We start from the raw sequence: 144,179 nt of genomic DNA, 5'->3' as shown, positions 1-144,179 counted from the left end.
TGAGATAATATTTTAGTAGAACTCATTTGTTCACGGTTGAGTGTTTAAACTACTATGAAATTCTCTAAGTTGACAACATAAAAAATCAACAGGCTTCGAATATGGCCTAAATAACTAGTCACCAAAGCAAATTTAGGCACCAACGTCGATAGTGCTACTCACATTTCAATTTCATGGGTTTTACATACTCGTGAGGTATAGATACCTATCATGGGATATTTACATTATATTTTTTATAGCAGGTGCAGATATCTATGAATTGATACGTATGTTAATATACTCAAAGCTGGTGTAGATACCTGTGATGTGATGCGGTATCGGCATGAGCACATGACTCAAGGAGACCTGTGTAGCATCCACATTTCACTTTTAATTAACCAGTTTAATTGTTGAACAAGATTCCAAGTTCATGTTCAGGTTCAGTTTGGTTCATGCTCAATTTCAACTCAATTCATGTTTGGTTCATGTTCAATTCATGTTATTTTATGTTCAAGGCAAGTCATGTTATGTCATGTTCAGTTTTAGGTTCACGTCAATTCAGTTTATTTTATGTCAATTCAAGTCATGTTGTCATGCTATTTGTCAAGTCATGTCAAGTTATTCATGTTCACGTTTTGCATTCATGGTTTTACTGTCATGCATGCATATTTATACTATCGGTTTAAGTTATTTGTTAACTTGCTGAGATTTGTAATCAAATCTCACTTGGTAGTCATAACTACAATTTCTTCCATAATGATAGATTATGTGTCAGGATCAGGAGATACGGCAAATGATCGACTAGAGGCAGTCGAATGGATAGTGATGACATGACGCAGAGCTTATCACTTCAATGTTCCATTTTATCGATAATATTATGGCATTCTTGATCGAGTTACACAAGCTACTGGATGGATTAGTATAGTAGTTACCTTAGTTTTTGCATATACTTAGAGAGCTTTGTCTCCATTACTCTTATGGCTGCAAATCTTTTGGACTTACGTTGCAACTTAAACATCTATGATCTTCAGTTAATGAAATATTTTTTATGTTTGGGATATATCGTATTTGGTGTATAGTATTGCTTAAAAGAATAAAAAAAATCTGCTGCAAATATTGCATTATGTTTAGATGCATACTAGGTGCATTATATTTTTTTATTATCATGAACGGGGCAGGTAACTTTGTGTTGCATGATCTGACACTTTAGAGTCTATTCGATCCCAAGCGGAATTTGAGGATATCACAAAAGGATTAACAAAGTCAAAGGTTATATGTACATTAAGGGGATGGGACAGAAGCCCATAAATTAGGTCATCTATAATGGCAACCCAACCTTCCGAACTGGATATCCCAAGAAGAAGATTCATTGGGAAGAACAATTTACTTGAGTGATTGGAGAGCATTATTAAAATATTACTATTGGTTCAGCAAAATGCAATGGGAAAGGAAATGTTAAATGCTTTGAATGAGCTCAAGACTAAGAGGAAGTATTGAATTGCATGTATTCTTGGATGACTCATTTATGTGAGTGTGACTGTGGGGCCCTAGCCTATGGTAATTGGTCTACTCCTTAGAGCGCTCATGAATCCAAGATATGATACATGACCTTTATACACCACCTTGATAAGAACCTAATATATGCCATACTATATGTGTGTTGGTGAAAGCTTATATTTCAAGACTTGGTTCACTATGATCTTTTAAATGGAAACACGCTAACACTAGCTAGACATTTAAAGCCACAAGCTACTTCTATTGATGCATAGTACTTAGTGCGAAATTTCTTCTATTTTGTGCTTTAAAATATTTTAATTAGGTGGGATATTGTTAGTTTTTAGAGTTATGATGATTAAAATGTTCTACCATTAAGTCAAGAAATAATGTAAACCATCGTCATGGTTCAATGTGTTGGTTTGGTAGTTAGGACTTTAAATAAAAAAATTTCATGGTAACTTGAACCAATGTATACCTCTTGGGAGTAGGAACCTTAACCAGTAGACCACCGAATGAGGGGTTGTGCCCTTAGGTGAATTAGAACCATTTTAAATGTATTCCCTACGAATTGAAAAGTTGTGACTTTTCAAAAATGTCATTTATTTGTCTTTAAATAAAGAACCCAACCCACGAATTTAAATACCCAACAGGAACTGGCATTGTTGAATCTTGGGAGTAAATTGTAAGAAGCCTAGTGCATGTTAAGATTTGGAAGCGGTGGAATCTACTCTTAAGGAAAATATCCATCACAACATGCCTCAACATTGGGCTCTCTCTTTCTAAATTGTTTCTATTATTTCATTTATTCTCTAGTTTATAAAGTCGTATGCACATGTATCTCTTAATATCCATATTATTTTAACCAACAATATATACTCCACTTTAAGAGTATTTGTACCATTTTGCAAATTAGTTTTAACAATTAATATTATATATTGTATAATTATAGTCCAACACTCAAACACCAGCAACACTCAAATACCCGTAGACTCATTTGACATAGTAGCCTTGATTTGATATACTAAAAGTCTAACTCTATGAACACACCGTGTAACACTCACACACTGTAGAATATTATTGTTCACACGTTGAAACACGCCATCTCCACTCTCACCTAGTGATAGAAAGTAATATAAATTGAGTTTATTTCCCCCTTGACTGACTGAATAATAAAATAACTCTCTCTTATCACTGTCTTCCACTTTTTTTCTTCTTCTCTTATCACTGCAGGCTTTTACTTTTTTCTGTTTTTCAGGACATGGAGACTAGAGTAGGAAAATTGTAGAATCATTGGCTTACTGATTATTGTTGTCTGGTCCTACACCTTGTTGAGAAGCTTAGACTTCCAATTGTCATAATAAGATATAATGTTAAATGTACTCATATGGCGAAAAAAATGAGGTGATAAAAATGCAGAGCATTATGTAACTACGTTGAAAGAACTAGGCTAGCTTGTTTGCTTAGGAATTGTATGAGTTCATGAGAACCATATCAAATTTGTAGTATTTAATTGAACTGGAACAAAAGACTCAAAAGTAAAAAGAATCTATTAACATGAAATGATTATTTTGTGAAGAAATATTTTGTTATTCACATGTTCTTTTTTTGTTCACTTACTTATTAATAGTAGTACAAACTACACAAAAACAAACTAACAACTTTTATATCATTAGGTATTTTTCAGGTTTATTTTTTATCTATAAATTTTTCTTAAATTATAGAAAAATATGAGCGAGCAACAATATATATTCGTTTAAAAAAAAAGCGTGGATAATTTGGAGATTAATATATGTTTAGAGATCTTAGTAACAGCAGAACGTGATGCTTCTATGTAACAACCCCTCCATAGAGATGGAAAGAGCTACTACATTTTGCCGTACTTTCTTTTTATATGTAAATAATATATTAACAATTTATAAAAGGGACTCTCTCTGTTTTTCTTTCCTTTCTCGTAACTTCAAAACTCAAAATAATATGTTTGTCAAAATAGATTGTTCCACTAGTTATATACTAAAAACCATAACTAATTTCATAGTATGCACATCTACCATGTTTACAAAATGCATGCTTTCGCAAAATACATAATCCAAACAATTTTACAAAACCAACCAAAACTAAATCTTCATGAACAAGACCTAACCCAAGGCTACTAAGCATCCGTCTCTCCTTCCTGAATAGTGTCTTACTTTGTAGTTTCATCTTTGTTATTTCTTGGACGTTTAAAACATTATAGAAGAGAGTTTAATACTTAGTAAGTAGTTACACCATACAGTTAAAATATCATACATCAGCTATTCATTTCTTTTGAAAAGTCATACAAGTTTAAAATATTACAATTAAGCATTCTGAATCAAATTTTACTTTCCTTTGGCCACTACACACTATTACGCTGTGTGTGTTAGGGTAGCAATCTTTTACACCCAATTCTACCTCTGGCCACAGGTTGGGAATCCCTCAATGAGGATAGTGCCACTGGGTGCACTACCAATGGAACCGATCTGGCGTTGCAATCTGCCCCTCTTTGGTCCCATCATTATTCCGTTATTGGTCATTACGTATTTTTATACATAAAATCTTCATTTCTTATTTCTTTTAAAACATTTTTGTTATATTTCTTAGTCCAATGCAGTATGCATTTTCTTTCATAAAAGTGTGCATTTCATGCTATACTTTATATTAAGAAAATCACTAATTTTAAGGAAATATGCATGATAAATTTCATGATCTCAAGCTTGAATGTGAATGCTTTGCCTCATGCTTATACACATATTGATAACTAATAGGATACTTTAACATGGGCTACCAAGAAAGACTTATACATTATATACATTTACTTTTGCATTACAAAGAAGCACTTGAAGAAAAATAGAACATTTAGTAGAAGAGAATATTGTGTAAGAAGCATAGTCATACCTACTTACCTCCAAACTCAACCTTTGTTTGCTTTTGCACTTCAATAAATCCTATTCAATGAAATGGAATGAACATATCAATATCTACTTCATACTAAACTTCCCTAAACATACTCTTAGCTAATTTTTTACTTTAATCCAAGACGGAAGTAAAGCATTTTCCTTAACTTCCTCTTCACTTAGGGAAAGTCAACTATAAGACACAATCTCCGTCCTTTCAACTTACTTCCATATCAAACAAGCTCAACAAGAAACCAAGTCAATCCAATTTTATTATTTCCTTCTCACCATCCATTTCTTTAATATATAACAATTTCATGTTATACTTCCATACTTAGCACTAAGTCAAGCCATTTCAAACTCCTCATTTCATGCATTATAAATAAATTCATAGACATGTTTAATAACATGCTTGTTGTCCAATAAGGGCTATTGATTTTTCTACATGAAAGATAGGTGAAAATCATGTATTGAGACTATATAGATGATAGGAATTTGTAAGGAATTGAAGGGAACAAGAAAGCATCAAAATGTAGAAATTTCACCAAAATAGATATTTGACGGCTTTTGGTAACCTTGTTGGAACCAAGAAACTGAAGAACTAAGACTTACTTGATGGATGGTTTTGCCCTTGTCTTTTAGTAGTTCATACATAAATAAATAACTTTAGTTGAGTGAAAGATGAAATTGAAGATAGAGATGAAAATGGGTTGATTTGAACTAAAACTGAATGCATAATAGAAAATTTATGCATAGACTTGTACAACCATCAACTTAGGGCTGGTTTGGTTAACAAAAAGTTAAACTATCTCATCTCATCTCATATAATCATTATAATTTTTTTAAATTTTTATATAAAATATAATAAACAATTCAATTTTTTCAAATTTTAAAATAAAAATAATATTATAATAATATTTTATTTAACTTTTAACAAAAATATTTCATCTTATCTCATCTATGTTATGTAACCAAAAGAGACATTAGTTGTATTCATGCTTTAAAGTATCAACTTTGCTAGGGACAACCGGTGTGCAAAATCGAGGGGCAACCGACAACTTTTTGCAATGCCACATCAGCCTCTTTCAGAGAAAAATACAATAAGAGAAAACACACACAAAAAAAAAAAAAAAAAAAAAATCTTCAATCCTATGGACGGCAAAACACTAATGGATGGCATAACCCATCTCTCTGTCATTCCCAGAACTACTCAGGCCCACATGACGTAAATTCACCAAACTCACAAAGCAAAACGCCAATCGACTTACCAGATTTGTATTTTGGGTTCGCTTCAAGTTTTGAAGCTAGCCATGGAGACACGAAACCGACGAATAGTGCTAGAAGAACTGGTAGATCTGCATAATAAAGTTTTGTTTGATTTTAGTTTCAAGGGAGAATGTCAAAGAGGAGTAAAATAAAGGAGATAAAGGGAGGTTTCCAGTGCCTCCATTTGGCATGTTTTTGTGTGGCACTTATCATCTGATTTTCTATTTGATTCATGAAGGATCTAGAAGGGTGCTGTTAGGTGATTTTGTAGTTGAAACGGAGTAAAAAAGAGATGAAATTCTTGAAATTTCTATGCAGATGATGCACAGATGGAAAAAGGCCCAAAACGATAGGAACTAGAGAAGCCGCAAATGTCGTCTGCGTCAACCGTGGGGGAGTTCTTATTGTCAATGGCGTCGATGGAGAAGACTTTGGAGATTTCAGAAGATACATAGAAGAATACTCGTGGAGATGGGGTGGGATGGAGGCTCTGCACTTGTGTTTGACCAAAAATCGAAACAACGTCGTTTTTTATTAATGCCACATCAGACGCAATGCCGCGGGGTTACACATGCCGGTTGAATCCATCATTTTTCCTAAAGTATTTCTCTTTTTAAAAAGAGTTTGCCATGGAAGGTTAAATTGATTCCTGCCATTTCATAAAATCTACAAGGACATTAAGGTTCGGTTTGGCTGTTCATTTTTCATCTCAAACTCAAAATTCTCGTCTCATCATTACAATTTTCTCAAATCTTCATATAAAATATAATAAATAATTCAACTTTTTCTTAACTTTTTCAAATCCCAAAACAATAATAATATTAAATTATAATATTTTATTTTAAAACTCAAAATTTTCACCTTACTACCAAACCGAACCTAAAATTCTCCAACCACCCGGGCAGATTTCAGGGTGGGTGTACGACACCCCTTACCCTTTGATGTAAGAGGCTAAGAGCCATGGTGGACGAGACTCGTAAGTACAATTTTTTTATTTTTTTAAAATATTTTTAAAAAATTTCATAACTTCACTAAAAATTATTTTTTAATTATTAAATAATTAAATAAATAAAATCAAGACCATGATTCGGAACCCATTTATCGATGAAGTGGATCTTTAAAATAGGTGGCTCGGCCACGACTATCCACTTTCTAGAAGGTAAGGTTAGCCACAAAGCTAGTTCCTTAAGTGTGTCCACAATATTGATTTCAAGTGGATCCCACAATATTCATCCTTGTCCCCGAGAATTTTTGCAGCATTATGTCCAGTTTGAATACAAAAGGTTCTTTAAAATCATTTTCATATCCTTTCAACTTATTTTATATAATTATTATAATTATTATTAATTTTTATACAAAATATAATAAATAATTTAATTTTTTTAAATTAAAAATTAATAATAATATTTTATTTAACTTTTAATTTTTATCTAAACTCAATTCATTTGATCTCATTTTACTATTCAATCCTCCCCTAAATGTTTATTTGTTTTTATATTACCATTTTTAGATTCCAAAGTTTTTATACATTTTGTCTCCCCCTTTTGTGGTTTGAAATTTTCTTTTATTTTTTGTCTGAATTTTTAATCTGCTTATGACTTTTTCAAAAATTTTTATACTATTTATTTTTTCTTTGTCCATAATCGGTCAAATAACGCATGTAAATTATTATTATTATTATTTTTGAGAAATTATTATTATTTCTTATTGATTATTAGTGAAATTTTGAAGGAATAGTTAATTTAATGATTCTCACCTTTAATAGACTAAAAAACCAATAAAAACTGAAAGAATATGAGCTGGTTTGATTATGTAAAATTAAATTATCTCACCACATTTCATTTCATATAATTATTATAATTTTTTTAAATTCTTATATAAAATATAATAAATAATTTAATTTTTTTAAATTTAAAAATAAAAATTATATTATAATAATAATTTTTTATTTAATTTTTTAATAAAATATTTTATTTTATTTCACTTGAATTATCTAACCATATAAATAATTTAATTTAACTGGAAATGAATGAATTTTATATATTTAAAAGAATTTTATTTAATCCTTAGAAAAAACACAAATCACATAGACAAATTCTTTGCCAAGTTCGAGCCCGACCGACACGCTCAGTGAGATTCATGGGTGCCCTTTGTAATTCCAGGAAGTATAAGCCCTTTTGAGTTTACAAAGTTTTGAAAAGAACGTCGGAAGACTCTGAACCCGTGTCTCCCTCTGTTTCTCCTATCTTCTTCCAGGTATGAATCACTAGCGATTTATTTTTGAAAACTGCTTCAGGCAACCGTTGGAGGTAAACGTGGGGAACCGACTTGCCACGTAAGTCAATATATTTATTAAAAAGAAAAGGAAAAAAAAAAAAAGAAAGAAAAAGATGAAATGAAACGGAGGGAGGGAAAATTTCAGATTTGTCATTTTCTCAGACGAAATCAGAACTGGGGTCTGCGATGCATCTCGTGTGGCTGTCTCCGTCTGGGCATTGTTGGGTCTGGGACGCTGTATCTAGTGTGGCTGTCTCCGTGGGTGTCGTCCATCTCTGTGGGTGTCTCTGAATAAGTAGCTTCGTGTGGGTGTTTCTTTCATCTCTGTCGGTGTCTCGTCCAAATTTGTGTTGTGTGGGTTTCTCCGTGGCTAGCTTCAGGTAAAATGTCGACTCTTAATAATACATTCTGTGTTGTAGTGCTGCATGTTGCTACTTGGAGAGCGAGAGAAACAGAGAGAAATATCCTTCCGTTTTCTCTCTTATTCTTTTTCCATTTCAGTAAATCCAATCCATTTCAGGGACCGGTCGTAGCCTCGGAGGATTGCCAAACATCCGTGAAGAAGAGGAAATTGGAGTAAAGGTAATGATCTTAAAAATATTTGAGTTTAATGATGGGGTTGGTTTCCGTAAATGATTTGGTGGAGTGTAGTGCAGATTGAGAAGTTTTCCCTACCGTCAAGGTTCATAACTACCGCATGTGTTATTATTAAATTGTTTTTGGAGGGAGCATGTCTTATTTTATATTTGTGCTTGAACGTATTTGCAATTATTCCGCTTCCTCCCCGGTCTCCCCTTATTGGAATGGATTTATTTTAGCTCTCCGGCACACGCAGTTGTTGAGAAGAAAAAGGATATTGCACCTTCTAAAGACGCTGTGTAATTTCCTCTCCACTTCGGGTCGTGATCTTTTTCTTTTTCCTTATTGATAACTCTTCTTGTGACCTTTCTTTAAAGTTAAGATTCGGTATCATAATGGTGGCATGGTTTGAAGATATCTGATGTATTTTATTGTATGGAGAGATGGTTGCATGGCCCAGATTGTTAGGTTACCATATAGTGTTAGGTTACATCTCTGTCTAAACTATAGCATAAGAAGAGAGTAACTTTGCATTAAGCTTTCATAATCTAATTAGTATTTGGCTGGATCTAATCATTTGGGTTGAGCATCTAGGCCAACTAGATGTTGTTTTCACGGTTGTAGTCAGTGACAAACTTATCACATGAAAGTCTCGATCAATTCAAAGTTTAGTGGCCTGCTTCTTCATTAGGGATGAGCTGCATGTAGGTTCGTTTAGCATTATACCAGCTCTCAGCCTTTAACAATACGTTTGTTTGCTATTTGGGCAGATAACTTTTGATGCTCTCTTGCAATTGGTTTACATATTCCATCTGGTTGTTCGATCATGAATTCAACTTTATACTTCCCTCCTTCCTTTTAAACATGGGTATGGACTGTTTTTGCTTTCAGATAGACATGTCTGTTTTATTGCCCTGATCTTGTCTTTTATTTCTTTTCGCTCAAATTTTAGGAACATCTCAAATAACGTTGGGGTATCGCAGCTGTCTTAAGAAGGGAAGTTTTTGAACAGTCACCAAAGGATATGGAAGCTTGCAAGCCGCTCAAATCTGATAATAATAGATTAAAGCACCGCCCTTTGACTCCTATTCGGGTTTTAAGGGGTCTTCTATGTCTAGTGGTGTTTCTTTCCACCGCCTTCATGTTTTTGGTGTATTTTGCACCTGTGAGTGCTGTCATGTTACGGCTTTTCAGCCTGCATTACAGTAGGAAAGCATCATCCTTCCTCTTTGGCCTGTGGCTGGCTCTGTGGCCTTTTCTGTTTGAAAAAATAAACGGGACCAAAGTGGTTTTTTCTGGAGATATGGTTCCAGAAGGGGAGCGTGTTTTGCTTATTGCCAATCACAGAACTGAGGTTGACTGGATGTACTTGTGGGATCTTGCATTGAGGAAAGGGTGTCTGGGCCACATGAAATATATTCTTAAAAGCAGCTTGATGAAACTGCCTGTCTTAGGTTGGGGATTTCACATCTTGGAGTTCATTGCTGTGGAGAGGAAGTGGGAAATTGATGAATCAGTTTTGTGCAATATGCTTTCCACATTTAAGAATCCTCAGGATCCATTATGGCTCGTTCTGTTTCCTGAAGGAACTAATTTTACGTATTACCTCATTATTACCTTTTATATTCTGTTAAATTCCATGTGCAATCATCTTATAAGAAACGAACATATGGTTTTAGGTTCAGTATATGGCTAGTGTGATCGTATGGATCTTAGGTTATCTTATTTTGTCAGGTAATTATAGATCTCTAATATAAATAATCCGTGGGTCCTTTAATCCATGCATCTCTGCTTTTGTGCTGCCCGCATTTCATTCTGTTCTAGAACACATTGAACTTGTTAAACTTTACTTGTCTGTAAGATTTATGTTTATGCCGTTTTAAGACATCTAAGCTTTTCTTTTTACAGTGAAGAGAAATGCAAGAAGAGTCGAAAATTTGCAGCTGAAGCTAAACTGCCTATGATGTTCAATGTCTTGCTCCCAAAAACAAAGGGCTTCTGCTTTTGCTTGGAAGCACTGCGGGGCTCCTTGAATGCAGGTTCTATTACAAAATTGTCCTCCTCTCTTCCATCCTGCAAAATTTCTGTGTTCAATGGAGGGTTTCCATTGGCACTTCTTTCTAGGTTAATGGTATATTTCTGTAACACAAAAGTTGTCTGTCCTTATGCTCTGCCAGTGGTAATGCCAATTCTTTGCCTGTAGATGGCACTTTTGCGGCCTTTTCTGTTTTATATAAAAATCGTGGTTCCTGATTCCTTATGCATTACCATTGGGATTGTAGTAGGTTAGTGATTTGTAACTTATCGGAGGAATGGAAGGAAAATGACTGCTATTGGTAGTAATCATGGACTGTTTTATTCTAAAATCATGGTTCCTGTTCCTTTCACATTACCATTGGAACTCTGTTGGTGATTTGTAACTCGTCAAATGAATAGTTAAAATGACCGTTTGCTCATAAAATCATTTGTACGACATCTTGATAATTGAAGCTGCGGTTGGTCTGCCACTTTAGTCAAATTATTTCTTCAAATAGCTGTTTGCTCATGAAATAATTCTGATGACATAAGCTGCACTTGTTCCTCATGTTTCTCTACTACCTTTTTTGAAACTTGATACAGCTTCATATATTAATTACCTGCAGTTTATGATGTGAGCATCGCATACAAGCACCAATGCCCTTCCTTTATGGACAATGTGTTTGGCGTGGATCCTTCAGAAGTTCACATTCATGTTCTGCGTATCCCAATTGATGAGATTCCAGCTTGTGATACGGGGGCTGCAGCATGGTTAACGAATAGGTTCCAGCTCAAGGACCAATTGCTCTCATATTTACAACAGAAAGACGATTGCTGCAGAATGAATGACTCATCCAAGGTTAGTAAATTAATCACTCTCTTAAACTTTTGTATTCCATAAACGATACACACACAAATACATAAACACATACATACATATAGACATACAAACACGTGCGCACACACACATACACATACATACATACATACATACATACAACATACAACATACATCCATACATCTGCGCATACATACATCCATACATATATGCATACACACACATACACAGATGAACACATACATACATACATACATACACGCACAAACATACACAGACTCTTGCATACACATACACACACAAACACAAACATACATACATAAATACATGTGCATATACACACATACACATATACATATGGATGCGTGATAGAGATTGAAGAAGAGGAAATTGGAGTAAAGGTAATGATCTTAAAATTATTTGAGTTATTGTTATATTTTTTTGGTTCACTTTTTATGGAAAAGATGACTTGCTTTTTTTTTTTTTTTTGAGTTTCAGACAAATAGTCGAGGCTTTTTTGGTTTCTTTGTCTTCTTCAATTGGTTCTTTTGCCGTCTCATGTTATCATCTCTTGTGCACTATTACTATTTCAGGTATATCCTCCGTCCCAGACAAATTTTCCTTAGTAGTTTAATATAGTTCATTTCAAATTTTTTTTTATCATAGTTAACTACTTTAATCGTTTAAATTTTTTATAATAATTCAGATGATTAAAACTTTATTGAGATTTATATTATCAATTAATCTGAAACATTAAATTTAATTGTTTCACTTACAAAAGAAGCACTTTTTTATATTGTATATTATATTAGAATTAGTAGATATTATCTTATTACCAAGTATTTAATATTAATAGATGTTATTTTTTCAAGGCGTCGAGGCAATTTAATCGCAAATGCTTTGGACAGCAGAACGAAAGACGGTATCTATATGTATTTTAATCAACTCAACTATGCATTGTAAGGTGAGTAGTTATGTACGATTTTTTTACTTTTTTCTGTTTTGCTACACATATTTTGGTACTCTCATCTAATTCAATTCTTAGGTTTCATACTAACGATATTTTAAAATGAATGAAACGAATGTCGTTTACAACAGAAAGACAATTACAGCGGAATGAATGACTCATCCAAGGTTAGTAAATTAATCACTCTCTTAAACTTTTGTATTCCATAAACGATACACACACAAATACATAAACACATACATACACATATAGACATACAAACATGCGACGAGCACACACACATACACATACATACATACATACAACATACATCCATACATCTGTGCATACATACATCCATACATATATGCATACACACATACACAGATGAACACATACATACATACATACACGCACAAACATACACAGACTCTTGCATACACATACACACACAAGCACAAACATACATACATAAATACATGTGCATATACACACATACACATATACATATGGATGCCTGATAGAGTTTGAAGAAGAGGAAATTGGAGTAAAGGTAATGATCTTAAAAATATTTGAGTTACTGTTATATTTTTTTGGTTCACTTTTAATCAAAAACATTACTTGATTTTTTTTTTTTCGAGTTTCAGACAAATAGTCGAGGCTTTTTTGGTTTCTCTGTCTTCGTCAATTGGTTCTTTTGCCATCTCATGTTATCATCTCTTGTGCACTGTTACTATTTCAGGTATATCCTCCGTCTCAGACCAATTTACCTTAGTAGTTTAATCTAGTTCATTTCAAAATTTTTTATCATAGTTAACTATTTTAATCGTTTAAATTTTTTATAATAATTCAAATGATTAAAACTTTATTGAGATTTATATTATCAATTAATCTGAAACATTAAATTTAATTGTTTCACTTACAAAAGAAGCACTTTTTTATATTGTATATTATATTAGAATTAGTAGATATTATCTTATTACCAAGTATTTAATATTAATAGATGTTATTTTTTCAAGGCGTCGAGGCATTTTAATCGAAATTGCTTTGGATAGCAGAACGAAAGAAGGTATCTATATGTATTTTAATCAACTCAACTATGCATTGTAAGTTGAGTAGTTATCTACGATTTTTTTACTTTTTTCTGTTTTGCTACACATATTTTGGTACTCTCATCTAATTCAATTCTTAGGTTTCATACTAACGATATTTTAACATGAATGAAACGAATGTCGTTTACAACAGAAAGACGATTGCAGCGGAATGAATGACTCATCCAAGGTTAGTAAATTAATCACTCTCTTAAACTTTTGTATTCCATAAACGATACACACACAAATACATAAACACATACATACACATATAGACATACAAACACGCGCGCACACACACATACACATACATACATACAACATACATCCATACATCTGTGCATACATACATCCATACATATATGCATACACACACATACACAGAAGAACACATACATACATACATACATACACGCACAAACATACACAGACTCTTGCATACACATACACACACAAACACAAACATACATACATAAATACATGTGCATATACACACATACACATATACATATGGATGCCTGAGAGAGTTTGAAGAAGAGGAAATTGGAGTAAAGGTAATGATCTTAAAAATATTTGAGTTACTGTTATATTTTTTTGGTTCACTTTTAATCAAAAACATTACTTGATTTTTTTTTTTTCGAGTTTCAGACAAATAGTCGAGGCTTTTTTGGTTTCTCTGTCTTCGTCAATTGGTTCTTTTGCCATCTCATGTTATCATCTCTTGTGCACTGTTACTATTTCAGGTATATCCTCCGTCTCAGACCAATTTACCTTAGTAGTTTAACCTAGTTCATTTCAAAATTTTTTATCATAGTTAACTATTTTAATCGTTTAAATTTTTTATAATAATTCAAATGATTAAAACTTTATTGAGATTTATATTATCAATTAATCTGAAACATTAAATTTAATTGTTTCACTTACAAAAGAAGCACTTTTTTATATTGTATATTATATTAGAATTAGTAGATATTATCTTATTACCAAGTATTTAATATTAATAGATGTTATTTTTTCAAGGCGTCGAGGCATTTTAATCGAAATTGCTTTGGATAGCAGAACGAAAGAAGGTATCTATATGTATTTTAATCAACTCAACTATGCATTGTAAGTTGAGTAGTTATCTACGATTTTTTTACTTTTTTCTGTTTTGCTACACATATTTTGGTACTCTCATCTAATTCAATTCTTAGGTTTCATACTAACGATATTTTAACATGAATGAAACGAATGTCGTTTACAACAGAAAGACGATTGCAGCGGAATGAATGACTCATCCAAGGTTAGTAAATTAATGACTCATCAGGTATATCCTCCGTCCCAGACAAATTTACATTAGTAGTTTAATCTAGTTCATTTCAAATCTTTTTACCATAGTTAACTATTTTAATCCTTTAAATTTTTTACAATAATTCAAATTATTGAAACTTTAATTAGATTTATATTATCAATTATTCTGAAACATTAAATTTAATTGTTTCACTTACAAAAGAAGCACTTTTTTATATTGTATATTATATTAGAATGAATAGATATTATCTTATTACCAAGTATTTTATATTAATAGATATTATTTTTTTAAGGCGTCGAGGCAATTTAATCGCAAAAGCTTTGGATAGCAGAACAAAAGGCGGTATCTATATATATTTTAATCAACTCAACTATGCATTGCAAGGTGAGTAGTTATCTACGATTTTTTTACTTTTTTCTGTTTTGCTACACATATTTTGGTACTCTCATCTAATTCAATTCTTAGGTGTCATACTAACGATATTTTAAAATAAATGAAATGAATGTCGTTTACAACAGAAAGACGATTGCAGCGGAATGAATGACTCATCCAAGGTTAGTAAATTAATCACTCTCTTAAACTTTTGTATTCCATAAACGATACACACACAAATACATAAACACATACATACACATATAGACATACAAACACGCGCGCACACACACATACACATACATACATACAACATACATCCATACATCTGTGCATACATACATCCATACATATATGCATACACACACATACACAGAAGAACACATACATACATACATACATACACGCACAAACATACACAGACTCTTGCATACACATACACACACAAACACAAACATACATACATAAATACATGTGCATATACACACATACACATATACATATGGATGCCTGATAGAGTTTGAAGAAGAGGAAATTGGAGTAAAGGTAATGATCTTAAAAATATTTGAGTTACTGTTATATTTTTTTGGTTCACTTTTAATCAAAAACATTACTTGATTTTTTTTTTTTCGAGTTTCAGACAAATAGTCGAGGCTTTTTTGGTTTCTCTGTCTTCGTCAATTGGTTCTTTTGCCATCTCATGTTATCATCTCTTGTGCACTGTTACTATTTCAGGTATATCCTCCGTCTCAGACCAATTTACCTTAGTAGTTTAACCTAGTTCATTTCAAAATTTTTTATCATAGTTAACTATTTTAATCGTTTAAATTTTTTATAATAATTCAAATGATTAAAACTTTATTGAGATTTATATTATCAATTAATCTGAAACATTAAATTTAATTGTTTCACTTACAAAAGAAGCACTTTTTTATATTGTATATTATATTAGAATTAGTAGATATTATCTTATTACCAAGTATTTAATATTAATAGATGTTATTTTTTCAAGGCGTCGAGGCATTTTAATCGAAATTGCTTTGGATAGCAGAACGAAAGAAGGTATCTATATGTATTTTAATCAACTCAACTATGCATTGTAAGTTGAGTAGTTATCTACGATTTTTTTACTTTTTTCTGTTTTGCTACACATATTTTGGTACTCTCATCTAATTCAATTCTTAGGTTTCATACTAACGATATTTTAACATGAATGAAACGAATGTCGTTTACAACAGAAAGACGATTGCAGCGGAATGAATGACTCATCCAAGGTTAGTAAATTCATGACTCATCAGGTATATCCTCCGTCCCAGACAAATTTACATTAGTAGTTTAATCTAGTTCATTTCAAATCTTTTTACCATAGTTAACTATTTTAATCCTTTAAATTTTTTACAATAATTCAAATTATTGAAACTTTAATTAGATTTATATTATCAATTATTCTGAAACATTAAATTTAATTGTTTCACTTACAAAAGAAGCACTTTTTTATATTGTATATTATATTAGAATGAATAGATATTATCTTATTACCAAGTATTTTATATTAATAGATATTATTTTTTTAAGGCGTCGAGGCAATTTAATCGCAAAAGCTTTGGATAGCAGAACAAAAGGCGGTATCTATATATATTTTAATCAACTCAACTATGCATTGCAAGGTGAGTAGTTATCTACGATTTTTTTACTTTTTTCTGTTTTGCTACACATATTTTGGTACTCTCATCTAATTCAATTCTTAGGTGTCATACTAACGATATTTTAAAATAAATGAAATGAATGTCGTTTACAACAGAAAGACGATTGCAGCGGAATGAATGACTCATCCAAGGTTAGTAAATTAATCACTCTCTTAAACTTTTGTATTCCATAAACGATACACACACAAATACATAAACACATACATACACATATAGACATACAAACACGCGCGCACACACACATACACATACATACATACAACATACATCCATACATCTGTGCATACATACATCCATACATATATGCATACACACACATACACAGAAGAACACATACATACATACATACATACACGCACAAACATACACAGACTCTTGCATACACATACACACACAAACACAAACATACATACATAAATACATGTGCATATACACACATACACATATACATATGGATGCCTGATAGAGTTTGAAGAAGAGGAAATTGCAGTAAAGGTAATGATCTTAAAAATATTTGAGTTATTGTTATATTTTTTTGGTTCACTTTTTATGGAAAAGATGACTTGATTTTTTTTTTTTTTTGAGTTTCAGACAAATAGTCGAGGCTTTTTTGGTTTCTTTGTCTTCTTCAATTGGTTCTTTTGCTGTCTCATGTTATCATCTCTTGTGCACTATTACTATTTCAGGTATATCCTCCGTCCCAGACAAATTTACCTTAGTAGTTTAATCTAGTTCATTTCAAATTTTTTTTTATCATAGTTAACTATTTTAATCGTTTAAAGTTTTTATAATAATTCAAATGATTAAAACTTTATTGAAATTTATATTATCAATTAATCTGAAACATTAAATTTAATTGTTTCACTTACAAAAGAAGCACTTTTTTATATTGTATATTATATTAGAATTAGTAGATATTATCTTATTACCAAGTATTTAATATTAATAGATATTATTTTTTCAAGGCGTCGAGGCAATTTAATCGCAAATGCTTTGGATAGCAGAACGAAAGACGGTATCTATATGTATTTTAATCAACTCAACTATGCATTGTAAGGTGAGTAGTTATGTACGATTTTTTTACTTTTTTCTGTTTTGCTACACATATTTTGGTACTCTCATCTAATTCAATTCTTAGGTTTCATACTAACGATATTTTAATATGAATGAAACGAATGTCGTTTACAACAGAAAGATGATTGCAGCGGAATGAATGACTCATCCAAGGTTAGTAAATTAATCACTCTCTTAAACTTTTGTATTCCATAAACGATACACACACAAATACATAAACACATACATACACATATAGACATACAAACACGCGCGCACACACACATACACATACATACATACAACATACATCCATACATCTGTGCATACATACATCTATACATATATGCATACACACACATACACAGATGAACACATACATACATACATACATACACGCACAAACATACACAGACTCTTGCATACACATACACACACAAACACAAACATACATACATAAATACATGTGCATATACACACATACACATATACATATGGATGCCTGATAGAGTTTGAAGAAGAGGAAATTGGAGTAAAGGTAATGATCTTAAAAATATTTGAGTTATTGTTATATTTTTTTGGTTCACTTTTAATCAAAAACATTACTTGATTGTTTTTTTTTCGAGTTTCAGACAAATAGTCTAGGCTTTTTTGGTTTCTCTGTCTTCGTCAATTGGTTCTTTTGCCATCTCATGTTATCATCTCTTGTGCACTGTTACTATTTCAGGTATATCCTCCGTCCCAGACAAATTTACATTAGTAGTTTAATCTAATTCATTTCAAATCTTTTTACCATAGTTAACTATTTTAATCCTTTAAATTTTTTACAATAATTCAAATGATTGAAACTTTAATGAGATTTATATTATCAATTAATCTGAAACATTAAATTTAATTGTTTCACTTACAAAAGAAGCACTTTTTTATATTGTATATTATATTAGAATGAATAGATATTATCTTATTACCAAGTATTTTATATTAATAGATGTTATTTTTTTAAGGCGTCGAGGCAATTTAATCGCAAAAGCTCTGGATAGCAGAACAAAAGGCGGTATCTATATATACTTTAATCAACTCAACTATGCATTGCAAGGTGAGTAGTTATCTACGATTTTTTTACTTTTTTCTATTTTGCTACACATATTTTGGTACTCTCATCTAATTCAATTCTTAGGTGTCATACTAACGATATTTTAAAATGAATGAAATGAATGTCGTTTACAACAGAAAGACGATTGCAGCGGAATGAATGACTCATCCAAGGTTAGTAAATTAATCACTCTCTTAAACTTTTGTATTCCATAAACGATACACACACAAATACATAAACACATACATACACATATAGACATACAAACACGCGCGCACACACACATACATACATACATACCTACAACATACATCCATACATCTGTGCATACATACATCCATACATATATGTATACACACTCATACACAGATGAACACATACATACATACATACACGCACAAACATACACAGACTCTTGCATACACATACACACACAAACACAAACATACATACATAAATACATGTGCATATACACACATACACATATACATATGGATGCGTGATAGAGTTTGAAAAAGAGGAAATTGGAGTAAAGGTAATGATTTTAAAAATGTTTGAGTTATTGTTATATTTTTTTGGTTCACTTTTTATGGAAAAGATGACTTGATTTTTTTTTTTTTTTTTTTTTGAGTTTCAGACAAATAGTCGAGGCTTTTTTGGTTTCTTTGTCTTCTTCAATTGGTTCTTTTGCTGTCTCATGTTATCATCTCTTGTGCACTATTACTATTTCAGGTATATCCTCCGTCCCAGACAAATTTACCTTAGTAGTTTAATCTAGTTGATTTCAAATTTTTTTATCATAGTTAACTATTTTAATCGTTTAAATTTTTTATAATAATTCAAATGATTAAAACTTTATTGAGATTTATATATCAATTAATCTGAAACATTAAATTTAATTGTTTCACTTACAAAAGAAGCACTTTTTGATATTGTATATTATATTAGAATTAGTAGATATTATCTTATTACCAAGTATTTAATATTAATAGATGTTATTTTTTCAAGGCGTCGAGGCAATTTAATCGCAAATGCTTTGGATAGCAGAACGAAAGACGGTATCTATATGTATTTTAATCAACTCAACTATGCATTGTAAGGTGAGTAGTTATGTACGATTTTTTTAATTTTTTCTGTTTTGCTACACATATTTTGGTACTCTCATCTAATTCAATTCTTAGGTTTCATACTAACGATATTTTAACATGAATGAAACGAATGTCGTTTACAACAGAAAGACGATTGCAGCGGAATGAATGACTCATCCAAGGTTAGTAAATTAATCACTCTCTTAAACTTTTGTATTCCATAAACGATACACACACAAATACATAAACACATACATACACATATAGACATACAAACACGCGCGCACACACATATACATATACATACATACAACATACATCCATACATCTGTGCATGCATACATCCATACATATATGCATACACACACATACACAGATGAACACATACATACATACATACTTACACGCACAAACATACACAGACTCTTGCATACACATACACACACAAACACAAACATACATACATAAATACATGTGCATATACACACATACACATATACATATGGATGCGTGATAGAGTTTGAAGAAGAGGAAATTGGAGTAAAGGTAATGATCTTAAAAATGTTTGAGTTATTGTTATATTTTTTTGGTTCACTTTTTATGGAAAAGATGACTTGATTTTTTTTTTTTTTTTTGAGTTTCAGACAAATAGTCGAGGCTTTTTTAGTTCTTTGTCTTCTTCAATTGGTGCTTTTGCTGTCTCATGTTATCATCTCTTGTGCACTATTACTATTTCAGGTATATCCTCCGTCCCAGACAAATTTTCCTTAGTAGTATAATATAGTTCATTTCAAATTTTTTTATCATAGTTAACTACTTTAATCGTTTAAATTTTTTATAATAATTCAGATGATTAAAACTTTATTGAGATTTATATTAACAATTAATCTGAAACATTAAATTTAATTGTTTCACTTACAAAAGAAGCACTTTTTTATATTGTATATTATATTAGAGTTAGTAGATATTATCTTATTACCAAGTATTTAATATTAATAGATGTTATTTTTTCAAGGCGTCGAGGCAATTTAATCGCAAATGCTTTGGATAGCAGAACGAAAGACGGTATCTATATGTATTTTAATCAACTGAACTATGCATTGTAAGATGAGTAGTTATGTACGATTTTTTTAATTTTTTCTGTTTTGCTACACATATTTTGGTACTCTCATCTAATTCAATTCTTAGGTTTCATACTAACGATATTTTAACATGAATGAAACGAATGTCGTTTACAACAGAAAGACAATTACAGCGGAATGAATGACTCATCCAAGGTTAGTAAATTAATCACTCTCTTAAACTTTTGTATTCCATAAACGATACACACACAAATACATAAACACATACATACACATATAGACATACATACATGCGAGCACACACACATACACATACATACATACAAACAACATACATCCATACATCTGTGCATACATACATCCATACATATATGCATACACACATACACAGATGAACACATACATACATACATACACGCACAAACATACACAGACTCTTGCATACACATACACACACAAGCACAAACATACATACATAAATACATGTGCATATACACACATACACATATACATATGGATGCCTGATAGAGTTTGAAGAAGAGGAAATTGGAGTAAAGGTAATGATCTTAAAAATATTTGAGTTACTGTTATATTTTTTTGGTTCACTTTTAATCAAAAACATTACTTGATTTTTTTTTTTCGAGTTTCAGACAAATAGTCGAGGCTTTTTTGGTTTTTCTGTCTTCGTCAATTGGTTCTTTTGCCATCTCATGTTATCATCTCTTGTGCACTGTTACTATTTCAGGTATATCCTCCGTCTCAGACCAATTTACCTTAGTAGTTTAATCTAGTTCATTTCAAATTTTTTTATCATAGTTAACTATTTTAATCGTTTAAATTTTTTATAATAATTCAAAAGATTAAAACTTTATTGAGATTTATATTATCAATTAATCTGAAACATTAAATTTAATTGTTTCACTTACAAAAGAAGCACTTTTTTATATTGTATATTATATTAGAATTAGTAGATATTATCTTATTACCAAGTATTTAATATTAATAGATGTTATTTTTTCAAGGCGTCGAGGCATTTTAATCGAAATTGCTTTGGATAGCAGAACGAAAGAAGGTATCTATATGTATTTTAATCAACTCAACTATGCATTGTAAGTTGAGTAGTTATCTACGATTTTTTTACTTTTTTCTGTTTTGCTACACATATTTTGGTACTCTCATCTAATTCAATTCTTAGGTTTCATACTAACGATATTTTAACATGAATGAAACGAATGTCGTTTAAACCAGAAAGACGATTGCAGCGGAATGAATGACTCATCCAAGGTTAGTAAATTAATCACTCTCTTAAACTTTTGTATTCCATAAACGATACACACACAAATACATAAACACATACATACACATATAGACATACAAACACGCGCGCACACACACATACACATACATACATACAACATACATCCATACATCTGTGCATACATACATCCATACATATATGCATACACACACATACACAGAAGAACACATACATACATACATACATACACGCACAAACATACACAGACTCTTGCATACACATACACACACAAACACAAACATACATACATAAATACATGTGCATATACACACATACACATATACATATGGATGCTTGATAGAGTTTGAAGAAGAGGAAATTGCAGTAAAGGTAATGATCTTAAAAATATTTGAGTTATTGTTATATTTTTTTGGTTCACTTTTAATTAAAAACATTACTTGATTGTTTTTTTTTCGAGTTTCAGACAAATAGTCGAGGCTTTTTCGGTTTCTCTGTCTTCGTCAATTGGTTCTTTTGCCATCTCATGTTATCATCTCTTGTGCACTGTTACTAGTTCAGGTATATCCTCCGTCCCAGACAAATTTACATTAGTAGTTTAATCTAGGTCATTTCAAATCTTTTTACCATAGTTAACTATTTTAATCCTTTAAATTTTTTACAATAATTCAAATTATTGAAACTTTAATTAGATTTATATTATCAATTGTTCTGAAACATTAAATTTAATTGTTTCACTTACAAAAGAAGCACTTTTTTATATTGTATATTATATTAGAATGAATAGATATTATCTCATTACCAAGTATTTTATATTAATAGATGTTATTTTTTTAAGGCGTCGAGGCAATTTAATCGCAAAAGCTTTGGATAGCAGAACAAAAGGCGGTATCTATATATATTTTAATCAACTCAACTATGCATTGCAAGGTGAGTAGTTATCTACGATTTTTTTACTTTTTTCTGTTTTGCTACACATATTTTGGTACTCTCATCTAATTCAATTCTTAGGTGTCATACTAACGATATTTTAAAATGAATGAAATGAATGTCGTTTACAACAGAAAGACGATTGCAGCGGAATGAATGACTCATCCAAGGTTAGTAAATTAATCACTCTCTTAAACTTTTGTATTCCATAAACGATACACACACAAATACATAAACACATACATACACATATAGACATACAAACACGCGCGCACACACACATACAAACATACATACATACAACATACATCCATACATCTGTGCATACATACATCCATACATATATGTATACACACTCATACACAGATGAACACATACATACATACATACACGCACAAACATACACAGACTCTTGCATACACATACACACACAAACACAAACATACATACATAAATACATGTGCATATACACAAATACACATATACATATGGATGCGTGATAGAGTTTGAAGAAGAGGAAATTGGAGTAAAGGTAATGATCTTAAAAATGTTTGAGTTATTGTTATATTTTTTTGGTTCACTTTTTATGGAAAAGATGACTTGATTTTTTTTTTTTTTTTTTGAGTTTCAGACAAATAGTCGAGGCTTTTTTGGTTTCTTTGTCTTCTTCAATTGGTTCTTTTGCTGTCTCATGTTATCATCTCTTGTGCACTTTTACTATTTCAGGTATATCCTCCGTCCCAGACAAATTTACCTTGGGAGTTTAATCTAGTTCATTTCAAATTTTTTTATCATAGTTAACTATTTTAATCGTTTAAATTTTCTATAATAATTCAAATGATTAAAACTTTATTGAGATTTATATTATCAATTAATCTGAAACATTAAATTTAATTGTTTCACTTTCAAAAGAAGCACTTTTTTATATTGTATATTATATTAGAATTAGTAGATATTATCTTATTACCAAGTATTTAATATTAATAGATGTTATTTTTTCAAGGCGTCGAGGCAATTTAATCGCAAATGCTTTGGATAGCAGAACGAAAGACGGTATCTATATGTATTTTAATCAACTCAACTATGCATTGTAAGGTGAGTAGTTATGTACGATTTTTTTACTTTTTTCTGTTTTGCTACACATATTTTGGTACTCTCATCTAATTCAATTCTTAGATTTCATACTAAAGATATTTTAACATGAATGAAACGAATGTCGTTTACAACAGAAAGACGATTGCAGCGGAATGAATGACTCATCCAAGGTTAGTAAATTAATCACTCTCTTAAACTTTTGTATTCCATAAACGATACACACACAAATACATACACACATACATACACATATAGACATACAAACACGCGCGCACACACACATACACATACATACATACAACATACATCCATACATCTGTGCATACATACATCCATACATATATGCATACACACACATACACAGAAGAACACATACATACATACATACATACACGCACAAACATACACAGACTCTTGCATACACATACACACACAAACACAAACATACATACATAAATACATGTGCATATACACACATACACATATACATATGGATGCTTGATAGAGTTTGAAGAAGAGGAAATTGCAGTAAAGGTAATGATCTTAAAAATATTTGAGTTATTGTTATATTTTTTTGGTTCACTTTTAATTAAAAACATTACTTGATTGTTTTTTTTTCGAGTTTCAGACAAATAGTCGAGGCTTTTTCGGTTTCTCTGTCTTCGTCAATTGGTTCTTTTGCCATCTCATGTTATCATCTCTTGTGCACTGTTACTATTTCAGGTATATCCTCCGTCCCAGACAAATTTACATTAGTAGTTTAATCTAGGTCATTTCAAATCTTTTTACCATAGTTAACTATTTTAATCCTTTAAATTTTTTACAATAATTCAAATTATTGAAACTTTAATTAGATTTATATTATCAATTGTTCTGAAACATTAAATTTAATTGTTTCACTTACAAAAGAAGCACTTTTTTATATTGTATATTATATTAGAATGAATAGATATTATCTCATTACCAAGTATTTTATATTAATAGATGTTATTTTTTTAAGGCGTCGAGGCAATTTAATCGCAAAAGCTTTGGATAGCAGAACAAAAGGCGGTATCTATATATATTTTAATCAACTCAACTATGCATTGCAAGGTGAGTAGTTATCTACGATTTTTTTACTTTTTTCTGTTTTGCTACACATATTTTGGTACTCTCATCTAATTCAATTCTTAGGTGTCATACTAACGATATTTTAAAATGAATGAAATGAATGTCGTTTACAACAGAAAGACGATTGCAGCGGAATGAATGACTCATCCAAGGTTAGTAAATTAATCACTCTCTTAAACTTTTGTATTCCATAAACGATACACACACAAATACATAAACACATACATACACATATAGACATACAAACACGCGCGCACACACACATACAAACATACATACATACAACATACATCCATACATCTGTGCATACATACATCCATACATATATGTATACACACTCATACACAGATGAACACATACATACATACATACACGCACAAACATACACAGACTCTTGCATACACATACACACACAAACACAAACATACATACATAAATACATGTGCATATACACAGATACACATATACATATGGATGCGTGATAGAGTTTGAAGAAGAGGAAATTGGAGTAAAGGTAATGATCTTAAAAATGTTTGAGTTATTGTTATATTTTTTTGGTTCACTTTTTATGGAAAAGATGACTTGATTTTTTTTTTTTTTTTTTGAGTTTCAGACAAATAGTCGAGGCTTTTTTGGTTTCTTTGTCTTCTTCAATTGGTTCTTTTGCTGTCTCATGTTATCATCTCTTGTGCACTTTTACTATTTCAGGTATATCCTCCGTCCCAGACAAATTTACCTTGGGAGTTTAATCTAGTTCATTTCAAATTTTTTTATCATAGTTAACTATTTTAATCGTTTAAATTTTTTATAATAATTCAAATGATTAAAACTTTATTGAGATTTATATTATCAATTAATCTGAAACATTAAATTTAATTGTTTCACTTACAAAAGAAGCACTTTTTTATATTGTATATTATATTAGAATTAGTAGATATTATCTTATTACCAAGTATTTAATATTAATAGATGTTATTTTTTCAAGGCGTCGAGGCAATTTAATCGCAAATGCTTTGGATATTAGAACGAAAGACGGTATCTATATGTATTTTAATCAACTCAACTATGCATTGTAAGGTGAGTAGTTACGTACGATTTTTTTACTTTTTTCTGTTTTGCTACACATATTTTGGTACTCTCATCTAATTCAATTCTTAGATTTCATACTAACGATATTTTAACATGAATGAAACGAATGTCGTTTACAACAGAAAGACGATTGCAGCGGAATGAATGACTCATCCAAGGTTAGTAAATTAATCACTCTCTTAAACTTTTGTATTCCATAAACGATACACACACAAATACATACACACATACATACACATATAGACATACAAACACGCGCGCACACACACATACACATACATACATACAACATACATCCATACATCTGTGCATACATACATCCATACATATATGCATACACACACATACACAGAAGAACACATACATACATACATACATACACGCACAAACATACACAGACTCTTGCATACACATACACACACAAACACAAACATACATACATAAATACATGTGCATATACACACATACACATATACATATGGATGCGTGATAGAGTTTGAAGAAGAGGAAATTGGAGTAAAGGTAATGATCTTAAAAATATTTGAGTTATTGTTATATTTTTTTGGTTCACTTTTAATCAAAAACATTACTTGATTGTTTTTTTTTCGAGTTTCAGACAAATAGTCGAGGCTTTTTTGGTTTCTCTGTCCTCGTCAATTGGTTCATTTGCCATCTCATGTTATCATCTCTTGTGCACTGTTACTATTTCAGGTATATCCTCCGTCCCAGATAAATTTACATTAGTAGTTTAATCTAGTTAATTTCAAATCTTTTTACCATAGTTAACTATTTTAATCCTTTAAATTTTTTACAATAATTCAAATGATTGAAACTTTAATGAGATTTATATTATCAATTAATCTGAAATATTAAATTTAATTGTTTCATTTACAAAAGAAGTACTTTTTTATATTGTATATTATATTAGAATGAATAGATATTATCTCATTACCAAGTATTTTATATTAATAGATGTTATTTTTTTAATGCGTCGAGGCAATTTAATCGCAAAAGCTTTGGATAGCAGAACAAAAGGCGGTATCTATATATATTTTAATCAACTCAACTATGCATTGCAAGGTGAGTAGTTATCTACGATTTTTTTACTTTTTTCTGTTTTGCTACACATATTTTGGTACTCTCATCTAATTCAATTCTTAGGTGTCATACTAACGATATTTTAAAATGAATGAAATGAATGTCGTTTACAACAGAAAGACGATTGCAGCGGAATGAATGACTCATCCAAGGTTAGTAAATTAATCACTCTCTTAAACTTTTGTATTCCATAAACGATACACACACAAATACATAAACACATACATACACATATAGACATACAAACACGCGCGCACACACACATACAAACATACATACATACAACATACATCCATACATCTGTGCATACATACATCCATACATATATGTATACACACTCATACACAGATGAACACATACATACATACATACACGCACAAACATACACAGACTCTTGCATTCACATACACACACAAACACAAACATACATACATAAATACATGTGCATATACACAAATACACATATACATATGGATGCGTGATAGAGTTTGAAGAAGAGGAAATTGGAGTAAAGGTAATGATCTTAAAAATGTTTGAGTTATTGTTATATTTTTTTGGTTCACTTTTTATGGAAAAGATGACTTGATTTTTTTTTTTTTTTTTGAGTTTCAGACAAATAGTCGAGGCTTTTTTGGTTTCTTTGTCTTCTTCAATTGGTTCTTTTGCTGTCTCATGTTATCATCTCTTGTGCACTTTTACTATTTCAGGTATATCCTCCGTCCCAGACAAATTTACCTTGGGAGTTTAATCTAGTTCATTTCAAATTTTTTTATCATAGTTAACTATTTTAATCGTTTAAATTTTCTATAATAATTCAAATGATTAAAACTTTATTGAGATTTATATTATCAATTAATCTGAAACATTAAATTTAATTGTTTCACTTTCAAAAGAAGCACTTTTTTATATTGTATATTATATTAGAATTAGTAGATATTATCTTATTACCAAGTATTTAATATTAATAGATGTTATTTTTTCAAGGCGTCGAGGCAATTTAATCGCAAATGCTTTGGATAGCAGAACGAAAGACGGTATCTATATGTATTTTAATCAACTCAACTATGCATTGTAAGGTGAGTAGTTATGTACGATTTTTTTACTTTTTTCTGTTTTGCTACACATATTTTGGTACTCTCATCTAATTCAATTCTTAGATTTCATACTAAAGATATTTTAACATGAATGAAACGAATGTCGTTTACAACAGAAAGATGATTGCAGCGGAATGAATGACTCATCCAAGGTTAGTAAATTAATCACTCTCTTAAACTTTTGTATTCCATAAACGATACACACACAAATACATACACACATACATACACATATAGACATACAAACACGCGCGCACACACACATACACATACATACATACAACATACATCCATACATCTGTGCATACATACATCCATACATATATGCATACACACACATACACAGAAGAACACATACATACATACATACATACACGCACAAACATACACAGACTCTTGCATACACATACACACACAAACACAAACATACATACATAAATACATGTGCATATACACACATACACATATACATATGGATGCGTGATAGAGTTTGAAGAAGAGGAAATTGGAGTAAAGGTAATAATCTTAAAAATATTTGAGTTATTGTTATATTTTTTTGGTTCACTTTTAATCAAAAACATTACTTGATTGTTTTTTTTTCGAGTTTCAGACAAATAGTCGAGGCTTTTTTGGTTTCTCTGTCCTCGTCAATTGGTTCTTTTGCCATCTCATGTTATCATCTCTTGTGCACTGTTACTATTTCAGGTATATCCTCCGTCCCAGATAAATTTACATTAGGAGTTTAATCTAGTTCATTTCAAATTTTTTTATCATAGTTAACTATTTTAATCGTTTAAATTTTTTATAATAATTCAAATGATTAAAACTTTATTGAGATTTATATTATCAATTAATCTGAAACATTAAATTTAATTGTTTCACTTACAAAAGAAGCACTTTTTTATATTGTATATTATATTAGAATTAGTAGATATTATCTTATTACCAAGTATTTAATATTAATAGATGTTATTTTTTCAAGGCGTCGAGGCAATTTAATCGCAAATGCTTTGGATAGCAGAACGAAAGACGGTATCTATATGTATTTTAATCAACTCAACTATGCATTGTAAGGTGAGTAGTTATGTACGATTTTTTTACTTTTTTCTGTTTTGCTACACATATTTTGGTACTCTCATCTAATTCAATTCTTAGATTTCATACTAACGATATTTTAACATGAATGAAACGAATGTCGTTTACAACAGAAAGACGATTGCAGCGGAATGAATGACTCATCCAAGGTTAGTAAATTAATCACTCTCTTAAACTTTTGTATTCCATAAACGATACACACACAAATACATACACACATACATACACATATAGACATACAAACACGCGCGCACACACACATACACATACATACATACAACATACATCCATACATCTGTGCATACATACATCCATACATATATGTATACACACTCATACACAGATGAACACATACATACATACATACACGCACAAACATACACAAACTCTTGCATACACATACACACACAAACACAAACATACATACATAAATACATGTGCTTATACACACATACACATATACATATGGATGCGTGATAGAGTTTGAAGAAGAGGAAATTGGAGTAAATGTAATGATCTTAAAAATGTTTGAGTTATTGTTATATTTTTTTGGTTCACTTTTTATGGAAAAGATGACTTGATTTTTTTTTTTTTTTTTTTGAGTTTCAGACAAATAGTCGAGGCTTTTTTGGTTTCTTTGTCTTCTTCAATTGGTTCTTTTGCTGTCTCATGTTATCATCTCTTGTGCGCTTTTACTATTTCAGGTATATCCTCCGTCCCAGACAAATTTACCTTAGGAGTTTAATCTAGTTCATTTCAAATTTTTTTATCATAGTTAACTATTTTAATCGTTTAAATTTTTTATAATAATTCAAATGATTAAAACTTTATTGAGATTTATATTATCAATTAATCTGAAACATTAAATTTAATTGTTTCACTTACAAAAGAAGCACTTTTTTATATTGTATATCATATTAGAATTAGTAGATATTATCTTATTACCAAGTATTTAATATTAATAGATGTTATTTTTTCAAGGCGTCGAGGCAATTTAATCGCAAATGCTTTGGATAGCAGAACGAAAGACGGTATCTATATGTATTTTAATCAACTCAACTATGCATTGTAAGGTGAGTAGTTATGTACGATTTTTTTACTTTTTTCTGTTTTGCTACACATATTTTGGTACTCTCATCTAATTCAATTCTTAGGTTTTATACTAACGATATTTTAACATAAATGAAACGAATGTCGTTTACAACAGAAAGACGATTGCAGCGGAATGAATGACTCATCCAAGGTTAGTAAATTAATCACTCTCTTAAACTTTTGTATTCCATAAACGATACACACAAATACATAAACACATACAAACACGCGCGCACACACACATACACATACATACATACAACATACATCCATACATCTGTGCATACATACATCCATACATATATGCATACACACACATACACAGAAGAACACATACATACATACATACATACACGCACAAACATACACAGACTCTTGCATACACATACACACACAAACACAAACATACATACATAAATAGATGTGCATATACACACATACACATATACATATGGATGCGTGATAGAGTTTGAAGAAGAAGAAATTGGAGTAAAGGTAATGATCTTAAAAATATTTGAGTTATTGTTATATTTTTTTTGGTTCACTTTTAATCAAAAACATTACTTGATTGTTTTTTTTTTCGAGTTTCAGACAAATAGTCGAGGCTTTTTCGGTTTCTCTGTCTTCGTCAATTGGTTCTTTTGCCATCTCATGTTATCATCTCTTGTGCACTGTTACTATTTCAGGTATATCCTCCGTCCCAGACAAATTTACATTAGTAGTTTAATCTAATTCATTTCAAATCTTTTTACCATAGTTAACTATTTTAATCCTTTAAATTTTTTACAATAATTCAAATGATTGAAACTTTAATGAGATTTATATTATCAATTAATCTGAAACATTAAATTTAATTGTTTCACTTACAAAAGAAGCACTTTTTTATATTGTATATTATATTAGAATGAATAGATATTATCTTATTACCAAGTATTTTATATTAATAGATGTTATTTTTTTAAGGCGTCGAGGCAATTTAATCGCAAAAGCTCTGGATAGCAGAACAAAAGGCGGTATCTATATATATTTTAATCAACTCAACTATGCATTGCAAGGTGAGTAGTTATCTACGATTTTTTTACTTTTTTCTATTTTGCTACACATATTTTGGTACTCTCATCTAATTCAATTCTTAGGTGTCATACTAACGATATTTTAAAATGAATGAAATGAATGTCGTTTACAACAGAAAGACGATTGCAGCGGAATGAATGACTCATCCAAGGTTAGTAAATTAATCACTCTCTTAAACTTTTGTATTCCATAAACGATACACACACAAATACATAAACACATACATACACATATAGACATACAAACACGCGCGCACACTCACATACACATACATACATACAACATACATCCATACATCTGTGCATACATACATCCATACATATATGCATACACACACATACACAGATGAACACATACATACATACATACATACACGCACAAACATACACAGACACTTGCATACACATACACACACAAACACAAACATACATACATAAATACATGTGCATATACACACATACACATATACATATGGATGCGTGATAGAGTTTGAAGAAGAGGAAATTGGAGTAAAGGTAATGATCTTAAAAATGTTGAGTTATTGTTATATTTTTTTGGTTCACTTTTTATGGAAAAGATGACTTGATTTTTTTTTTTTTTTTTGAGTTTCAGACAAATAGTCGAGGCTTTTTTGGTTTCTTTGTCTTCTTCAATTGGTTCTTTTGCTGTCTCATGTTATCATCTCTTGTGCACTATTACTATTTCAGGTATATCCTCCGTCCCAGACAAATTTACCTTAGTAGTTTAATCTAGTTCATTTCAAATTTTTTTATCATAGTTAACTATTTTAATCGTTTAAATTTTTTATAATAATTCAAATGATTAAAACTTTATTGAGATTTATATTATCAATTAATCTGAAACATTAAATTTAATTGTTTCACTTACAAAAGAAGCACTTTTTTATATTGTATATTATATTAGAATTAGTAGATATTATCTTATTACCAAGTATTTAATATTAATAGATATTATTTTTTCCAGGCGTCGAGGCAATTTATTCGCAAATGCTTTGGATAGCAGAACGAAAGACGGTATCTATATGTATTTTAATCAACTCAACTATGCATTGTAAGTTGAGTAGTTATCTACGATTTTTTTACGTTTTTCTGTTTTGCTACACATATTTTGGTACTCTCATCTAATTCAATTCTTAGGTTCCATACTAACGATATTTTAAAATGAATGAAACGAATGTCGTTTACAACAGAAAGAGGATTGCAGCGGAATGAATGACTCATCCACGGTTAGTAAATTAATCACTCTCTTAAACTTTTGTATTCCATAAACGATACACACACAAATACATAAACACATACATACACATATAGACATACAAACACGTGCGCACACACACATACACATACATACATACATACATACATACATACATACATACAACATACATCCATACATCTGTGCATACATACATCCATACATATATGCATACACACACATACACAGATGAACACATACATACATACATACATACACGCACAAACATACACAGACTCTTGCATACACATACACACACAAACACAAACATACATACATAAATACATGTGCAGATACACACATACACATATACATATGGATGCGTGATAGAGTTTGAAGAAGAGGAAATTGGAGTAAAGGTAATGATCTTAAAAATGTTTGAGTTATTGTTATATTTTTTTGGTTCACTTTTTATGGAAAAGATGACTTGATTTTTTTTTTTTTTTTTTTTTTTGAGTTTCAGACAAATAGTCGAGCCTTTTTTGGTTTCTTTGTCTTCTTTAATTGGTTCTTTTGCTGTCTCATGTTATCATCTCTTGTGCACTATTACTATTTCAGGTATATCCTCCGTCCCAGACAAATTTACCTTAGTAGTTTAATCTAGTTCATTTCAAATTTTTTTTATCATAGTTAACTAGTTTAATCGTTTAAATTTTTTATAATAATTCAAATGATTAAAACTTTATTGAGATTTATATTATCAATTAATCTGAAACATTAAATTTAATTGTTTCACTTACAAAAGAAGCACTTTTTTATATTGTATATTATATTAGAATTAGTAAGTTGAGTAGTTATCTACGATTTTTTTACTTTTTTCTGTTTTGCTACACATATTTTGGTACTCTCATCTAATTCAATTCTTAGGTTTCATACTAACGATATTTAAATATGAATGAAACGAATGTCGTTTACAACAGAAAGATGATTGCAGCGGAATGAATGACTCATCCAAGGTTAGTAAATTAATCACTCTCTTAAACTTTTGGATTCCATAAATGATACACACACAAATACATAAACACATACATACACATATAGACCTACAAACACGCTCGCACACACACATACACATACATACACACATACATACATACAACATACATCCATACATCTGTGCATACATACATCCATACATATATGCATACACACACATACACAGATGAACACATACATACATACATACATACACGCACAAACATACACAGACTCTTGCATACACATACACACACAAACACAAACATACATACATAAATACATGTGCATATACACACATACACATATACATATGGATGCCTGATAGAGTTTGAAGAAGAGGAAAATGGAGTAAAGGTAATGATCTTAAAAATATTTGAGTTATTGTTATATTTTTTTGGTTCATTTTTAATCAAAAACATTACTTGATTGTTTTTTTTTCGAGTTTCAGACAAATAGTCGAGGCTTTTTTGGTTTCTCTGTCTTGGTCAATTGGTTCTTTTGCCATCTCATGTTATCATCTCTTGTGCACTGTTACTATTTCAGGTATATCCTCCGTCCCAGACAAATTTACATTAGTAGTTTAATCTAGTTCATTTCAAATCTTTTTACCATAGTTAACTATTTTAATCCTTTAAATTTTTTACAATAATTCAAATGATTGAAACTTTAATGAGATTTATATTATCAATTAATCTGAAACATTAAATTTAATTGTTTCACTTACAAAAGAAGCACTTTTTTATATTGTATATTATATTAGAATGAATAGATATTATCTCATTACCAAGTATTTTATATTAATAGATGTTATTTTTTTAAGGAGTCGAGGCAATTTAATCGCAAAAGCTTTGGATAGCAGAACAAAAGGCGGTATCTATATATATTTTAATCAACTCAACTATGCGTTGCAAGGTGAGTAGTTATGTACGATTTTTTTACTTTTTTCTATTTTGCTACACATATTCTGGTACTCTCATCTAATTCAATTCTTAGGTGTCATACTAACGATATTTTAAAATGAATGAAATGAATGTCGTTTACAACAGAAAGACGATTGCAGCGGAATGAATGACTCATCCAAGGTTAGTAAATTAATCACTCTCTTAAACTTTTGTATTCCATAAACAATACACACACAAATACATAAACACATACATACACATATACACATGCAAACACGCGCGCACACACACATACATACATACATACATACATACATACATAAATACATGTGCATATACACACATACACATATACATATGGATGCGTGATAGAGTTTGAAGAAGAGGAAATTGGAGTAAAGGTAATGATCTTAAAAATATTTGAGTTATTTTTATATTTTTTTTGTTCACTTTTAATCAAAAACTTTACTTGATTGTTTTTTTTTCGAGTTTCAGACAAATAGTCAAGGCTTTTTTGGTTTCTCTGTCTTCGTCAATTGGTTCTTTTGCCATCTCATGTTATCATCTCTTGTGCACCGTTACTATTTCAGGTATATCCTCCGTCCCAGACAAATTTACATTAGTAGTTTAATCTAGTTCATTTCAAATCTTTTTACCATAGTTAACTATTTTAATCCTTTAAATTTTTTACAATTATTCAAATGATTGAAACTTTAATGAGATTTATATTATCAATTAATCTGAAACATTAAATTTAATTGTTTCACTTACAAAAGAAGCACTTTTTTATATTGTATATTATATTAGAATGAATAGATATTATCTTTTTACCAAGTATTTTGTATTAATAGATGTTATTTTTTTAAGGCGTCGAGGCAATTTAATCGCAAAAGTTTTGGATAGCAGAACAAAAGGCGGTATCTATATATATTTTAATCAACTCAACTATGCATTGCAAGGTGAGTAGTTATCTACGATTTTTTTACTTTTTTCTATTTTGCTACACATATTTTGGTACTCTCATTTAATTCAATTCTTAGGTGTCATACTAACGATATTTTAAAATGAATGAAATGAATGTCGTTTACAACAGAAAGACGATTGCAGCGGAATGAATGACTCATCCAAGGTTAGTAAATTAATCACTCTCTTAAACTATTGTATTCCATAAACGATACACACACAAATACATAAACACATACATACACATATAGACATACAAACACGCGCGCACACACACATACACATACATACATACAACATACATCCATACATCTGTGCATACATACATCCATACATATATGCATACACACACATACACAGATGAACACATACATACATACATACATACATACACGCACAAACATACACAGACTCTTGCATACACATACACACACAAACACAAACATACATACATACATAAATACATGTGCATATACACACATACACATATACATATGGATGCGTGATAGAGTTTGAAGAAGAGGAAATTGGAGTAAAGGTAATGATCTTAAAAATGTTTGAGTTATTGTTATATTTTTTTGGTTCACTTTTTATGGAAAAGATGACTTGATTTTTTTTTTTTTTTTTTGAGTTTCAGACAAATAGTCGAGGCTTTTTTGGTTTCTTTGTCTTCTTCAATTGGTTCTTTTGCTGTCTCATGTTATCATCTCTTGTGCACTATTACTATTTCAGGTATATCCTCCGTCCCAGACAAATTTACCTTAGTAGTTTAATCTAGTTCATTTCAAATTTTTTTTATCATAGTTAACTATTTTAATCGTTTAAATTTTTTATAATAATTCAAATGATTAAAACTTTATTGAAATTTATATTATCAATTAATCTGAAACATTAAATTTAATTGTTTCACTTACAAAAGAAGCACTTTTTTATATTGTATATTATATTAGAATTAGTAGATATTATCTTATTACCAAGTATTTAATATTAATAGATGTTATTTTTTCAAGGCGTCGAGGCAATTTAATCGCAAATGCTTTGGATAGCAGAACGAAAGACGGTATCTATATGTATTTTAATCAACTCAACTATGCATTGTAAGTTGAGTAGTTATCCACGATTTTTTTACTTTTTTCTGTTTTGCTACACATATTTTGGTACTCTCATCTAATTCAATTCTTAGGTTTCATACTAACGATATTTTAAAATGAATGAAACGAATGTCGTTGACAACAGAAAGACGATTGCAGCAAAATGAATGACTCATCCAAGGTTAGTAAATTAATCACTCTCTTAAACTTTTGTATTCCATAAACGATACACACACAAATACATAAACACAAACATACACATATAGACATACAAACACGCGCGCACACACACATACACATACATACATACATACATACATACAACATACGTCCATACATCTGTGCATACATACATCCATACATATATGCATACACACACATACACAGATGAACACATACATACATACATACACGCACAAACATACACAGACTCTTGCATACACATACACACACAAACACAAACATACATACATAAATACATGTGCATATACACACATACACATATACATATGGATGCGTGATAGAGTTTGAAGAAGAGGAAATTGGAGTAAAGGTAATGATCTTAAAAATATTTGAGTTATTGTTAAATTTTTTTGGTTCACTTTTAATCAAAAACATTACTTGATTTTTTTTTTTTCGAGTTTCAGACAAATAGTCGAGGCTTTTTTGGTTTCTCTGTCTTCGTCAATTGGTTCTTTTGCCATCTCATGTTATCATCTCTTGTGCACTGTTACTATTTCAGGTATATCCTCCGTCCCAGACCAATTTACCTTAGTAGTTTAATCTAGTTCATTTCAAATCTTTTTACCATAGTTAACTATTTTAATCCTTTAAATTTTTTACAATAATTCAAATGATTGAAACTTTAATGAGATTTATATTATCAATTAATCTGAAACATTAAATTTAATTGTTTCACTTACAAAAGAAGCACTTTTTTATATTGTATATTTTATTAGAATGAATAGATATTATCTTATTACCAAGTATTTTATATTAATAGATGTTATTTTTTTAAGGCGTCGAGGCAATTTAATCGCAAAAGCTTTGGATAGAAGAACAAAAGGCGGTATCTATATATATTTTAATCAACTCAACTATGCATTGCAAGGTGAGTAGTTATCTACGATTTTTTTACTTTTTTGTATTTTGCTACACATATTTTGGTACTCTCATCTAATTCAATTCTTAGTTGTCATACTAACGATATTTTAAAATGAATGAAACGAATGTCGTTTACAACAGAAAGACGATTGCAGCGGAATGAATGACTCATCCAAGGTTAGTAAATTAATCACTCTCTTAAACTTTTGTATTCCATAAACGATACACACACAAATACATAAACACATACATTCACATATAGACATACAAACACGCGCGCACACACACATACATACATACATACATACATACATACAACATACATCCATACATCTGTGCATACATACATCCATACATATATGCATACACACACATACACAGATGAACACATACATACATACATACATACATACACGCACAAACATACACAGACTCTTGCATACACATACACACACAAACACAAACATACATACATAAATACATGTGCATATACACACATACACATATACATATGGATGCGTGATAGAGTTTGAGGAAGAGGAAATTGGAGTAAAGGTAATGATCTTAAAAATGTTTGAGTTATTGTTATATTTTTTTGGTTCACTTTTTATGGAAAAGATGACTTGATTTTTTTTTTTTGAGTTTCAGACAAATAGTCGAGGCTTTTTTGGTTTCTTTGTCTTCTTCAGTTGGTTCTTTTGCTGTCTCATGTTATCATCTCTTGTGCGCTATTACTATTTCAGGTATATCCTCCGTCCCAGACAAATTTACCTTAGTAGTTTAATCTAGTTCATTTCAAATTTTTTTATCATAGTTAAGTATTTTAATCGTTTAAATTTTTTATAATAATTCAAATGATTAAAACTTTTTTGAGATTTATATTACCAATTAATCTGAAACATTAAATTTAATTGTTTCACTTACAAAAGAAGCACTTTTTTATATTGTATATTATATTAGAATTAGAAGATATTATCTTATTACCAAGTATTTAATATTAATAGATGTTATTTTTTCAAGGCGTCGAGGCAATTTAATCGCAAATGCTTTGGATAGCAGAACGAAAGACGGTGTCTATATGTATTTTAATCAACTCAACTATGCATTCTAAGTTGAGTAGTTATCTACGATTTTTTTACTTTTTTCTGTTTTGCTACACATATTTTGGTACTCTCATCTAATTCAATTCTTAGGTTTCATACTAACGATATTTTAAAATGAATGAAACGAATGTCGTTTACAACAGAAAGAGGATTGCAGCGGAATGAATGACTCATCCAGGGTTAGTAAATTAATCACTCTCTTAAACTTTTGTATTCCATAAACGATACACACACAAATACATAAACACATACATACACATATAGACATACAAACACGAGCGTACACACAGATACACATACATACATACATACATACAACATACATCCATACATCTGTGCATACATACATCCATACATATATGCATACACACATACACAGATGAACACATACATACATACATACATACACGCACAAACATACACAGACTCTTGCATACACATACACACACAAACACAAACATACATACATAAATACATGTGCATATACACACATACACATATACATATGGATGCGTGATAGAGTTTGAAGAAGAGGAAATTGGAGTAAAGGTAATGATCTTAAAAATATTTGAGTTATTGTTATATTTTTTTGGTTCACTTTTAATCAAAAACATTACTTGATTTTTTTTTTCGAGTTTCAGACAAATAGTCGAGGCTTTTTTGGTTTCTCTGTCTTCGTCAATTGGTTCTTTTGCCATCTCATGTTATCATCTCTTGTGCACTGTTACTATTTCAGGTATATCCTCCGTCCCAGACCAATTTACCTTAGTAGTTTAATCTAGTTCATTTCAAATCTTTTTACCATAGTTAACTATTTTAATCCTTTAAATTTTTTACAATAATTCAAATGATTGAAACTTTAATGAGATTTATATTATCAATTAATCTGAAACATTAAATTTAATTGTTTCACTTACAAAAGAAGCACTTTTTTATATTGTATATTTTATTAGAATGAATAGATATTATCTTATTACCAAGTATTTTATATTAATAGATGTTATTTTTTTAAGGCGTCGAGGCAATTTAATCGCAAAAGCTTTGGATAGCAAAACAAAAGGCGGTATCTATATATATTTTAATCAACTCAACTATGCATTGCAAGGTGAGTAGTTATCTACGATTTTTTTACTTTTTTCTATTTTGCTACACATATTTTGGTACTCTCATCTAATTCAATTCTTAGGTGTCATACTAACGATATTTTAAAATGAATGAAACGAATGTCGTTTACAACAGAAAGACGATTGCAGCGGAATGAATGGCTCATCCAAGGTTAGTAAATTAATCACTCTCTTAAACTTTTGTATTCCATAAACGATACACACACAAAATACATAAACACATACGTACAAATATAGACATACAAACACGCGCGCACACACACATACACATACATACATACATACATACATACAACATACATCCATACATCTGTGCATACATACATCCATACATATATGCATACACACACACATACACAGATGAACACATACATACATACATACACGCACAAACATACACAGACTCTTGCATACACATACACACACAAACACAAACATACATACATAAATACATGTGCATATACACACATACACATATACATATGGATGCGTGATAGAGTTTGAAGAAGAGGAAATTGGAGTAAAGGTAATGATCTTAAAAATGTTTGAGTTATTGTTATATTTTTTTGGTTCACTTTTTATGGAAAAGATGACTTGATTTTTTTTTTTTTTTTTGAGTTTCAGACAAATAGTCGAGGCTTTTTTGGTTTCTTTGTCTTCTTCAATTGGTTCTTTTGCTGTCTCATGTTATCATCTCTTGTGCGCTATTACTATTTCAGGTATATCCTCCGTCCCAGACAAATTTACCTTAGTAGTTTAATCTAGTTCATTTCAAATTTTTTTATCATAGTTAAGTATTTTAATCGTTTAAATTTTTTATAATAATTCAAATGATTAAAACTTTTTTGAGATTTATATTATCAATTAATCTGAAACAATAAATTTAATTGTTTCACTTACAAAAGAAGCACTTTTTTATATTGTTTATTATATTAGAATTAGTAGATATTATCTTATTACCAAGTATTTAATATTAATAGATGTAATTTTCTCAAGGCGTCGAGGCAATTTAATCGCAAATGCTTTGGATAGCAGAACGAAAGACGGTATCTATATGTATTTTAATCAACTCAACTATGCATTGTAAGTTGAGTAGTTATCTACAATTTTTTTAGTTTTTTCTGTTTTGCTACACATATTTTGGTACTCTCATCTAATTCAATTCTTAGGTTTCATACTAACGATATTTTAAAATGAATGAAACGAATGTCGTTTACAACAGAAAGAGGATTGCAGCGGAATGAATGACTCATCCAGGGTTAGTAAATTAATCACTCTCTTAAACTTTTGTATTCCATAAACGATACACACACAAATACTTAAACACAAACATACACATGTAGACATACAAACACGCGCGCACACACACATACACATACATACATACATACATACATACAACATACATCCATACATCTGTGCATACATACATCCATACATATATGCATACATACATACACAGATGAACACATACATACATACATACACGCACAAACATACACAGACTCTTGCATACACATACACACACAAACACAAACATACATACATAAATACATGTGCATATACACACATACACATATACATATGGATGCGTGATAGAGTTTGAAGAAGAGGAAATTGGAGCAAAGGTAATGATCTTAAAAATATTTGAGTTATTGTTATATTTTTTTGGTTCACTTTTAATCAAAAACATGACTTGATTTTTTTTTTTCGAGTTTCAGACAAATAGTCGAGGCTTTTTTGGTTTCTTTGTCTTCGTCAATTGGTTCTTTTGCCATCTCATGTTATCATCTCTTGTGCACTGTTACTATTTCAGGTATATCCTCCGTCCCAGACCAATTTACCTTAGTAGTTTAATCTAGTTCATTTCAAATCTTTTTACCATAGTTAACTATTTTAATCCTTTAAATTTTTTACAATAATTCAAATGATTGAAACTTTAATGAGATTTATATTATCAATTAATCTGAAACATTAAATTTAATTGTTTCACTTACAAAAGAAGCACTTTTTTATATTGTATATCATATTAGAATGAATAGATATTATCTTATTACCAAGTATTTTATATTAATAGATGTTATTTTTTTAAGGCGTCGAGGCAATTTAATCGGAAAAGCTTTGGATAGCAGAACAAAAGGCGGTATCTATATATATTTTAATCAACTCAACTATGCATTGCAAGGTGAGTAGTTATCTACGATTTTTTTACTTTTTTCTATTTTGCTACACATATTTTGGTACTCTCATCTAATTCAATTCTTAGGTGTCATACTAACGATATTTTAAAATGAATGAAACGAATGTCGTTTACAACAGAAAGACGATTGCAGCGGAATGAATGACTCATCCAAGGTTAGTAAATTAATCACTCTCTTAAACTTTTGTTTTCCATAAACGATACACACACAAATACATAAACACATACATACACATATAGACATACAAACACGCGCGCACACACACATACACATACATACATACATACATACATACATACAACATACATCCATACATCTGTGCATACATACATCCATACATATATGCATACACACACATACACAGATGAACACATACATACATACATACACGCACAAACATACACAGACTCTTGCATACACATACACACACAAACACAACCATACATACATAAATACATGTGCACATACACACATACACATATACATATGGATGCGTGATAGAGTTTGAAAAGGAGGAAATTGGAGTAAAGGTAATGATCTTAAAAATGTTTGAGTTATTGTTATATTTTTTTGGTTCACTTTTTAAGGAAAAGATGATTTGATTTTTTTTTTTTTTTTGAGTTTCAGACAAATAGTCGAGGCTTTTTTGGTTTCTCTGTCTTCGTCAATTGGTTCTTTTGCCATCTCTTGTTATCATCTCTTGTGCACTGTTGCTATTTCAAGTATATCCTCCGTCCCAGACCAATTTACCTTAGTAGTTTAATCTAGTTCATTTCAAATCTTTTTACCATAGTTAACTATTTTAATCCTTTAAATTTTTTACAATAATTCAAATCATTGAAACTTTAATGAGATTTATATTATCAATTAATCTGAAACATTAAATTTAATTGTTTCACTTACAAAAGAAGCACTTTTTTATATTGTATATCATATTAGAATGAATAGATATTATCTTATTACCAAGTATTTTATATTAATAGATGTTATTTTTTTAAGGCGTCGAGGCAATTTAATCGGAAAAGCTTTGGATAGCAGAACAAAAGGCGGTATCTATATATATTTTAATCAACTCAACTATGCATTGCAAGGTGAGTAGTTATCTACGATTTTTTTACTTTTTTCTATTTTGCTACACATATTTTGGTACTCTCATCTAATTCAATTCTTAGGTGTCATACTAACGATATTTTAAAATGAATGAAACGAATGTCGTTTACAACAGAAAGACGATTGCAGCGGAATGAATGACTCATCCAAGGTTAGTAAATTAATCACTCTCTTAAACTTTTGTTTTCCATAAACGATACACACACAAATACATAAACACATACATACACATATAGACATACAAACACGAGCGTACACACAGATACACATACATACATACATACATACAACATACATCCATACATCTGTGCATACATACATCCATACATATATGCATACACACATACACAGATGAACACATACATACATACATACATACACGCACAAACATACACAGACTCTTGCATACACATACACACACAAACACAAACATACATACATAAATACATGTGCATATACACACATACACATATACATATGGATGCGTGATAGAGTTTGAAGAAGAGGAAATTGGAGTAAAGGTAATGATCTTAAAAATATTTGAGTTATTGTTATATTTTTTTGGTTCACTTTTAATCAAAAACATTACTTGATTTTTTTTTTCGAGTTTCAGACAAATAGTCGAGGCTTTTTTGGTTTCTCTGTCTTCGTCAATTGGTTCTTTTGCCATCTCATGTTATCATCTCTTGTGCACTGTTACTATTTCAGGTATATCCTCCGTCCCAGACCAATTTACCTTAGTAGTTTAATCTAGTTCATTTCAAATCTTTTTACCATAGTTAACTATTTTAATCCTTTAAATTTTTTACAATAATTCAAATGATTGAAACTTTAATGAGATTTATATTATCAATTAATCTGAAACATTAAATTTAATTGTTTCACTTACAAAAGAAGCACTTTTTTATATTGTATATTTTATTAGAATGAATAGATATTATCTTATTACCAAGTATTTTATATTAATAGATGTTATTTTTTTAAGGCGTCGAGGCAATTTAATCGCAAAAGCTTTGGATAGCAAAACAAAAGGCGGTATCTATATATATTTTAATCAACTCAACTATGCATTGCAAGGTGAGTAGTTATCTACGATTTTTTTACTTTTTTCTATTTTGCTACACATATTTTGGTACTCTCATCTAATTCAATTCTTAGGTGTCATACTAACGATATTTTAAAATGAATGAAACGAATGTCGTTTACAACAGAAAGACGATTGCAGCGGAATGAATGGCTCATCCAAGGTTAGTAAATTAATCACTCTCTTAAACTTTTGTATTCCATAAACGATACACACACAAAATACATAAACACATACGTACAAATATAGACATACAAACACGCGCGCACACACACATACACATACATACATACATACATACATACAACATACATCCATACATCTGTGCATACATACATCCATACATATATGCATACACACACACATACACAGATGAACACATACATACATACATACACGCACAAACATACACAGACTCTTGCATACACATACACACACAAACACAAACATACATACATAAATACATGTGCATATACACACATACACATATACATATGGATGCGTGATAGAGTTTGAAGAAGAGGAAATTGGAGTAAAGGTAATGATCTTAAAAATGTTTGAGTTATTGTTATATTTTTTTGGTTCACTTTTTATGGAAAAGATGACTTGATTTTTTTTTTTTTTTTTGAGTTTCAGACAAATAGTCGAGGCTTTTTTGGTTTCTTTGTCTTCTTCAATTGGTTCTTTTGCTGTCTCATGTTATCATCTCTTGTGCGCTATTACTATTTCAGGTATATCCTCCGTCCCAGACAAATTTACCTTAGTAGTTTAATCTAGTTCATTTCAAATTTTTTTATCATAGTTAAGTATTTTAATCGTTTAAATTTTTTATAATAATTCAAATGATTAAAACTTTTTTGAGATTTATATTATCAATTAATCTGAAACAATAAATTTAATTGTTTCACTTACAAAAGAAGCACTTTTTTATATTGTTTATTATATTAGAATTAGTAGATATTATCTTATTACCAAGTATTTAATATTAATAGATGTAATTTTCTCAAGGCGTCGAGGCAATTTAATCGCAAATGCTTTGGATAGCAGAACGAAAGACGGTATCTATATGTATTTTAATCAACTCAACTATGCATTGTAAGTTGAGTAGTTATCTACAATTTTTTTAGTTTTTTCTGTTTTGCTACACATATTTTGGTACTCTCATCTAATTCAATTCTTAGGTTTCATACTAACGATATTTTAAAATGAATGAAACGAATGTCGTTTACAACAGAAAGAGGATTGCAGCGGAATGAATGACTCATCCAGGGTTAGTAAATTAATCACTCTCTTAAACTTTTGTATTCCATAAACGATACACACACAAATACTTAAACACAAACATACACATGTAGACATACAAACACGCGCGCACACACACATACACATACATACATACATACATACATACAACATACATCCATACATCTGTGCATACATACATCCATACATATATGCATACATACATACACAGATGAACACATACATACATACATACACGCACAAACATACACAGACACTTGCATACACATACACACACAAACACAAACATACATACATAAATACATGTGCATATACACACATACACATATACATATGGATGCGTGATAGAGTTTGAAGAAGAGGAAATTGGAGCAAAGGTAATGATCTTAAAAATATTTGAGTTATTGTTATATTTTTTTGGTTCACTTTTAATCAAAAACATGACTTGATTTTTTTTTTTCGAGTTTCAGACAAATAGTCGAGGCTTTTTTGGTTTCTTTGTCTTCGTCAATTGGTTCTTTTGCCATCTCATGTTATCATCTCTTGTGCACTGTTACTATTTCAGGTATATCCTCCGTCCCAGACCAATTTACCTTAGTAGTTTAATCTAGTTCATTTCAAATCTTTTTACCATAGTTAACTATTTTAATCCTTTAAATTTTTTACAATAATTCAAATGATTGAAACTTTAATGAGATTTATATTATCAATTAATCTGAAACATTAAATTTAATTGTTTCACTTACAAAAGAAGCACTTTTTTATATTGTATATCATATTAGAATGAATAGATATTATCTTATTACCAAGTATTTTATATTAATAGATGTTATTTTTTTAAGGCGTCGAGGCAATTTAATCGGAAAAGCTTTGGATAGCAGAACAAAAGGCGGTATCTATATATATTTTAATCAACTCAACTATGCATTGCAAGGTGAGTAGTTATCTACGATTTTTTTACTTTTTTCTATTTTGCTACACATATTTTGGTACTCTCATCTAATTCAATTCTTAGGTGTCATACTAACGATATTTTAAAATGAATGAAACGAATGTCGTTTACAACAGAAAGACGATTGCAGCGGAATGAATGACTCATCCAAGGTTAGTAAATTAATCACTCTCTTAAACTTTTGTTTTCCATAAACGATACACACACAAATACATAAACACATACATACACATATAGACATACAAACACGCGCGCACACACACATACACATACATACATACATACATACATACATACAACATACATCCATACATCTGTGCATACATACATCCATACATATATGCATACACACACATACACAGATGAACACATACATACATACATACACGCACAAACATACACAGACTCTTGCATACACATACACACACAAACACAACCATACATACATAAATACATGTGCACATACACACATACACATATACATATGGATGCGTGATAGAGTTTGAAAAGGAGGAAATTGGAGTAAAGGTAATGATCTTAAAAATGTTTGAGTTATTGTTATATTTTTTTGGTTCACTTTTTAAGGAAAAGATGATTTGATTTTTTTTTTTTTTTTGAGTTTCAGACAAATAGTCGAGGCTTTTTTGGTTTCTCTGTCTTCGTCAATTGGTTCTTTTGCCATCTCTTGTTATCATCTCTTGTGCACTGTTGCTATTTCAAGTATATCCTCCGTCCCAGACCAATTTACCTTAGTAGTTTAATCTAGTTCATTTCAAATCTTTTTACCATAGTTAACTATTTTAATCCTTTAAATTTTTTACAATAATTCAAATCATTGAAACTTTAATGAGATTTATATTATCAATTAATCTGAAACATTAAATTTAATTGTTTCACTTACAAAAGAAGCACTTTTTTATATTGTATATCATATTAGAATGAATAGATATTATCTTATTACCAAGTATTTTATATTAATAGATGTTATTTTTTTAAGGCGTCGAGGCAATTTAATCGGAAAAGCTTTGGATAGCAGAACAAAAGGCGGTATCTATATATATTTTAATCAACTCAACTATGCATTGCAAGGTGAGTAGTTATCTACGATTTTTTTACTTTTTTCTATTTTGCTACACATATTTTGGTACTCTCATCTAATTCAATTCTTAGGTGTCATACTAACGATATTTTAAAATGAATGAAACGAATGTCGTTTACAACAGAAAGACGATTGCAGCGGAATGAATGACTCATCCAAGGTTAGTAAATTAATCACTCTCTTAAACTTTTGTTTTCCATAAACGATACACACACAAATACATAAACACATACATACACATATAGACATACAAACACGCGCGCACACACACATACACATACATACATACATACATACATACAACATACATCCATACATCTGTGCATACATACATCCATACATATATGCATACACACACATACACAGATGAACACATACATACATACATACACGCACAAACATACACAGACTCTTGCATACACATACACACACAAACACAACCATACATACATAAATACATGTGCACATACACACATACACATATACATATGGATGCGTGATAGAGTTTGAAAAGGAGGAAATTGGAGTAAAGGTAATGATCTTAAAAATGTTTGAGTTATTGTTATATTTTTTTGGTTCACTTTTTAAGGAAAAGATGATTTGATTTTTTTTTTTTTTTTGAGTTTCAGACAAATAGTCGAGGCTTTTTTGGTTTCTCTGTCTTCGTCAATTGGTTCTTTTGCCATCTCTTGTTATCATCTCTTGTGCACTGTTGCTATTTCAAGTATATCCTCCGTCCCAGACCAATTTACCTTAGTAGTTTAATCTAGTTCATTTCAAATCTTTTTACCATAGTTAACTATTTTAATCCTTTAAATTTTTTACAATAATTCAAATGATTGAAACTTTAATGAGATTTATATTATCAATTAATCTGAAACATTAAATTTAATTGTTTCACTTACAAAAGAAGCACTTTTTTATATTGTATATCATATTAGAATGAATAGATATTATCTTATTACCAAGTATTTTATATTAATAGATGTTATTTTTTTAAGGCGTCGAGGCAATTTAATCGGAAAAGCTTTGGATAGCAGAACAAAAGGCGGTATCTATATATATTTTAATCAACTCAACTATGCATTGCAAGGTGAGTAGTTATCTACGATTTTTTTACTTTTTTCTATTTTGCTACACATATTTTGGTACTCTCATCTAATTCAATTCTTAGGTGTCATACTAACGATATTTTAAAATGAATGAAACGAATGTCGTTTACAACAGAAAGACGATTGCAGCGGAATGAATGACTCATCCAAGGTTAGTAAATTAATCACTCTCTTAAACTTTTGTTTTCCATAAACGATACACACACAAATACATAAACACATACATACACATATAGACATACAAACACGCGCGCACACACACATACACATACATACATACATACATACATACAACATACATCCATACATCTGTGCATACATACATCCATACATATAAGCATACACACACATACACAGATGAACACATACATACATACATACACGCACAAACATACACAGACTCTTGCATACACATACACACACAAACACAACCATACATACATAAATACATGTGCACATACACACATACACATATACATATGGATGCGTGATAGAGTTTGAAAAGGAGGAAATTGGAGTAAAGGTAATGATCTTAAAAATGTTTGAGTTATTGTTATATTTTTTTGGTTCACTTTTTAAGGAAAAGATGATTTGATTTTTTTTTTTTTTTTGAGTTTCAGACAAATAGTCGAGGCTTTTTTGGTTTCTCTGTCTTCGTCAATTGGTTCTTTTGCCATCTCTTGTTATCATCTCTTGTGCACTGTTGCTATTTCAAGTATATCCTCCGTCCCAGACCAATTTACCTTAGTAGTTTAATCTAGTTCATTTCAAATCTTTTTACCATAGTTAACTATTTTAATCCTTTAAATTTTTTACAATAATTCAAATGATTGAAACTTTAATGAGATTTATATTATCAATTAATCTGAAACGTTAAATTTAATTGTTTCACTTACAAAAGAAGCACTTTTTTATATTGTAAATTATATTAGAATTAGTAGATATTATCTTATTACCAAGTATTTAATATTAATAGATGTTATTTTTTCAAGGCGTCGAGGCAATTTATTCGCAAATGCTTTGGATAGCAGAACGAAAGACGGTATCTATATGTATTTTAATCAACTCAACTATGCATTGTAAGTTGGGTAGTTATCTACGATTTTTTTACTTTTTTCTGTTTTGCTACACATATTTTGGTACTCTAATCTAATTCAATTCTTAGGTTTCATACTAAAGATATTTTAAAATGAATGAAACGAATGTCGTTTACAACAGAAAGAGGATTGCAGCGGAATGAATGACTCATCCAAGGTTAGTAAATTAATCACTCTCTTAAACTTTTGTATTCCATAAACGATACACACACAAATACATAAACACATACATACACATATAGACATACAAACACGCGTGCACACACACATACACGTACATACATACATACATACATACAACATACATCTATACATCTGTGCATACATACATCCATACATATATGCATGCACACACATACACAGATGAACACATACATACATACATACACGCACAAACATACACAGACTCTTGCATACACATACACACACAAACACAAACATACATACATAAATACATGTGCATATACACACATACACATATACATATGGATGCGTGATAGAGTTTGAAGAAGAGGAAATTGGAGTAAAGGTAATGATCTTAAAAATGTTTGTGTTATTGTTATATTTTTTTGGTTCACTTTTTATGGAAAAGATGACTTGATTTTTTTTTTTTTGAGTTTCAGACAAATAGTCGAGGCTTTTTTGGTTTCTTTGTCTTCTTCAATTGGTTCTTTTGCTGTCTCATGTTATCATCTCTTGTGCACTATTACTATTTCAGGTATATCCTCCGTCCCAGACAAATTTACCTTAGTAGTTTAATCTAGTTCATTTGAAATTTTTTTATCATAGTTAACTATTTTAATCGTTTAAATTTTTTAAAATAATTCAAATGATTAAAACTTTATTGAGATTTATATTATCAATTAATCTGAAACATTAAATTTAATTGTTTCACTTACAAAAGAAGCACTTTTTTATATTGTATATTATATTAGAATTAGAAGATATTATCTTATTACCAAGTATTTAATATTAATAGATGTTATTTTTTCAAGGCGTCGAGGCAATTTATTCGCAAATGCTTTGGATAGCAGAACGAAAGACGGTATCTATATGTATTTTAATCAACTCAACTATGCATTGTAAGTTGGGTAGTTATCTACGATTTTTTTACTTTTTTCTGTTTTGCTACACATATTTTGGTACTCTAATCTAATTCAATTCTTAGGTTTCATACTAAAGATATTTTAAAATGAATGAAACGAATGTCGTTTACAACAGAAAGAGGATTGCAGCGGAATGAATGACTCATCCAAGGTTAGTAAATTAATCACTCTCTTAAACTTTTGTATTCCATAAACGATACACACACAAATACATAAACACATACATACACATATAGACATACAAACACGCGTGCACACACACATACACGTACATACATACATACATACATACAACATACATCTATACATCTGTGCATACATACATCCATACATATATGCATGCACACACATACACAGATGAACACATACATACATACATACACGCACAAACATACACAGACTCTTGCATACACATACACACACAAACACAAACATACATACATAAATACATGTGCATATACACACATACACATATACATATGGATGCGTGATAGAGTTTGAAGAAGAGGAAATTGGAGTAAAGGTAATGATCTTAAAAATGTTTGTGTTATTGTTATATTTTTTTGGTTCACTTTTTATGGAAAAGATGACTTGATTTTTTTTTTTTTGAGTTTCAGACAAATAGTCGAGGCTTTTTTGGTTTCTTTGTCTTCTTCAATTGGTTCTTTTGCTGTCTCATGTTATCATCTCTTGTGCACCATTACTATTTCAGGTATATCCTCCGTCCCAGACAAATTTACCTTAGTAGTTTAATCTAGTTCATTTGAAATTTTTTTATCATAGTTAACTATTTTAATCGTTTAAATTTTTTAAAATAATTCAAATGATTAAAACTTTATTGAGATTTATATTATCAATTAATCTGAAACATTAAATTTAATTGTTTCACTTACAAAAGAAGCACTTTTTTATATTGTATATTATATTAGAATTAGAAGATATTATCTTATTACCAAGTATTTAATATTAATAGATGTTATTTTTTCAAGGCGTCGAGGCAATTTATTCGCAAATGCTTTGGATAGCAGAACGAAAGACGGTATCTATATGTATTTTAATCAACTCAACTATGCATTGTAAGTTGGGTAGTTATCTACGATTTTTTTACTTTTTTCTGTTTTGCTACACATATTTTGGTACTCTAATCTAATTCAATTCTTAGGTTTCATACTAAAGATATTTTAAAATGAATGAAACGAATGTCGTTTACAACAGAAAGAGGATTGCAGCGGAATGAATGACTCATCCAAGGTTAGTAAATTAATCACTCTCTTAAACTTTTGTATTCCATAAACGATACACACACAAATACATAAACACATACATACACATATAGACATACAAACACGCGTGCACACACACATACACGTACATACATACATACATACATACAACATACATCTATACATCTGTGCATACATACATCCATACATATATGCATACACACACATACACAGATGAACACATACATACATACATACACGCACAAACATACACAGACTCTTGCATACACATACACACAAACACAAACATACATACATAAATACATGTGCATATACACACATACACATATACATATGGATGCGTGATAGAGTTTGAAGAAGAGGAAATTGGAGTAAAGGTAATGATCTTAAAAATGTTTGTGTTATTGTTATATTTTTTTGGTTCACTTTTTATGGAAAAGATGACTTGATTTTTTTTTTTTTGAGTTTCAGACAAATAGTCGAGGCTTTTTTGGTTTCTTTGTCTTCTTCAATTGGTTCTTTTGCTGTCTCATGTTATCATCTCTTGTGCACTATTACTATTTCAGGTATATCCTCCGTCCCAGACAAATTTACCTTAGTAGTTTAATCTAGTTCATTTGAAATTTTTTTATCATAGTTAACTATTTTAATCGTTTAAATTTTTTAAAATAATTCAAATGATTAAAACTTTATTGAGATTTATATTATCAATTAATCTGAAACATTAAATTTAATTGTTTCACTTACAAAAGAAGCACTTTTTTATATTGTATATTATATTAGAATTAGTAGATATTATCTTATTACCAAGTATTTAATATTAATAGATGTTATTTTTTCAAGGCGTCGAGGCAATTTAATCGCAAATGCTTTGGATAGCAGAACGAAAGACGGTATCTATATGTATTTTAATCAACTCAACTATGCATTGTAAGTTGAGTAGTTATCTACGATTTTTTTAGTTTTTTCTGTTTTGCTACACATATTTTGGTACTCTCATTTAATTCAATTCTTAGGTTTCATACTAACGATATTTTAAAATGAATGAAACGAATGTCGTTTACAACAGAAAGAGGATTGCAGCGGAATGAATGACTCATCCAGGGTTAGTAAATTAATCAATCTCTTAAACTTTTGTATTCCATAAACGATACACACACAAATACATAAACACAAACATACACATATAGACATACAAACACGCGCGCACACACACATACACATACATACATACATACATACATACATACATACATACATACATACAACATACATCCATACATCTGTGCATACATACATCCATACAGATATGCATACACGCACATACACAGATGAACACATACATACATACATACACGCACAAACATACACAGACTCTTGCATACACATACACACACAAACACAACCATACATACATAAATACATGTGCACATACACACATACACATATACATATGGATGCGTGATAGAGTTTGAAAAGGAGGAAATTGGAGTAAAGGTAATGATCTTAAAAATATTTGAGTTATTGTTATATTTTTTTGGTTCACTTTTTATGGAAAAGATGACTTGATTTTTTTTTTTTTTTTGAGTTTCAGACAAATAGTCGAGGCTTTTTTGGTTTCTTTGTCTTCTTCAATTGGTTCTTTTGCCGTCTCATGTTATCATCTCTTGTGCACTCTTACTATTTCAGGTATATCCTCCGTCCCAGACAAATTTACCTTAGTAGTTTAATCTAGTTCATTTCAAATTTTTTTACCATAGTTAACTATTTTAATCCTTTAAATTTTTTACAATAATTGAAATTATTGAAACTTTAATGAGATTTATATTATCAATTAATCTGAAACATTAAATTTAATTGTTTCACTAACAAAAGAAGCACTTTTTTATATTGTATATTATATTAGAATGAATAGATATTATCTTATTACCAAGTATTTTATATTAATAGATGTTATTTTTTCAAGGCGGCGAGGGAATTTAATCGTAAAAGCTTTGGATAGCAGAACAAAAGGCCGTATCTATATATATTTTAATCAACTCAACTATGCATTGCAAGGTGAGTAGTTATCTACGATTTTTTTACTTTTTTCTATTTTGCTACACATATCTTGGTACTCTCATCTAATTCAATTCTTAGGTTTCATACTAACGATATTTTAAAATGAATGAAACGAATGTCATTTACAACAAAAAGACGATTGCTGCGGAATGAATGACTCATCCAAGGTTAGTAAATTAATCACTCTCTTAAACTTTTGTATTCCATAAACGATACACACACAAATACATAAACACATACATACATATATACATACAAATACGCGCGCACTGTGACGCCCCCAAATGCCAACGCACGAACACGGGAAAATCAAGACGTTCGGATGATGACATCACGGGTCTTCCTCCTATCGACGTGTGCCAAGTGTGTGAAAAAGCGACGAAAGTGCACGAGAAATACGCAGCGAAAAGCAAGTCAATAACTAAGTACCAGAATTTTCCTTGTTTAATACAAAGCTATTCAAAACATACATAAATAAAATATTACAAAAACACAAATACAGTTTTTAAACAAATATAAAGCATAACATCAACAACCCGGCGGAGCCGCATCCTCGGGCTCAGCCTCCTCCTCCTCATCCTCAAAACCTGCACCAAAAGCTACGGAACCAAAAATGGTACCGCAGGTAAGTAAAACCCAAACACCACCAGATAAAAACACATAGAACTCAAACAACGTGTATGCAAGAAAAGCCAATGCACATGTCCCGCAAAACCACATTTTTACCACGCACGCCAAAAACCCATTTGGTCCATAAAAACATATCCTCAAAACCAAGCCTCGCCATTATCCCAGATAATGGCCCAAACGACCCTTTTCCCAGAAAATGGATCAAAAGCCTCAAAACCAAAACTCGCCATTTTCCCAGAAAATGGCCCACATCCGAAAACCATAAAAACAATCCGGTTTGCATGCACCATGATCTCCCCTAGGGATCATCCGCACACCCTGGCTCTGTGCCACACCGCAGGTAACGACTACGCATGTGACACCTAAACGAGCGATGCCCAGACTCGCGCCCAGCGCGTACCTGGCCAGGCCATCCTCTAGCCCTCGCCAGCGAAGGGCCACGGAGTCGGTGAGTAGAGCGATGCCCAGACTCGCGCCCAGCGCGTACCTGGCCAGGCCATCCTCTAGCCCCGCTCCCGTCATCGCCCAGCGACAACTCAGGGGACGTCACTCAGTATTATCCACTCCCGAGTGACCAGAGGAGCTCCACCGAGATAATAACCCATCCTAGCTTGGGCTCGTGAGACACATGCACCCAAAAACCATATACGCCAATAAAACATGATTTTCTCAAATAAAATAAAGTACACGTGCATGCACCATGCAAATGCAATTATCAATGCACAAAACAAACAACCAACCATAATACAATAAATCAAGCAACTCCATCCTCCATCCATCCGACCCCCGAACTCCTCGGACTCAGTCCGGAATCAACCAACCAACAACAAATAAATATTGAATGAGCAATATATATTTAAATCTGAAAGTAGGGTTTGGAAAATACTTACAGCGCTATATGGTATTTTTAGAAAACACGCGGCGTTGCAAACGGCGGAGAAAAAGCAACGTAACAGTGAAAATTCACTGTGGCCGTGGGTTGTGAAATACTCACTTTTGAACGGGGACAAACCAAGGCTCGGGATTGATAGGGAATGGTCTTGAGATATTTATGAAGCTAAAGGAAACGAGTTTTGGCCGTGGGTGGTGGTGGAAACGGCGGTCGAAGGCCAAAAAGGGGCTGAACGGAGTTGAGCTCGTGGGAGCTGCTCCGGCAACGGATCGGGGCCAAAACAGATCCGCCGAAAACGATATTAAAAACCGTAAAACGACTAAATAAATTAAACACAACATCAAATAAATAAAAACCATATTAAAACACAATAATTTAAAATAAATAAACCAATATATTAATTAAATTAAAAACAACCCTTCAGTGAAAATACACGCAAAAGCGAGTCATCACATCCTCCCCCCCTTAAAAACAAATTTCGTCCTCGAAATTTGCAAGATCAACCATCAGCGCCAAAACGATACAAGATACAACTCTGAAACTAATTGAGAGATACATATCATCGACAACCCTCAACAAATCCAATGGTTATTATCTTCACACCATAAATTACTAATATCAACGACGTCTCTGCTTTACCTTCCAAACTTTCATCCTATCCCAACCTTAGTAACCTAATAGCCACTTCCAAAGTTAACCATCCATAAACCAAATTGCACGACCAAAAGATTAATCTCCCATTAAAACTTCGAATCACTACTAATCCTTCAAAATTAATACAAAATTTGAACTTCTAAGAATCTTCAAAAATTATGCTTTCGCGCGCACTCTGATAACTCACCAAAATACATAAAGGCTATATCCTCAAAAATTAATATCATGAAATACAAGCTCAATCCACACCTAACCACAAGAAAACCTTTACCACATTTCCATAGAAAATCATATACTTCCAAAAACCATAAATCTCCACTCCTTCCTCGGTTGGCCATCGCTGCCCCAAACGAAAATCAACATTGATGACAGAAACCAGTACTAAACAACTTCCAGGCCCCAATTTGAAAACACATAACATCTTTCCAAAATACACCTGTCTCTTCTAAGGATAAGGAACATCTCCAATAGGCCCAAGTCATTCCCAGCCAACCAACAAGAGCGCCTATAACCTCTATCCGATATCCCACACTTCAAGCTCATTTCCAATATTTTGAATAACATCTAATCTTGCAATAACTAACTCACCATAAACTACCATTGACTTCACCTAGACATAATCGAAACGCTCTTGGTAACTCACCCACCTACTTGTACCCTCAAAAAGTCTAGTTTTAGCACAACTAATTCCTTCAATAGCACTTCACAAAAACATCTCAAGACAGGCCACACTGTTTAAATCTTCAATCCATCAAAAACTATTAAACAACATTCAAGGATCCTACTGCTTATTACTTCATACATATGATTATGCTACCCACCGTTGATGCACAAGTTTCAACTTCCAAGATTTATTACTTCATACTCCACACATGGTGACCTAACGATCTCCTTTCAAGCTATATAACTATATCCCCAATTCTCCCAACTAGATACTTGATCTCCAAAGGAAAGTATAGCCTCACCAATTTAAATTCCTATGACTTCAAGTCGCAATTAATTCTCAAGATAAACACAACAGTCATTTCAAACTATCATCCCAATGGGTAATCCGCTTCGACTGCACATTCCGTTCAACTTACCAAACGACTCAAAGCCAAAATCTCTTGAATTTAATATTACCACACAGATTCCTCTTCAACTCCTACCAAGCCAAAAATAGATGAGACTAGGACCATCACTCTCCGAAATCCATACACCCTCACCACCACTATAAATGGATCTCATGTACCCTTAGCTAAGATCAAAAAATCATTCTAACGTATAAGTGATCCATCACTTCCATTTCCAACATCCGTACCTTATCCTCAAAATAAACAAAAATTCATTTTCCAAAACCTGCATCATCTATTATCCTCAACTCGGTATGAATCAATCCTAAAACCTGTCACTATAACCTCGAGCTATAACAATTATTGCCAACCAACATTCCATTGAGTAACACGTTTCGACTGAACACTCCAATCGATTCACCACTATCACGTGTCGATCTCATACGTCCTTAGCCGAAACCAATAGTCATTCCAACACACAAATAGTCCATTACTACTATTTCCATCATCTCGACTTATATCCGCAAATCAACATGAATCATTCCTATATTTGCTTAACTTATACCCTTTAACATCAGCAAATAGTTATCGCTTAAAGCTTTATACTGAAAATGACCTTAAACCTACTAATAATCCGTTCCTAAAAGTCTCCAGAACATGAGGTCTCAACTTCAGTCGAATTCAATACCAACAATTAAACTATTGTTTCCAAAACCTCGATGGATCTATTTCTTCCGAACCGATAAAAATCATTTCCTAAAATCTATTACTGCAACCTCGAGTTAACAATAATCATTTTCTAAACTAGCTCGATATCTTCAATCCTCAAAGAAATACACGAACTAGATCATTACTTCCAATCCTCAAAGGAATCTACTCTAGAAAAATTTTCATATCAATAACTCAACTCGAATCAACTCCATTTTAATGGTTACAAACTAATCACTCACTAGAGTAGATCAAGCTACAGCACTAAGTCTGTAAAACTAAGAACTCAACTCTTATTATCAATCAGTCCTTCAACTCTGCAATTCTAAAACCTTAAATCAAATAAGAATCATCTTCCGGAACTTCTAAGATCAAGGAAACTTACATCCTATAAAAGAAAAATCGACTCCCAAATCTTTCAAATTCTAAAACATTAATAGATAATAAATTATTTTCTAAAATTCTCAAGATTGGTGGCTTTAATCCAAATCATTCACCTTAAAAGCTTGTAAAATCTAAAGCCCCAATTGCCACCAAATTACTCATCCAAATCACGAAATCTAAAACTCGAAATTGAATTATTTCCCCCCAAAGCTTGTCGAACCTAACACCTTAATTACCATAAACTTATTTTCCTAAAATCAATAAGGCTCCAAACTTTAAAACTTTGCTGAAACTTCATAAAATCTAACATCGAAATTTGTTGAACTTACAACCTACTACGTTATAGACCATTTCATAAACTCCACGGAACCAAAGAACTCGATTATTCTACTTCCCTAAAAGATCACCCCGATCATGCCATTTTCTCTAAGCCTCGATAATAAAAACAAACCACACAAGGCGTTCATCACTAAAGATTAGATTAGACCCCTACCTGCCATGACTCCAGCATTCTGAGTCTCCGCAGCCTAGCCTCCCACGGTACCAAGAGTCACTACATACATTCGAGCCCGAGCTAAATGCCTCTGATTAGTTCTACCACTGCGACGAGCTCCACGGCTTTCTTGAACTCGACTAGGGCATTCACGAGCAAGATGCCCCGTCTGGCCGCATTCAAAACATTGGTTACTACCCAGACGACACTCGCCTCCGTGAGCTCTATTACTTCTTCCACAAACTGGCACTTGTCCTCCCATACGCACTCTCGAGGCTGCTTGTGGTCAAGTTCCGGCCCGCTGAACAAACTTCTGAAGCGAACCTGAACTACTTCCTTCACCAGTAAAACTCCGCCTCTTACATCCTGGAGGGGAGCCCATACTCAGATTATTCTCTCGCTCTATAAGGGTGGCCACATCCACTAACTCCTGAAAGGTGGATATCCGGTGGCTGACCACCATTTTGCATATATCTGGTCGTAAACCTTAAATAAAATTCCCTTAAACATATCATTCAAGTTTGTTGAACCTACACTCTCCTATACTATAGCCTCGTTACATAAATTCTACAAAACCTTGACCTCAATCATCTTAAGCGACTTAAAGCTAATTCCTCTCCTCATTGCTACGTGAGTTCCCACCTTACAAAGATTGCCTAAACCATGACATTCCCTTCAGACCTCAACATCATACAAGCAAGCCACATCGCTAAAAATTCAAGCCTACTACACTAATTGTTCATGCCTAATAATAGTATCCTCGATTATACCGCCTTCCTACCACAACACAACCTTTGACCCCCTTTAAGAAAAACAAATAAAACCAACAACATAAAACCAAAAACAAAAAACCACATGGCAAGAAACGAAAGAAACCAGCATGCAACAACACAACTAAATAAATAAAAACAAGCAAACAAGCTCAAACAAATAAAACAAATACAACATGTTAAATAGCAACTTTACTTAAAATAAATTTTAAAACACAACTTTAAAAACATTCTGGTACTACCTACGGGACATGTGGTTTTACCCAGAGCCAAACCGCTCTGATACCACCTGTGACGCCCCCAAATCCCAACGCACGAACACGGGAAAATCAAGACGTTCGGATGATGACATCACGGGTCTTCCTCCTATCGACGTGTGCCAAGTGTGTGAAAAAGCGACGAAAGTGCACGAGAAATACGCAGCGAAAAGCAAGTCAATAACTAAGTACCAGAATTTTCCTTGTTTAATACAAAGATATTCAAAACATACATAAATAAAATATTACAAAAACACAAATACAGTTTTTAAACAAATATAAAGCATAACATCAACAACCCGGCGGAGCCGCATCCTCGGGCTCAGCCTCCTCCTCCTCATCCTCAAAACCTGCACCAAAAGCTACGGAACCAAAAATGGTACCGCAGGTAAGTAAAACCCAAACACCACCAGATAAAAACACATAGAACTCAAACAACGTGTATGCAAGAAAAGCCAATGCACATGTCCCGCAAAACCACATTTTTACCACGCACGCCAAAAACCCATTTGGCCCATAAAAACATATCCTCAAAACCAAGCCTCGCCATTATCCCAGATAATGGCCCAAACGACCCTTTTCCCAGAAAATGGATCAAAAGCCTCAAAACCAAAACTCGCCATTTTCCCAGAAAATGGCCCACATCCGAAAACCATAAAAACAATCCGGTTTGCATGCACCATGATCTCCCCTAGGGATCATCCGCACACCCTGGCTCTGTGCCACACCGCAGGTAACGACTACGCATGTGACACCTAAACGAGCGATGCCCAGACTCGCGCCCAGCGCGTACCTGGCCAGGCCATCCTCTAGCCCTCGCCAGCGAAGGGCCACGGAGTCGGTGAGTAGAGCGATGCCCAGACTCGCGCCCAGCGCGTACCTGGCCAGGCCATCCTCTAGCCCCGCTCCCGTCATCGCCCAGCGACAACTCAGGGGATGTCACTCAGTATTATCCACTCCCGAGTGACCAGAGGAGATCCACCGAGATAATAACCCATCCCAGCTTGGGCTCGTGAGACACATGCACCCAAAAACCATATACGCCAATAAAACATGATTTTCTCAAATAAAATAAAGTACACGTGCATGCACCATGCAAATGCAATTATCAATGCACAAAACAAACAACCAACCATAATACAATAAATCAAGCAACTCCATCCTCCATCCATCCGACCCCCGAACTCCTCGGACTCAGTCCGGAATCAACCAACCAACAACAAATAAATATTGAATGAGCAATATATATTTAAATCTAAAAGTAGGGTTTGGAAAATACTTACAGCGCTATATGGTATTTTTAGAAAACACGCGGCGTTGCAAACGGCGGAGAAAAAGCAACGTAACAGTGAAAATTCACTGTGGCCGTGGGTTGTGAAATACTCACTTTTGAACGGGGACAAACCAAGGCTCGGGATTGATAGGGAATGGTCTTGAGATATTTATGAAGCTAAAGGAAACGAGTTTTGGCCATGGGTGGTGGTGGAAACGGCGGTCGAAGGCCAAAAAGGGGCTGAACGGAGTTGAGCTCGTGGGAGCTGCTCCGGCAACGGATCGGGGCCAAAATTAGGTGGGTTAGGTCGGCAAGAGGTAAGGGAAGAAGCTGTGAAGAGATGGTGGCCGGAGGTGGTGCGACGGCGCCGGAATCGGTGAAAAACCATCTGGCTAACGGTGGCTCGGATGGAGGTGAAACTTGGTGGGGATGTTCACCGGTGAGAGGGGAAGAAAACTGGGTGGGTGGTGTAGGCCACGCCGCTAGTGAGCGGCGGTTCTGGGCTGCGAAAGCAACCGGCGACAGGGGCAAAAAGAGAGCAGGTGCAGCGACTTCCGGCTGCTCTCGAAAGCTAACGGCTGGTCCGATGGCTCTGAAAAATGGTGGGGATGATCTCTGGTGGAAGGGGAAGAGAATGGTGGTGACGGTGCACTAAACGGTGGCCGGACGGCGGAGAACTGGGCGGTCAAAGGGAAGGCGACGGGAAGGAGAAAAGAGAAGGAGTAGCGCACGGGGAGAGAGAGAGGAACCGGGGAAAAAGAAGAAGAAAAACAAAGAAAAGTGGAAAGAAGAAAAATAAAAGGAAAAAGGAAAAATAAAAGGAAAAAGGAAAAAAGAAAAAAAATGAGGTCCAATCCTCACTCCGGAAACCAAAACAGATCCGCCGAAAACGATATTAAAAACCGTAAAACGACTAAATAAATTAAACACAACATCAAATAAATAAAAACCATATTCAAACACAATAATTTAAAATAAATAAACCAATATATTAATTAAATTAAAAACAACCCTTCAGTGAAAATACACGCAAAAGCGAGTCATCACACGCACACACACATACACATACATACATACATACATACAAACATCCATACAACATATATACATACATCTGTACATACATACATCCATACATATATGCATACATACATCCATACATATATGCATACACACACATACACTGATGAACACATACGTACATACATACACGCACAAACATACACAGACTCTTGCATGCACTTACACACACAAACACAAACATACATACATAAATACATGTGCATATACACACATACACATATACATATGGATGCGTGATAGAGTTTGAAAAGGAGGAAATTGGAGTAAAGTTAATGATCTTAAAAATATTTGAGTTATTGTTATATTTTTTTGGTTCACTTTTTATGGAAAAGTTGACTTGATTTTTTTTTTTTTTTTTTGAGTTTCAGACAAATAGTCGAGGCTTTTTTGGTTTCTTTGTCTTCTTCAATTGGTTCTTTTGCCGTCTCATGTTATCATCTCTTGTGCACTATTACTATTGCAGGTATATCCTCCTTCCCAGACAAATTTACCTTAGTAGTTTAATCTAGTTCATTTCAAATTTTTTTACCATAGTTAACTATTTTAATCCTTTAAATTTTTTAGAATAATTCAAATGATTAAAACTTTATTGAGATTTATATTATCAATTAATCTGAAACATTAAATTTAATTGTTTCACTTACAAAAGAAGCACTTTTTTATATTGTATATTATATTAGAATTAGTAGATATTATCTTATTACCAAGTATTTAATATTAATAGATGTTATTTTTTCAAGGCGTTGAGGCAATTTAATCGCAAAAGCTTTGGATAGCAGAACGAAAGGCGCTATCTATATATATTTTAATCAACTCAACTATGCATTGTAAGGTGAGTAGTTATCTACGATTTTTTTACTTTTTTCTGCTTTGCTACACATAGTTTGGTACTCTCATCTAATTCAATTCTTAGGTTTCATACTAACGATATTTTAAAATGAATGAAACGAATGTCATTTACAACAGAAAGACGATTGCTGCGGAATGAATGACTCATCCAAGGTTAGTAAATTAATCACTCTCTTAAACTTTTGTATTCCATAAATGATACACACACAAATACATAAACACATACATACATATAGACATACAAACACGCGCGCACACACACATACACATAAATACATACATACAACATACATCCATACATCTGTGCATACATACATCCATACATATATGCATACACACACATACACAGATGAACACATAGATACATACATATACGCACAAACATACACAGACTCTTGCATACACATACACACACAAACATAAACATACATACATAAATACATGTGCATATACACATATGGATGCGTGATAGAGTATGAAGAAGAGGAAATTGGAGTAAAGGCAATGATCTTAAAAATATTTGAGTTATTGTTATATTTTTTTGGTTCACTTTTTATGGAAAAGATGACTCGATTTTTTTTTGAGTTTCAGACAAATAGTCGAGGCTTTTTTGGTTTCTCTGTCTTCTTCAATTGGTTCTTTTGCCATCTCATGTTATCATCTCTTGTGCACTATTACTATTTGAGGTATATCCTCCGTCCCAGACAAATTTACCTTAGTAGTTTAATCTATTTCATTTCAAATTTTTTTACCATAGTTAACTATTTTAATCCTTTAAATTTTTTATAATAATTCAAATGATTAAAACTTTAATGAGATTTATATTATCAATTAATTTGAAACATTAAATTTAATTGTTTCACTTACAAAAGAAGCACTTTTTTATATTGTACAGTATATTAGAATTAATAGATATTATCTTATTACCAAGTATTTTATATTAATAGATGTTATTTTTTCAAGGCGTGGAGGCAATTTAATCGCAAAAGCTTTGGATAGCAGAACTAAAGGCGGTATCTATATATATTTTAATCAACTCAACTATGCATTGCAAGTTTAGTAGTTATCTACGATTTTTTTACTTTTTTCTATTTTGCTACACATATTTTGGTACTCTCATCTAATTCAATTCTTAGGTTTCATACTAACGATATTTTAAAATGAATGAAACGAATGTCATTTACAACAGAAAAACGATTGCTGCGGAATGAATGACTCATCCAAGGTTAGTAAATTAATCACTCTCTTAAACTTTTGTATTCCATAAACGATACACACACAAATACATAAACACATACATACATATAGACATACAAACACGCGCGCACACACACATACACATGCATACATACATACACATACATACATACAACATACATCCATACATCTGTGCATACATACATCCATACATATATGCATACACACACATACACAGATGAACACATACATACATACATACACGCACAAACATACACAGACTCTTGCATACACATACACACACAAACACAAACATACATACATAAATACATGTGCATATACACACATGCACATATACATATGGATGCGAGATAGAGTTTGAAGAAGAGGAAATTGGAGTAAAGGCAATGATCTTAAAAATATTTGAGTTATTGTTATATTTTTTTGGTTCACTTTTTATGGAAAAGATGACTCGATTTTTTTTTTTTTTTTTGAGTTTCAGACAAATAGTCGAGGCTTTTTTGGTTTCTTTGTCTTATTCAATTGGTTCTTTTGCCGTCTCATGTTATCATCTCTTGTGCACTATTACTATTTCAGGTATATCCTCTGTCCCAGACAAATTTACCTTAGTAGTTTAAATCCAGTTCATTTCAAATTTTTTACCATAGTTAACTATTTTAATCCTTTAAATTTTTTACAATAATTCAAATGATTGAAACTTTAATGAGATTTATATTATCAATTAATCTGAAACATTAAATTTAATTGTTTCACTTAGAAAAGAAGCACTTTTTTATATTGTATAGTATATTAGAATTAGTAGATATAATCTTATTACCAAGTATTTAATATTAATAGATGTTATTTTTTAATGGAGTCGAGGCAATTTAATCGCAAAAGCTTTGGATAGCAGAACGAAAGGCGGTATCTATATATATTTTAATCAACTCAACTATGCATTGCAAGGTGAGTAGTTATCTATGATTTTTTTACTTTTTTCTATTTTGCTACACATATTTTGGTACTCTCATCTAATTCAATTCTTAGGTTTCATACTAACGATATTTTAAAATGAATGAAACGAATGTCATTTACAACAGAAAGACGATTGCTGCGGAATGAATGACTCATCCAAGGTTAGTAAATTAATCACTCTCTTAAACTTTTGTATTCCATAAACGATACACACACAAATACATAAACACATACATATATATAGACATACAAACACGCGCGCACACACACATACACATACATACATACATACATACATACAACATACATCCATACATCTGTGCATACATACATCCATACATATATGCATACACACACATACACAGATGAACACATACATACATACATACACGCACAAACATACACAGACTCTTGCATACACATACACACACAAACACAGACATACATACATAAATACATGTGCATATACACACATGCACATATACATATGGATGCGTGATAGAGTTTGAAGAAGAGGAAATTGGAGTAAAGGCAATGATCTTAAAAATATTTGAGTTATTGTTATATTTTTTTGGTTCACTTTTTATGGAAAAGATGACTCGATTTTTTTTTTTTTTTTTTGAGTTTCAGACAAATAGTCGAGGCTTTTTTGGTTTCTTTGTCTTCTTCAATTGGTTCTTTTGCCGTCTCATGTTATCATCTCTTGTGCACTATTACTATTTCAGGTATATCCTCCGTCCCAGACAAATTTACCTTAGTAGTTTAATCGAGTTCATTTCAAATTTTTTTACCATAGTTAACTATTTTAATCCTTTAAATTTTTTATAATAGTTTAAATGATTAAAACTTTATTGAGATTTAAATTATCAATTAATCTGAAACATTAAATTTAATTGTTTCACTTACAAAAGAAGCACTTTTGTATATTGTATATTATATTAGAATTAGTAGATATTATCTTATTACCAAGTATTTAATATTAATAGATGTTATTTTTTCAAGGCGTCGAGGCAATTTAATTGCAAAAACTTTGCATAGCAGAACGAAAGGCGGTATCTATATATATTTTAATCAACTCAACTATGCATTGTAAGGTGAGTAGTTATCTACGATTTTTTTACTTTTTTCTGTTTTGCTACACATATTTTGGTACTCTCATCTAATTCAATTCTTAAGTTTCATACTAACGATATTTTAAAATGAATGAAACGAATGTCGTTTACAACAGAAAGACGATTGCTGCCGAATGAATGACTCATCCAAGGTTAGTAAATTAATCACTCTCTTAAACTTTTGTATTCCATAAACGATACACACACAAATACATAAACACATACATACATATAGACATACAAACACGCGCGCACACACACATACACATACATACATACATACATACATACATACATACATACAACATACATCCATACATCTGTGCATACATACATCCATACATATATGCACAAACATACACAGACTCTTGCATACACATACACACACAAACACAAACATACATACATAAATACATGTGCATATACACACATTGTGATGACCCGCTTTTACGTGTATTTTCACTGAAGGGTTGTTTTTAATTTAATTAATATATTGGTTTATTTATTTTAAATTATTGTATTTTAAAATGGTTTTTAATTTATTTGATGTTGTGTTTTATTTCTTTTAGTCGTTTTTCAGTTTTTAATCTCGTTTCGGCGGATTTGTTTTGTTTTTCCGGAGTGAGGATTGGACCTCATTTCTTTCCTACATCTCTTTTTCCCTTTTTTCTTTTTTCCCTTTTTCTCTTTTCTTTTTTTTTTCTTTCTTTTCTTTTACTTCTTCCTCTTTCCCGTGCGTTCCGTCCGTCTCTCTCTCTCTCCTGTCCCACGCCGTAAACAGCTCACCCCTCAACCCACCGCCGTTTGGCCGCCGTGCGGCACACCACCCCCACCGGTCGAACCCCCTCCCTCCGGTGAACCACCCCACAAAATCCCACCACCATCGGAGCCACCGTTTAGCCGAAAATCCACCTTCAAGCCGAGCGGATTTTGCCCCGATCCGCCGCTGTCGCTCCACCTCCGGCCACCACCTCTTCACCACTTCATCACCGGTCCCTTGCCATCCTAACCCACCCTTTTCCGGCCTCCAGTAGTCACCGGAACAGCTCCCACGAGCTAGCTTTCCATTTTGGGAAATCCGGCCATCAACCACCATTTTCGCCGCCACCCACGGCCAAACTTCACTTCCACTAGCTTCATAATCATCCTTAGACCATTCCCTATCAATCCCGAGCCTTGGTTTGTCACCGTTCAAAAGTGGGTATTTCACAACCCACTGCCACAGTGAAATTTCACTGTTACGTTGCTTTTCTTCCACCGTTTGCAACACCGCGAGCTTTCTAAAAATACCGTATAGCGTTGTAAGTATTTTCCAAACCGTACTTTCAGATTTAAATATATATTGCTCATTCAATATTTATTTGTTGTTGGTTGGTTGATTCCGGACTGAGTCCATGGAGTTCGGGGGTCGGATGGATTGAGGACGGAGTTGCTTGGGTTGGTTATTTGTGATTGCTGGATTTATTTGAGCCATGTGGCGTGAGTTGCATATTGTGTGTATACATGCATTTTATTTATTTGAGAAAATCATGTTTTATTGGCGTATGTGGTTTTTGGGTGCGTGTGTCTCACGAGCCCAAGCCGGGATGGGTTATTATCTCGATGGAGCTCCTCTGGTCACTCGGGAGTGGATAATACTGAGTGACATCCCCTGGGTTGTCGCAGAGCGACGACCGGATCGCACAATACGGTAACGCTGTCGTGTCGACTCCGTGGTCCTTCGAGTGGCGGGGACTAGAGGATGGCCCGGCCCGGTACGCGCAGGGCGCGAGTCTGGGCATCACTCGTGTAGGTGTCACATGCGTAGACGTTACCTGCGGTGTGGCACAGAGCCAGGTGTGCGGATGATCCCTAGGGGAGATCATGGTGCGTGCATAATCGGAATGTTTGGTTTGAGTTGGATATGGGCCACTGGTTTCTTTTGGCGTGATAATTGGAAAGGTTATGTTTTTGGGCCAAATGGGTTTTGGCGTGCGTGGAAAAATTTATGGTTTTATGGGACATGTGTATTGCTTTATGTCATGCATGCTGTGTGAGTTTTATATGTTTTTATCTGGTGGTGTTTGGGTTTTACTTACCTGCGGTACCATTTTTGGTACCGTAGATTTTGGTGCAGGTTTCGAGGAGGAGGAGGAGGCTGAGCCCGAGGATGAGGCTCCGCCGGGATTCTGAGTTGGAGTTATGCTTTATAGTTGGCTTTGAAACTACGTTTGTATCTTGTAATGTTTTAATATGTATGTTTTAAAGCAGCTTGTATTACATTAAGAAAAATTCTGGTACTTAGTTATATGACCTTCGTTATCCGCTGCGTTTCCCTTTGCACATTTGTTGCTCATACACACACTTGGCACTCGTCGATAGGGTGGTGAGCCGGGTTGTCATCATCCGGACGTCTTGATTTCCCCGTATCCGTGCGTGGGGATTTGGGGGCGTCACAGGTGGTATCAGACCGGTTTGGCTCTGGGTAAAACCACATGTCCCGTAGGTAGTACCAGAATGTTTTTAAAGTTATGTTTTAAAATTTATTTTAAGTAAAGTTGCTATTTGACATGTTTTATTTGTTTTATTTGTTTGAACTTGTTTGCTTATTTTTATTTATTTGGTTATGTTATTGCATGCTGGTTTCTTTCATTTCTTGCCATGTGGTTTTGTGTTTTTGGTTTTATGTTGTTGGTTTTATTTGTTTTTCTTAAAGGGGGTCAAAGGTTGTGTTGTGGCAGGAAGGCGGTATAATCGAGGATACTATTATTAGGCATGAACATTTAGTGTAGTAGGCTTGAATTTTTAGCGATGTGGTTTGCTTGTATGATGTTGAGGTATGAAGGGACTGTCATGGTTTAGGCAATCTTTGTAAGGTGGGAACTCACATAGCAATGAGGAGAGGAATTAACTTTAAGTCGCTTAAGATGATTGAGGTCAAGGTTTTGTAGAATATATGTAACGAGACTATAGTTTAGGAGAGTGTAGGTTCAACGAACTTTAAGGATATGTCTAAGGGAATTTTATTTAAGGTTTGGGGTCTTTCGCCGCTGTGACCTGGCAGCGCTTCAAGAAAGAGTTTAATGATCGCTTCTTTCCCGCTTCCGTGAGGTGGCAAAAAGGCAAGAGAGCTCTCAAGCCTGGTCCAAGGGAGCATGACAGTGGAACAGTACGCCCGAAGATTTATAGAACTTGGGCGATTTGCTCCCCACCTCATCGCCACAGAGGAAATACGAGCCGAGCGTTTCCAAGAGGGTCTACGTCCTGATATACGCCGTATGGTGGTCAGCCATTGGATATCCACTTTTCAGGAGTTAGTGGATGTGGCCACCCTTATAGAGCGAGAGAATAATCTGAGTATGGGCTCCCCCTCCAGGATATAAGAGGCGGAGTTTTTCTGGTGAAGGAAGTAGTTCGGGGTTCGCCTCAGAAATTTGTTCAGCGGACTGGAACTCGACCGCAAGCGTCCTCAAGTGTTCGTATGGAAGGACGAGTGCCAATTTGCAGAATTTGTAATAGAGCTCATGAGGGCGAGTGTCGGCTAAGTGGTGGACCCTAGTGTTACCGATGCGACCAAGTGGGACATATTGCTCATGAGTGCCCCGTTAGAGTTCAAGGAAGCCGTGGAACTTGTCGCAGTGATAGAACTAACCAGAGGCTTTTAGGTCGGGCTCGAATGTACGTAGTGACTCTTGGTACCATGGGAGGTGAGGCTGCGGAGACTCAGAATGCTGGAGTCATGGCAGGTAGGGGTCTAATCTAATCTTTAGTGATGAACGCCTTGTGTGGTTTGTTTTTATTATCGAGGTTTAGAGAGAGTGGCATGATCTGGGTGATCTTTTAGGGAAGTAGAATAATTGAGTTATTTGGTTCCGTGGAGTTTATGAAGTGGTCTATAACGTAGTAGGTTGTAAGTTCAACAAATTTCGATGTTAGATTTTATGAAATTTCAGCAAAGTTTTAAAGTTTGGGGCCTTATAGAATTTAGGAAAATAAGTTTATGGTAATTAAGGTGTTAGGTTCGACAAGCTTTGGGGGGAAATAATTCAATTTTGAGTTTTAGATTTCATGATTTGGATGAGTAATTTGGTGGCAATTGGGGCTTTAGATTTTACAAGCTTTTAAGGTGAATGTTTTGGATTAAAGCCACCAATATTGAGAATTTTAGAAAATGATTTATTATCTACTAATGTTTTGGAATTTGAAAGATTTGGGAGTCGATTGTTCTATTATGGGATGTAAGTTCTTTGATCTTAGAAGTTTCGAAAGATGATTCTTATTTGATTTAAGGTTTTAGAATTGCAGAGTCGAAGGACTGATTTATAATAAGAATTGAGTTCTTAGTTTTACAGACTTAGTGCTATAGCTTGATCTACTCTAGTGAGTGATTAGTTTGTAATCATTAAAAATGGGGTTGATTCGAGTTGAGTTATTGATATGAAAATTTTTCTAGAGTAGATTCCTTTGAGGATTGGAAGTAATGATCTAGTTCGTGTATTTCTTTGAGGATTGAAGATATCGAGCTAGTTTAGAAAATAATTATTGTTGACTCGAGGTTGTAGTGGCAGATTTTAGGAAATGATTCTATCGATTCGAAAGATATAGGTCCATCAGAGTGTTGGAAATAGTAGATTTTGTGTTGGTATTAAATACGATTGAATTTGAGGCTATACGATCCGTAGACTTTGGGAATGGATTCTTAGCAGGTTTAAGGTCATTCTCGGTACCAAACTTTAAGCAATGGCTAGTTGCTAATTTAAGGATATAAGTTGAGTAGATTCAGGAATGATTCTTGCTGAGTTGAGGATATAAGTCCAGATGATGGAAATGTGATAATGGATAACTTGTACGTTTGAATGATTTGTGGTGTTGGCTAAGAGTACATGAGATCGATGAGTAGTAATGGTAAGTGCGTATGGATTTCAGGGAGTGCTGGTCCTAGTCTCATCTAATTTTTGGCTTGGTAGGAGTTGAAGAGGAATCTGTGTGGTAATATTAAATTCAAGAGATTTTGGCTTTGAGTTGTTTGGTAAGTTGAACGGAATGTGCAGTCGAAGCGGGTTACTCATTGGGATGATGATTTGAAACGACTGTTGTGTTTATCTTGGGAATTAATTGTAACTTGAAGTCATAGGAATTTAAATTGGTGAGGCTATACTTTTCTTTGGAGATCAAGTATCTAGTTGGGAGAATTGGAGATATGGTTATTTAACTTGAAAAGAGATCGTTAGGTCACCATGTGTGGTGTATGAAGTAATAAATCTTGAAAGTTGAAACTTATGCATCAACGGTGGGTAGCATAATCACAAGTATGAAGTAATAAAGCATTAGGATCCATGAGTGTTGTTTAATAGTTTTGATGGATTGAAGATTTAAACAGTATGACCTGTCTTGAGATTTATTTGTGAAGTGCTATTGAAGGAATTAGTTGTGCTAAAACTAGAGTTTTTGAGAGTACAAGTAGGTGGGTGAGTCACCAAGAGCGTTTCGATTATGTCTAGTGACTCACTCAAAAATGAGTAGCATTAATGCTATCCCAAGTGCAGGAGGATATCGTGTAATAATTAGGAATAAATTCCTAGATCGTCTCCTCAGGGAAAAGTTGCTTAAAATTAAACTTGTTGAAAAATGTGAAAAACTTCACAAAAAGAAAATAATATGATGGTATATGCAATGGATGAAAAAGGGTACTAGTCATGGACTAGATTCATGTCTTTTGAATTTTTTTGTTTGTTGGATTGGAATGTAAAAGACTAATAAATTAAACTCAGAAATTAATAAAACTAAATTAAGCATTAAACTAAATTAGAAAGTAATTGACAAAACATGAACGGAAAATTTAAAATGCCCAAAACCAAGATTCTAGAATGGACGCTGCTACAGTCACCGTTGGTGGCTCCCGCTGGGAGCCACCGTTAGGCAAAAAATTTTTTTTGTTTTTTTTATTTTTTTTTTTCAAATCATTTTTTAATAGTTTTAAACATTTTAAAAAAATATAAAAAAATTATAATAATATTAAAAAAAAATTTCTTAATCATTAAGAAAAAGAAAAAATTAAAAAAAAAAATTTTTGGGCCAACGGTGGCCCCCAGCGGGAGCCACCAGCGGTGGCCATAGTGTTTTCCTTCTAGAATTCATCTTTGTGATTAAATCATGAATTCTCAAAATAACACATAACAGTTGCAATCACTAAGAAATGAAAACTTAAAGAAGTAAGAAAAATAAATAACACGAAATAAGTAAACAGAAACTCAAAAGTATTCTATAAACTTTAAACTGAAGTTAAATAAAATAGGGAACGAAAAATCTAAACGAAAACGTCCTTTCACGATTCGATTGAAATTTGAAACGAAAAGGAACAATTTCTTACGTATCACTCTTGAAAATTAATCTCTAAACCTTTAATAAAAACTCTATAACAATTCCTCTACTCTTCACGTATGATATTCAGAAAAATCAAAAACAAAAACAAAAGCTTAAAATCAAATCTTTCTTGCAATAAATTAAAATAACACAATTAATTTAGAACTTCTAAAACAATTCTTTATGAAACAAAATAGCACATTTGATTAAAAACTTCTAAAACAATTTCTTTTATTGTATGAAACAAACTAGTAATGAAACAAACTAGTAACTTAATGGAAATTAAAGTATTACACTTAATGAAATACAATTCTAGAACAAATATTAATACACTAAAAAATGCTAAAACAACAAAGCTTTGAAACTAAAAAGAGAAACAAATTTTCTTAAAACAAAAAGGAGCTAATTCTTTCAAATACATAACAGAAATTTGTGTGTATTGACAAGTGTTTTTCTAAGATTGAGTTGTCCTCAATTGTACTCCCATTCTACTCTAAAATGTTTTTTTTTTAAGCTTCGGTGTGCACCTCCTTTTATAGCCAAAAATCTTGGCTACTTCATCTCTCATTCAATTGGTTTTGCATTCACACCCAACAACCAAATCTTCAATCTTGCTTTCACACTCATTTTCGGCCTTGCATTCCTCTTTCTTTATTTTGTGTCTTGCATTGCATTCCTCTTTCTTTTGCCGTGTCTTCCATTGTTTTCCTCTTCAATTATTTTATTCAATTGGTTTAGTAATTCAAACTAAACAACAAAGTCCAACATGCCTAACTTCTTATTCAACTCTTGCCTAACTCCTTCCTAACTCCTTGTTCGGTTTCTTCATTGCCGACTTCCTCAATTTGTTTCTTCAATTTGTTATTCAATTTCAGCACATGTTCCTTCATTCACCTACTGCTTTGATCGGTCCAAATTCCCTCACAATTCATTCCAGCACATGTTCCTTCACTCACCCACACGGCTCCTTCCTTTGATTGCAAACTCAAGCACGGCTTCTTCCTTTGATTGCAAACTCAAGCAGCCGACTTCTTCCCTTTACAATCAACCAAAACAAATCCTATCCAATTAAATTATTCCAGCTTTCAACCCCAGAAAAATCAGCACATGTTTCTCTATTTTTTTCTTCTCATTTCGGTGAACAAAGCTGAATTTTTCTTCCTTCATTTCGGTTGGTTATAGCAGCTCTTTTTATTGCACCAATTCATCACATGTTCCTCATTTCGGTGGAGACCAATTGGTGGACAGCAGCTTCCTTCTTCTTCATATAGTTTCGGTGGACACAAAAACTTCTTGTTGGATTTGATTAAACTTGGTCTCTTGAAGCTCTAAGCCTATATTCATCACCATATATGCTTGGATCCATGATATCTTCATTAAATCACCTTTTTTTGTTGTAGAACAAAGGTCTGGAATAGGCATTGCATGAACAAATGGAAATGAAAAGTAGAGAATCAATAAAAGAGAAAGACTTAATCAAACATGCAAGATAAACAAAATATACATATATTTGAAGTATGTGAACTCATAACTCATGCACAAAGAGCAAAAATATGTGTCCAATGAACTGTGATCACGAAAATGAAGACATGTGAAGCCATTCCAATATCGACCTAGTTCAGTTTATTTTGTTTCTCAATTCTAGAGGAAAAGATCAGAATGCACAGTAATCAATAGTTGGTAGAATTCAAGCAGAAATTCATGCTTTTAATCAATTAAAATCACAACTTTGATTTATTCATTTTAACCATTTTTCTATTTAAAACCAATAATAATGTCATGATGAATTTAAAATACATTGGTTTTAAATAGTAAAAATGTGCAATATTTCAGCTCAATCATCTAGGTGATGTCAATGGTAGTTTCTAATGAGTTAGTTATTGCAAGATTAGATGTTATTCATAATATAGGTAATGAGTTTGAAGTATGGGATATCGGATAGAAGTTATAGGCGCTCTCGTTGGTTGGCCGGGAAGGACTTGGGCCTTTTGGAGATGTTTCTTATCTTTACAAGAGACATGTGTATTTTAGGATGATATTATGTGTTTTCAAATTGGGGCCTGGAGGTTGTTTAGTACTGGTTTCTGTCATCAATCAATGGATATATTTTTGTGGAATGTTGATTTTCGTTTGGGGCAGCGATGGCCAACCGAGGAAGGAGTGGAGATTTGTGGTTTTTGGAAGTATATGATTTTCTATGGAAATGTGGTAAAGGTTTTCTTGTGGTTAGGTGTGGATTGAGCTTGTATTTCATGATATTAATTTTTGAAGATATAGCCTTTATATATTTTGGTGAGTTATCAGAGTGCGCGCGAAAGCATGATTTTTTTGAAGATTCTTAAAAGTTCAAACTTTGTGTTGATTTTGAAGAATTAGTAGTGATTCAAAATTTTAATGGGAGATTAATCTTTTAGTCGTGCAATTTGGTTTTTGGATGGTTAACTTTGGAGGTGGCTATTAGGTTATCAAAGTTGGTATGGGATGAAAGCTTGGAAGGTCAAGCAAAGACGTCGTTGATATTAGTAATTTATGGTGAGAAGATAATAACCGTTGGATTTGTTGGGAGTTGTCGATGATATGTATCTCTCAGTTATGTTCAGAGTTGTATCCTGTATCTTTTTGGCGCTGGTAGTTGATCTTGCAAATTTCGAGGACGAAATTTGTTTTTAAGGGGGGGAGGATGTGATGACCCGCTTTTACGTGTATTTTCACTGAAGGGTTGTTTTTAATTTAATTAATATATTGGTTTATTTATTTTAAATTATTGTATTTTAAAATGGTTTTTAATTTATTTGATGTTGTGTTTTATTTCTTTAAGTCGTTTTTCGGTTTTTAATCTCGTTTCGGCGGATTTGTTTTGTTTTCCCGGAGTGAGGATTGGACCTCATTTCTTTCCTACATCTCTGTTTCCCTTTTTTCTTTTTTCCCTTTTTCTCTTTTTTTTTTTTTTCTTTCTTTTCTTTTTCTTCTTCCTCTTTCCCGTGCGTTCCGTCCGTCTCTCTCTCTCTCATCTCCCACGCCGTAAACAGCTCACCCCTCGACCCACCGCCGTTCGGTCGCCGTGCGGCACACCACCCCCACCGGTCGAACCCCCTCCCTCCGGTGAACCACCCCACAAAATCCCACCACCATCGGAGCCGCCGTTTAGCCGGAAATCCACCTTCAAGCCGAGCGGATTTTGCCCCGATCCGCCGCCGTCGCTCCACCTCCGGCCACCACCTCTTCACCACTTCATCACCGGTCCCTTGCCGTCCTAACCCACCCTTTTCCGGCCTCCAGTAGTCACCAGAACAGCTCCCACGAGCTAACTTTCCATTTTGGGAAATCCGGCCATCAACCACCGTTTTCGCCGCCACCCACGGCCAAACTTCACTTCCACTAGCTTCATAATCATCCTTAGACCATTCCCTATCAATCCCGAGCCTTGGTTTGTCACCGTTCAAAAGTGGGTATTTCACAACCCACGACCACAGTGAAATTTCACTGTTACGTTGCTTTTCTTCCACCGTTTGCAACACCGTGAGCTTTCTAAAAATACCGTATAGCGCTGTAAGTATTTTCCAAACCCTACTTTCAGATTTAAATATATATTGCTCATTCAATCTTTATTTGTTGTTGGTTGGTTGATTCCGGACTGAGTCCGAGGAGTTCGGGGGTCGGATGGATTGAGGACGGAGTTGCTTGGGTTGGTTATTTGTGATTGCTGGATTTATTTGAGCCATGTGGTGTGAGTTGCATATTGTGTGTATACGTGCATTTTATTTATTTGAGAAAATCATGTTTTATTGGCGTATGTGGTTTTTGGGTGCGTGTGTCTCACGAGCCCAAGCCGGGATGAGTTATTATCTCGGTGGAGCTCCTCTGGTCACTCGGGAGTGGATAATACTGAGTGACATCCCCTCTGCAACGACCGGATCATACGATACGGTAACGCTGTCGTGTCGACTCCGTGGTCCTTCGAGTGGCAGGGACTAGAGTGTGATGACCCGCTTTTACGTGTATTTTCACTGAAGGGTTGTTTTTAATTTAATTAATATATTAGGTTATTTATTTTAAATTAATGTATTTTAAATTGGTTTTAATTTATTTGATGTTGTGTTTAATTTATTTTAGTCGTTTTACGGTTTTTAATATCGTTTTCGGTGGATCGGTTTTTGGTCTCCGGAGTGAGGATTGGACCTCATTTCTTTTCTTTCCTCTTTTTCTTTTTCCCTTTTTCCTTTTCTTTTTCCTTCTTTTTGTTTCTTTTTGTTTCTTTTCTTCTTCTTTCTTCTCCTTTCTCTCCCGCGTACGCCAAACAGCCTGCTTTTCTCCTTCCCGTCGCCGCCCCTTTGACCGCCCAGTTCTCCCCCGTCCGGCCACCGTTTGGTGCACCGTCACCACCATTCTCTTCCCCTTCCACCATAGATCATCCCCACCAATTTTCAGAGCCATCGGACCAGCCGTTAGCTTTCGAGAGCCGCCGGAAGTCGCTGCACCTGCTCTGTTTTTGCCCCTGTCGCCGGTTGCTTTCGCAGCCCAGAACTGCCGCTCGCCGGCGGCGTGGCCTACACCACCCACCCAGTTTTCTTCCCCTCCCTCCGGCGCACCACCCCACCAAATCCCAGCCCCATCCGGCCAGCCGTTTGGCCGGAAAACACCATCAAAGCCCCACAGATTTTGCCTCGATCCGCCGCCGTCGCTCCACCTCCGGCCACCACCTCTTCACCACTTCATCACCGACTCCTTGCCGTCCTAACCCACCCATTTCCGGCCTCTAATAGTCACCGGAACAGTCCCCGTGAGCTAGCTTTCCTTTTTGGAAAATCCGGCCATCAACCTCCATTTCTGCCGCCACCCACGGCCAACCACCACTTCCAATAGCTTCATAATCATCCCTAGACCATTCCCTATCAATCCCAAGCCCTGGTTTGTCCCCGTCCAAAAGTGGATTTTTCACAACCCACGACCACAGTGAATTTTCACTGTAACGTTGCTTTTTCTCCGCCGTTTGCAACGCCGGGTGTTTTCTAAAATTACCGTATAGCGCTGTAAGTATTTTTCAAAACCCTACTTTCAGATTTAAATATATATTGCTCATTCAGTATTTATTTGTTGTTGGTTGGTTGATTCCGGACTGAGTCCGAGGAGTTCGGGGGTCGGATGGATTGAGGACGGAGTTGCTTGGATTGGTTGTTTGTGATTGCTTAATTTATTTGAGCCATGTGGCGTGAGTTGCATATTTTTGTGTATACATGCATTTCTATTTTATTTGTGTTATGTTTTATTGGCGTATGTGGTTGTCGGGTGCGTGTGTCTCACGAGCCCAAGCCGGGATGGGTTATTATCTCGGTGGAGCTCCTCTGGTCACTCGGGAGTCGATAATACTGAGTGACATCCCCTGGGTTGTCGCGGACCGATGACCGGATCGCATGATACGGTAACGCTGTCGTGTCGACTCCGTGGTCCTTCGAGTGGCGGGGACTAGAGGATGGCCCAGATGGTTCGCGCATGACGTGAGTCTGGGCATCACTCGTGTAGGTGCCACATGTGTAGACGTTACCTGCGGTGTGGTATAGAGCCATGTGTGCGGATGATCCCTAGGGGAGATCATGGCGTATGCATAATCGGTTTGTTTGTATGGTTATCGGATGCATGTCTCACGAGCCCAAGCCGGGATGGGTTATTATCTCGGTGGAGCTCCTCTGGTCACTCGGGAGTGGATAATACTGAGTGACATCCCCTGGGTTGTCGCGGAGCGATGACCGGATCGCACGATACGGTAACGCTGTCGTGTCGACTCCGTGGTCCTTCGAGTGGCGGGGACTAGAGGATGGCCCAGATGGTTCGCGCATGACGTGAGTCTGGGCATCACTCGTGTAGGTGCCACATGCGTAGACGTTACCTGCGGTGTGGTACAGAGCCATGTGTATGGATGGTCCCTAGGGGAGATCATGGTGCATGCTTAATTGGAATGTTTGGTGTGAGTTGGACATGGGCCCATGTTTTCTTTTGCGTGCGTGGAGTTATGGTTTTATGGATCATGTGTATTGCTTCTTGTCGTGCATGCTGTGTGAGTTGTATATGCTTTTATCTGGTGGTGTTTGGATTTTACTTACCTGCGGTCCCATTTTTGGTACTGTAGATTTTGGTGCAGGTTTCGAGTATGAGGAGGAGGCTGAGCCTGAGGATGAGGCTCCGCCGGGTTTCTGATGTGGGAGTTGTGCTTTGTAGTGGCTTTGAAATCTACGTTGTATCTTGTAATATTTATTTATGTATTTCTTTTTTAACAGCTTGTAATATGTTAAGAAAAATTCTGGTACCTAGTTTAATGACTTCCGTTATCCGCTGCGTGTTTCTCTCTGCACATTTGTTGCTTTTACACACACTTGGCACTCGTCGATAGGGTGGTGACCCGTGTTGTCATCATCCGGACGTCTGGATTTCCCCGTGTCCGTGCGTGGGGATTTGGGGGCGTCACAGATGGTATCAGAGCGGTTTGGCTCCGGGTAAAACCACATGTCCCGTAAGTAGTACCAGAATATTTTTAAAGTTATGTTTTAAAATTTATTTTAAGTAAGGTTGCTACTTAACGTGTTTTATTTGTTTTATTTGTTTGAGCTTGTTTGCTTGTTTTTATTTAGTTGTGTTATTGTATGCTGGTTTCTTTTGTTTCTTGCTATGTGGTTTTGTGTTTTTGGGTTTTGGTTTTATGTTGTTGGTTTTTATTTGTTTTTCTTAAAGGGGGTCAAAGGTTGTGTTGTGACAGGAAGGCGGTATAATCGAGGATACTATTATTAGGCATGAACATTTAGTGTAGTAGGCTTGAAATTTTTTAGCAATGTGGTTTGCTTGTATGATATTGAGGTCAAGGTTTTGTAGAATTTATGTAACGAGGCTATAGTATAGGAGAGTGTAGGTTCAACGAACTTTAAGGATATGTTTAAGGGAATTTTATTTAAGGTTTGCGACCAGATATATGCAAAATGGTGGTTAGCCACCGGATATCCACTTTTCAGGATTTAGTGGATGTGGTCACTCTTGTAGAGCGAGAGAATAATCTGAGTATGGGCTCCCCTCCAGGACATAAGAGGCGGAGTTTTTTCTGGAGAAGGAAGTAGTTCGGGTTCGCCTCAGAAGTTTGTTCAGCGGACCGGGACTCAATCACAAGCAGCCTCGGGAGTATGTATGGGAGGACAGGTGCCAATTTGCAGAATATGTAATAGAGCTCACGGAGGCGAGTGTCGTCTGGGTAGTAACCAATGTTTTGAATGCGGCCAGACGGGGCATCTTGCTCGTGAGTGTCCTAGTCGAGTTCAAGAAAGCCGTGGAGCTCGTCGCAGTGATAGAACTAACCAGAGGCTTTTAGGTCGGGCTCGAATGCACGCAGTGACTCTTGGTACCGTGGGAGGCGAGGCTACGGAGACTCAGAATGCTGGAATCATGGCAGGTAGAGGTCTAATCTAATCTTTAGTGATGAACGCCTTGTGTGGTTTGTTTTTATTATCGAGGCTTAGAGAGAGTGGCATGATCTGGGTGATCTTTTAGGGAAGTAGAATAATTGAGTTATTTGGTTCTGTGGAGTTTATGAAATGGTCTTTAATGTAGTAGGTTGTAAGTTCAACAAATTTCGATGTTAGATTTTATGAAGTTTCGACAAGTTTTAAAGTTTGGGGCCTTATAGATTTTAGGAAAATAAGTTTATGGTAATTAAGGTGCTAGGTTCGACAAGCTTTGGGGGGGAAATAATTAAATTTCGAGTTGTAGATTTCGTGATTCGGATGAGTAAATTGGTGGCAATTGGGGCTTTAGATTTTACAAGCTGTTAAGGTGTATGTTTTGGATTAAAGCCACCAATCTTGAGAATTTTAGAAAATGATTTATTATCTATTGATGTTTTAGAATTTGAAAGATTTGGGAGTCGATTGTTCTATTATGGGATGTAAGTTCTTTGATCTTAGAAGTTCCGAAAGATGATTCTTATTTGATTTAAAGTTTTAGAATTGCAGAGTTGAATGACTGATTTATTATAAGAATTGAGTTCTTAGTTTTACAGACTTAGCGCTGTAGCTTGATCTACTCTAGCAGGTGATTAGTTTGTAACCATTAAAATGGAGTTGATTAGAGTTGAGTTATTGATATGAAAATTTTTCTAGAGTAGATTCCTTTGAGGATTGGAAGTAATGATCTAGTTCGTGTATTTCTTTGAGGATTGAAGATATCGAGCTAGTTTAGAAAAGGATTATTGTTAACTCGAGGTTGTAGTAATAGATTTTAGGAAATGATTTTTATCGGTTCGGAAGAAATAGATCCCTCGAGGTTTTGGAAACAATAGTTTAATTGTTGGTATTGAATTCGACTGAAGTTGAGACTGAAGATGAGACCTCATGTTCTGGAGACTTTTAGGAACGGATCATTAGTAGGTTTAAGGTCATTTTCAGTATAAAGCTTTAAGCGATAGCTATTTGCTGATGTTAAGGGTATAAGCTAAGCAATTATAGGAATGATTCATGTTGATTTGCGGATATAAGTCGGGATGATGGAAATAGTAGTAATGGACTATTTGTGTGTTGGAATGACTATTGGTTTCGGCTAAGGACGTATGAGATCGACACGTGATAGTGGTGAATCGATTGGAGTGTTCAGTCGAAACGTGTTACTCAATGGAATGTTGGTTGGCAATACTTGGTATAGCTCGAGGTTATAGTGACAGGTTTTAGGATTGATTCATACCGAGTTGAGGATAATAGATGATGCAGGTTTTGGAAAATGAATTTTTGTTTATTTTGAGGATAAGGTATGGATTTCGGAGAGTACAAATCCTAGTCTCTTTTTGGCTTTGAATTGTTTGGTAAGTTCATCAGGATGTGCAGTCGAAGGGGGTTACCCTTTGGGATGATGGTTTGAAACGACTGTTGTGTTTATCTTGAGAATTAATTACAACTTGAAGTCATAAGAATTTAAATTGGTGAGGCTATACTTTTCTTTGGAGATCAAGTATCCAGTTGGGAGAATTGGGGATATGGTTATTTAACTTGAAAGAGATCGTTAGATCACCATATGTGTTGAATGGAGTAATGAATCTTGGAAGTTGAAACTTGTGCATCAACGGTGGGTAGCATAATCATAAGTATGAAGTAATAAAGCAGTAGGATCTTTGAATGTTGTTTAATAGTTTTGATGGACTGAAGATTTAAACAGTATGGCCGATCTTGAGATTTAATTGTGAAGTGCTATTGAAGGAATTAGTTGTGTTAAAACTAAGTTTTTGAGAGTACAAGTAGGTGGGTGAGTCACCAAGAGCGTTTCGATTATGTCTAGGTGATGTCAATGGTAGTTTATAGTGAGTTAGTTATTGCAAGATTAGATGTAAATCAAAATGTTGGAAATGAGCTTGAAGTGTGGGATATCGGATAGAGGTTATAGGCGCTCTTGTTGGTTGGCTGGGAATGACTTGGACCTTTTGGAGATGTTTCTTATCTTTGCAAGAGACGTGTATTTCGGGATGATATTATGTGTTTTCAAATTGGGGCCTAGAGGTTGATTAGTACTGGTTTCTATCATCAATCAATGTATGTATTTTTGCGAAATGTTGGTTTTCGTTTAGAGCAGCGATGGCCAACTGAGGAATGAATGGAGATTTGTGGTTTTTGGAGGTATATGATTTTCTATGGAAAGGTGGTAAAGCTTTCTTGTAATTAGGTGTGGATTGAGCTTATACTTCATGATATTAATTTTGAGGACATAGCCTTTATGTATTTTGGTGAGTTATCAGTGCGCACGCGAAAGCATGATTTTTGGAGATTCTTAGAAGTTCAAATTTTGTGTTGATTTTGAGGAATTAGTAGTGATTCGAAGTTTTAATGAGAGATTAATCTTTTGGTCGTGCAAATCTTATTTATTGATGGTTAATTTTGGGAAGTGGCTATTAGGTTACCAAGGATGGAATAAGATGAAAGTTTGGAAGGCAAAACAGAGACGTCGTTGATATTAGCAATTTATGGTGTGAAGATAATAACCTTTGGATTTGTTGGGAGTTATCGATGATATGTATCTCTCAAATATGTTCGGAGTTGTATCTTGTATCTTTTTGGCGCTGATGGTTGATCTTGCAAATTTCAAGGACGAAATTTGTTTTTAAGGGGGGAGGATGTGATGACCCGCTTTTACGTGTATTTTCACTGAATGGTCGTTTTTAATTTAATTAATATATTAGGTTATTTATTTTAAATTAATGTATTTTAAATTGGTTTTAATTTATTTGATGTTGTGTTTAATTTATTTTAGTCGTTTTACGGTTTTTAATATCGTTTTTGGCGGATCGGTTTTTGGTCTCCGGAGTGAGGATTGGACCTCATTTCTTTTCTTTCCTCTTTTTCTTTTTCCCTTTTTCCTTTTCTTTTTCCTTCTTTTTCTTTCTTTTTCTTTCTTTTATTCTTCTTTCTTCTCCTTTCTCTCCCGCGTACGCCAAACAGCCTGTTTTTCTCCTTCCCGTCGCCGCCCCTTTGACCGCCCAGTTCTCCGCTGTCCGGCCACCGTTTGGTGCACCGTCACCACCATTCTCTTCCCCTTCCACCATAGATCATCCCCACCAATTTTCAGAGCCATCGGACCAGCCGTTAGCTTTCGAGAGCTGCCGGAAGTCGCTGCACCTGCTCTGTTTTTGCCCCTGCCGCCGGTTGCTTTCGCAGCCCAGAACTGCTGCTCGCCGGCGACGTGACCTACACCACCCACCCAGTTTTCTTCCCCTCCCTCCAGCGCACCACCCCACCAAATCCCAGCCCCATTCGGCCAGCCGTTTGATCGGAAAACACCATCAAAGCCCCACAGATTTTGCCTCGATCCGCCGCCGTCGCTCCACCTCTGGCCACCACCTCTTCACCACTTCATCACCGACTCCTTGCCGTCCTAACCCACCCATTTCCGGCCTCTAATAGTCACCGGAACAGTCCCCGTGAGCTAGCTTTCCTTTTTGGGAAATCCGGCCATCAACCTCCATTTCCGACGCCACCCACGGCCAACCACCACTTCCAATAGCTTCATAATCATCCCTAGACCATTCTCTATCAATCCCAAGCCCTGGTTTGTCCCCGTTCAAAAGTGGATTTTTCACAACCCACGACCACAGTGAATTTTCACTGTAACGTTGCTTTTTCTCCGCCGTTTGCAACGCCGGGTGTTTTCTAAAATTACCGTATAGCGCTGTAAGTATTTTTCCAAACGCTACTTTCAGATTTAAATATATATTGCTCATTCAGTATTTATTTGTTGTTGGTTGGTTGATTCCGGACTGAGTCCGAGGAGTTCGGGGGTCGGATGGATTGAGGACAGAGTTGCTTGGATTGGTTGTTTGTGATTGCTTAATTTATTTGAGTCATGTGGCGTGAGTTGCATATTTTTGTGTATACATGCATTTCTATTTTATTTGTGTTATGTTTTATTGGCGTATGTGGTTGTCGGGTGCGTGTGTCTCACGAGCCCAAGCCGGGATGGGTTATTATCTCGGTGGAGCTCCTCTGGTCACTCGGGAGTGGATAATACTGAGTGACATCCCCTGGGTTGTCACGGAGCGATGACCGGATCGCACGATACGGTAACGCTGTCGTGTCGACTCCGTGGTCCTTCGAGTGGCGGGGACTTGAGGATGGCCCAGATGATTCGCGCATGACGTGAGTCTGGGCATCACTCGTGTAGGTGCCACATGCGTAGACGTTACCTGCGGTGTGGTACAGAGCCATGTGTGTGGATGGTCCCTAGGGGAGATCATGGTGCATGCTTAATTGGAATGTTTGGTGTGAGTTGGACATGGGCCCATGTTTTCTTTTGCGTGCGTGGAGTTATGGTTTTATGGATCATGTGTATTGCTTCTTGTCGTGCATGCTGTGTGAGTTGTATATGCTTTTATCTGGTGGTGTTTGGATTTTACTTACCTGCGGTCCCATTTTTGGTACTGTAGATTTTGGTGCAGGTTTCGAGTATGAGGAGGAGGCTGAGCCTGAGGATGAGGCTCCGCCGGGTTTCTGATGTGGGAGTTGTGCTTTGTAGTGGCTTTGAAATCTACGTTGTATCTTGTAATATTTATTTATGTATTTCTTTTTTAACAGCTTGTAATATGTTAAGAAAAATTCTGGTACCTAGTTTAATGACTTCCGTTATCCGCTGCGTGTTTCTCTCTGCACATTTGTTGCTTTTACACACACTTGGCACTTGTCGATAGGGTGGTGACCCGTGTTGTCATCATCCGGACGTCTCGATTTCCCCGTGTCCGTGCGTGGGGATTTGGTGGCGTCACAGGGGATGGCCCGGCCCGGTACGCGCAGGGCGCGAGTCTGGGCATCACTCGTGTAGGTGTCACATGCGTAGACGTTACCTGCGGTGTGGTACAGAGCCAGGTGTGCGGATGATCCCTAGGGGAGATCATGGTGCATGCATAATCGGTTTGTTTATATGGTTTTCGGGTGCGTATCTCACGAGCCCAAGTCAGGATGGGTTATTATCTCGGTGGAGCTCCTCTGGTCACTCGGGAGTGGATAATACTGAGTGACATCCCCTGGGTTGTCGCAGAGCGACGACCGGATCGCACGATATGGTAACGCTGTCGTGTCGACTCCGTGGTCCTTCGAGTGGCGGGGACTAGAGGATGGCCTGGCCCGGTACGCGCAGGGCGCGAGTCTGGGCATCACTCGTGTAGGTGTCACATGCGTAGACGTTACCTGCGGTGTGGCACAGAGCCAGGTGTGCAGATGATCCCTAGGGGAGATCATGGTGCATGCATAATCGGAATGTTTGGTTTGAGTTGGATATGGGCCACTGGTTTCTTTTGGCGTGATAATTGGAAAGGTTATGTTTTTGGGCCAAATGGGTTTTGGCGTGCGTGGAAAAATTTATGGTTTTATGGGACATGTGTATTGCTTTATGTCATGCATGCTGTGTGAGTTTTATATGTTTTTATCTGGTGGTGTTTGGGTTTTACTTACCTGCGGTACCATTTTTGGTACCGTAGATTTTGGTGCAGGTTTCGAGGAGGAGGAGGAGGCTGAGCCCGAGGATGAGGCTCCGCCGGGATTCTGAGTTGGAGTTATGCTTTATAGTTGGCTTTGAAACTACGTTTGTATCTTGTAATGTTTTAATATGTATGTTTTAAAGCAGCTTGTATTACATTAAGAAAAATTCTGGTACTTAGTTATATGACCTTCGTTATCCGCTGCGTTTCCCTTTGCACATTTGTTGCTCATACACACACTTGGCACTCGTCGATAGGGTGGTGACCCGGGTTGTCATCATCCGGACGTCTCGATTTCCCCGTGTCCGTGCGTGGGGATTTGGGGGCGTCACACACACACATATACATATGGATGCGTGATAGAGTTTGAAGAAGAGGAAATTGGAGTAAAGGTAATGATCTTAAAAATATTTGAGTTATTGTTATATTTTTTTGGTTCACTTTTTATCAAAAACATGACTTGATTTTTTTTTTTTTTTTTTTTTTGAGTTTCAGACAAATAGTCAAGGCTTTTTTGGTTTCTTTGTCTTCTTCAATTGGTTCTTTTGCCATCTCATGTTATCATCTCTTGTGCACTTTTACTATTTCAGGTATATCCTCCGTCCCAGACAAATTTACCTTAGTAGTTTAATCTAGTTCATTTCAAATTTTTTTACCATAGTTAACTATTTTAATCCTTTAAATTTTTTACAATAATTCAAATGATTGAAACTTTAATGAGATTTATATTATCAATTAATATGAAACATTAAATTTAATTGTTTCACTTACAAAAGAAGCACTTTTTTATATTGTATATTATATTAGAATTAGTAGATATTATCTTATTACCAAGTATTTTATTTTAATAGATGTTATTTTTTCAAGGCGTCGAGACAATTTAATCGCAAAAGCTTTGGATAGCAGAACAAAAGGCGGTATCTATATATATTTTAATCAACTCAACTATGCATTGCAAGGTGAGTAGTTATCTACGATTTTTTTACTTTTTTCTGTTTTACTACACATATTTTGGTACTCTCATCTAATTCAATTCTTAGGTTTCATACTAACGATATTTTAAAATAAATGAAACGAATGTCGTTTACAACAGAAAGACGATTGCTGCGGAATGAATGACTCATCCAAGGTTAGTAAATTAATCACTCTCTTAAACTTTTGTATTCCATAAACGATACACACACAAATACATAAACACATACATACATATAGACATACAAACACGCGCGCACACACACATACGCATACATACATACATACATACATACAACATACATCCATACATCTGTGCATACATACATCCATACATATATGCATACACACACATACACTGATGAACACATACATACATACACGTACAAACATACACATACTCTTGCATACACATACACACACAAACACAAACATACATACATAAATACATGTGCATATACACATATGGATGCGTGATAGAGTTTGAAGAAGAGGAAATTGGAGTAAAGGTAATGATCTTAAAAATATTTGAGTTATTGTTATATTTTTTTGGTTCACTTTTTATCAAAAACATGACTTGATTTTTTTTTTTTTTTTTTTTTTTTTTTGAGTTTTAGACAAATAGTCGAGGCTTTTTTGGTTTCTTTGTCTTCTTCAATTGGTTCTTTTGCCATCTCATGTTATCATCTCTTGTGCACTATTACTATTTCAGGTATATCCTCCGTCCCAGACAAATTTACCTTAGTAGTTTAAATTCAGTTCATTTCAAATTTTTTTACCATAGTTAACTATTTTAATCCTTTAAATTTTTTACAATAATTCAAATGATTGAAACTTTAATGAGATTTATATTATCAATTAATCTGAAACATTAAATTTAATTATTTCACTTACAAAAGAAGCACTTTTTTATATTTCACTTAGAAGAGTAGTCAGTGAAACTATATATAGATTTATTACGTGATGGCCTAAGACCAGATCAATTTACAATAGCAAGTGTTTTAAGAGCTTGCTCATCTCTTAAAGGAGGCTTGTATCTCTGTAAACAGGTTCACGTTCATGCAGCAAAAACTGGAATCATCACTGACAGTTTTGTTTATACTGCCCTTATTGATGTATATTGTAGAAGTGGAAATATGGAGGAGGCAGAGTTTCTTTTTGAAAACAAAGGTGAAATTGATTTTGCATCTTGGAATGCAATGATGTTTGGGTACGTAATGAATAATGAGAGTCAGAAAGCATTGGAACTCTTCAGTCTGATTCATGAAACTGGAGAGAAGGCAGATCCAATTACTTTGGCAACGGCGGCTAAAGCCTGTTGTTGCTTGGTTGGGTTAGAGCAGGGGAAACAAATTCATGCTTATGCAATAAAAACCAGGTTTGACATAGATTTATGCGTTAGCAGTGGTATCCTAGATATGTATATTAAATGTGGAGACATGGAAAGTGCACACGTGGTTTTCACCCAAATCCCTGTGCCTGATGACGTTGCATGGACAACTATGATCTCAGGATGTGTGGAAAATGGAGATGAGGACTGTGCTCTTTCCATGTATCATCAGATGAGACTTTCAGGGGTGCAGCCTGATGAATACACGTTTGCCACCCTTGTCAAAGCCACCTCTTGTCTCACAGCATTGGAACAAGGGAGACAAGTTCACGCAAATGTTATAAAGTCGGACTATACTGTAGATCCTTTTGTCGGGACCTCACTTATTGACATGTATGCCAAGTGTGGGAACATTGGGGATGCATATCTTTTATTCCAGAGGATGAACATTAGGAACATTGCTCTGTGGAATGCTATGTTGGTTGGTTTAGCTCAACATGGAAATGCCAAAGAAGCCCTCAACCTTTTCGAAACTATGGAATCTAATGGTATTGAGCCAGATAAAGTAACCTTTATTGGAGTACTTTCTGCTTGTAGCCATTCTGGTTTAATTTCTGAAGCCTACAAGTATTTTGATTCAATGAGAAAAAATTACTGCATTAAGCCCGAGATCGAGCACTACTCTTGTCTAGTTGATGCGCTAGGCCGGGCAGGGCATGTTCAAGAGGCAGAAAAGTTGATTGTATCAATGCCCTTTGAAGCTTCTGCCTCAATGTATAGAGCTCTGCTTGGTGCTTGTAGGATTCAAGGGAACACAGATACTGGAAAACGTGTGGCAGAACAGCTATTGGCATTGGAGCCATCTGATTCGGCAGCTTATGTTCTCTTATCCAATATCTATGCTGCTGCAAACCAATGGGATGGTGTAACTGATGCTCGGAAAACAATGGAGAGGAAAAAAGTAAAGAAGGATCCGGGTTTCAGCTGGATAGATGTGAAGAATAGGGTGCACTTGTTTGTGGTGGATGATAGGAACCATCCACAAACTGATTTGATATATGATAAGGTGGAGGATGTGATAAAAAGGATCAGAGAAGAAGGATATGTCCCTGATACCGACTTTATGCTGCTTGATGTGGAAGAAGAGGAAAAAGAACGTGCCCTTTATTACCATAGTGAGAAGCTAGCTATAGCTTATGGACTCATAAGCACTCCTCCATCCTCTACTATTAGAGTAATTAAAAACCTTAGAGTTTGTGGAGATTGCCATAGTGCAACCAAGTATATCTCAAAGGTTTATCAGCGAGAAATTGTGTTGAGAGATGCAAATCGGTGTTTCGGAGATGGAATCTGCACTTGTGGTGATTACTGGTGATGTTGAATAGATCTTATTGTTTTTCTCTCAACTAATTCCAACCTAAAGATCCTTGGAGATTTTTTTCTAAATGCAGAGAGGAAATTGTAGTCAGACATTTGTGAGAATTACAATACATTTTTATTTTATTAATTAATAAATTTGTTTTGTAGTTGAAAAGAAGCATTTGATGAACTTTCAAACTTGCGTGTTTTCTGCATTTATATCAAACAGAGAAATCATCTTCCGGACTCGGCTCATTTATGGCATGTATACATATTTTATCGTGTACATGTTACTTGAAATATATTTGGTAAATTAATGTTTAAGTAATCATTGTTTAGAAATCAAAGGTATTCCCTGTACAAGGAAAATGTTTGGACCTTGAAAGTTTCTGAAAATATTTTAGAAAAGCCGATTTATCTAACCTACTCAGCACACTTGATGTGTACAACCCGGTTTAATCCAAGTCACGATTTCGGTTTTTTGCTCACGGTTCAACGAGTCCCTCTCTCGTGTTTCATGTCTTTGTTTCCTCCCTTCAAAACAGATCTGTTGTGGCTTAGGGGAGCTCTCATCATCAACATCTTCCGTCAGATACAGCGGCAAAACGAGTCCCCTTCGCGTCTTGTAACAATCAAGGTTGGAACTCTAGAGGCAGCGACGAAAGGGCTTGAGGAAGAAGATGAAATTTGAGGAAAGGGGCATGTGGGTGAGGTGAAGAGATGTCGTGCGTGTGAACTGAAGTGTAAAGTTGTAAACCGAAGTGGAGTCTGGTGCTCGATGGGGCTGGGTACTTCACATGGGTTGAATAATGTAAGGGCTAGGCCCAGAGTTGGTAGTTCTAAGCAGTGAGTTCATGGGTCCTGTGGGCCCTTTTTATCCATTTAGTATTTACTGCTTAATTCCTGTCATCAGTAATAGTCCATTAGTGTAATTGAGTCCAGTAATAGGCCCAGGGCCTCTTTCAATTCCTGAGTATTTGTATCGTAAGAGAAACATCTGGAAAGCATCTAAAAAGTAATGAAAACCTAATTTTCCTTTTTCTCTTTTCTCTCTCTATCTCTATTTTTTCTACCTAGAGATGCTCCCCTCGAAGAAAGCTTATTTTCTGTGACTTCGATATAGGTGTGTTACAAGTGGCATCTAGAGACTTGTCCTGTGAAAAAGATAATAGAAGGAATTAGATTGAATCAACTACAAGATGGGCTCAATGTCCTAAAAAAAGCTACAAATTTGCAATATCAAGAAATGAAAAAGTCTACTGATGCTAGGTTCTCTAGCATGGCGACACTAAAGAGGCAAAATAAGACCATAGTACAACAACTGGTCATTCTCACTACGGAAATGCAGAAAAGAAACCCTAGTAGCAGCCCTAACACTGAATCATCAAATGGAGCTCCACCAAGAGATGAATCAGGCAACCTACAGCAACAACAACAGGCCTATGCACACCAGACTTTTCAGCAACAACAACAAACCCATCCACATCAACAGCAATAGAACCTACACAACATACACATGGGTGAGATTCAGCCCAGAATAGTGAGGCTTGACTTCTCACTTTTCAGTGGAGATGACCCTGCAGGTTGGATTTATAAGGCTAACCTTTTCTTTATTTTTTACAACATCATTCCACAACACAGAGTACAGTTGGCCTCCTTTCACTTGGAGGGTAAGGCATTAATTTGGCTCTAGGATATGGAAGACAGTGGCCTCCTTTCACATGTGCTGTCTGATGCCTACATTTATAACACTAGGAAGTGTAATCATTATAACAATTAGAGATGAACATTTATTAATTAGTAATAATGTTCATTTACGATATAAGGTGAAGGAATTGGATCGTGATGAAGCTCTTTTGCTGTTTTGTTTGTATGCCTTCAAAAAAGAAAATCCTAATCATGATTTTGTCGAAATCATGGAAAATGTACTCCGTTACGTTGGGGGCCTTCCGTTGGCTTTAATGGTGATAGGCTCAAATCTATGTGGTAGGAACATTCATTATTAAAGAAGTGCTTTAAAAAAGTGCAAAATAATTCCTCCCAAAGATATTCTTGAAATGCTTAGAATAAGTTATGATGGCTTGGATGAATGCGAGAAGAATATTTTCTTAGATATTGTATGTTTCTTTACAGGCGAGAAAGAAGAATATGTTACTAAAGTACTTGATGGTTGTGGTTTCGTTGCTTCTTGTGGCATCAAAGTACTAGTGGAGAAGTGTCTCATAACCACTGATGAGAAGCACAGATTAGTCATGATGCATGACTTACTCAAAGATATGTGTAGAGTAATTGTTTGTCAAGAATCCAAAGAACCTGAGAAATGCAGTAGTTTGTGGTTTCATGAAGACGTTCGTCATGTATTGGAAGAAACTAAGGTAAGAATTGTATAAAAAAAAAAAAACACATTTCATCTTTTGATTGTAAAAATGGATTGAGTTTACATATACGTGCACCCATTTTTCTGTATGTGTACATCTACCACATTTTCATCTCATAATATGTATTTTGTTTATGAGTAGAATGCCTTAAATGAGGAGAAACAAAATTATGATTCTAGCAAGTGGCAAAATATGAAGAATTTTATGCTCTCATTTTGTTTGCATTGTCTTACTAGGGAACAAATAAGATTCAAGGCATATTGATAGAGTTTCAAAAAGAAGATTCAATAGATTTGAATCATGAGACTTTCTCAGCGATGACAAATAACAGGATATTTATAAATTGTAATGCACGCTTTTCAAAAAGGCCTAATTATCTCTCAAATGAGTTAATAGTAATTGATTGGCACAATTATCCTAGTCATTCTTTCCCGCAAAACTTTCATGGAAAGAAACTCGTCGTTTTAAAAATATATAAAAGCTTCATCAAAGAATTGGGAGACGGATTGAAGGTATTGTTATTTCTTTCTTTGAACTATATATATACTGTAAATTTTCTACAAGCTAACATATTTTTCCTTGTTTTATTTTAATTTTTATAGAATTTCTAGAATTTGAAAACTATGAAATTGATTAAATGTAAATTCCTAACAAAGATTCCCGATGTGTCGGGGCTCCACACTTTAGAGGAATTGAACATTCATAATTGCAATAACTTAGTTGAGGTACATCAATCTATTGGCTTCCTTGATAAACTCATTGATTTGTCAATTGAGTATTGTGAGAGGCTTACTAGTTTTCCAAGATCCCTCAGTTGAGATCTATACAAAGACTTATTCTATCTTATTGCGGAAGGCTGTAGAAATTTCCTAAAATTGAGAGTGAAATGAAGTGTTTAACATATGTTAATTTAGAACACATGACTACTATAAAATAATTGCCTTTATCTATTGGGAATCTTACTAGCCTTGACACATTATATATAATCAGTTGCTACAAATTAAGGCATATTAACAGCATTTGTCAATTGCAACATCTAAGTGATCTCACTCTTGAGTACTGTTGATCAGATAATCAAAGCCGATATGCCTTACCCTCATCTACTATAGAATTGTTCTCGTCATATTTTCCTCCAATGAATTAAATAGTGTTTCCAAAACTAGATTGGGTTCAGTTAACTGCCTTCTATTCCACCTTGTATTTTTTTAAATTTATTGAGAAGCAATATTGTCGTTATCCTTCCTGAGTGGATCAGAAGATTTGTTCGATTACAATTCCTTGGGTTGTGTCATTGCGAGCAACTTAAAGAAATCTTAAGACTTCCTCCAAATATAGAAAGGGTAGACCTCAGAGGATGCAAGTCATTGGAGAGTTTTCTTGGAGTATCAAAAAAGTTTGAATTCAATAGAAGCAAGTTTCATAAACTATATTGGGTTTAGCGGATGCCATAAAATGCTTGTAAATCCTCTACAGTTCAAGGTATCTCTCTATCTCTCTCTCTCTCTCTCTCTCTCTCTCTCTCTCTCTCTCTCTCTCTCTCTCTCTCTCTCTCTCTCACATACTGTGTACTACCTTTGTCTACTAAAAATTATGATGCTAGCTTGTTCAAAGGAAAATCCACTTTGTTACCTTGTATTTCCAGGAAATAAGATTCCAGATTGGGACTACCATAAGAAACTGAAGACTCCATATAGTTATGTAGGTGGTGAGAATGGGATAAATGTTGATTTGCTTTATTCATATGAGATTAAAAGATTCATTGCATGTGCAGTTGTTCAAGGGGAATCCGATTCCTCCATTGACAATAATATATATATATATATATATCAGGTTCTACTATAATGGTGTATATCAGTATACCAAGTTTGTAGAAGCTATTGATCCAAGTGGCTGCTCAGATAATGTATTGTTGTATTACCACAAACTAAAAGGAGAGCCTTTCAAATCAGTGGAATGAATTTTGCAACTTAAGTTTAATAATAACTCTAGATGTAGTGTCCTAATTAGAAGTTTTGGAATCTGTATGGTACGCAAGTAGAAAGAGATCAATACATTGCAAGACCTTGTAAGTTGGAGTCCTTATGTTAACATCCAGCCTTTAAAAAAAAAAAAAAAATCGATCATTTCTGATTTAGAAAATGAAAACGAGAATCCAAATGAAGATTTGGGTGTGAAGGCTCGATCTTGGATACTTTATGCTATTTTGGTACCTTTATAGCAACCAAGCTGCAGATGGGGAGATGCATGGGCCTCAGATCAAGATGAATCATCGCATGCAATGACTAAACCAAACATCATTAACGTACAATCAATCTTCATGAGTTACTCCTCCATTACCTCATTTTCTACCGTTTGATTATCCATTATTCTTGTCCTATTCTATAATGACTTAAATTAAGATCAACTTAATCTTGAATCATCTTGTTTTATTTATTTATAATAAAATCTATTTAACACATCATTTTTTTAACACGCCAAGCACACTTGTCACTAACACTGTTGATGTGGTAGTTTTCCACGTCAACTATATATGCTAAAAAATTATTGGTCTTTTTTTTTTATTATTATAGATTGTAATATGTCCAACTATAAGTGATGTGCTGCACAAACTGCGCACTAGACTTCCTTGTAACAAAACTCTTTAATTATTATAAGTTTTCCTTTTGTACATATAACTTTTTTGTTTTTTAAATGTGCTATTCCTATTCCAATTAGATTTAAGACAAATACTCCAATTACAAATAAATTATACAAAAATAATCTTACAAACTTATGTAGGATGCACTACAACAAAAATCATTTTTTGGGACGAAATTGCTTTGGGACGAATTGGAAATCGTCCCAAAAAGTGAGATTTTGGAACGAAATTTGAATTTCGTTCCAAAATAACGACGGAATGCCAGACCGTTCGAACGCGTTCGAACGCTATTCTTAGGGACGAAATTTTTTGTCCCAAATAAGTTAACCGTTCGACCGTTAATGATTAACCATTCGAACGTTCAATTGTTACCGTTTGAACGTAATATTGGCGCGATAGGCAAAATTATTTTGGAGGGAAATTGACAAACCGTTCGAACGGTAAATTATAAACGTTCGAATGATACATATTCACCGTTCAAACGTTATTTGAAGCGTTCGAACGTGGTACCGTTCGAACGGTAAGTTAATACCGTTCGAACGTATTAACTGAAAATTAATACCCTTCCCTAATTAATCCAAATTCATGATAATAAATGTTATTTAAATGTAATATTCGGTATTAATTATATTAAATATAATAATTAATTCAATTATAATATATTTTAACTGTTAAATATATTAAATGCAATATATTTAATGCGCTTATATATTATTAAACACTATATATTATATTTATAATTTTTTATATATATAGTATATATTATATTATATTTAATTAAAATATATTATACTATTGAATATTATATAGTATATAGTATATAGTATAAGTTATATTATATAGTATAATTAATATAATATAGACTACTATATACATGAAACTATGTTCATGTATTTATATAACATATATATTATATGTGATATTAACTAATATATATATATATATAATAGTATATGTATTACATGACTTGTTTAATATATTTTTCATATTATATTGCAGTTATAGGCTAATTAGATGACACTCTCTATTCTAGCACTATAAATGACACTATATATACTCAATTTTAGTTTTTGTATCATTATAATACACTCTAATTGCTAGTAGTATAGATGACACTATATATAATAGTAGATATCCTATTATTAAATAATATTATAATAATAATATAATATAATAAACACTATATATATATGCATGTGATACATATAACCCTATGCTATGATACCATATATATGTTATATATAATAGGTTAATATATGTACTTGACTATAATACTAGATGTAATATGATATTTTATACTATATATGTTACTAAACTATATAATATATGTTTGATTATATATTATATAGTTATATTACTCTATCTCTAAACTATAGTATATTTACAAGTTATTATATTTAAAGGTATAGTGTAAAAAAAATACAATAAGCAACATTTTAATTTGACGTTTGAACGGTTTAAAATAACCGTTCAAACGTATAAGAAAACGTTCGAACGGTAATTTTCACGTTCGAACGTGAAAATTAGAGGGGGAAAATTTTCCCGCTAATCTATTTGACGTTCGAACGTTCATTAAATAACCGTTCGAACGTCAATGTTCTACATTTACACGACAGAACCTCACAATCTCGCACTCGTTCCAGTCGACTTCCAATCTCTCCCACGCTCATTTTCTTCCAACCAACGCCATTATTCTTCAATCCAGCCCTCAAATATTACTAACTTCTATCAATCTCTTATATTTTCGGATTAAGAGGTTGTTTTTACCGTTTGGTGAAGAGTATTTAAGTTTTGGGCATTGGGTACGGGTGGATTTTTCGGTTTATCTCTCCAAATCAGGTATTCTCCTTAAATATATTCTCATTTTAGATTTTATATAAGTGTTTTCGTTTGCTATAATGAGTTCGTCATATAGTTTGCTGTCTTTTGATGTAATTTGGACTGTAAATGTTGAGGTTTTCGGAGGTTGAAGACGACTGTAATCTGGAATTAATCCGTTCGAACGGTACTCGTTTGCCGTTCGAACGTATGTCCTTAGATCGAACGGTGACTAGCACCGTTTGAACGTTATGTTGGTCAGTATTAAAATAATTAATACTTTAAATGCAGGAATTGAAATAAAAATTAATTATTTATAATCTACATTTAATAATACTTAAATACTTAAAAGATTAAAGTAATCAAATGAGAATGAATTCAATTACAAATCATCTAAAATTTAATAATACTTAAATATTTAATAGTTGAATTATTCAACTATAGGTTAATACAAATAGTTTTGTTTTAATAACACAAAAATACTTAATCTTTGAATTAATAAAATGAATTTTAAATAAAATACAAATAATCTAGATTTAATAATACTTAAATACTTAAAAGTTAAAAGTGATCAAATGAATTTGAATTAAAATATAAATTCCGAATTATAATTAATAAAATGAATGTTAATTACAATACAAATAGTTATAATTATTAACTAGAATGTTAATTACAATACAAATAGTTATAATTATTAACTAAAATGTTAATTAAAATACAAATAGTTATAATTAATAAAATATTTTGAAAGATATAAAACAACTATCTAATTATTTAATAATATAAATACTTAATTAACATATCTTGCATTGTTTGTTTGATACATGTTCTATTGAAGAATTGGTTGCAAAACAACAAGAGTTAGAGGCTCAATTGGCGAGACAAGGAGACATGGAAATGCGCCTCAAAAAACATGAAGAAGAACAAGCAGAGTTCAGGAGAGATATGCAATTCCAAATGCAACAGTACAGGCCTCCAACCAACTGATGGTTTTTTACGTCTAGCTTATGACATTATCTAATTATGTATGAACAATGCTAATATCATGGTTATTTATTTCTTCGCACTTATTATAAAACTTTTGTGAGTAATTAAACAGTTCCTAATTTATGTTTTTCAAATATTATGGATGTCTATTTAATTTTTTTTTATAATTATTGATTTTAATAAAAATAATATCCGTTCGAACGACCGTGTCACGTTCGAACATTAATGGGTAGGGCGTTTAAACGATAATGTACCGTTCAAACATTAATGACCAAACCGTTCGAACGATACCAGATGCTCAAAAAAACATTCAAACGCAGGTCATTACCATAGCGTTCGAACGTTGATCAGCACCGTTCGATCTGTTCCTTTAACGTTCGAACGTAATTCTATTGATCGTTTGAACGTATCTTGATAACCGTTCAAAAGATACATTAACGTTCGAACGGTAACTGAGAAGCATTCGAACGCCATTCTGGAACGAATTTTAACCGTGACAAAAAAAGTCATCGTTCGAACGGTATCGAACGGTCAATTTCAAAATCGTTCCAAAAGATATATTTTGGGACGAAATTGTAATTTTCGTCCCAATATATCTTCTGGGACAGTGATGTTGGGACGACCTTGGGACGAAATTTTTTCGTCCCAAAAAATCTTTCGGGACGAAATCTATATATTTTGGGACGAAAATTTTCGTCCCAAAAAATATTTTTTGTTGTAGTGATGATGTGGTTTGTCAGATTGTAAAGTTACTTTTTATTGTAAAGAAGATCAATAAATTACATGAAATTACGTCAGTTTGTGAAATTACTTTTACAAAATAATTTAAATAATAAATTTTATATAAAAATCTAAGAAAAGCTTTGGTTTCATCTCTATTATTCATAAAAAGTTTCCTAACTTTTCTTATCTATATTGTGTAGCTGGCCTCCCTTTGCTTCAAGCTCATGCACTCTCTCGAGAAGTTACAACTTGATAATTCTCTGGAATTTGCAGTCTCTCCTTATAATTGAGGCTTTGTGCCCCCTTTTGGATGAAGTTATTTAGATTTTGGTGCCTCTTTTGTTTTTATTTTTATTTTTTATTTAGATTTTCACTTGATTTATGCATTTGAAAAATATTGTGTAATATAATAATACATATTATTTTTATTTTTCTGTTTCATTAATTAATATTTAAATTAGGAGACTGCTAGAGTCACCGCTGGGAGCTCTCGCTAGGCTTAAATGTTTTTTTTTTTGTTTTTTTTTCACATCATTTTTAATGCTTTTAAATATTTTAAAAAAATTCACAATAATATTAAACAATTTTTTCTTAATCACTAAGAAAAAGAAAAAGAAAAATAAAATAAAAATAAAAATAAAAATAGAAAAAGCTGGCATTAGCTCCCGGTATCTAGTATTATTCTTTAGATTATTATCACATTTCTTAACTATATTTACTGACCGTTGATTCAAGTGGTGTACAGTAAGTGTAAAATTAATCGTGGGCCTATCAAAGGTTGGTGGCGACTGGCGTGCGCCGAGTTTTGTTTTCAATCGTCCAAAGAATCTAAAGTCAAAACCCTTCTACACCGAAACCTTAAAAACCCCAATTAAGCTATATATTATGTAACATTCGGAAAATCTTCATTTTGATTCCCTCTCCCGCTTTCTCTTGCTTCTTCTTTTTTTTTTTTTTTTGGCAATCTTTATTCTTTTTAGTTTCTTTCCAATTCTTTTTTTTTTTTTCCTTCGCTTGCAGGTTTTCTCAAAGATCCGATTTCATGTCCAGACCCAAAAAGTGTTTTTTGTTTTTTGTTATTTTGATTTGTTTCATTTTTATCTACTTTATTTTTATTTTTATTACTTCCATAATCGATAATTTATCAATGGATTAGATTAAGAAGGTTTGTATTTCATTAGAAAGTTTCGTTATCAATATAGTTATTTTTAATTTTCAGTTTGAATAGATTCTTTGATTAGAATCAACCCTCCAATTAAAATTTTATCCAATCTCCAGATCACTCATGTAATCCTCTTTTCCCTCTCTATAAAATCCACGAGACCCTCAGCAAAAATGAGGAAACATTGTACACACCAACCCAACGTAACAGCCTCTGCAAACCAAGAAAAAACACTCTCAGCCAACCAAGGCACTTAACTCACTGGAAACAGCCACAGAGATCTCCAGCCAGCCCAACTCCGGCAAACCCACTCCTTTCGTAAGCGCACGACAGAATCTTCCTCCCTTCTCTCCCTCTCTGTGATTCTCGGCTAGGTAGTTTCTCTCTAACTCTCTCTTTTGTTTTTTCTCGTGTCTCACCACCATTCCAAGGAGTTTAGTGGTGTTGTCGACCACCCCCAGTCACCCCTGAGCTGTCGTCGCCTCAGCTTCCTCTCGATGAGCATCGCACGACCACTCACTTTTGTTTAGTCCCAATTTCCTTTGTTGCGTGATGCGAGTTTTCCCCCGTAAGCCTTTATGCTCCCCTTTATATTCAGCTTTCCAGAATGACCATGCCATTAGGATGTTTTTCCAAAATGCCCTTCCTAGTAGGATGAGTTTTTTTGCTGGGGCTGGGTTTTGTTTGTGTCTGGGCTAATGCTTTAGATCGGGTGGGCTTGTTTAATGCGGAAACTATCGTGATAGTTATTTGAGTTGATTTCTTGCGGGCTTGATGATTTTAGTGGGCTGGTTGTGTTTGCATAAAACTGTTTTAGTGATTTTAAGTGGGCTGTTTTTTTTAATTGGGGCTGGGCTGGAATTTAAGTTAACCCAAAGTTTTACAAGAATAAATATGAGCCCATAGACTTGTTTTTATCAGAAAATATTTAAGGGATTTTAAGCATATTTTAAAGTATACTTTTTAGTTTATTATTTTAATTAATATTCTAATTTTCTATTCTATTTAACTATGTTTTTAAGAAAATTATTAAGTTACAAATATAAGTTAAGGAATATGCTGAGTTTAAATAATATTATTATGTATTAAACTTAATGTAATTAAATTATCTCTATATATGATTTTAAGTATTTAGAATGCTATGATACGTTTTTCTAGAAAAGTTAGTAACTATTACTGCCTCGTATAGGTTACGAGCTACGACGTGAGATTGTGGAAGTAGTGCTAAGAGGTAATTGCTATGATCATATAATTGCATGTGTATTGTAATAGTGCTAAGAGGTAATTAGTATGATCATATAATTGCATGTGTATTGTAATTTTCTAATGGTATATGAAAATATAATGTTTGTCTATGATACGCTACGAGTTAAGTCACGGTTAGATTCCTTTTATGATCTTTGATGAATTATGACATTATGCTTCTATGAATGAATTTGTTGTTTGATGGAGTGAATGATTCTAAAATCACAAGGAAGCCATGAAATGTTCATGTAATGATTTAAGTAAAGTATGCCATGTAATAAAATAGCCAGATTATGTATGTCATGTTCATGTAGTACCTAGATCGTGTATGCCATGTTCATGTAGTAATTAAATCATATATGCTATGTAATGTCATGAAGTATTTAGATCAAGTATGTTATGTAAAATTCATATAGAACTCAGATTACGTATGCCATGGAGTGTTTATGTTTAGATCATATTATACCACATATAAGAATATGACATGTTATGTTATGCCATGTACAAGGATATGACATGTCATGCTATACCATTTACAAGTATATGCCATGCTAGAAAAGTTCATGATATTAAATAAGTTCTCATGTATTAAGAAAGATAAGATGTTTAAGGGTGACACAAACCTAAGCATGGTTCACTATATGTTAAGTGAAACACGGACCTAAGTGTGTTTCACTTTAAGTTATGTTAAGGATGACACAGACCTAATCGTATTCATCACAAGCTATGTTGAGAATGACACGAACCTAAGCTTATTCGTCACAAGCTATGTTAAGGATGACACAGACCTAAGCGTTCATCACAAGCTATGTTAAGGATGACACGGACCTAAGCGTGTTCATTACAAGTCATGTTAAGGATGACTCGGACCTAACTGTGTTCATTGCAAGTTTTGTTAAGGGTGATACGGACCTAAGCATGTTCACCACAAGTTATGTTATGCGGTGCCACGGACTCAAGCGTGGTTCACCTTATATTAAGTGAAACATGGACTCAAGCGTGTTTCACTCCATGTTATGATAAGTTATGGGGTGCCATAGACTCAAGCGTGGTTCACCATGTGATAAGTAAAATACAAGATAAATAAATAATTTATGCATTCATGTTATATGTTTGCCATGATTATGTATGTTTCTGTTGATGATGAATAGATATGCTAGACCAAAATATCATCAAAGTATACCATAACAAATTTGCCTATAAACGCACGGAATGCATGATTCATTAACCTCATGAATATACTTGGTGCATTAGTTAGACCAAAAGGCATTACTAACCACTCATATTTAGTTTTGAAGGTAGTTTTCCATTCATCGCCCTCTTTCATCATAATTTAATGATATCCACTTTTCAAATCAGTTTTAAGAAAATACATGACCTATACAATTTATCCAACATGTCATCTAGCCTAGGAATGAGATGTCTATACTTTATCGTAATGTTGTTGATAGCCCTACAATCAACACACATTCTCTAAATTCCATCCTTCTTAGGCACAAGTAGCACCGGTACCACGCAGGGACTCATGCTCTCTCTCACATGTCCTTTGTACATCAACTCCTCAACTTATCTATGAATTTCCTTTGTCTTCTCTAGATTACTCATATAGATTGGTCGGTTAAGAATTGTCGCACATGGTACTAAATCAATTTGATACTCTATTCCTCTAGTAGGTGGCAATCCACTATACTAGGCAAAGATTTGTCTAGTTCGTTAGTATTAAAACATGCATTTTTGTACAAGAGTACAAATATAGGCTGGTTTGTATAAAACCCACTCTTGACATTACTCGCCTTAGCATAAAAACTCATTTGTAAACTCTCAGTCTCATAATTTTTTTTCAACTCATTCTCTCTTTTCAATTTCATTTGATCTTCATACACTTGTCTTGGAGTCAACGGTACAAAAGTAATGTTTTTATTGTCTTTTATAATAGAATGTCTATTCTTGAACCCGTCATGAGTGGCCTTCCTATCAAAGTGTCATGGCCTGCCCAATAATATATGACCTAGATGCATTGGAACAATATCACAAAGTACTTCATCTTTGTACTTCCTAATTGAAAAAAAAACTAACACTTGCTTATTTACCTTAACCTCCACACAATCATTCAACCACTGTAACTTTTACGGTCTAGGATTTTTTCAAAGTAGATAAATTCAATTTTCCAACTAAAGTAGTACTAGCCACATTAGTACAACTTTCTCAATCAATGATCATACTACATACCTTATTGTCAATGTGGCATCTAGTATGAAAAATGTTCTCCTTTTGTTGTTCCATGTCATTCTCTTTGACTTGGGCACTTAAAGCACACCTCGCCACAAGTGACTAATGCCCTTCTTGTCTTTTAGCATTAGGGACTCTTTGGGCACAACCTTCTTGCCAAGTAGCAATAACAGCATCTTGCCTATTCATCCAATCCCGAATCTCATTAAACACTATATTCATGCATTCAAATTATTGTTGCATAGCCTACAATGTGAAGAACGACTCCTCCCTTCCTTCTTGGTTTGATGCGTTGCCCCTAGAAGACATTTTTGAAACTATAGAGAAAAGTTATAAGTAATTCCTTACAACACTCCCTCACGTGTTTACACTCAAATATTATCACTCCACTCGTGTTTTACTCTTTTGACCTTTTTCAATACTTTTCTCACCTACTCTTGCCTTTTACATCACTTGTTTTCCCTTCAAGTTCTTTAGGAACTAAATCAAGATGCAACCTTGTATTATGTTATGATGCTGCAAAGAAGAGACCTAGAAGATGAAGATGGAAGAATTAGGTTTCGGGAGAAATGAGACAGCAGTGTCAGTTCGTGAAGTGAAGAGGGTTCGGCTTAAGTTGTGTCTTCAGCAGATGCACCAAAACGACGCAGCTCCAGCAGGCTTTAAGAGCCAATATGACATCACTTAGTTATTAAGGGAAACGACGTAGCTTATAGTATGGGGAGGGTTTAATTGTAATAAACCGTTAGACAAAACGGTGGGCTTTGGGCACTATGTCTGGAACCTAGTAACCAGGGACTTGCTTGTAATTTCCTGGGAGGGGTTTGTTAAGTATCACGCCGGAATGAGGAGGATTCATTCTTGGAGCTTTTACCTGTTTTCTGTGTAGTTTTCATGGAGGAATTGGGGACCTCGAATACCCCAAAGCATATGAACATTTGAGGTATTTTCATCAATTTCCTACTGTCATTCGATTGAATCCTGCAAGCTATATCTCATACATTTCTGGAAATTAAAGGGAACATAACAATTGGTATCAAGCCACCGATCCTATCCAAACAGACCCACTCATTTCCTTACTCATTTCCTTACTCATTTACTTACCGGCCATTACAAGCACACAATTACATTCAGCCTAATTTCATAATACAGATTCATCCATTCAGCCTTCACTACATAATTTCCAGGCCAAACTTTAACCCAAAACAGACCTATACACAGCCAAACAGCACCATTACCAAACCAGTAATCAACCAAACAGCACAATCTTCAATGGCGGACAACACCAGATCCAAGCAACAGCAGCTCGAGCATTTACAGCATCACGTGGACCTTCATCAACATGAAATCCTGGAAGTAAAAGCAGATGTTAGTGTTTTGAAAGTTGATGTTGCCACGGTGAAAGTGGATATACAAGAGATTAAAGACATGTTACGCACTTTTTTTGCTCAACCACAGAATCAGAACCCCCCTTTACCCCCAGTTAACCATGAAATTCCTCAAGACCATGACAATCAAGATCCTAGACGGTTCAATCCCAGGGGGGTCAAACTGGATTTTCCCCACTTTTAAGGGGTTAATCCTGCTGCATGGCTTTTTAAGGCCAACCATTACTTTGACTTCCACCAAACACAGCTACCCCACCGATTGTTGATGGCCTCTTATCACATGGAAGGAGACGCGCTTGTGTGGTTCGACAATTCAGCTACTGCAGGCTTATTCCGAGATTGGGATGCTTTTTCTAGATCCTTACTCCTCCGTTTTGGCCCTACAGCTTATGACGACCCTATGGAAGCTTTGACTAGGCTCAAGCAAACCACCTCAGTGGCTGGTTACATGGCGCAGTTTGAAACATTAACCAACCGTTTAAGAGGATTGTCGGATACTCATAAGCTGAGTTGTTTTCTCAGCGGTTTGAAGGATGAGATCCGTATTCCGGTTCAGATGCTAAACCCGGTGAATTTAAATGCTGCATATGCGTTGGCAAAGATGCAAGAGGAATACCTCCCAAGTATAAGGCGGGTTGCGAAATCTATGGGGGACAGGCCCATTACCACGGGAGGAGGGACTTTTTCTGCAGGGTCCTTTTCTAGTGATGCTACCAACAAGTGGAAGCGACCTATGGGGGGTGCTAAACACATTTCCTCCGAGCAAATCAATGAAAAGCGTCGCAAAGGATTATGTTTTAATTGTGATGAGAAGTGGAACCCGTTACACAAATGTAAAACTCCTCGCATTTATCTCTTGGATGTGAGTGAGGAGTTTAGTGAGGAAGAAGAAACACTGCAGGTGGTAGAAATTGAATAAAAACCAACACTGGAAATTTCAGCTCCTCCTACCAGCAACAAGGAAGAGCTGGAAATTTCCTTGGCAGCTATAGCTGGTACCCCTACTGTAAGAACTATGCGGTTAATGGGAAGTATCCACGGGGCACAAATGGTGATTTTGGTGGACTCGGGCAGCTCGCATAACTTTATCGATTCAGCCTTGGCCTCTAAGTTACAGCTGCCAGTGGATTATTCAGTTAATTTGAAGGTGCGGGTAGCTAATGGACAAGGCGTAAGCAGTGACGGGTTGTGTAGAACTGTACAGCTGAAGATACAAGAGGTGGATTATTTGGGTCACATTATTTCAAGGCAAGGAGTGAAAGCAGACCCAGCAACAATTCAGTCAATGTTGGATTGGCCAATTCCGAAGACAACTAAGGCTTTGATGGGGTTCTTGGGGTTGATAGGTTACTACAGAAAATTTATAAAACATTATGGGCTGATAGCAGCCCCACTTACTCAGCTGTTGACAAAAAATGGGTTTGTATGGACCCAAGAAGCAGAGCTGGCCTTCAAGAAGTTAAAGGAAGCAGTGAAGAACCCACCTGTCCTTGCACTACCTGATTTCTCAAAGCCCTTCATAGTAGAGAGTGATGCTAGTGGGAAGGGAATAGGTGCTGTCCTTATGCAAGCAGGGCAACCTATTGCTTTTTTTAGTAAAATGTTAAAGGGGAGGGCCCTACTGCTATCTTCATATGAGAAAGAATTTTTGGCTATTGTGACAGCAGTGCAAAAATGGCGACCCTACCTTTTGGGGCAGTCATTCATCATTAAAACAGACCAACAAGCACTGAAGCTTCTGCTTGAGCAGAAAATTGGGACGGAAGCTCAGCACAAATGGGTGAGCAAGCTTATGGGATATGATTTCAAGATTGAATACAAAAGAGGAAGAGAAAATGTCGTGGCTGATGCACTGTCAAGAAAAGGGGAGGGTAACAATGAGGAGGTTGGGATGCTCGCCCAGATTTCATTTCCCACTTCAGATTGGGTAGAAGAACTAAAGCTCAGCTATAAGAACAGTACAGAAACTTCCGAGTTAATGGAGAAATTATTAAGTCAGCAAGAGGTTCCTAAAGGGACAACATTACAGCAGGGAATAATTTTGAGGAAAGCGTGCATTTTCATAGTTCCAGATTCACCCTTCAAACTGAAAATACTCCAGTTTATTCATACCGACCCTATGGCAGGACACTCAGGGTACCTGAAGACCTATCAAAGGGCCAAAAGAGACTTCTATTGGCCAGGGATGAAGAAAGACATTAAAAAGTGGGTGCGGGAGTGTGAAATATGTCAGACTTCGAAGCATGAAACGCTCGCTCCAGCGGGTCTCCTACAGCCTCTTCCCATACCCCAACAAACTTGGGTCGACATTTCAATGGACTTCATAGAAGGACTGCCTAAGTCTAAAGGATATTCTGTAATTTTTGTTGTAGTGGACCGTTTCACTAAATATAGGCATTTCATGGCCCTCTCACACCCTTACACAGCTCAGGAAGTGGCCAGGGTATTTTTCGGATCAGTGTTCAAATTGCATGGTTTTCCAAAAACCATAGTGTCCGACAGGGACCCAGTGTTTCTGAGTTCCTTCTGGAAGGAGTTATTTGCCCTCCAGGGCACGTCCCTCAACTATAGCTCGGCTTATCACCCACAAAGTGACGGTCAAACGGAAGCAGTGAACAAGGTGGTGGAAGGTTATCTGAGATGCTATGCGGGGTCTAAACTTGCCTGTTGGAGTCAGTGGCTACCACTAGCCGAGTGGTGGTACAACAGTACCTACCACAGTTCAACTAAATTGACCCCTTTTGAGGCCCTATACGGAAATCCCCCTCCTAAACTACTCAACTATATTCCAGGTACATCAAGCAACCCAACAGTCGACCAACTCTTACATAACAGAGCACAAATTCTACACCTTCTAAAAAGTAACCTCACGGCATCACAAGAGAGAATGAAGTATTATGCTGACAAGAAAAGAACGGAAAGGCAGTTTAATGAAGGAGAGTGGGTATACCTTCGCCTACAGCCGTACCGCCAGAAGACGGTGGCGCTTCGCCGGAACATGAAATTGGCCCCACGTTTCTATGGGCCGTTCAAGGTTCTCCAAAGACTCGGATCCATAGCCTACCGACTGGAGTTACCGTCCTCCTCTCAAATACACCCTGTTTTCCACGTCTCTTGCTTGAAAAAGAAACTTGGGGATCGGATTCAGCCGCTTGCAACACTCCCACCCACCAACAGCGACGGCGAAGTGATACCCGAACCGGAAATGGTGCGTGACCAACGTATGAGGCAGCAAGGGGGAAGGGCGTTGACTGAAGTGCTAATTAAATGGGTAGGGTTGTCAGAAGAGGAAAACTCATGGGAAAATCTATGGAAGCTTAGGGCTTTGTATCCACACCTTGTGGACAAGGTTTTGTAAGGGGGAGAGAGTGTTATGATGCTACAAAGAAGAGACCTAGAAGATGAAGATGGAAGAGTTAGGTTTCGGGAGAAATGAGACAGCAGTGTCAGTTCGTGAAGTGAAGAGGGTTCGGCTTAAGTTGTGTCTTCAGCAGATGCACCAAAATGACGCAGCTCCAGCAGGCTTTAAGAGCCAATACGACATCACTTAGTTATTAAGGGAAACGACGTAGCTTATAGTATGGGGAGGGTTTAATTGTAATAAACCGTTAGACAAAACGGTGGGCTTTGGGCACTATGTCTAGAACCTAGTAACCAGGGACTTGCTTGTAATTTCTTGGGAGGGGTTTGTTAAGTATCACGCCGGAATGAGGAGGATTCATTCTTGGAGCTTTTACCTGTTTTCTGTGTAGTTTTCATGGAGGAATTGGGGACCTCGAATACCCCAAAGCGTATGAACATTTGAGGTATTTTCATCAATTTCCTACTGTCATTCGATTGAATCCTGCAAGCTATATCTCATACATTTCTGGAAATTAAAGGGAACATAACATATTATTTCAACCAGCAACAGATTCAAGAAATAAGAAAAAAATAAAATGACACGGATCTCAATGAATTTGTACGAGGAGAAGAGCAATTAGGAAACAAGATACTAAATATGATATATTAGACCCATTTGAAGATAAAGATTAATAAACACCAAATCACTTCAATTTTCATATTGCAAAGTATATCAAACAGCCATTTCCAAGATTTCTTTCTTTATTTCTCTTCATTTTTTTTTCTTTTTATAACTATGCAGCAACCTTTGAGTATGCTGACCTTTTTTTCCCTTTTTTTTCAACTATGCATCAAGTGTAATTGCAATTTCTGAATAAAAGATTGATATGATTTCAACAATAAGAAATATAAATAGAAGGAATCAAAGCAACGATTACATATCTAAAAATTATAGATCTGAAAATCAAAGCAAAGATTTGTGTAGAAGGACAATCAATTAAAAATCTAGAAATTACAGATCTGGAAATAGACAATGGACAATCAATTAAAGAATTCGCATATCTAAATTCTTGGCTCGAGTACATGAGTAATCAATTGTGGAAATCACAAATCTGAATCTAAACACACAAAATTAATAAGAATGAAAAAGGAATCGTAGATCAAAATAGAAAACGCTAGAACACGCCTAAGACAAAACTAAAATGCAAGAATTAAAAATGATAAATTAGACCTAATTTGGAACCGAGCTTTGAATACCAAATAATGTGAACCCATGAGATTGAAATCCCTTGAACTCACAATCAAATTGAAAACTTATCCAAGAAAGCCAAGAATCAAGTTAAGAGGATCTAGACCTGTTGAAATCTTGTTTTAAGAGCCTAGATTTGGTGAGAAGAAGATCTAGTCGTGTTTCGATGGCCGTCAGTAACATATCCGTCTCTCGGTTTGCTAAGGAACGGGTTACGATCGGCATGTGAGAATCACATTGGTATGCAATGAGAAACTAGACCCAGATTCCACAGACGGCGTCATTGTTTAGGATGTGTCCCACCACTTCAAAAGTAATTGTTCACCTATACGATGTAAGAAAATGTCGGCGTGATACACCTGAAAACACTCCTATGCTTAAGTTAGTAAGAATATCACTCAAGTAATCAAGAATTCAAATCTAGATTATCTTTGGAATTACCTTATATATATGGAGGTTTCTCGTTGAATTAGATCAACACTATAATGAGATCACACTAATGTAATGTCAATCTTGCACAATGCTTATCAGCCTAGGATATCTCTGAGTAACCAAAATAACCTCGTATATTTTGAAATTTGTATCCTTCAATGCAAGGCGGTGTGTAGATCCCTACTGGGCCTGGTTTCTCTAGTTTGGGTCGTGTGACAGAGAGCATTCTCCATTGGGCTAGAAGCACAAAATGGACCCTCAAATTATAATAATATTTTATGTAACTTTCATTTTAACTCACTATCCAAACGGTACTTGAATGTTTAGGAGAGACATTGCAAATGGAACAATAGTTATGGAACAAAAGTTTGAGGTGGTTTTTTGTATTTTCGTCTAAAATTAGGAAGAAAAATTCTACTTATCATTCCTTACACTACACACCAATATGTGATTTGTCATTTTTATCATTTTATTTAAATATAATAAAAATGATAAATCACATATTGGTATGTAGTGTAAAGATCATAAGTAGTATTTCTTAGATCTCAAATTTGGTAGCTATGTTGCTATAAGCAAAAAAAAAAAAAAAAAAAAAAGGTATAGAGAGCTAGCAATGGACATGCTAGGCGTTGCTAATGTTAAAGATTAGTAACAAATTTTGATTTTAGAAAAATAAATATGGACATGTTCTAGTTTTGAAACTTAGCATAAATCAAAGTTTTTAAAAGCCAACATCAAAATTCAGCGAAGTCTCAAATTATAGTGTTGTTTAGAATGGTTGGTTGTGGACAAGGAAACAAAGACAACATTCAGTTAACAATCCTCCACATATTTAAAGAATAACCTTTTTGAGCTCATAGAACTACTACTTGTCATATTCTTGGTTTCTTGTCGCTCGGTGGTCAAAGTGTATTAGCGTTTGTCTTTTAAGTTGGATAACATTTTCCGTATTCATCTTTAACACAAGGAAAATGATAACCTTACAATTATTTTACAACTCTACATGAAATGAAGGGTAGTTTTGTAATATTAAAATTTATGTTTAGGAAACTTGCCGCTCAAACTTACCACTCATGCATCTTTATTTTTTTTTATTTTTTTTACTTAATAGTTAAGGAAGTGATTATTAGTGAAATTGTATATTTTTTTTAATTTTTTCTTAATAATTAAATATGTCAAAAAATTATTTACAAAAAAATGATAAAAAAACAATCTCCATATTTGTGCTAGCAGTACGCCTAGCGGTAAGTATTGGGCAGCCCGCTAGCACCTTCCTTATTTTTAATCGAATGACATGATTTTTTTGGTTGTTTGAAAATGAGTTGTAAAATGATTATAAAAGAGTTGTAGATGTATCATTACTTTTAACTCATCCAAACATCCTTGTAATACCAAAATAATTTTTCATCTCTCAAAAATAAATCTCATCTAATCATTTTGTATGGACTTTTATCATTTTTCAGCAAAGATCTAAAAGATTTTTAACCAAAATTTACCGCCCGAAATAATTTCAATGGACTTAATTACTTTTTCAAACTCCAATAAAACAAACATATTTACAAGTTTTTTTTTTTTTTTTTCCTTCTCATTTGAACAAACATATTTTCCATTATGACCCATAACTTAAAATATATATATATATATATATATCACCACAAGTTTGAACTTTTTTGAAAATCTTCAATCCGTCTAACCCCAATGAAAGAAGTCTTTTGGTTTAGCATATGAAGAAGCTCTATTCTTTTTGGTCCAATGGAGTCATATTTTCAGGAGGATATTTTGCTATTCCAGTGCATTGAAGTAGTAAAATTAGTTATTTCTTTCCAAACTATGTCTGAAGGAGATTTTAGATTCCTCCCACAATAGGTTTCATCATTAAATACTCCTTGTCATGGACTCAGGATGTCTGTTACTTGGGCTCATAATGAATGATATCAGAGAGTTGGCTGTGTCGGACTAAGATATGTTGTTGGGTATAAAATGTAACAAGCATAGCCTGCAGAGAAGCCCACTATCAGAGAAGACGAGACAGAGAGATAGAAAGAGCCTGCCATGAAATAATTTGAGAGTGCATAAAGTCTATGAAAGGACAAAGATAGCTGGAAAGGAACTTTAAGGAAGGAAAAAATGGATAAAAACTAACATCAAACTTTATGACGTATGTGAGATTTATGTGCCGCCACGCCTTAGAGAGTTTGATGCCACCACGCGCAGCACCATTGGGACAAGTAGCATTGGATCTTTTAGCTCCAAACTTCTCTTTTACTCTCAGTGTGGCGTGCCACCATAGCCAATGGCGGTCTCTGACTGGCGATTCAACACAGTTTCCAATTGCTCCTATCATATGTATTTATTTTTCCTAACCAATTAACAAGTTAAAATAGTTACAAAAGCCTCTTTCAACCAATCCAGTCCAACAAAATATATTAAACTATATTTTTATCAAACTATATTAAAACCGCTTCAAAGCAACTTTCTATGGGTGAGAGCTCTATGAATGCTTACTTGTTCAAAAAAAAAAAAAAGGGGGAGGTAAGCTACGAAAACTTACAAAGAGCTCGTGAACGTAGGCCATTGCCTCAAACTATAAAAATCTCGATACCTCGTCTTATTTATAATTTTTTCACTTAATTCAATGTTTAAACCATGGATGAGCATCCAAGCATCGCACAACCATTCAAGCACTACCATAAGCTATTCGATCAATACTGCTGACATCCACTCTTGACAAAAAAATACATCAAATAATCTTGTTACGAGATCCATTACCCGGACGCCTTAACAACAACGAAGATATATTCAACTCCTCCTAAGAAACCCCTACCATCGTTTATATCACCACAAAGCTTTCTTATACTAATGAACACTAGTTGATAGTGATAAATTACAGAGCAGAGTTTGTCCAACCGTTAAAGCTGAGATAGATTGCAAAACCTCAACCATAAAAAATACCTTCAATGTACAATGCGATCTGAAATTCAAACCAGCTCTATCAAGACATTTTGATGGGTATACTTAACCATTCTGATAGTCCATATACAAGTAAAAAAAATCTTTAAGTGTTACCCTACAAATAGTAGAAAAACTTCACCACTCTTTAGATTTTGAAGCAGCAAGCAAGGTTGAATGCATCTGTCTTCAAGCTATGTACCTCTACCAGTTCAGAGAGGCAACTTCACTTGCCACTGACTTGGGACTGGTATATGGAAGGGATCCATCACTGCTAAGATGACATCAAGCCCTGATCAAAAGTTGGTAGACATTACTGTTGTTCTCACCATTGACACGCTTCAACATTTCAAAACTTTTGCAGCTCCCTAAGAAATCAATTCGTTTAAAGACCACATAACCACATTGTGCCGTTTCTTTACTACAGTAAGTTGTTCTGAGCCGGTCAGCATGCCTTGAATCGGTGTGAATTGCAGCCTCAATTTCATCAACTGACATGTTCTCCTGCCAGAGAACAAATTATACACATTAAGGACCCTGATAAATAGAATCACCTCAACTATCTGCTCAATGCAATAGCCAATAGGTTGCACAAACTACATAAACCTGAAAATATATAAAATCAACAGACCCTTTTGAGTTTGAAAAAACATTCAACACAATGTTACAAAAGATGATAAAATCTACAATCATACTTCCGATTACACCCTTTGGCATGGCAACTTCTAAAAGGACCAAAAAAAAAAAAAAAGGAACAAACAAATGAAAGGGCTCCGCTTCTGAAAAATGGTTGTGCGTGTGTGGGCACATAATAATCCAGGTTAGGAAACATATCTAAGTCTTACCTGATAAAATGCATAGATGTGATCTAAAACCTGCAAACATGTAAAGCCGTTATCACTGAAAAACGTTCTTGACGAAGGCCCCATCTCAGCAAATCGATCAATGGGAAACAGTATGGTAAGAAAGTGATTTTTAAATATCAATTCTGATTTCTCGCTGCAAATAGGCCACATAAAAAGCAAACACAGTGAGACAAAACATTCCATTCAGATAAAAAAAAAAAAACTGATAAGCAGAAGCAATTCGCAAATCTCAGGTGATGGTGCCATCTGACCACCTCGTGGAAAACAATTGTTGAATTATTACACAATTTACAGCAAGATACAGAGGGACAAGAGACAGACATAGATGCATTATATAGACAGATCTTGAGGTTCTAAATCTCTCAAGATCCAATATTTTCAGTGACATGGAGCAGACTTGACAAATCGATCCATCAATCTAATGCCGACTGGCAACAATGAGATCTTTTATAATAGAAGGAATAAAGAGATATTATCAACCTTTCTATAAGTGGTCTAGTTAAGTGTGCAAATGAAGCTTCTGAATCCTTCTGATCTGCTTCTGCATATAGGAATATAGATGACTGATGTTCACTCGCATTGTCTACACTGAAGGAGTCTGTGTAAATTGCAGCAGTGGAAGTTGGCTCAGATATAGACCAGCAGATTGAGTCCAAGAGGCTAGCCGGTGTAATTGGTCGTATTGGAATTTGACAAGTCTGTAATAGGAACAGAATTCACAATTAAATGTCTTTACATAACACTCATCAAAACCATATTCTATGGCAATTGAATGATACACCCCCAGAGAGAGAGAGAGAGAGCATTCAAGATTGCAGGATACAGCATTTGTGTACTTAAGACTAAGTTTGTTTCCATGTTAATGAAGAAAACAAGAAAATATTTTTGGTTTAAAATAATTGTTTTCTGTTGTTTGGTGGGGGACTGAGAATTTCCAGCAAACATTTTCTGGTGTTTGGTTGATATGCAAATTATTTACAGACCACCACCACTCAAAACCACTATGCTGCAATTTTCTGATTCTTCAACCACAGGGAAAACTGTATAAAACAGCCGCAAACCTGACTGTCACCACTGATTCTTGAAAATCCAATCCCGATGGTGGTAGAAATGTTGTGGACTAGAGATCTAGGTTAACTCAAAACATGAGGGATGAGTTAGGACTGGGTAACATGAGACCAAATGGACCCTTGGAGTTAGAGAAGCAGGATAGTTGGAGTCAAAGTCAGCTCTCGTGGCAAAGGGTTGGTTGCGACAAGTCAAATAAATGACAACCAGTTGTGTCGGCAAGGTGATGGTAGACATCAGAGGTTAGTGTTGGCAGAGTAGTGTTGCTGGTGGAAAAGGTGAGGGATTGGGCTGCTTTGGTTGAGGGATATTGGCTCCATAGCTACCATATACAAAAGGGCAGAAAACGGTTTCCTCGAAAACCTTTTCAGCTGAATACATAGCCCACAGTGAAGGTCAAGCACTGCTGTGGAGACCTTCCATCATACAGATGATATGAATCGGGATCTTTCACCAAAAAAGAAGACTCGATTTCATGCAGATCAAAATTGCTAGTTGATTCTAATGTCAATTAGTTAAACATGTTCATCTATCATAAAGTTAACCATCGTTACTGTTGGAATAATAGCATGACAAAATAATCATGCACCAACGTGAAGCACAATAGGAAGGTTGAATATGATTAACCTCTTACCTGCATACGGCGACCACGACGATTTCTAACAGAAATTTTAGCAGAACTCACAACCTGTTGCCTTTCAGTGAGGCTTGCTTTATTTCTAAACTTCCGATCCTCAGGAGCATTTTTCCCATGTATTTCCTACAAAGTTTTTATGATAACAAGAGAAACTTTAAGAAGAAAAATGCACATAGGACATTGAAAATTTAATGAACATTAATATTTAAAAAAAAAAAAAAATCGCTGGGCACTTTGAAAAAAACCTTTTCCCCATTATCAGGATAAAATTTGACCCAAAATAAGAATTTCAGAAGATCGAAATCTGTGCTAAAGTTAATTGAAATTGTCCAGCTAACATAAATATATAAGTATCAGGTTGACCATCACAGATTTCGTTGAATTACTACAAATTCCTTATTCTCATTTATCCCAGGATACTAAAATGATAAGATTCCCCTTCTTACATCCATGTTGTCTATTACATATTTTGTCAACTCGTTATCCATACCATTTTACAGCTCAAAATATTATTTGACGATCCACACCCCAGCCACATCAGTAATATATGGTACGAATTGAACCTAAAATCTCATCCAACTTCATGCCACCCATTTACCACCAAATTGAGGTAGGGTGTAGAAAAGAAAATGAAATGAAACAAAAGATTAATATTTTCAATATTCACAGTATGTTTGATGTAGAATAGAAATGGAGTTTCATAATTTTAAAATTAAGAAACAATATTTACCTTCCTTGCAATGCCTTTTTGAGAATCTTCAATCAGCATACTGATCTGCCTGGCCAAGTCAGCAGACATATGAACAAGCCGTCACACATATTTATCCTTTGCTGTTTTCAGAACCCATAGTGGCTGAGAGACATTATTATATCAGATAAACCTCGTTGTGATTAAAGTAATTATGTAGAGCACTCTGTTATCAGGTATATCAATGTTACCCACAGTAACTGAGACACAGATAAACTTCATTGTGAGTAAAGTAATTGTTGAGTACTGTGGAGTCTGGTCCACACCGCTCAAGCGGAGTCATTGGCCGCTCGAGCGAAATCAGGCAGAGTCGAACGCTCGATGTCAGCTCGACAGTGAGCTCGAGCAGGAGGAGTTCGCTCGAGCGGAGGCATTGGCCGCTCGAGCGAAATCAGGCAGAGTCGAACGCTCGACGTCAGCTCGACAGTGAGCTCGAGCGGGATGCGGAAGGGAAGTTCGCTCGACACGCCGCTCGAGCGAACATGCGTTTTAGGGATTCCGCCGTTTGAACTATATATATGATTTTTGCCTCTTTTGTCTGTAATAGAGCAGCTACGAAAACACTGTGGATGAACAGTGTTGTGACCCATCTTGTAGTGTGATTCCTCAATAATAAAATCCTCTGCAGCTCCCGTGGACGTAGGCAATTTGCCGAACCACGTACATCTTGTGTCGTGTGTGATTGCGTGTGTGATCGTTTTTTTTTTCTCATTCGGTGTTATTTTCAATTCATTGTCATCGTTTTTCACAACAATTGGTATCAAGAGCCAAGGTTCGGGTCTGAGGAGAAACGATGGCTGGAGGTGAATTGAAGGTATCGGGGATCGAGAAGTTTGATGGCACGGATTTTGGATACTGGAGGATGCAGATAGAGGACTACCTCTATGGGAAGAAACTTCATCTTCCACTATTGGGGCAGCAACCGGAAAAGATGGATGATGCTAGTTGGAATCTGTTGGATCGACAGGTTCTGGGGGTTATTCGATTAACCCTGTCGAGATCCGTTGCACACAACGTCATCAAGGAGAAGACGACGGCGGATCTCATGGCGGCTTTGTCAGGTATGTATGAAAAGCCGTCAGTGAATAACAAGGTACATTTGATGAAAAAGTTATTCAATTTGAAAATGGCAGATAGTACGTCTGTTGCACAACATCTGAATGATTTTAATACTATCACAAATCAATTGTCGTTTGTTGAAATTGAATTTGATGATGAGATACGTGCACTGATATTATTGGCTTCATTGCCAAATAGTTGGGAAGCCATGAGAATGGCTGTTAGTAATTCTGCTGGTAAAAATAAACTGAAATATGATGATATTCGTGATTTGATTTTGGCTGAGGAGGTGCGCAGGAAAGATTCAGGCGAGACCTCGGGTTTGAGTTCAGCTCTAAATGTTGACTCTCGAGGGAGATCACATGACAGGAATTCAAACAGAGGAAGATCAAAATCAAAGTACAGGGGCAAGAGCAAGTCGAGGCCTGGTCAGCAGGCAACTTGCTGGAATTGTGGCAAAGCTGGCCACATAAAGAAAAACTGCAAAAACCCCAAGAAGACGGAGAATGATAGTGCTAATGTGGTAACTGAAGAAGTACAGGATGCACTATTGCTTGCAGTTCATAGTCCAGTTGATGACTGGATACTGGATTCAGGGGCTTCCTTCCATACATCTTCCCACCGGGAACTAATGAGGAATTATGTTGCAGGTGACTTTGGGAAGGTATATTTGGCTGATGGTGAGGCTCTGAACGTAGTGGGGATGGGAGACATTGACATTGCACTCCCTGGCAAGAACAAATGGACCTTGCAAAAGGTCAGGCACATTCCTGAGTTGAAGAAGAACCTCATTTTTGTTGGGCAGCTTGATGAGTGTGGTCATTCAGTGGTGTTCTCAGATAGCACCTGGAAGGTCACAAAAGGGGCATTGGTACTAGCTCGGGGTAAGAAAACTGGTACACTTTATATGACTACTGGTTTAATTGACACTATTGCTACTACCGTTGCAGAGAGCACAGCAGATTTGTGGCATTGTAGGCTTGGCCATATGAGTCAGAAGGGTATGACGGAACTTCTGTCTAGAGGCAAGCTACCAGAACTGAAGACAGTTGATCTCGGTATGTGTGAGAGTTGTGTTATGGGGAAACAAAAGAAGGTCAGCTTCTTGAAAAGTGGCAGGACGCCAAAGACAGGAAGACTTGATCTTGTGCACACAGATGTGTGGGGTCCTTCTCCAGTTGCATCTCTTGGAGGTTCTCGCTACTATGTTACGTTCATTGATGACCATAGTAGGAAGGTATGGATTTATTTTTTGAAACATAAATCTGAAGTATTTAATGTTTTCAAAATTTGGAAAGCCATGGTTGAGACAGAGACAGGCTTGAAACTGAAGTGTTTGAGGTCTGACAATGGTGGTGAGTATGTTGATGGCGGGTTCAAGGAGTATTGTGCAGCTCTGGGTATCAGAATGGAGAAGACCATTCCTGGGACACCACAGCAAAATGGAGTTGTTGAGCGTATGAACAGGACTATTAATGAGCGTGCTAGAAGCATGAGGTTGCACGCTGGACTACCACCCACTTTCTGGGCAGATGCAGTCAGCACTGCCGTTTATTTGATAAACAGAGGGCCATCAGTTCCACTGGATTGTGGATTGCCTGAGGAGGTTTGGAGCGGGAAAGAGGTTAAGTTTTCTCACCTTAAAAGCTTTGGTTGTCTTTCTTATGTGCTTGTTGATTCTGATGCTCGTAGTAAGCTTGAGGCTAAGTCAAAGAAATGCTATTTCATTGGCTATGGAGACGAGGCATTTGGCTATCGTTTCTGGGATGATCAGGGTCGGAAAATCATAAGAAGCAGGAATGTGATTTTCAATGAGAAAATGATGTACAAGGATAAGTCGAGTACAGTTCCTGCAGCAGCTCCTCAGGAGTCCGAGTTTGTAGGATTGGATGACCTACCAGAGGTCACAGTGCAGTGTAGAGATGTGAGTGACGAGGAGAGTGGGTCCAGTACACCCATTCCTATTATTCCGCAGGCAGTTCAGAACCGTCTACTCCTACAGTTGCAGTTCGCAGGTCAGTTAGGACTATACGTCCTCCACAGCGTTTCTCACCTACTTTGAATTACATTCTGTTGACAGATGGTGGAGAACCGCAGAGTTATGAAGAAACCTTGCAAGATGAGAATTCTAGCAAGTGGGAGCTGGCCATGAAAGACGAGATGGATTCCTTGCTAGGGAATCAGACCTGGGAGTTGACAGAACTTCCATCAGGGAAGAAGGCATTACACAACAAGTGGGTGTACCGAGTGAAAACTGAGCATGACGGCAGTAAGAGGTACAAGGCTAGACTTGTTGTAAAAGGCTTTCAGCAAAAGCAGGGTATTGACTACTCTGAGATCTTTTCTCCTGTGGTAAAGATCACAACTATCAGGATGGTACTGGCTATGGTTGCCACTGAAGATCTATTTCTTGAGCAGTTAGATGTGAAGACAGCTTTTCTTCATGGAGACCTTGAAGAAGACATCTACATGCACCAGCCTGAGGGGTTTGTGGTACAGGGAAAGGAAGGTTCAGTTTGCAGACTGAAGAAGAGCTTGTATGGCCTGAAGCAAGCTCCTAGACAGTGGTACAAGAAATTTGACAACTTTATGCACAGTGCAGGGTATATTAGATGTCAAGCAGATCACTGTTGCTATGTCAGGCATTTTGACAATTCTTACATTATTTTGCTGTTGTATGTGGATGACATGCTTATTGCAGGGGCTAGTATTGATGAGATCAATAATCTGAAAAAGCAGATGTCAGAGCACTTTGCAATGAAGGATTTGGGAGCTGCAAAGCAAATCCTTGGCATGAGAATTGTCAGAGACAGAGTCAGAGGTACGTTGAGACTCTCACAGGCTGAGTATGTGAAAAAGGTACTCAGCAGGTTCAACATGGACAAGGCCAAACCAGTTGGCACACCCTTGGGAAGTCACTTCAGACTCAGTAAGAATCAGTCACCAGAGTCAGAGGAGGAACGAGATTACATGAGTAAGGTTCCTTATGCCTCAGCCATTGGTTCACTTATGTATGCTATGGTTTGCACAAGACCGGATATTGCCCATGCAGTGGGAGTTGTGAGTAGATACATGAGTAACCCAGGAAAGCAGCATTGGGAGGCAGTGAAGTGGATTTTGAGGTACCTAAAGGGTTCCTCAGAAACCTGTTTATGTTTCTCTGGAGAGAGCTTGGAGGTGCAGGGCTATGTTGATGCTGATTTAGCTGGAGATATTGACAGCAGAAAGAGTACCACGGGCTTTGTTTATACACTTGGTGGTACTGCAGTGTCATGGGGTTCTAATTTACAGGAAACAGTTTCTTTGTCTACAACAGAAGCTGAGTATATTGCAGTGTCAGAGGCTGCAAAGGAGATGGTATGGCTACAAGGCTTCTTGGAAGAATTGGGTAAGAAGAATCAGAAAGGCACTCTCTACAGTGACAGTCAGAGTGCCATATTCCTTGCCAAGAATCCAGCATTCCATTCCAGGACCAAGCACATTCAGATTAGGTATCACTTCATATGGTCATTGTTAGATGACGGACAGTTGTTACTTGAGAAGATATGTGGAAGCAAGAACCCTGCTGATATGTTGACAAAGGGTGTTACGCTTGAGAAACTGAAGTTGTGCGCAACTTCAGTTGGTCTTCTAGAATGAAGACAGGAGCAGTGAGTTGCAGAGGTGGAGGATATCATGTTTGAGGAAGACGACGATACAGCGAGTGTACCAGTCTCCAAGTGGGAGAATTGTTGAGTACTGTGGAGTCTGGTCCACACCGCTCGAGCGGAGTCATTGGCCACTCGAGCGAAATCAGGCAGAGTCGAACGCTCGATGTCAGCTCGACAGTGAGCTCGAGCAGGAGGAGTTCGCTCGAGCGAAGGCATTGGCCGCTCGAGCGAAATCAGGCAGAGTCGAACGCTCGACGTCAGCTCGACAGTGAGCTCGAGCAGGATGCGGAAGGGAAGTTCGCTCGACGCGCGCTCGACACGCCGCTCGAGGGAACATGCGTTTTAGGGATTCCGCCGTTTGAACTATATATATGTGGTTGCGACTAAACTCTGACTCAAATTAATGAATCAAAAATCTAGTACAGTTTTACCTGCAAGTATACAGGCGTTGTAGTATCTTACATGATCGTATCCACAGGGATTGACTTTTGTGATAAAGAAATAAATTCAGACAATAAAACGAAATTACTAAAAGAAACGTACTATCAAATGAAGATTGATAAAATGAATGGAAAAAGACTAAGGTTTCGAGGATCCGTCTAATGATTTATGATATTGTTTCCGATCAATTTACTACAATTAAACTAGAATAATGATTCCGTTTAATTGGTAGATTTAGCATTTAAGATCGAGAAAAACAGACGCTTATGATTGAGCGTAAACGATTGATGGTTAAAACATTTACAAATCTATTTGAATACCACAGGGATTCCTCAAGCATTCACTGTATTCAGAAATCACAATGAATCAGGACGAGTATATAGATAATCAAAATTTTCAAATAAAAACTTTCAATCAATCAAACTCGCAAAATAGATTTTACGTCGATTCGGAAACAATATGTGAATCATTAAACTTCACCTCTAACCTTAGTATGAAAATTTAGCCAAACATATTTATTACAAATACTATAGAAATCATATAAATATTATTCATTAGAAAACTAAAATGGAATACAAGAAATACTAGGCAACAATTTTAGAAACAACAAAATTTAGAATCTAGTCAACATTGAAAGAATAAAGTTCACAACATAATTAAAATGCATAAAACAGAAATTGAAACTAAGTTGCAGCCCAATGCCAAAAGAAAAACATGAATAAGCGAAAAGGAATACAACTCCAACCACTTCACATGTCCCTTTCTACACTCACAAGTTCCTACTCTATTTAATTCCAACACATGAATTTATTCCCACCAATAAAGACTAAGAAACCAATTTGCTCTCTTCTTTTCTCATGACTTTCCTCTTTTCTTCCCTCTCCCTCCGTGTCCCCCTTGCCTCTCTTCAACCAACCTCTATTTATAGCAGAAAATGCAATAGCCGAACAACCCCACTTGCCTCTTGAAAAATCAATCAATTTCCTTAATTCCGGTTCCATGTTCCCCTCTCCTTCATCCATTACTTTATTCTCCCTTTAATCATGGCACCTCACTTTCTTCACACACCAATCTCCCCTCAATTTGCTGCTCGAATGTAAGGCCAAAAGAAATCCTTGAGAATCTGCTGCTAGCCGAATCAAAAAGAGAGAAGAAAAATTCAGTTTCTCCACCTCATGCTGCCAAACCGAAAGTGAAGGATAAAAGTCAAGAAAATCAGCTGCACTACTCCTCCTTCTCTTTCGGTCCATGTTTTCTGCATGTGCATCTGTTTTTTTTTTTTTCTGAATGGTTTGCTGCATGATTGACCGAATGATCTGCTGTATGGTTGAATATCAAGTGCTGTCATGTGCTGCTGGTGCTAGTCTGAATATTTGGTGCTGTTGTGGGTCCAGCTATGTGCTGTCCATGTGGGTTTGTGCAGGTTGTGTTCCTGCTGCATGTATGCTTTGCCGAGTGATCTCTTTGCTGCACATGTGTGAGTTTCCAGCTTGTTGGTCTTTGCTGCATGAAGATTCAAAGAAGAACAAAGTTGTTGTCCTGCATGTGCATTTTTCTGCATGTGTATTGCATATGTCCGAATGGTTTCTGCATCTATTATTTTCCATGTGTGTGTTGCATATGTCCCATTCTTTCTTTCCTTCCATAAATGCCCTACAATATATAAATGAATTGGTATCATGGTTTAAGTGTTTCAAGGGCAAATATGAGACTTTGATGTGCAAAAAAAAAGAATATTGGCATCAATTAATTTGACATTCAATATTAGAATTTGATGCATAATTAAGTGTTCAATCCTTATTTGATAAAATAAATCACTCATTTAAACAACTTAATTATGCAATTCTAACCCTTTATCAATATGATTTTTGCCTCTTTTGTCTGTATTAAAGCAGCTACGAAAACACTGTGGATGAACAGTGTTGTGACCCATCTTGTAGTGTGATTCCTCAATAATAAAATCCTCTGCAGCTCCCGTGGACGTAGGCAATTTGCCGAACCACGTACATCTTGTGTCGTGTGTGATTGCGTGTGTGATCGTTTTTTTTCTCATTCGGTGTTATTTTCAATTCATTGTCATCGTTTTTCACAACAGTAATTACATAGAGAACTCTCCAATTCCTATCAGGTATATTGATTCCAATTCCTATCAGGTATATTGATGTTTTCCATACTACAGAAATTTCACCAATATGATGTGCAAATAGGAAGACCACCGAAAATAGATTAAGTGAAGCATACCAACCATCTACGCAACATATAACTTCATAACAGAAATATATATCCTCAAAGCTAAATAAAACATAAGTTTCGTTCACAAACATATAAATGACTGAGGAGGCACTCACCGTGACAAGGTTGTTAGAGTAGCCAAGATATCTTTGGACAGAAGTGCCTTCACAAACCACATGACTGGCATTGCAACCAGCAAACCATTTTTCTACAACTTTGGCACCTTCTCTGGTGGCAGCCTCAACAACCTACCAAAGATATCAATCATCTCATGAGTTGCTCGAGGTACCTATAGAGATGCTTACTCGACAGAAGCAGGGTGTCCCCCCAACCCCCCCCCCCCCCCCACCCAAAACAACACTTAATAACAGATTGACAGTTGGCTTCAAATTCTCTAAACTCCAAACAAAACACACTATTTCCCACTAAACATTCAAGTTTACCTTATTACGCAGTTCAGCTGAAATGTCTGGATCAACATACATGAAATGACCAGAAAGAGAAGAGTCCACACTTGTGCTAAACTCTCTTCCCGATAACCATAGATGTGATTCTTCTATCTTGTTAGATTGCGTGGCAACGTGAGCACCAACGGGAAGACAGGAATTTTCAGAGCTAGCAAACCCAGCAAGTCGACTTAATTCATCCAAGAGCATACCATTTTCTTCAACACTCTTAACACTGTAGAGTGATTCACTCAGTCTCACTGCATCATACAAAACAAGCTAATTTTCTTTTTTGATAGGTGACAAGGCAACAAATTAAATATAAAGTACCGAATAAGATCATATGTCAATTGGCTTATATTTCTTAGACCAATACTTGCGCATGGAATGATTTAGGTTAAAAAATCCTTATGATACAAGATCTAGACCTCAAAATACAGAAAGAGAGAACATCATTTAACCTACATACAACCCAAACTTAACCAGATATTGTTTGTTGATAAGAGGTTCTTAATCCCCAATCATCACAAAAGTGCTAAAACTTCAGAAGAAACCACTCACTAGTATGTGAATGGTTTAAGAAACTTTACCATCTATTTTTTGAACAGCCATTTTTCCCATCCAGATTACATTCGACGTGAAAGTAGAACACCAAATGTCACACACTGATGTCATACCCAAGCACCTGGGGTTTTGAGTATATGAAACTAGGGGGTTCATCTTCATATGGTTGAATAATTTCAAAATAAGTTCTAAAATAACGTTTTTCAAGTTTTCATTTAAGTTGGCCTTATGATTGATGTGCAATTGTACCAGAGATAGGGGGGTGGGAGCAAGCCATCTTGTTTGGTCCATATCCTAGATGGGCTGCAGGCACGTAACTGAGATCCTTGAGATTGTCAGCCCTTAAATAAGTGGTGTAAATGTGGGTTGGCCACTTGAGAGATTAAAAGGAAAATGTTGTTATATGCATGAATGTCCTCTAAAAATGTGTGAATGTCAATTAAAAATTAAAATCAATTTTACCCTACTTGATATGTAATGTATCTATTTACTGTATTTGAATCTCTTAGCATTTGGTTTGTCACAACAAAATGACATTGAAAGTGTTTACTAAGTTTTCAGGTAATGTCATTCTCTACAATTATCATTAAGTTCTAATATAAATTTCTATTCATGCTTTGAGGTATTTTTGGATCTTTATAACCTGGTGCAATAAAATTTAATGAAAGTGAAATTCCCAACCCTATAAAAGGGCATGTTATATACGTTATTTAAGTTTATTGATAAAGTTTACTTAGTCGTTTATTTACCGATTTTTTGAATTATGATATCTAACATTGTATCCTTGACAGAAAGGGATTATAATACTAAATGCCAATAAGACTTCAAAAATGATCCAACTGATAGGTAGCAGATATTTTTTTTTATAATTAATAAGATAAATTTATTCCAAGTAAATAGGCATAGCCCAAATACACAGGATATATACAAATGAGAACACCTACTTACTAGCTAAAACAGAAAATAACTAAGACAGAACAGTACAATCATTCCCATTCCTTACAAGATTCTTCACCCAATATAGTACTAAGAAAAAACTCCCCGAGTTCCCCTATAGAATGTGCCCAGTTATCAAAGCATCTCCCATTCCTCTCTAGCCATAAACACCAAAGTAAGCACAGGGGAATCATCTTCAGCACTGCAGTCCTATTACTTCTCCCCCCGATACCTTGCTAGCAAGCAAAGAAATCCACCACATGCCTAGGCATCACCCATGAAATGCCAATCCTTGCAAAAGTCTCATTCCACAATGAAGTCGCCACATCACAATGAAGAAAAAGATGGTCAATAAATTCACCATCCTTTTTACATATAAAACACCATTCAGCCATCTGAAAACCTCTCTTCCTCAAATTGTCTGTAGTTAATATTTTCCCTAGGGACACCAGCCAGCAGAAAAACGCAACCTTACTAGGCACCTTGGCTCCAAATACTTTTCCAGGGGTAGTCTCTGACCGCATGACTGGTTAACACCTTATAATAAGAGCTCACTGAAAATCTTAGATTAACTGTATGCACCCACAGCAGACTGTCCTCCCTGTTCAGATCAAGTTTCATCTCATATAATCTTCCTAAGAAGTCAGAAACTTCCCCTACTTCCCAATCCTGCACATCTCTAATAAATTCCACAGTCCAGCAAATCAAATTATTAGAAAAGTGATAAGAATCAGCTACTGCAGCCCCTTTATCTTTAACAATCCTGAAAAGGTTAGGAAAGACAACCTTAAGAGGAGAGTCCCCACACCAGATGTTGTGCCAAAAATCTTTGCCCCATTTCCCACCTTGAATATGGAATTCTTGACAAAGTCCCCCCATCCCAGCCGAATAGACTTCCATAGACCCACTCCTAATGTCCCACGAACTTCACTCGTACACCAACTCCCTCACATCCTCCCATATTTAACATCCACAAAATTTCTCCAAAATGCATTGCTCTCGTTAAGGTATCTCCAAAGCCATTTCCCAAGTAGAGCTTTATTGAAAAGTCTTAAATTTCTCACTCCCAACCCTCCATAAGAAACCAAGGGACTAACCTTTTTCCAACTCACCAAATGAAACTTTCTCTCCTCCCCATACCATCCCACAGAAAGTTCCTATAAATCCTCTCAACAGCCCCCCACTGGTCAAGGAAAGAGAGAGAGGAAATATGTAGGGAGATTAGTCAAAGTGCTCTCGATCAAGGTAACTCTTCCACCTTTAAACAAACATAATTTTTTCCAGCCTGCTATTCTCCTCCTAATCTTCTCAATCACCCCATCCCAAATAAAAACTGATTTATGAGAGGCACCCAAAGGTAGTCCAAGGTATCTCATAGGTAACGCAGCTTTCTTACATCCCAAAATATTGGCCAGATCCAAAATATTCCTCATTGTACCCACTGGAACAATTTCAGACTTGGAAAGATTAGCTAGTTTGGGTGGTGAGAATACTTCACTACTATTCATTATTTTATCATTACTTTTCACCTATGTTTTACTATTTTGTACTACTATGCACTACTATTCAATAATTTTCACTACTATTCATAGAGTATCTGAGATAATCTCACTACCCAAACACAAACTAAATCTCAAACCAGAAACAGCTTCGAAGCATAACAGTAATGCTCTCAAAACACGAAGGTGATCTTGATAGTTATCACATAAAATCAAAGTGTTGTCTGCGAAAAGCAAAAGTGATACTGAAATACTATCCCGTGTCTAATTACCCACCACAAATCCTGACAGAAAACTTCCTTCGACAGCCGCCTCAAGCATACCACTCAATGGATCTATCACTATTACAAATAGGAAAGGAAATAAGGGGTCTCCTTGCCTCAAATCCCGAGAGCTATTAAAAAAACCAACCGGATTGCCATTTACTAATATCGAAGATCTGGCCGTCAAAATACGTGTGTTTGGGTGTTGAGAATACCTCAACACTTCTCAATATACTCCACTACCATTCATTACTTTATTATTACTTTTCACCTACTTTTTACTGCTATTCATTACTTTTTACTACTATTCACTATTCTATTATTACTTTGTATCTATTTTTTCACTACTATTCACAACATACCTCAACACTTCTCAATACCCAAACCCAACTTTAATCCATGAACACCACTTCTCACCAAAACCAAATCTCCCAAGTATAGAAGAAAATCCCAATTGACATGGTCAAAAGCCTTTTCCATATCCAATTTAACTAAAACTCCAGATTTACCCATTCTTATTATACTTTCCAAGCATTTATTTGCAATTAGAACCGAATCAAGAATTTGTCTTCCCCTCACAAATGCATTCTGAAACTTTGAAATAATCTTGCCCATAACCACACTAATATGATTTACCAACACTTCCGCAATAATTTTATACACCCCATTTACCAAACTTATAGGGCAAAAATCTTTGATCTCCATTGCATCTGCCTTTTAAGGAATGAGACGATTTGCTAACACTTTCACAATAATTTTATACGCCCCGTTTATGAAACTAATAGGGCGAAAATCTTTGATCTCCATTGCACCTGCCTTTTAGGAATGAGAGAAATGAATGTAGTAGTATTAAGACTCTTCTCAAATTTTAGGAATGAATGGAATTCACCAAGAACTTTCATAATGTCATCCTTCACTATGTCTCAACATGCTTGGAAAAATGCAATGGAAAAACCATCCGAGGCCGGTGCCTTGTCCTTCGCCATACCTTTAACCACATCAAGAACTTCTTCTTCCTCAAAAGTTCACTCCAACCAATCTGCACTCATTTGCTCAATGGGCTCAAACACCAGCCCATCTAACTTTGGTCTCCATGAATATACTTCCGTAAAAGGCTTCTCATAATAGCTCACAATGTGGTCTTCAATTCCATCCTCCACGTCGCCAATTCCATCTTCCATACTCCCTCAATGTCGGGTAGTAGATATAGACGACCAAATCAATGTCATAAGTGATACTGCAATTCCTTGTTCATAAACAATACCACAATAGAACTGATTTAGTTGCCTTAAGGTTCCAAGAGCCAATGAATCACCTACATAATGTGACGTTTATATGTGAGCACTTCATTATGCATTATACATTATGTAAGTACTTTATCACTACATTTATGGTTGGATGCTTACACCTAAATACTTTATTGGGCATTAAAGTGCATTTACCTTTATTAGTCCCTACATCCCAATTAAACTTTTTGCTTTATTTCTTGGAGCATGCCAAGATACACATCCCATGTGAAACCCCATATCGAGTGAGTATAGGTAGTATATGGGATCTCACATTTCTTGGAATAGAGAAGTTCTTAATCTTTATAATGATTCCAATATGCTCCAATTATACCACTAATAAGTCCTTTTAGAGTATAGACTCAGATGTGGCTTGGGCCTCATTTGTGGTGGTACAAATGGTATTTAGAGCCTATCCCAACCAAAAATGTCGGACTTGAGCCGTGCCACCTATGATGGAATGGTCCAATGAGGACGTTTGTAATTTGAAAGGGGAGATTGTGATACCCGACATTGAGGGAGTATAGGTGGTGGATCCCACATTGCTTGGGATGGAAATTTTTTTTCCCTTTTATTGGCACCGGGTGTCCATAACAAAGTCCCAATTCATTCCAGGGTTGCGTAGACCCTAGTTTTCAGCAAGTGCACCACAGGTAATTCAACGGAAAATTCTCCAATCAGATGTGGCTTGGACCTCCCTTAGGGCATTACAAATTTACCAACACCCTCAATACAAGATCTCATAAACCACCTATACTCACCACTTAGTACGGCATACCACAATCCCTCCCCCCTTAATACTCCCAACGTCCTCGTCGGGTCATTCCATAATGGGTGACATGGCTAAAGTCCCACAATTCTGATTAAGATAGGCTCTAATACCATTTGTAACACCCCAAGGGAAAGCCCTAGCCACATTTTGGCCCATTCTCCAAAATGACTCCCATTGGAATCTGTAACACACCCTCCCATAGAGTGTTACGTACTTTCATAATTGTGCCAAATAAAGAGATCCAACTTGATAAAAAAATATCTCATTTATTGAAAAAAAAAACTGGAAAATGTACATAAAAGACGTACTGAAAAATATTTAAATAAATAGTCTCATTGCAATGAAATTTAAAATTGTTATTTTTGTGTAAAAAACACTTATTAACTGAGTCTGTCCCAATTCATTCCAGGGTTGCGTAGGCCCTGGTTTTCAGCAACTGCACCTCAGGTAATTCAACGGAAAATTCTCCAATCAGATGTGGCTTGGACCTCCCTTAGGGCATTACAAATTTACCAACACCCTCAATACAAGATCTCATAAACCACCTATACTCACCACTTAGTACGGCATACCACAATCCCTCCCCCCTTATACTCCCAACGTCCTCGTCGGGCCATTCCATAATGGGTGACATGGCTAAAGTCCCACAATTCTGATTAAAATAGGCTCTAATACCATTTGTAACACCCCAAGGGAAAGCCCAAGCCACATTTTGGCCCATTCTCCAAAATGACTCCCATTGGAATCTGAAACACACCCTTCCCATATAGTGTTACGTACTTTCATAATTGTGCCAAATAAAGAGATCCAACTTGATAAAAAAATATCTCATTTATTGAAAAAAAAAACCGGAAAATATACATAAAAGATGTCCTGAAAAATATTTAAATAAATAGTCTCATTGCAATGAAATTTAAAATTGTTCTTTTTGTGTAAAAAACACTTATTAACTGAGTCTGTCCCAATTCATTCCAGGGTTGCGTAGGCCCTGGTTTTCAGCAACTGCACCTCAGGTAATTCAACGGAAAATTCTCCAATCAGATGTGGCTTGGACCTCCCTTAGGGCATTACAAATTTACCAACACCCTCAATACAAGATCTCATAAACCACCTATACTCACCACTTAGTACGGCATACCACAATCCCTCCCTCCTTAATACTCCCAACGTCCTCGTCGGGCCATTCCATAATGGGTGACATGGCTAAAGTCCCACAATTCTGATTAAGATAGGCTCTAATACCATTTGTAACACCCCAAGGGAAAGCCCTAGCCACATTTTGGCCCATTCTCCAAAATGACTCCCATTGGAATCTATAACACACCCTCCCATAGAGTGTTACGTACTTTCATAATTGTGCCAAATAAAGAGATCCAACTTGATAAAAAAATATCTCATTTATTGAAAAAAAAACTGGAAAATATACATAAAAGACGTACTGAAAAATATTTAAATAAATAGTCTCATTGCAATGAAATTTAAAATTGTTCTTTTTGTGTAAAAAACACTTATTAACTGAGTCTATCCCAATTCATTCCAGGGTTGCGTAGACCCTGGTTTTCAGCAACTGCACCTCAGGTAATTCAACGGAAAATTCTCCAATCAGATGTGGCTTGGACCTCCCTTAGGGCATTACAAATTTACCAACACCCTCCATACAAGATCTCATAAACCACCTATACTCACCACTTAGTACGGCATACCACAATCCCTCCCCCCTTATACTCCCAACATCCTCGTCGGGCCATTCCATAATGGGTGACATGGCTAAAGTCCCACAATTTTGATTAAGATAGGCTCTAATACCATTTGTAACACCCCATGGGAAAGCCCAAGCCACATTTTGGCCCATTCTCCAAAATGACTCCCATTGGAATCTGTAACACACCCTCCCATAGAGTGTTACGTGCTTACATAATTTGTGCCAAATAAAGGGATCCAACTTGATAAAAAATATCTCATTTATTGAAATTAAAAAAAAAAAAAAAAAAACTGGAAAATATACATAAAAGATGTCCTGAAAAATATTTAAATAAATAGTCTCATTGCAATGAAATTTAAAATTGTTCTTTTTGTGTAAAAAACACTTATTAACTGAGTCTGTCCCAATTCATTCTAGGGTTGCGTAGGCCCTGGTTTTCAGCAACTGCACCTCAAGTAATTCAACGGAAAATTCTCCAATCAGATGTGGCTTGGACCTCCCTTAGGGAATTACAAATTTACCAACACCCTCAATACAAGATCTCATAAACCACCTATACTCACCACTTAGTACGGCATACCACAATCCCTCCCCCCTTATACTCCCAACGTCCTCGTCAGGCCATTCCATAATGGGTGACATGGCTAAAGTCCCACAATTCTGATTAAGATAGGCTCTAATACCATTTGTAACACCCCAAGGGAAAGCCCAAGCCACATTTTGGTCCATTCTCCAAAATGACTCCCATTGAAATCTGTAACACACCCTTCCCATAGAGTGTTACTCACTTACATAATTGTGCCAAATAAAGAGATCCAACTTGATAAAAAATATCTCATTTATTGAAATTAAAAAAAAAAAAAAACTGGAAAATATACATAAAAGATGTCCTGAAAAATATTTAAATAAATAGTCTCATTGCAATGAAATTTAAAATTGTTCTTTTTGTGTAAAAAACACTTATTAACTGAGTCTGTCCCAATTCATTCCAGGGTTGCGTAGGCTCTGGTTTTCAGCAACTGCACCTCAGGTAATTCAACGGAAAATTCTCCAATCAGATGTGGCTTGGACCTCCCTTAGGGCATTACAAATTTACCAACACCCTCAATACAAGATCTCATAAACCACCTATACTCACCACTTAGTACGGCATACCACAATCCCTCCCCCCTTAATACTCCCAACGTCCTCGTCGGGCCATTCCATAATGGGTGACATGGCTAAAGTCCTACAATTCTGATTAAGATAGGCTCTAATACCATTTGTAACACCCCAAGGGAAAGCCCAAGCCAAATTTTGGCCCATTCTCCAAAATGACTCCCATTGGAATCTGTAACACACCCTCCCATAGAGTGTTACGTACTTTCATAATTGTGCCAAATAAAGAGATCCAACTTGATAAAAAATATCTCATTTATTGAAAAAAAAAAGTAGAAAATATACATAAAATATGTCCTGAAAAATATTTAAATAAATAGTCTCATTGCAGTGAAATTTAAAATTGTTATTTTTGTGTAAAAAACACTTATTAACTGAGTCTGTCCCAATTCATTCCAGGGTTGCGTAGGCCCTGGTTTTCAGCAACTGCACCTTAGGTAATTCAACGGAAAATTCTCCAATCAGATGTGGCTTGGACCTCCCTTAGGGCATTACAAATTTACCAACACCCTCAATACAAGATCTCATAAACCACCTATACTCACCACTTAGTACGGCATATCACAATCCCTCCCCCCTTATACTCCCAACGTCCTCGTCGGGCCATTCCATAATGGGTGACATGGCTAAAGTCCCACAATTCTGATTAAGATAGGCTCTAATACCATTTGTAACACCCCATGGGAAAGCCCTAGCCACATTTTGGCCCATTCTCCAAAATGACTCCCATTGGAATCTGTAACACACCCTTCCCATATAGTGTTACGTACTTTCATAATTGTGTCAAATAAAGAGATCCAACTTGATAAAAAAATATCTCATTTATTGAAAAAAAAAAAACCGGAAAATATACATAAAAGATGTCCTGAAAAATATTTAAATAAATAGTCTCATTGCAATGAAATTTAAAATTGTTCTTTTTGTGTAAAAACCACTTATTAACTGAGTCTGAAAATCTCTTGAAACATGATCTATGCCGGTTGCATGCTCTTCAACACTATCTTCTTTACCTGGACATTTCAACTGCCTATGGCCACAAGAAGAACAGCTTAACTTATCATAACATATGATGGTGGACCACACTTAGATTCATGGCTAGCACATCCACCAACAACTGCATTGGTACCATGCAATCTCTTATGGCGATTCTTAAAGCTTCTTTCATAACTTGTCTTTTGTCTTTCTTATCATGATGCATGCAGAACACTCAATATGGGGTATCACATCCCAAATAAAAATAAATTTCAGATGTACCACTATACTTTTATGTTACCATTAATAACTATGACATTTCAAACAAAAAACAAAGAAAGTGTGACAGAGAACATCTTTAAGAGAAATGTTTGGTTCACAAATAGATTTAAGAAAAATAAATTCACAAATGCGAGTTGTTGTGGTACACTATTTGCAAAGCCTTTTTTACCATAAAGTAGATCTAACTTATCACATCTAGCCACGAGTGTGAGCTTTACTTTTGTGATATCTCTTTGTAAACCTAGCACTTCTCCCATCTTTTATTCTCCAAGTGGGGACTTGGGGTATATACATATATAGAGACCATAAAATCCTTAAGAGATTTGTGTATGGAGTGGGACTTATTTTATTGGCTATAATTTAGGATGAATTAAGTTCTCAAGTGTTAAGAACATCTATGTGCTAGGAATAAATAAAATCACAAATAGGGCAGAACATTGACATTGTTGAGCGCACGGACAGACATTTAGGATCCTAATATATCATGTAAGCTTGTGCTCCATACCTTTCAACCTTCATTTGACAAAAACATTTAATGCAACTAGGAGATTTATTGGTTCAAAAGATTGTAACCTGATTCATTGTATGCCAAGAATTTTAACTCTACATACAACTTAAATCTAAATAACAAACTGACAGCAAATTTGAAACAAAAGCAGATAGAAAGTAGTTAGTTTATAATAAAAAAAATTAAAAAAAAATCTTATAAAATAGAAAGTAGCTCATTATACCATTCCTCCGGACACTATCCACAAACCACCCAAGCGTGACGATAAAGAGACTATTTTTTGATCCATGCTTCAAAGCGTGCTCAAACTTACGTCCACCAAAGTTGTAATATGAGTTAAGGAGTTCAGAAAAGCATTAAATAATTGAAGAACATCACAGGTATTAGAGATACCGATGCTTTTTTCTTGATTGTTATTAGAGATACTGATGCTAGGATCAGGAAATGAAACAAAGCCCTCCCATTAGTCTACTTGATATACATCTCATGAGAAAGGGGGAAGCTATGATTTTTTTTCCTTGTAGTGGCCAGACTAGTCCCATAAGAAATATAATACACCTCCAGTCATTGTAAGGACTTAGATTTCTACAAAAAACCTAAAAGCAAAATAAAACAATTAAACATAGACTATCTAAGCAACACAGTCTAAAATAACATATAAAATCAAATGAAGGTAATTTTTATACTTTGTAAGAAGAATTATCCAACATTTTTTTGGGGGTCAAATTTTTTAGTTTTAAAAAAGAGTCATATTTTGTGGGGCGGAGGAAATTTTTCTCCAAGGTTTTTTTTTTTTTTTTTTTTTTCAAATTTTGGGAGGAACAAGGGGGATTCTTGCAGATATTTTCAGGGCCAAGGAGTGGGGATTTTCTCAGGATTTTAGGGAGGCCATGGCCACCCATCTTCACACTCCCTTGCCTCTGCCTTTACCATGAATACACATAAGATCATATTAAAAAATTCTACAAAATCAGCGATAATCAAACCAATTTCCTTTTCCTCCTAAAAAGCTTACCAATTGATTCAACTAAAGAAGATTGGAAATGAAACCAAGTAAGTACCCACGGCACTTGTCCACATATAGTGTACACTAAACAGAATGAGAGAAAACAGCATCAGTGACTGAGTCTTAAGCCAATCTTACTGAGTTTGACCACTATACAATAAGACAATTGAAACAATTTCAAAAACAATTTAAAGGATATTTGGACCACCAAATGAGTACACTGAGGTTGCAAATTAGGGCTGTATTGGCCACCTAATCTCTGTGTCGCCTCCATTACTTGTTTTCTAGTTTCTGCCAAAACAAAAAAACATAAATTGACTTTAGCTACCTATATATAAATGAAAAGTAATTATAAAATGATGAAGCAATGTTCCACGGAAGAAAAGTGAGTCATGCGCAGGGAAGTATATCAGAAAACCCATCTATACTAACAACATGACGACAATGGGCCGATTTTCCCTCCCTATACTAGTAACTTCTGACAATTGAATTTTTACATGTAGTGAAATGTTCATTCAAAATACCAATCCTTCATATTGAGAAAAAAAAAATCGAAAAGAAAAGTGACGGGGACATAAAAAAGGTTTCATAAAAATTGGGATTTACTGGTTCAGAAAAGATATTTCAAAACTTCCATGTAAAAGGATTTTGTTAATGACAACATGCATGTTTTTTCCTCAGCCATGACTTCATGTATTTGAAAATGAGCAATTTGATCCACGGATATACGAACTAAACAGTAGTTGGTAGAAAGTGAAAGAAAACCGTTCATAACTTCGTGTATTCTGAATATGGCGAAGCTATTCACTGCAATTACGATACAAAATGCAACCAAAAAGCTATAAACAAAAATAAAACGACAAAAATGAGTATTTTGGGAAATAGAAAAGCTCAGGCGTTGCCATTCTTTGATCAATATAATTATTTATTTATCAAAAAAAAGAAAAGCAGAAGCCGCATCCCCCAAAAAACATGGGGACACAAATCGAATTAGAATTCCAAAAACTCGCATGACAACAGGAAGAAAAAAACAAATAAGCATGTGAGCAGAATTTAAATTGGAAAAAAAAAACAAGAAAAAGAAATTGACAATAGTAAATCGGATAACTTTATACCTTTGGATAGACCGGTAACACAGATAACAAGGCCGGCAAAGGGACCGCTTGATCGGACCGGCACGGGCTCAGACGGAGCAGAGGACGAAGCAGGAGACATGGGTTCCAACGGTTGAAGAGCTCTGAAAGAAGACAATGGAGATGAGAGTCCAAGGAATAGCCTAGAACACCCTTTGCTGTCTACCACCTCAACTCTACCACCCCTACCACTACCACCACCACCATTCATAACTACCACCTTAACTGCTATTTATTTGCCAAAAAATAGTTAACCATAACTTAACCCAGTCTGAATTTTGAAATCAAAGCAAATGGGCTTAGGGCAAAAACAAAAATCAAAGCAAATGGGAAAGAGACGACAAAAAAAAAAAAAAAAAAGGATAGAAATGGTTCGAGAAATAAAAGAACTAAAGAATCTGCTAGAATTGTAAAGAAGTTCAAGACTCAGATGATGGAAACTTGATTGAATTTTGAGGATGTGTATCATGTAATGATCATTCCTTGACTTCAATATACATCTAAGAGTTTCGAGAAACCAAAAAAAGACGACTTCTCTTGAAGGACGTGAAGAGCATGTAGGACAGGTCGCTTCGAGGATGCTTTTTGTTTCGCTTTAGTGACTGTGTGTTGAGTCCAAAAGTGAAAGAAGGGTAAAAAGAAAAATGATAAATGCAAGCGCCTAACACAATTGGCGCGCAACCGGCTTATCCACGTCACTCCCATTTCATTTTAAAAATATATAAAAAATGATTGAAAGAAAAGATTAAAAAAAGAAAAAAAGAAAAAAAAGAAAAAAAGTGCATTGAACTTGTCGACCAGTAACTTCGGTAAAGCATTGGTCTCAGTAGCAGTCCCAACAAACAAATACTAGGTTTCTCGCTTTGTCTTCGTTGTCTTGGCCATTCTCTCCTTCAAGATCGTCTCCTATTTTCAGGTAAATTTATTTATTTGTGTTTATGTTTTTTTTTTTTTTACCCTTCCTCGTTCTCTATTTTCTTGGAAACCGAAATTGGTCTGTGTAAATCTGCAGAAGTGCCACGCAGAAATTCAAGTGAATGAGCTGAGCTTCAAACCCTCATCACCGTTTTCGATTGTGCTCGAAGCCCTTCAGAAGCAAATTGGGTTTGCCTTTTTCTTTCCCTGATTCTGTCTTTTTCCGACTTCTAATTTATTATCTTCGCTTGGTTGCTCAGATTACGTATGACAAGAAACGGCTCCTGAGACCAACTTTGTAAAGGAACGGCTCCTCTCTGACACCGTTGGTTAGCCCTTAGAGCCCCTGACGACAGCCATCTCCCCTTAGAAAGCCCTAGCGAAACCAGAGCAAAAGGAAATCTTTGGCTCCATAGTTGTTGGTCTCCTAATTCAAAACCAAATCAGACGAAGACGAAGAAGAAAACCCAGCTAAAAACTGAAACTTAGCTCTGTTTTTGCTTTCATCTGTAGCTCCATAGTTATCTTTGACAAAACAGTGCGTTTTTATTTTATTTAATCACGTCAGCCGCGCTTACATGGCGCTTACATGGGACGACTGTCCCCAGCAGAATTGGGGTAAAAATAAAGAAAAAGTCTGGATGCAGTCGTTTTGAGCAGTCGGCTTGCAAACAGCTTCGCTGACGTGGATAAAACGAAAATGCTCCGTTTTGATAATTTTGATTTTCACAGTCGTGGAGTCCCTCAGAAGCCCAGACGTCATTTCCCTCCTCTCTCCATTCAGTCCTCCCACCTCGACTCAGTCCCTCAGACCTCGTCTCCCTCTCCCTCTCCCTCTCTTCTTCTCTCATTCCATGCCTCGATGCAGTACCCTAACCCAAAACCCAGTCCCTCCGAAGAAATGGTCTCATTCAGTCCCTTAGAGGCCATTCCCTAACCCTAAACAGCTCTAGATCTAACCCAAAACCTAACCATTTGCAAAACCCTAACCCAAATCAGATCTGTTGCCCTGGCTCCACTCCATTCGTCTTGGTTCGTGCTGCGTTGCTCTCTACAGCTCCGACCGTCGAAACCGTGAAGATCCGCTGCATCGGTGTGCGCCACAAGGCTCTGCCAGACAAAGCCTCTGTTTTCCCCCCTGCGATTCTCTTTCTCTCCTCTGCACCTTTGCTCACCGTGGAACGTCCAGACCGACGCCTCTCGCTCTCGGTTTCCGACACCGGCATGCATATATTTATCCGCTCACGTTCCCTTCGTAATATTTTTCTAGGGCTTGCTTACGCTTTCTATTTTTAATGACTGTTATCTTTTTTTAATTGATTTTCCTGTTGGTTTCCGGGGTTCTTGCGGCGCTAGAACCTGATTTTCAGGTTCCTTCAGAGTGTAAGCCCTAATTTTTGTTCTTTTTTCGAGTGATTTTTGTCTTATGGGTTTTTTCATAGTGGATGGTTCGAGTGTTGGCTAATTTTAGCTCTTTTTGGGGGGGGGGGGGGGGGCGCCCCATTGGAATTGGTTCAGAAAGCGCGCATTCAAATTTGGCTTTTTGAGCAGCGAGACCTGAGGATTGAGGGCCGGATCATTGTATTAACAGGTTGGGCATTTCGGCATAGCTAAGGAGTATTGTAGTCATGGATTTCAGAATGTTGGTTTAGTTGCTGAGGGCTGGAACTTGTGAATTGTAACTGCAAGAACAATTTCATTACTTGATGTATTTACAGCAAGACATTTTTGGCAAAGCTAAGGCTTGATGTAGTTTGGTTTGATGTATGAACATTATCTGATTTTGTTTAAATATATGCCAATTATTGTAGTTAGGAATTGGCCCCTGTTGCTTATGCAAGCTGTAATAAAATTCGTATCTCCTCTTTTCATCAAGTATTTAGCCTCTGGTAGCAATTACATATAAATTTGTGTAATAAGTACATAAAGAAGCCCCCCCGCCCCGTCCATGCGAGGGGCGGGGGGCAGGGGCAAAAAAAGCCCCCCCGCATGGGCGGGGGCGGGTTGGGGTTGACCCCGCCCCCGGGGGGGGGGGGGGGGGGGGGTAGCACCCCTTGGCAGACCCGTCCATGCGAGGGGCGGGGGGCGGGGGCAGGTAGCACCCCTTGGCAGACCTGTACAGCTTGCACATTCCATGCAATTACGCACATGAGCACAGGTTTCACTTTCCATGCAGCAGCACCTGTGTACATCAAAACCATAAGTCCACTGAATTCTGCTTTCCTGGTGAATACGAATTGGCACCTTCTCCATAACAAATTACAAATATCAATCATCAATAACTAACCATGCATCCCATACCATCAATTACTCCATTATCCTTTCCATAACTGGATTATTCATCATAAATATTAGCATTTCTTCAAAAAATCATAAAGGGAATAAAATATAACCTCAAAACAATTTTCTTAAATCTCCAAATGCCATAACCTGTTTATCCTCAATAACAAGTAAATTGATTTTCTGTCCAAGGAATTTTGCTATAACCGAGTCCTTCACTCCACTTTCATAATTACACATTATACACAAAATACCACCAATTTTACAAAATTAAAGAAATATACCTCCTCCTTCACCCATAAATACATAATTACATGATTGACACACATATAAAATCTCTTCAATGAACCAATAATTACAATGCGTTTTTCATCAAAATCGTCAAAATATTACTTCACAAAAAGCCTTTAAAAATGGTGCAATAATCAATAACCATGATTTTGCCACTGTTGTGACCCATCTCCACCCAAAGATGATGGGCCCCAAGGCAGATCAAGTCTTAAGGATCAATTACAAGATTAAGAGCCACGAAGATTAAGGGAGCAATGCAACAATTGGTGCAATCCAATTGGGATGAAACTAGCAAGAGCCCAACACACATGATGGGCTTGAAAGAATGAGAACCAGTTTTGATCCACTTGATCCAAGCTATGGAAGACACGACTTGAGCCGATTGTTATTAAAGACCATAGACTTATTTATTTCATTGAAATGACTTATTTTATTAGTCAAAGGAATTATTCTACAATAATTGGGCTTGGGAGATGTCTAGCCCATATGTCTTATTTCTAATGAACTAGGGTTTTTGGGAAGGCCTTGTATTTTGGCCAAGGGTATATTTGGAAAGTTATTAATTTATGTGAACTAGGGTTTTAGAAGTTACTGTAGCGCGGCACTGTTCACGCTACAGTACCCGCGGCACTATTCCTTTAGGGTTTTGGGAATTGTTTATTTAAGGCACTTGTAGCCTCATTTGAGAGGTAAGACATTTTTTATTGAATTTTCATTGTGAGTGAGTTTTCTCCTCGTGTTCTTAATTGAACTCTTGAACTTATCAAAGGTAAATCACAACCTTTGTGGCGTTCCTCCTTGTAATTTGGGTTCTTGAGACGGGATTTCATTGGGTCTAGATTTTAATATAATTTAGGTTCTTGGAACGAGATTTCAACGGGTCTAAATTCTCCATCCATAGACTTGAGTTTGGCGTTCTTGGGTTTGTTTTCCAATATTGTTGTTGGGTCTCAAAGCGAGTCGATTGAGGTTCACATCATTTGGTATTCAGAGCAAGGTTTCCAATCAGGTCTGATTCTATCTTTTTATTTATTGTATTGTTAATTCTAGGGCTTCAATGTTCTAGAATTGCCCAAAAAAAAAAAAAAAAAAAGCACAAAAATTCGTTTTTCCTAGGGCTGCCAAAATTTGCACCATCTAGGGTTTCATTGATTTCCTTCTATTTCCTTGCCAATTTGTAAGTGTTTGAATTCAATTGCTTGATTATCACAATTGAATATTCCTGTTTGTGGTTGAATTTTTGAGAAAAGAAAAGAAAAAGAAAAGAAAGGAAAAGAAAAGAAAGGAATAGAAAAGAAAAGAAAAGAAAGGAAAGGAAAAGAAAAGAAAAGAAAGGAAAAGAAAAAAAAATTCGAAAAAAAAAAAATTTCAAAAAAAAAAAAGGGAGAGAGAAGGAAAGTAGAGGTAGCATATTCAGTGGTTGCTATATAGTTACAATAAAAGAGAAAGAAAGAAATTTGTTGATTGGGTCTTGTCCTTAAAGGGGCTGAATTACCTTTTGTTACCTCTTTCTAGTTGGTATCTTGTGTTACAGTCACTCTTCCATTCGTATAATTTCCTTGATTCCCTTGTCATTTTATTCATTCCGTGTTTCTCTTGTTCTTGTTTCTTGGATCTAATTATTAGTTGGGATAAAACAAGGTTGTATTGCCTTGATTTAGTTCAATTAGTTTTGAAAGAACTTGAGTGGGAAAACTCTTGAGGTAAAAGCAAGAGAGTGTGAGATCATTATCGGGAAAAAGCCAATTAAGAGTGAAACACGAGTGGAGCGCCATTATTTGAGTGTAAACACGTGAGGGAGAGCGTGTGAGGTCTTTTTCCACTAACATTCTTTTTTTGTGCAGCACATACAATGTCTCATTAAAGTGACTCATAACCAAAGGGGATGTCAGACAATTCATTCTTTTTGTTGCAGTCCATGCAACAAAAGTTTGAAAAGTTAAATTTGAAGTTGGGGGAAGTGATGGATAAGATGGAACAACAAGGTGCATTGATTACAAATTTGCAAAGTGGGAGAGATAGGAGGAGATGTGAGCCTAGTATTGAGAATAGGTACAATAAGAATGAAGAGTATGGCGAGTCTCTTGTTAGGCGTGCTCCCAATACAGAATTTAAGATGGATGGTATAGAGCAGCAAAGAGAGAACATTTTTCGTACTAGATGCCACATCAACAACAAGGTATGTAGTATGATTATTGATGGAGGGAGTTGTACTAATGTTGCTAGCACTACTTTAGTTGAGAAATTGAATCTACCTACTTTGAAACACCCTAGACCATACAAGTTTGCAGTGGTTGAATGATTGTGGGGAGGTTAGGATAAATAAGCAAGTGCTAGTTTCTTTTTCAATTGGGAGGTACAAGGATGATGTACTTTGTGATGTTGTGCCTATGCATGCTGGCCATATTTTGTTGGGGAGGCCGTGGCAGTGTGATAGGAGAGTGATCTATGATGGGTTTAGAAACATGTACAGTTTTGAAAAGGATGGAAAAAGAATCAAACTTGCTCCTTTAACTCCAACACAGGTCCATGAGGACCAACTGAAGTTGAAAGGTGAGGTTGATCAAAAAAGAAATAGTGAGGCCAAAACCTCAAGAGAAGGAGAGAGTGAAAAGAACAAAGAGAGTGAAGAAAAAATTGAGAGTGAAAAGAATAAAGAGACTGAAGCAAAGAGAGAGAGTGAAAAGAAAAAAGAGAGTGAAAAGGAAAAAGAGAGTGAAGAAAAAATAGAGAGTGAAAAGAATAAAGAGACTGAAGCAAAGAGAGAGAGTGAAAAGAAAAAAGAGAGTGAAAAGGAAAAAGAGAGTGAAGAAAAAATAGAGAGTGAAAAGAAAAATGAGACTGAAGCAAAGAGAGAGAGTGAAAAGGAAAAAGAGAGTGAAAAGGAAAAAGAGAGTGAAAGAAAAAAAGAGAGTGAAAAGAAAAATGAGAGTGAAAAGAAAAGCTGGAGTGAAGAAAGTGAGAGAAAAGCAAAGAGAGAAGTGAGTTTTTATGCTAAGGCGAATTTTACTACTAACGGATTTAATGAATCTTTGCCTAGTATTGTTATCTCTTTGTTGCAGAGATATAAGGTCGTAATTCCTAGCGGAGTGTTTAGTGGATTGTCATCTATTAGAGAGATGGAGCATTACATTGATTTTATACCAAGTGCGACAATCCCTATTCGACCTTTCTTTGAAGAACATGAGTCCTTGACGCACTTGAAAGGACACTGTAAGTTGAATAGAATGCATGACAAGTGGTGCAACTCATTGAGACATTTCCTTATGTAACTAAGTACACACAAGGTAAAGAAAATTTTGTGGTTGATACTTATGCAATAAGGTACGTCCTTGTCATCATTATAGATGCAAAGTTATTGAGACTTAAATATGATAAGAACTTGTTTGTTAATGATGATGGCATGACTAGTGTGTATGGAGTACGTAAGAAAGCATCGTTTTCTCATTTATATAGACTAGATTGGTACTTGTTTAGAGAGAAAAGATTTTGTGTGCCTACTAGTCTTATGCGTGAGTTGCTTGTGCATGGATGTGGTCTGTTGGGAAATTTTGATATAAAGAGGATTTTAGACGTGTTGGATGACCATTGGTGGGAGTACTACTTACCATTCATTGAATTTGCATATAATTGGAATGGTCATTTTGGTACGAAGAAAACCTTAGATGTGTTTCATGAACGTTTGTGGGAGTATCATTTGCCATTCATTGAATTGTTGGATGAACATTTCTTTTGGCCTAAAATGAAAAGAGACGTCAATTGCATTTGTGGCATGTGCATTACATGTAGGAAGGCCAAGTCTAAGGTTTTGCCACATAGGTTGTATACACCCTTACCCGTTCCTAGTAAACCATTGGTAGGCATATCTATGGACTTTGTTTTGGGGCTACGTACAACTAAAAGTGGTAGTGATTCTATTTTTGTGGTTGTGCATAGATTTAGTAAAATGTCACATTTCATTCCATGTCATAAAATTGATGATACCACAAACATAGCTAACTTATTTTTCAGGGGGATAGTGCGGCTTCATGGTGTACCTAGGAGTATTGTTTCTAATACTCAGCTCTTATGCACTGTTCTTCATAAGAATTTAAAAACTTGGGAGGATTGTTTGCCATTTAAAGAGTTTGCATATAATAGAACCTTGCATACTACTACTTCATATTCTCCTTTTGAAGTTGTTTATGATTTTAATCCACATAATTATTTAACTCTGATACTTTTATTTGTGGATGACAGAAATAGCTTGGATGGACATTTCCAAATTCTTGATAAAATTAATGATATTTCATATCTCGTGGATCTTCGAGGTATGTATCATGTGTTTGCTATTTTCAATATTACTAATCTTTTTCCCTTTGATCCAGGTGGAGATTCGAGGTCGAATCCTTTTGAGGAGAGGGGGAATGATGGGCCCCAAGGCAGATCAAGTCTTAAGGATCAATTACAAGATTAAGAGCCACGAAGATTAAGGGAGCAATGCAACAATTGGTGCAATCCAATTGGGATGAAACTAGCAAGAGCCCAACACACATGATGGGCTTGAAAGAATGAGAACCAGTTTTGATCCACTTGATCCAAGCTATGGAAGACACGACTTGAGCCGATTGTTATTAAAGACCATGGACTTATTTATTTCATTGAAATGACTTATTTTATTAGTCAAAGGAATTATTCTACAATAATTGGGCTTGGGAGATGT

The 144,179-nt window shown here is 35.0% G+C and overlaps 1 protein-coding gene and 2 pseudogenes across 2 annotated transcripts; 2 read left to right on the top strand and 1 right to left on the bottom strand.

Annotated features, from left to right (window-relative positions):
• Positions 1-8,543: 8,543 nt before the first annotated feature.
• On the top strand, positions 8,544-11,428 carry LOC122311184 (probable 1-acyl-sn-glycerol-3-phosphate acyltransferase 4). Of its 2 annotated transcripts, XM_043125621.1 has the most exons (4): positions 8,544-8,613; positions 9,463-10,109; positions 10,419-10,549; positions 11,153-11,428. In XM_043125621.1, exons 2-4 carry the CDS (start codon positions 9,535-9,537, stop codon positions 11,425-11,427), a joined length of 981 nt encoding a protein of 326 aa, XP_042981555.1. In that variant the 5' UTR covers positions 8,544-8,613; positions 9,463-9,534; the 3' UTR covers position 11,428. The 2 variants fall into 2 exon arrangements, with proteins under 2 accessions (XP_042981555.1, XP_042981554.1); XM_043125620.1 differs by lacking the exon at positions 8,544-8,613 and having other exon boundaries at positions 9,354-10,109.
• A 69,511-nt stretch (positions 11,429-80,939) lies between these two features.
• LOC122310201 lies at positions 80,940-91,263 on the top strand (annotated as a pseudogene).
• Positions 91,264-112,711: 21,448 nt separating this feature from the next.
• Positions 112,712-135,143, bottom strand: LOC122308797 (annotated as a pseudogene).
• Between the last annotated feature and the right edge of the window lie 9,036 nt (positions 135,144-144,179).

The sequence above is a fragment of the Carya illinoinensis genome, chromosome 5 (assembly GCF_018687715.1).
Source record: "Carya illinoinensis cultivar Pawnee chromosome 5, C.illinoinensisPawnee_v1, whole genome shotgun sequence".
Lineage (NCBI taxonomy): Eukaryota > Viridiplantae > Streptophyta > Magnoliopsida > Fagales > Juglandaceae > Carya > Carya illinoinensis.
This window is presented reverse-complemented; position numbering and strand designations above follow the sequence as displayed.

Coding starts and splice junctions, on each gene's coding strand:
- LOC122311184 (XM_043125621.1), top strand. CDS start 9,535: ATGGAAGCTTGCAAGCCGCTCAAATCTGATAATAATAGATTAAAGCAC. Junction 10,110..10,418: donor CCTGAAGGAACTAATTTTAC/GTATTACCTCAT, acceptor TTCTTTTTACAG/TGAAGAGAAATGCAAGAAGA. Junction 10,550..11,152: donor GCGGGGCTCCTTGAATGCAG/GTTCTATTACAA, acceptor AATTACCTGCAG/TTTATGATGTGAGCATCGCA.